The sequence below is a fragment of the Haliotis cracherodii genome, unplaced genomic scaffold (genome assembly GCF_022045235.1).
Source record: "Haliotis cracherodii isolate W230 unplaced genomic scaffold, xgHalCrac1.p SCAF_4, whole genome shotgun sequence".
Taxonomy (NCBI): domain Eukaryota; kingdom Metazoa; phylum Mollusca; class Gastropoda; order Lepetellida; family Haliotidae; genus Haliotis; species Haliotis cracherodii.
Window position 1 is genome coordinate 21,712,215 of NW_027266297.1, and position 144,179 is coordinate 21,856,393.

At 39.6% G+C, this 144,179-nt stretch overlaps 6 protein-coding genes and 1 pseudogene across 10 annotated transcripts in view; all 7 read left to right on the forward strand.

Annotated features, from left to right (window-relative positions):
- Positions 1-3,917, forward strand: part of LOC139479318 (receptor-type tyrosine-protein phosphatase T-like) — a 23,668-nt gene extending 19,751 nt beyond the window's left edge. Inside the window, exons 18-20 of the mRNA XM_071262179.1 lie at positions 757-905; positions 1,415-1,553; positions 1,886-3,917. Coding sequence (XP_071118280.1) covers positions 757-905; positions 1,415-1,553; positions 1,886-2,077 — 480 coding nt within the window. The 3' untranslated portion in view covers positions 2,078-3,917. The remainder of the gene's footprint in view (positions 1-756; positions 906-1,414; positions 1,554-1,885) is intronic.
- Positions 3,918-8,424: 4,507 nt separating this feature from the next.
- LOC139479319 (receptor-type tyrosine-protein phosphatase T-like) lies at positions 8,425-22,778 on the forward strand. The gene is made up of 19 exons (XM_071262180.1): positions 8,425-8,503; positions 9,482-9,575; positions 10,465-10,526; positions 11,492-11,634; positions 11,889-11,976; positions 12,328-12,404; positions 13,185-13,221; positions 14,123-14,220; positions 14,849-14,974; positions 16,209-16,354; positions 16,889-17,024; positions 17,336-17,479; positions 18,716-18,752; positions 18,873-18,934; positions 19,165-19,290; positions 20,155-20,283; positions 20,986-21,128; positions 21,826-21,964; positions 22,305-22,778. The coding sequence occupies exons 1-19, from the start codon at positions 8,425-8,427 to the stop codon at positions 22,383-22,385; spliced, it is 1,947 nt and encodes a 648-aa protein (XP_071118281.1). The 3' UTR covers positions 22,386-22,778.
- A 12,311-nt stretch (positions 22,779-35,089) lies between these two features.
- On the forward strand, positions 35,090-59,248 carry LOC139480294 (Y+L amino acid transporter 2-like). Its single transcript, XM_071263346.1, has 13 exons — positions 35,090-35,111; positions 42,439-42,555; positions 43,126-43,254; positions 44,209-44,433; positions 45,253-45,378; positions 46,081-46,180; positions 47,600-47,644; positions 52,610-52,733; positions 53,324-53,427; positions 54,678-54,774; positions 55,045-55,194; positions 56,890-57,067; positions 59,174-59,248. The coding sequence occupies exons 2-13, from the start codon at positions 42,462-42,464 to the stop codon at positions 59,236-59,238; spliced, it is 1,437 nt and encodes a 478-aa protein (XP_071119447.1). The 5' UTR covers positions 35,090-35,111; positions 42,439-42,461; the 3' UTR covers positions 59,239-59,248.
- Positions 59,249-95,505: 36,257 nt separating this feature from the next.
- Positions 95,506-114,369, forward strand: LOC139478388 (scavenger receptor class F member 1-like). Of its 5 annotated transcripts, none has more exons than XR_011654305.1 (6): positions 95,506-95,564; positions 100,631-100,743; positions 104,473-105,366; positions 106,962-107,055; positions 109,541-109,607; positions 111,027-111,039. XR_011654305.1 is itself a non-coding variant. In XM_071260826.1 (6 exons), exons 2-6 carry the CDS (start codon positions 100,656-100,658, stop codon positions 111,045-111,047), a joined length of 1,155 nt encoding a protein of 384 aa, XP_071116927.1. In that variant the 5' UTR covers positions 95,506-95,564; positions 100,631-100,655; the 3' UTR covers positions 111,048-114,369. The 5 variants fall into 5 exon arrangements, 4 of the variants coding, with proteins under 4 accessions (XP_071116927.1, XP_071116929.1, XP_071116926.1 ...); XM_071260826.1 differs by having other exon boundaries at positions 106,962-107,046; positions 111,027-114,369; XM_071260827.1 differs by lacking the exon at positions 100,631-100,743 and adding an exon at positions 98,572-98,598 and having other exon boundaries at positions 95,519-95,564; positions 106,962-107,046; positions 111,027-114,369.
- A 6,414-nt stretch (positions 114,370-120,783) lies between these two features.
- Positions 120,784-124,543, forward strand: LOC139478390 (uncharacterized). Its single transcript, XM_071260831.1, has 5 exons — positions 120,784-120,860; positions 122,797-122,946; positions 123,080-123,181; positions 123,733-123,928; positions 124,400-124,543. The coding sequence occupies exons 1-5, from the start codon at positions 120,801-120,803 to the stop codon at positions 124,492-124,494; spliced, it is 603 nt and encodes a 200-aa protein (XP_071116932.1). The 5' UTR covers positions 120,784-120,800; the 3' UTR covers positions 124,495-124,543.
- A 2,681-nt stretch (positions 124,544-127,224) lies between these two features.
- Positions 127,225-128,646, forward strand: LOC139479320 (putative nuclease HARBI1; annotated as a pseudogene).
- Positions 128,647-132,939: 4,293 nt separating this feature from the next.
- On the forward strand, positions 132,940-143,514 carry LOC139478389 (scavenger receptor class F member 1-like). Its single transcript, XM_071260830.1, has 6 exons — positions 132,940-133,040; positions 137,486-137,543; positions 138,914-139,819; positions 140,094-140,202; positions 140,506-140,584; positions 141,918-143,514. The coding sequence occupies exons 2-6, from the start codon at positions 137,501-137,503 to the stop codon at positions 141,951-141,953; spliced, it is 1,173 nt and encodes a 390-aa protein (XP_071116931.1). The 5' UTR covers positions 132,940-133,040; positions 137,486-137,500; the 3' UTR covers positions 141,954-143,514.
- Positions 143,515-144,179: the final 665 nt, after the last annotated feature.

The window sequence follows — 144,179 nt, forward strand, 5'->3', positions numbered from 1 at the left end:
AACGCTCGACCGCATATTGCGCGTGTTTGTCAGGACATCTTACAGCACAACAACTCCCAGACATTATCTTGGCCAGCCCGGTCACCAGATTTGTCCCCGATTGAGCATCTGTGGGACGTGTTGGATCGACGCGTTCGCAGAAGGAATCCACCGCCCCAAACACTTCAGGCGCTTCTTGATGCACTACAGCATGACTGGCAGCACATCCAACAGCGTGTTATTGACAACTTGATTGCATCTATGGGTCGTCGGTGTCAAGCGGTGATTAATGCACGTGGTGGCCACAACCGATGCTGACATTTTCTGTACCCCTGTGACATTAACTGTATCGTGTACGTGTGTCTGTCTAGGTGACACGATTAATGTTTTGAACATTGTGTACATTGATCTTCAAACAGTGTTTCAATTATGGTTTCTGTGTCCTATTTTGAAACAATCGCATTATATTACATTTTGAAAGTCAGTGTCAAGTTTCTTTTTTTGAAGAGTATATATCATACATGTAATGTGTCACATGAGAGAATTGAGTATTACTATTATCGTGTTTTTTTTTTATCAAATCTATCGTATCACCAATAAGACTTTTTGTGGTCATGCTACATTTCCAGGTATTCCAAGTGGAAATACACTGCAGCTATCTACCTTTGCAGGAGTTAATAATCCATGTGAATCCCAAATAGACAAGCCAATGGACAGAATTATTTACAATTTCCCACAACCTTATGGGGCATGTTTTTGTCATTGTATCTTACACAGGAACAGGTGACCTCTCAAGCTAAAGACATACATGTGGTATGCGTGTCCAAGAGTGAAAGCCTCTCTCTGACGTCATTGCCAGATCTGGTGGACGTGGTTGACTCTGCACAAGAGGGAAGTACCGAAAAGCTTGTGACTGTTGTGTTCGGGTACATACATTTCAATTCAGCACGAATCTCACGTTTACTGCCAATATTGACTGCTGTTATTGTAAAGTAATCCATTCTTTAAAATAATAACAAATAAAAACATCATAATATGTATAAATATTTAACTTTATTCGTTTAAGAATCTACCCCTATATCATTAGTCACAATTGCCTGGTTTACACTGAACGTTCGATGGTGGTCACATGATAGATCTTACCTAATATGTCTGTCTCGTGATATACAAGCCATTTCAGTCATAACATTCTGCACATCTCTTTGTTTACAGACGTAACTCATAATTATGCAGGCATGTCAAAGTAAACACATACGAACTGATCGACTTTGGGAGACACTTTGGGAACGACAACATGGTTTGAAGGAGGGGTGAACAAATATATTTGTTTCAGAATAAAACGAAAAATATTATTTGTCCCCAGATTTAACCTATAACAAATTATTTGCTGCGTTGTCTCCTCTATGGGATTGCAGATCATTCGATTTATTTTCAGTGAAGGGGACAGGAAGTTTGCAGCAATGCTGTGTGTTATCAGGAACATCTTTCAAGGAATGATTCACGACAATGAAGTGGATATCTTCAACAACATCAACCGTGTGACCCACATATTGCACGATGAAGACCTAACAGAGGTAAGATGGTATATACATTATGAATAGTTACAGCTGTAATTTGAGTGAACGAGTGAGTGAGTGATGACTTTGTTATTCAATGATAATAGATATTTAAGACACAACAACCAGTTTCTACAATATGAGCAACGATCCGCGCCATCGGGACATGGGGTCACAGATCCCAGCCACTGAAACAAATTTGTTGCCTTTACGGAAAGTAAAATAATGCGATTTGTAACAATAGAAGTGATGCAAACATGCAATTCAATATTCCTTTATTGTTAAATATCGGGACTTGTATATTAAAAGACATGGTATCAGAGACAGATATATATTGCCTTTCTGCCTAGGTTGACGTGGCATCCCTGTACGACATCGTCGATATGAAGCTAGCATCTCCAGACACCTACGTGAACGTCAGCAACACAGCCAACATCACAGCCAGCAACACAGCCAGCATCACAGCCTGCAACACAGCCAGCAACACAGCCAGCAACACAGCCAGCAACAAAGAAGAAGGAGACGTTTATGTAAACCTTTGAGGACATTTATACTTATTTTCCGTGATCTTCATTGATTCAGATTGTTTTTGTGTATTATTTTGCTTGAAAATATGACATTTCACTGGCATGCCAATACGATTGCTTGTTGACTGGAAAAAATATGTTGTTTTCGTGTGATCTATCTAATTATCCTCAATGAATCATAATGGATTTCGTATTTCATAATATCGATTTATCTTTATATAAAACTTTGTTTTATACGATTCTTGCAAATATACACAGTTATAATGTCTATAAAACTGTCATTACCGTATCTATGACAATATAGACAGTATCTCATAATTATCCATTCAGAAACCCCCATTTTTCCTGTCATTTACATTCCCATTCACATATGCAGCATTAACTAATTTTGATTTGCTGAATGTAATGAATCAGTCCCATGTTAACAGGAATGCTTCAGGGCCTTGTCAGACATTGACCGCTCCGCCGACACACTTTAAATTTGTAATCCACATTGGATGTCTCAGGGATGTCACATCAGCTACATCCCCTTAACAGTGTGATCAGTTATGTCGATGCTCGGGGTCGTCCTAATGGTCATAGTCTGAAGGAGAGGTCGTCTAAATTATTACTAAAAATATACTGCGGGAAAATGAAAATTGATAAACGTTAAATTGGGGTGGGGTCGTAATTGGGAAATGTTATCTGTGGCCTACCTATCTGTCAAGGTTACAGTAAAGTTCTTTCGTAAATTATGTTTGCCAGTTTAGCATCTCCTGCGTTTTGTATGTATGTGGCTATATTGTAGTGACATACTTGTGTATGGCAATCTTATCATATCATTGCTAGGTCATAGGTACCTTCAATCATGTCGCTCTAATTAGAAGCATATGCTATATTTTCTTTGTTGCATTCAATACAACCAAGGATTGTTATATTTTGTTTATATGATGGATAGCCCTTGAGGTAGTTGCATTTGTTTATATTTTCAATGTCATATAGGATAAAACGCATTATGTTCATGATGTAGTAGGATACAATTTGGTACTTATCTTCTTTAGCATTGAATAATGGTCGTTTTAATTAAATAGAGCAACTCCTTTGCGCACTGAACTAATTGGAAACACCCGTATTTACATGACATGATTTTAGCAATTGAAGGTCATAAAAATGGACGTTCACACAGCTTTGTTAATAAAGACAAAGTAGCAAGGTGGCACAGGAGTATCTGTTTCAAAGTTCTATGGCATTTGGCCATGATGAGGCGAAGTCCTTTGATCTGGTCTGAGGTTGTGTATCGAAGTATGTAATCGAAGGTATTGGCTATCACTCTGGAGTGAGTGAGTGCGTTGGGTTTAACGCCACTTTTAACAGTATTCTAGTTATATCACGGCGTGTCAGCTTAATATGGGAGGAAAGCCCAGGAAAGGACGTTTACCACTTCGGTGAAACCCACGAGCATGGGTATGGTGCTGACAAACCCAGGAGCATAATCGGGGCGAACCGGGATTCGAACCCACAATCATAGGTTTTTGGTGTGCCTAAGGGACGCAACTCTGCACAGCGAAACGCGGCGCCTTAGACGACTGGGCCACCCATGCCCACGCTATCACTCTGGAAATTTGTGATGGCATGAAATGATTTGATGTACCTTCTATATTATGTAGAAATAGCAGTGAAGAGACTGCCTTTTTGTGCAGGTACACGCTAATACATCTCTAGTTAGTAATAGGAAACGTAGTATATTCATGTGATTATAATTATTAACAGACACAGCAGTATGAGTAGGGGAATGCATATGTTTCCCTGATCCAGATATTGCACCACCGAAACATGTTTTATTATGTACATGTATTATCCCGCTACTTATGTGCTGTAAAAGGTTTGTTTCTTTTTATGTAGAAAATGTATTATATTTAAGTTTCGAAAGGTAACGTTATCAACACTAAAATACTGTTTTTTGTCAAATGACATAAAGACTTTTGAATGCCATTTACTTGTATTATTTTGTGATTAAACAAACAGACTGAAACTACATTCAATTTGTTATAGCTTACAATAAAAAAATACTTACCTGTTTATCATGTGTTCTACTTAACACTGGTGAAACGGTTCATCGTACATGTATATATGATGGGTGACAATGGAGACATTCACTGTTTGGCACTGTTAAGCGTCCATATACATGTAGCTGAAGTGTTGATTTGCACAGAGAGACACACACACACACACACACGCGCGCGCGCACACACACACACACACACACACACACATTTCAACAAAGCATTGATTACTCTGCATCATTATAAATTAAAGTAGTTATCCTCCATAAAATATCTTGCCTTTACTGATAGATTAGTTCATTTCATAAGTATATTTCAATCTGTTCTTCAAAGGAAGTTCCACCACAGAACACTTTCGCCTTCAGTCGAGAAAGGGAGAATATAGTTAACAATTTCTTTGCATATTTAACATTTTGTTTGTCGTTTAACGCCACACTCAGCAATATTCCAGCTATGTGACGGCGGTCTGTAAATAATCGAGTCTGGACCAGACAATTCAGTGACTGACACCATGAGCATCGATCCACGTAATTGGGATACGATGAAATGCATCAATCAAGTCGGCTAGCCTAACCACCTGATCCCGTTAATCGCCTCTTGCGACAAGCATAGTCGCTTTGTATGGCAAGCATGGATTGCTGATGACCTATTCTACCCCGGATCTTCACGGGTCGCATATATAACAACCAACAAGGAAGCATTTAATGAGACATACATATATAATACCTGATCTATGCTTTAGGCATTGTTTGGGACAGTCAGTCAACAACAAACACAGCAAAGAGAATGTTCCTTCAGCTAGATGTGTACAAACCATTTGTATTGTTATATGGCAGTGTATTTCATTGTTTATCAATTATTGAAACTGTATAACATTGTTTCTGTTGAGATTCGGAAGAAGTTCATTGCATTGTATTTGGATATACATTCGTGTCAGGAATGTAGTACTGTTGAATGTAAGCAGTTTTAAGGATGTTACTATATTTAAATGCTAGTGTGATGTGTAAACTTCGGAGTGTAGAATATTCCGGAAGCGAGACTATAAAAGTGGGATAAGAGCGTGCCTGTCTCATCTCTCACAATTCATTGGAAGATGCATCAAGACCAGCTTTCGTGTGGAGATCACTTATCACCCCGGATTCCCTGCCTATGTCATCTCGGAAGCATGACCACGGTCGCCGCTGGGTGAATATATTATTAGCACTGACTTTTGCTATCACCACTGCATTTGTATTTGATATTGACCATTCCAATCATATTATATATTACCATTGACTATTGTAATTCCTGTGCAGTACTTTGTACGGATTTGTCAACCAAGTTAATTTTGTAATACATTGTTGACTGTATTCCATTTGCTTGTTTGATTTCAGGTTTAACATATTGTTAGGGAATCGACCTACTGTACAGCACGCGGGATCGAGTAGAACTCGTTATTTAAAATACAAAACTCGTGTTTTTTCTTATCAGCTTTGAGAGACGTTCAGCGGGGGGAAAACCTTATCATAATATTTGTTCGGGATTCAGTAAATTGATTGGTCGGTCTGAACAGAAACCATAATGTGCAAACCCAAATTAAGAACAAGACTATACACTTGTCATTGAAAGAAATTAAACGACTCCAGCAACTTTTCCTGATGGGTGGATCTACAAACAGTAAGAGCCCCACAGTATCGACTAGTTCTTGATATCGCTCTGAAACGTTTGGCCAAACCAGAAACAGACTCCACAAAATGAGACAAAGATCGCAATTGATGCCTTACATTTAAGTACCATTCTCAGACAAAGATCAGCGTCCCAGAATGTCCCACAATATTTCAAATTTGAGGAACCCCCAACACCTTCATTTTTCTATACGAACACAATATCACCCAGGTTGTTCAATTACAGCAACGTGATGCAGAACGTGGACTCATCATACTGCTATAAACCTGCAGGTCGTATAATCACAGGTGACTTCTCTATTGTTGATAATAACAACCTTCGTCAGTTATTCAAATATGGACCAAAATACCGTTAGCAACCACCGACCAATTGGGATCACAATTTTAAAATCACTATGAATGCTGTCGAAGAATATGCCAAAAATGTGCCAAAAGAGAAGAGGAACCTGTTGAATGTCTTTCAGAGTGGGTTAAGTCAGTGCGTGATGTTGTCATTGGTAGAATGCACAAACTTAAAAAGAGAAAACGGAATTGGAATAAACCCATTCTGTCCCAACCAGCCGTTATCCAAAGTCTGGCTGACCTACATGGAAAGTTTGTAGTTGTTCCCACTGACAATGCCTCAAATAACATAACCATTATATGTAAACATCACTACATTTATTGTTTGATCAAAGAACTTGGTATAAAGGATATATCAACTAATGCCACATATATCAGGTCAGGATGTTAACTGTGGAAGAAATCTGCCCAAACCATAAATCAGTACTGTAAACTTTTGACTTGACCCTAAAACATGACATGTCCCTTCCTTTGTTGTACTGGGTTCCAATGCACCATAAAAATCCGTACAAAGAGAGATATATTGCTGGGTACCACCACAACCCTGTCTCAAAGACTGACCATAATCCTTACTATAATCAAGGTAGGACTTCTTTATACTCGCAGAAAGTATTTGAGACAAGTGGAATTAATACCATGTGGATTCTCAAATTCTCAAAGGATTTGCTTTACTTTTTGCAATCTCAGAACAGAACCAGGTTCCATTCTGTCAAAACATTTGATTTTTCAACTTTGTAACCACAACCTCACATGACAAACGTAAGGAAAAACTTCATTCCTTGATCCATGGGGCTTTTGTTACAAAACGTGGTGTACACATATACAGTTACGTATCTATATTCAGAGGTTCAGGGCAATTTGTGGAAAATGAAAGCAAATGCCATCTGAAGTTTACTGAGAACACAATATGTGAAATGCTAGACTTCCTCATTGATAACATCTACGTAAAATTTGGGGGTAAAACATTTCGGCAAGAAGTTGGCAACCCATGGGCACCAATTGTGCTCCGCTTCTTGCGGATTTTTTTCATATGAATCGGATTTTGTTCGGATTGGCAAAGTCGAAACAAGGTAATTTTGCCAAAAAGTTTAACTTCAGCTTCAGGTATATCGATGATCTGATATCGTTCAATAACAAGCAAATAACAAGTTCCCTTCCACTGATTTACCCACCTCACCTAGAAACAAAGTAGTCCAGTGAGACCGCCTCATCTGTTTCATATTTGGATCTATGCATAGAGATTCAGAGTGACAAAACAGGACTGTATGACAAGAGGGCTGACTTCAACTTCCCTATAGTCAACTTTCCTTCTTGTCGCGCAATATTCCAGGAGCTCCAGCCTTTGGCGTTCACATTTCGCAATTTTTGAGATACAATCGAGGTTGCTCTTTCTAGCAAGATTTCAAATAGCGGCATGCGACTCTTGCTCAGAAGTTGTTTGATCAAGGTTACAACATTCAAGGCCTCAGCAAAGCTTTCAAAATGTTTTGTGGTAGACATTTCCATATGTGACGCATCAGTGACAAAAATTGTGTCCAATGCAATTCCTTATTTTTACGTGTACCATATATTTTCGGTTGAACAATTGACTTGCCTTTGCATGTGTTTATGACGGGTGCACCTGTGGGACAGGATACGCTCACCTTTTCTCGAACACCTGGTATCATTACTATTTGATAGTGATTCATAAACACATACTCGTGATATAGTCGGAATCGTACAATCGACTCTGCTTTATGCATTGATCTGTCGAGATAGTGAAAAGCATGAATTTTGAGAAGTCAGAAACTTTTACTGAAACATGTTAGGTCCTAGTTTCATTCATTACCTCATTAATAAACCTGAATTATACTGTATTGTTATTAATGACAAGCGACTATCACGTCCTCATAGGGAAATGTCTGACGGAACACTTTCACCTCTGAAATGTTGATGCATAGTGTGTGCCGGATAACTTGCTTACAAGTAATCATGTTACGATTATGTGTAAATTAGCACGACTAGTACTGTTCACAAGACTAAGATTCAAGAGTTAAGGATAGATAAGGCTTCAGGTCCATTGAATTTTAGAAACATTTTCTAGAATTCTATTATGAACGAATGAACATATTTATAAAAGTATTTCCATGTTATATATCAAATCAAATCTACAATTGTATCTGCTTTAAAGACATGATGAACCTGACACTAGATTTTTCACACACGTCCAAATCTGCAAAACTTATTAACATGTCAATGCAACTCAATATAATGTCAGTATATCCTTCAGTCGATAACATATTGTGTCACTTCCTTGTTCCCGATCACAACAAGTATGGCCGTCATACCCAACTGGTTGTTTGGTGTAAGCTCCATACTATTTGTGTCCCTTGGCGAATCCAATGCTTATAATGGTAAGTTTCAGCAACTTACGTAATAAGGCCTTGAACAACTTTTTCAGAAAGAGTGGTTTGACACTATTTTAAGCTTCATGTATATTGATGATCTGATATCGTTCGATACTGGTTTGATAGGCAAACCCTTCAACCGATTTATCCACACAACTATAAATAAAAGAGATTGATGAAACCGCCTCATTTGTTTCATATTTAGATCTGTCCATAAAGATTCAGAGTGAAAAAAAAACTCTTATCAAGACTCCAATAGTCAACTTTCCATGTACATGTGTAGGTCGATCAATGTCCCATTTGCTCATTTTGTGTGTCTACATTTCACGAATTTTGAGGTCTAATCTAGCATGCTCACGCTACTAAGATTTCAAACAGACTCTTCTTTTAATGGAGATTTCTGATGATTGTGTAAATGGTTTTGTCGCTTTTATTGACCGTATAATGTTGTGGAGATTACGATAATCCTGCTCTGGCGATGGATTTACCTTCAATCACACAGTCTCTGAAAAACAATTCATATTTATAATATAGTCGGAATCGTGCAGTGGACTCTGCTTTATGGTAAGATTCTGAAACGTTTTTCTTAATTATCAGTAGAATGTTTGCAATTGTACACAGCAGAAGTAATTCAAAATTAACGTCGTGTTTGGTTTTAACAATATCAATAAATGCATTATCGTGTCAATGGATTTTCTTGTCCATCACTTGAATTTCTTGTTTGTTTACAGGCTGACATCATATGGCAGGATAACTAACACTTAATTGTTTTATGCAAATAGTGAGAGCGGCTGGTGCCACTGGTGGGGTAGGAAATGCTTGCCCATTTGCAAGCACAACTGATTTTCAGTGATCCATTTATATCGTCTTCACCGCGGTGTGCCTTTCGGTCCTGTTTAGGCAGATAGTCGAGACTGTTTGTTCACCGACGTTGACGTTCTGTATTTATGATTATGAAAATGGCTTTTGTCTCTCTTTTTCCAGGTGATAATGCTGCAGGGATGAAGTTTGGGATTGGGATCTTGGTGCTGGTTCTGAGTGTTGGTGTCATCGCAGTATGTGCTACTTTCGTGACAAGGTACGTCAACTATTACTGATAAAATAACAGATGAACTTCAGAACTGGCTACATGTGATTTATGTCTGAACAGGAAAATATCACTGTGAATGTATGTGTTTAAGTCAAGTTATGTCGACGTAGTAAACATAGTGTCCTCTGAAACATCTGGTTCCATCAGGCCGAACGATGTCTCCTTCGTTTGTTTCATATTTGAACAGGTATTAGACACATATAAGGCTGATCTCTTGTCATGGTCAATATTGATACTGGGGGTGTTGTGACGAGATACACAATTAGTTAATAATAAGACACAAAAGTACGCATTTCTTTTGCAATCATGTTATAAATTGGAAACCTTAAATTTAATTGGGATCAAATACTCCCTGTCAATTCCTCTCATGTGCAAGCATTTGCAATGTGTCTTTTGAATAATTAATTATTGGATCACTGTTGCTCGGTGGCTTCATGTATTGTTGTTTTTGAAGAATATTTATATGTTTTAGCTATCGTATAAAAAGTGGATGTTTAGTGAAGAGAAAAACGTAACATATGGGGAAAATATATCACATTATAACAGTTACTTTCATATATTCTTTAAGACTACGTTGTATCGGTGAAACTTGCTAGAAGAACCGTTTCGAACACCTAAGATTTGGCTCTTTGAATATTCATAAAAGTCACAATCTTCGTTTGTAGATTATCAACATTGATGTATCTCATAAAAGATACATACAGAACGGATATCCATTACCGTTCCGCTATCTTTCTTGAATTCTGGAAATACATCAACTGATATTAAGATGGTGGTATGTTGGAGTAATATGACTTTAATCATTATTTTACATTGTGAACTGTATATTACTATGTATATGAAAAAGAAAGTTATTTGTATGACACTTTTTACTTAGAGACACCATTGCCTGGGTTCGCATGAAGCTCATATCCCTGAAGGATGCCATCATTAGAACAGGTAGTGTCGTTTCATTTACGCTGTATTTAAGTAAAAACTTACTAAAGTGTATTACACTAAGTGTCTAAATGCCAGGATACTATTTGACATTTGATCAGCATCCTTCGAATTTTCTTCTCCCTTTGCAATAATATCCTTGCATGTAAATCGTACAAATAAACACATTTTTAAATTTATTCCTGGGATACACTAAATTTTTTTGTAACACATTATTCAAATCAACGTCAGTAACGCCATTTTACCATCTTTTATCGTTCAACACGATAAAAGTTGTTTTATTAGTGCACCCGAACACCTCCAATGTTTGTAACGCACATCCACATGTATGCAGTCTTCGGGCACATCATTCAAATCATTAACCAAAGCCATAATCTTGAACTTGTTTCTATTTATGTATGTTTTTGCCTCAGAGAAATACAATTTTCAAACGGCATGTTTTCGAAACATACCACTCAGTTGAACTTCAAGTCGATGATATTTAATCCATATTGTCAACTTTAAGGTCAATTTAAAACACGATCCCATATTATATCTATATCTAAACCTACGTTAATTTTGGAATTATAATAATAAAACTTTGAACGGTAAATGAGGCTGACCTTGGGTGGTCATTATAGTTACTCGTTTGAAAACGAATCGTAATAAATATTTTAGACATATGTCTGCAGTTGAAATTGTTGAAAGTTTTAATGTACTGTAACACATATTAAAGCAGAAATACAATGTCAATGTCGTTGATTTCAGAAGCAAAAACAAAAGGTAAATTAGTCGATTTCAGTGGCCCAGGAAGGTTTATGCACATTTTGCTTCCGATATAATGGTCCATTTCGTTATTTTCAAACCATACTTTTTGTTATTGTTCTGACATGTCCTGTCTTCAGTTGATTCAGTTACAAATGATGTGCCACTTTATGGCGAGAGTGCAAGGGTAAATGTCATCGGATATGTTATTAATGGGAATACAGTTGTTGATGCAGAAAATGGTGAACCTCGAAACGAGCCCGCCCTGCCTGAACCCATCATTTGTACTTCTGTAACAACAGCTGCATTAGCGGAACATGTAGCACAAGTAACACAGACAGAGACACGATTTAAAAGTGAATTTGAGGTAAAGTACATCATCGAATGACGTTAAAGTTGTATATTCCAATATATTCAGTTTCATAATGAGAACAACAGACCCATATCAGCTTTATATCATAAAGGTAGTATATCTGATTTAGACTATGTTCTCTCATTGCAAAAAGTGTATGGACAAGTGTTGATGTACACAATTAATGTTAAAAAAAATCAAACCTACGGGTATAAATGTTATTGAATTTGACTAAACCTTAAAACTGATGATAAACTTTATATTTTCAGCGTTTACCTGTCGGATTTACAGAGACGTTTGAGGAATCAATGCATTTCTTGAACAAAGGGAAAAACAGATACACGTCATTCTACCCATGTATGTTTCCTGATATTTATCACTCAAAGATCGGAGGTCAAGGGTCGCCTAAACCGCCGCAATTCGCTGCGCTGAATTTCAACCTTTAGGCATGCCATAAACGCATGATCGTTGATGCGAATCCCAGATCCGCCCTGAATATGCTTCTATTTGTGCTCTTAAGTAAATTGGTAAACGTCTAAGACCTACATCACTTCGGGCTTTCCGCAAACCGACATGATGTGATAAAGCTGAAGTTTTGTTCTAAGGGCGATTCCCCATACTCACTCTCTCACAAAAGAGCACTTGAAAATAATGAACGAAACCTGTCATGTTTCCGTGAGTCTAATGAGTCTTTATTCAACCAATCAGATGACAAAAACCGAGTTGATCTCAGTATCCTGCCTGGAGACCCGTCCTCCACCTACATCAACGCCAGCTACATCAACGTAAGTACGATCAGGAATGTGTCTTCATCTTGACTCTCGACGCCATTTGGCTGATACTATGCCAATCCGACTTTAAATTTACCTCATTCTGTTCTTGGAGTGTCCGTAACTATATAACAAAATCAGTTTGAGCTGCCTTAAACAGGGCCGTCGTATCACATGTTTTCACTTATAGAAAATATCTTACATAACGGTGTTTTGATCCCCGGCAGGCGTCAGTATATACTGTGTCTTAACGGGGTATCCATTTAAACTGCAGCACGGTATCGTAGTGAGCTAGCAATATAAAACCGGCATTAGTATACACACGAAAACACCTGGCGTCATTGCTTATTTTGACCCCTGAAGATCCGGGTAGAAAATAGGTCTTCAGCAACCCATGCTTGCCATAAAAGGCGACTGACTTGTCGTAAAAAGGCGACTAAGGGGATCGGGTGGTCAGGCCCGCTGACGTGGTTGATGCATGTCATCGGCCCCAATTGCATGGATGCTCATGATATCAATCACTGAATTGTCTGGTCCTGACTCGAATATTTACAGACCGCCGTCATATAGCTGGAGTGCGGCGTTAAACAACAAACAAACAAACAAATCATTACTTATTTTTAGTTATCCATTTATATAATTATCACCGCTGTTTTACGCCCACTGGAATCTGTTTCGGTGGGTAGTCGAGACTGGTTATTCTCCGGCAATGACGATTAATATGTAAAAAACGTTGCAGGTCTGAAATGTTTGTGAAACGTTGCAATGCAAACAAGTACTTATTTCTTCCCACAGGGATTTAAAACGGACATGGCATACATAGCAGCACAAGGTAGTAAAATCTTTTCAGTAGTTGATTGTTTATTGAAGAAATTAAAGATATTTAACAATTAATGAAAATGTTACCACATCCTCATCTGAAGAACACTTTATTAATTGAAGTCGCCCCTAAAGTGGTCTGTTCTAAATTAAAACCTAAGCCGCAAAACTTATAATAATATAGATCTACTTCAGTTTGAAAGACTGAGCTTTCTGAAGTTGAGAAAAGCGACATTTTCATTGCAGCGAACATAACACATGATTTTTCACTGCAGTGAACATAACAATTGATTTATCACTGCAGTCAACATAACACTTTGACGGAACTATTGTCATACAAGAGTTACCTCTCCGCAAATTGTCTCCCTTTATCGTAAGTGTCTAGCCCGTACACAAACTGTTGACGTCCTTTATACGTTAGTTCCACATTGACAAGGCAAAATAATTATGGATGGTCATTTATGGATTTAATATCGGTACTTACCGTTTGGTAAATGTTTCGTTATAAACTGTAAATTTCTCATTTAACTCGTCGAACGAGAATGTTCGTTTCGCATACCGCCATTTTATTTACTTGACAAGCGTGTATTCTTTCGCGATCCCGTAGATAGTATTTGGTGAAGTTGATTTTGTATATAATCAATCTAAATGTATGATAAAGAGTTTCCGTGCTCCAAAATATTTTTAAGTCGCAAATACAAGGGGTGGCGAAACGTCCCTGTATATTTGGTGGGGAGAATTTACGTTTCAAAGTTTTACATTTGAAATGGAATAATTTAATTTTCCTGTAGACAACTACACAAAAAAGTATATCATAAATAGGATATTTCATCTGTCGAGTGACACATGAAGTGTCCTCTATATATCCAGTTTAGAATCAGGGTGTAAATACCTTTTGATTTTTACTAATATAGCCCCAACTGAAAGTACAATGAAAGACTTCTGGAGGATGATTTGGGAGAAGAAATGTGGCAAGATCGTCATGATTACACGCCTTGTTGAAAAGGGGAAGGTATTGTAAACCAAGACTGTATGACAAGAGGGATCAACTTTCCAATAGCCAGTTTTCCTTAATGTTGAACAGTATTTCAGCAGCTCCAGCATTTGGTGTCTATATTTTACAACGTTGAGGTATAATCGATCATGCTCTTATAACGAAGAGTACCTAATGACTCTTGCTCAAAAGTTGTTGGATTTGGGTTACACGTGACAAAGGGTGTAGGTCAGACATCAGTTTGTATGTCCTTTGGTTACCTTTACGGGGCCACTGACGCCACAAGGTCACTGATATTTGATTATCAATAATCAGGTCATTTCAGCCATACAGGCAAATAACTCGTTTGTGCCTTATGTATGTAATGTCATTTGAGGAGGTGTAAATCATGTGGTCCGTTGTATGCATTTGCAGATTGTTGCTCTGCTCACGTGATCTAACTCTTATCCCTATGACCCCTATGCAGCGCGTATTCTGTACGTATCACAGACTATTAGAAAGAAGATTCAGAAAAAGTAATTATATCCTGACTGTAAGATTATTTACGAGAATAACTAGTGTGAGTATGCAACTAAATGTCTAGTGTTACTGAAAATATAAACAGCAAAGCATAAACATTGTTTAAAGTTATATTTGTTTAATCCAGGACAAGTGTGAACAGTATTGGCGTGTGAAACGTCCTTTCGTCATCGGAGACCTTACCATCACTTTTGCGAGAAGGGAAACACGTTCGCATTACATCATCAGGGAATTCTCTGTCAAAGAACGACAGGTAAGCTTACACACCTAGCAAAAGTTCTATTTTCAACCCTTTCTTATAATGCAAGTCAAAGAAGCGATTCAAAGTATCCATTATGAACTACCTTTACGCCTAACAACATTTTATCGTTCCCATCCCTTCTTTATTTTCATATATCGCGACCTTTCATTATCTTGTGTAAATATCTACATTATGTATTTTGATAAATGTTTTGGATCTTTTCCAGCTGAAAGGTTAGTACAAAAACACTGTATGTTTCACAAAAGTAATGCATAATATCACGTAAAAACTCAAAGAAGAAGATGATACGGTTGAAAGTTATAGTCCATTATTAACTGCCGGGCAAAGGATACACAAATTCACACAGCTCTTTACTGTTATTACTGTAATTGTCTGCCCTATGTACCTTTATACGCCATGCACAAGTCACCTGGCGTGATATAATCATTGATATAATGCATGTAATATCGCTCATAATACTCGTGTCAAATACATCACCGTCCAATAACTATTTCGTGTTTGTTTCATTTTAATCACCATCAAGCATGGGTGTATACATTCCTTTGCCTGGCAGTTTATATCGCCATGTTATATTTACAAAATATGTCACAAGGCAACAAATAAGATTTAACATCGCTATTTGAAATGACAAACTACGATTTGCAGTACCTTGACAATTTTCCAAGTGTATATTACTAAACTTGAATTATAGACATTCAACATGGCTTATAATCCTGTAGTGTTATGCATAAGAAATGAATTATGTTGAAGATATTTGTTGACAAAGATCTTCTTATAAACTTAACTATCCATACCAAGTGAGTATGGTTTAACCCGCTTTTAGCAATATTCCAGCAACATCACGGCGGGGGACACTAGAAATGGGTTTTACACAATGTACCCATGTGTGGAATGAAACCCGGGTCATCTGCATGACTTTGCTAGTGTGTTGGTTTTAAATGCAACCTTGAAAAGTGGTTCAATAATATCGACTGATGTTGGAGGAACACAATCACGGTGCAGGTCGTAGACAGTTACCACCTGCCTGAAACCAACTGGCACGGATATGTTGCTGACATTCCAAGGTTCATTATCAGGGCATACGGGATCGGGACCCAGCGAATCGTTGCAGGACTAAAGATGCAAATCTGCACAGGAAGTCCCGGTAACGTAACCACTGTGTCACTTGTTCGCATGCATTTTTAGTTTTGTCTACGTATTTATCTTATCTTGTTTGTTCAAACAGACAGAAGAAAGTCGGATCATCACCCAGTTTCATTTCGTGGCATGGCCCGACCACTCAGTTCCGGATGTAACATCATTGTTGGAATTTATTTGGCATGTACGGAAGGCCCCCACTTGTCAAGATGGACCTCTTCTTGTGCACTGCAGGTATACAATTGTTCTGTTAATAGGGTGTATAACTTTGTGTCGGGTTTACAAATGAATTCTTTCTTAAGGTTAATTGCAACGTACGGACGACAAACACACAGTGTAATAATACATTCGTTTCTTTGATGAAACGATCGATGCGTGTGAAATGTGAAATGTCACATGTGACTATGAGAATGTTCAATCTGACTATGAGAATTCAGGTCCTTAGTTCTTGTCTCTTAAGATTACCAATAGCCAGGCATTGCTAACAAATAAAGAATGCGGTCGAATATGACCCTTGGATGTAACTGTTGACGACTAACAAAATAAGCATACCTTGTCTTTTAGTGACAATTCGAAGTTGTCAGTGAAGACCTCACAGTAACTGACAAATGGATTTTAACTGTATCAGAGCGGGGATCATACCTTTCTATTATTCCACAGATTTCATTACATGATTTACCTCATTATGACGTCGTGTACATGTACATATTACCATAAAACTATGACACACAATTGTAAGACCTACTCATATAACACATTTGGCCTTAGTGCTGGTATTGGCCGAAGTGGAACGTACATTGCCCTGGACTATCATCTGGACAAAATTCAGACTGATGATGAAGTGGACATCTTTGACTTTGTGTGTAAACTGAGAGATCAAAGGAAAGGCATGATACAAACAAAGGTAAATATGTTCATAAATGGTGTTTGATTTTTTGTTTATTGATTTCTCAACATTCATGAATATTCCCGCGACATAACTTGGGTTTCTATATTATCGTGTCTGGGTGGGATAAACCAACGATTGATGTAATGAGCAATGTCACACGCCGTCTATGTACAATGGTACAAAATCATGTCACCGAACCATGTCATTTAGGAACTTCGTACCACAAGCAAATGCTGCGGACCTACTCTAACCTGGAAATCTTAAAGCAGTCATACACGTTACAAAGTCTTCGTAACAAAGGATTTACTGAAATATTTATTTTGCAGAAGCAGTATGAATGTGTTTATTCTTCTCTCGTGGAGGCAATTGCTATGGGAGACCAAAGTCTGCCTTGCCAACAGTTTCTAGAAAGACGACAGGCAGCAAAAACATTCAATCTTGGTACCTGTTCGATTGTAGAGCTGCTGCGGGTAATTGAAATTAACATTTAGCTGTACATTTCACCTGATATTGACAGATATTGGTTATTTTCTGATATTTGAATGGTTTACGTTTGTACCCTGTTTTGTAGTAACACATGTGGGCTATTACAGAATCAGTACATCCTTTTATAGTGACAGAAATGTGAAAATTGTATTTGTCAAGTAGACAGACATTGCTGTTTAACAATTGCGTTGTTGGTTGTCTTTTATTATTCAGTGTTTAATCTCTATATGTAAGATGAAACATAACTAACTGCTACTACATGCTGTTAGGTGTCGATTCCCAAATTGAAACAATGTGTTAACCAAGAAATCTGTACGTAAAAGAACTTAGTATGAAACCAAGAAATAACCAACAAGTGGTATACAATCCACAAATGTATTAGAATATTAACTAGGTTTGCAAATCAATATACTTTCAGTAATTTGGTGTACAGCAATTACAATGGCGGTACCCAAAAGGGTGGTAGTACAATATTCAATGGTAATTATGACAGTGGTCGGGATCGAATACAAAATATACAGTGTTGATAGGAAATATCAGTGATAATTATATATATTCATCCAGCGGTGACAGTGGTCAAGCTTCCGAGATGGGGTAGGCAGGGAATAAGGGGATGATGAGCGATCCTCGCATGAAAGCTGGTTCCGAAGCGATGAAATGCGTGAGAGAGACGTAAACACGCTATTGTACCCTGATGTACAACCTACAAAGCCATTGGGAAATTCCACACAGTGCCCTCACCAGTCCACCGGCACTAGAACATTAAGGAAGTTTCCATAACATACTATCAGAGTCGCGGTATACCGGAAGTTTACAGACCACACTAGCATCTAAATATAGTCACTTCCTGACGAATGATCACAGCTGCAATCACTGTTAAACAATAAAATTAATACATTGTCATATAACAATGTCGACATGTATATACGTGGTGGGAAATGCTATACGTTGCAAACCGATCTCGGTTGACGACGCAAACGAACGGATTTACTTCATTTTACCCTAAGATATGTTCCGATTGATTTGTCAGCAGGTAACTTTGAAAATAATTGCCCGCTCCTTAACCAATCCAAAGCTAGTATTGTACTACGGGGTGAGGAAAGGTATGTTTTACACACTTGCATATACCGTAAACGGAAGCAAAATGAACAGTCATATACCTGAACAATATAGGGAGATAATCATTCTGAATCTCTAAATCGTTACTTTACTTAATGCAGATAATGAAGTCAAAGAGAGACAGACAAGATCCAAATGGTATGTACACTTGTAACAGCAGGTAATTTTGTTAATACACGTGCTTGTATCACATGATAGAAATTACAGAAATATCGTGTTAAGCATACATGTACAGTAACAATAAATGTTTCGTTGCAGCTGAGTTACCGGGAAGATTGATGATAAGCGGAGAGTTGGACCATCTTGCTTTTATTTTGCAAGTGAGTAATGGTTTAGATGGCATGTTTTGTTATCAATGTAATTTGGGTTAAAACCTTTGAAAATCCTTTGTAAAATGTTCCTTTATATCCCGACACCTGTGTATAAAATGCATGCACCATAATAATTTATGTTTCATGTACAATGATTCATTTTCCCGGCTGAAAAATGCTATCAGGGTGACTTCAATGATACATTGTATGTGTATGTTTTACTATTTCCCTACAAATAGTCCCACATGGCGCAGTATGGCTACGTGGTGAGTGAGACACCTTCCAGTAGGAACATAGAAGGATTCTGGAGCATGATCAGGGACAGTAATTGCAGTGTCGCTGTTCTCTTGCCAGGAGCTACAAAGGTAAAACTGTCAGATCACCATACATATCAGTCAATGAGGTTGTACTGTATTTACCGTCGCTTATAACAATCCATGATGTTTTTCATGTATCAGATTAATGATGACGATTATCATTTGTGGGGAAAAGAACACAATTGAAGATAGAGACTATACATATCATGAAGAATAAATTAGGATTAAAATTCACAACCAACTGAGCTATGGTGGACGACGCGATGTAAAGATAAAACATTATGATATTCATTCATTTGCGAGATAAACATGAATTCGCTTCGTCACACGTTTGGTCTTTGTGTGACATTTAGAGTGAGTGAGTGAGTGAATGTGGTTTTACGCCGCTTTTAGCAATATTCCAGAAATATCACGGCGGGGTACACCAGAAAAGGGCTTTACACACTGTACTCATGTCGGGAATCGAACCCGGGTCTTCGGCGTGACGTGCGAACGCTTTAACCACTAGGCTACCCGACCGCCCGTGACATTTAGAGCCTAACCGCCGAGTTATCTGCCCGAATGTAAAACAAAATAAACAGGACGAATTAGGATAAGGGCTCAGTTTTGCCGACCGGATTTGCATAATTTAAGAGGGTAGCAAAGAAAGAGTTACAAAGAAAAGGGTATTTGTTGAATAGTTATCATCATTTCCATACCGATATGGCAAAATGTTGACCTTTTCATTGGGCCAAAAAGGGCCCTTATCATATTTCCTCCTTTAAGATGATAGAAAATAGAAGCTTTTACATTTGTTTATCTTATTATTAAAGATTAACTGCACATAATTTCCATGAATACACTATCTCGTGTGACGTGTATGAGTTATATGTAACAATTATGTGTGATTATTATGCATCCTGTTTCACATAGGACATAGAACGCATGTGCCCTTCTTCAAACAACCAGTGTCTGGAATGCGGCTCTCTATGTCTCACTTACACTGGGGAAAGAAATCTAACTAAAACAACAAACATGCTGAACATTGCAGTGAACATTCGGGTAAAGTGTTACATTTACATATGAACAATGTATATGTTTCATCATACATGTAATGTCACACATGAGTGAATTAAATGTTACGATTCTCGTAGTTTTTGTATATCTAATCTATCGTGTCACCACACGTGTCGTACGTAAGATTTATGCTACATTCCCAGGTATTCCAAGTGCAAATACGCTGCAGCTATCTAACTTTGGGTAAAGTGTTACATTTACATATGAACAATGTATATGTTTCATCATACATGTAATGTCACACATGAGTGAATTAAATGTTACGATTCTCGTAGTTTTTGTATATCTAATCTATCGTGTCACCACACGTGTCGTACGTAAGATTTATGTTACATTCCCAGGTATTCCAAGTGCAAATACACTGCAGCTATCTAACTTTGGGTAAAGTGTTACATTTACATATGAACAATGTATATGTTTCATCATACATGTAATGTCACACATGAGTGAATTAAATGTTACGATTCTCGTAGTTTTTGTATATCTAATCTATCGTGTCACCACACGTGTCGTACGTAAGATTTATGCTACATTCCCAGGTATTCCAAGTGCAAATACACTGCAGCTATCTAACTTTGCAGGAGTTAATAATCCATGTGAATCCCAAATAGACAAGCCAATAGACAGAATTATTACAATTTCCCACAACTTTATGGGGCGTGTTTTTAATGATTGTATCTTACACAGGAACAGGAACAAGCTGAAGACATAGGTGTGGTATGCGTGTCCAAGAGTGAAAGCCTCTCTCTGACATCATTGCCAGATCTGGTGGACGTGGTTGACTCTGCACAAGAGGGAAGTACCAAAAAGCTTGTGACTGTTGTGTTCGGGTACATGAATTTCAATTCAGCACGAATCTCACATTTACTGCCAATATTGACTGCTGTTATTGTAACGCAATCTATTCTTACAAATTAATAACGTGTTATGTATACATATTTATCTTTCCTCGTTAAAGAATCTAGTCGTCATGTAAATAGCATTAGTCATTGAAACGGTTTTAGCTATGTATTCACAATTGCCTTGTTCGCACTTGGAGTAACCACACTCATAGCGGTCACACACACACACACACACACACACACACACACACACACACACACACACACACACACACACACACACACACACACACACACACACACACACACACACACGTTAAGGGGACCTTCAATCTCGTAAAGATGGATTACTGCCGAGACAGATTGCATTGGGTGTATAATACGAATGGATCAGAGAAAATTCAGCGATGACACAAGATGGCCGTGAAGAGCTCTAAACATCACGAGCACCCTCTGCTATTCACACAAGTAACTCATCATTATGCAGACAAATGGACGTAAACACCAGCGAGTTGATCGACTTGGAAAACGACCACTTGGTTTAAGGGGGAGTGGGTGAAGCTTATATTTGTTCCACCATTAAACTAGAAAAGTATATAATTATTTGTTCTCAGCTTTTACCCCAAACATATGTCTCAGTGTGTATTCTCCTCTCAAATATTGCAGACCATTTAATTTTTTTCAGCGAAGGAGACAGAAAGTATGCAGCAATGATGTGTGTCATCAGAAACATCTTTCAGGGAATGATTCACGACAATGAAGTGAATATTTTCAACAACATCAACCGTGTGGCCCATATATTGCATGATGAAGACCTAACAGAGGTAAGGCAGCATATTCCTTGCGAATTGTTGAAGCTGTGAATTTTACTGAACAAATGAGGAAATGATCTTCAAGATATTTGTCATTCAAAGATGATAGTAAGTCAAAGGAGTGACTAAACTATGAGCAGCGCTCCAGGCCATCGGAACACGGCGTCCCGCAACCATCTGAGACACAGAGCCTGGGCATTGTAGTCAACTAAAGGAGAAGCAGTAGAATGTGCTTCTAACATAGTCAAATGATACAAACAAGCGATTCAATATTCATACATCGTTAAATATCGGGACTTGTATAGTCAATAACATGGTATCAGAGACAGATATGTATTGCCTTTCTGCCTAGGTTGAGGTGGCATCCCTGTACGACATCGTCGATATGAAGCTATCATCTCCAGAAACATACGTGAACGTCGGCAACAAGTAGGCAACACAGTCGGCATGACAGTCAGCAACACAGCCACCACCACAGCCAGCACCACAGTCAGCACCACAGTAAGCACCACAGTCTGCAACATAGAAGAAGGAGACGTTTGTGTAAACAACAGAGGACATTTATGCATATTTTTCAGTCATCTTTATTGTTTGAGATTGCTTTGTACAATATTGTGTTTGAAAAGGTCGCTTTTTAGTATTGTTTATATGATTGCTTGTTGACTGGAAAATAATTATTGTATTGGCGTGCTATAATATAACCCAGTTAACCCAGTATTGGTGGACTTCATTTAATCTCATGTTGAATTTTCTTCATGTCCGTTTCAATCGTTTAAGTGTAGTAATATTAAGGGGGTCGTGAAACAAATAACGCTGCGAAAGAGGAAGGTCGGCAAACGTTATCACATGTAAACGGGGGAGGGCACAGAAATAAGTGAAACAGTCCTAAAGAAATGTGGACATTTTGGCAGGGGGGGGGGGGGGGGGGGGGGGGGGGGGGCTGTAATGTAAAAACGTCACCAGCCCCACTCCTATTATGTACGAGTCCCTAGTCATTTACTGTAAAAGATGTCTGTTATTTACATTCCCATAAGTAGTGGGCAAACTCCTCTTCATGAAGCACCCTCCCACACGTTAAGTCTATTGGGAAAATGTTCTCTCATTACGCCAGTGAGAGAACAACTGACGTCATAGGTGGACGCCCTTGAAGGACGTTTCATACACTATCCTTGGATAGGGAAATACCTGCATATCTATATCTATTTTACAGCACATACACGGCGCTTATTGACATGTTCTATCGCACATCTGTCTTCAACTGAATTTAACAAATAGAACAAACAACGAGAATTGCTGAAACAACGAGATTAGCTGTACAATTATATATACAATTTAATATTCCCGTACATAAAGGTTGACATTGATCGGGAATCTATCCCATGTCCACCCGTACAACACATATATAATTACAATGGATGTACATCGAAAGCTTTTATAATAAAAATAAATCTTTTGGCTTTTGTTCGTCTTCGAGATTGGCTCCTCTATCCACTTATCATCTTCTCTCGCATCTATTTTTTTTAAATTCTGATCGGTAATAAGTCTTTTGGATGTCATCGCCATCGTAGTTTTGATTCTGTAGAGGGGTAGACCCCCTCGTAGTATTTTCCCAGATATGGTAAAGGTCTCCCCTGTCCATTTTCCTTTCATTACTGGTGAAAACTTTTTCTAATATGAATGAAGCTGACTCGATCTGTACTCCAACTTTATAACGGTATGATGTTTTCAATATTTTATTACTCTTCCGTCGGTTTTGAATTTGGCCAATACATTTTCCTGATACCTGGCCATACATACATGCCCTGTAACACACACCCCCCCCCCCCCCCCCCCCCCGCCCCCAATTTAACAACAGACAAGGCCGAGATCAAAACACTAGTTAATAACAGTATCAAATTACAAATTTCCAAAATCGTAATCAAAGTTTTTAATCCACATTGATCAAGTCACTTTATACAAAACCTATCACTAAGTGACACAATTTTCCACTTCGGTCCACATGGACAAAAAAATCGCAAGGATATATAGTGGCATAACTATTAGTAACCTAAATACTATTTTATTAAAAAAAAACTACCCACTTGCAACACCCCCTTGGACCTTGACCTTATTTGTAACCACTGCCCTTTTTATAACACTCATCAAACCTCACTCTATCAACCTGTACATTCTCACTTTAAGCATAATCTATCCCTCATTTTCAGCTCTTTTAACCCTCCAGAGGTCTTCCCGACCATAACAACTTTCATTAAAAGCAGTAATCTGCTGAATAGATTTTAGAACCATCCCCAAAACAACACAATCTTCCAAAACAACCTACGCTGAACACAGATTTCCTCAATTTGGATCGTGATTGAAAATCTGAGGGAGACTTGTCTTCAACGACGTCCTTGCGTTAAATTACAGCTTAAACAGACACATTAAAGGTATAAAACACCTTTATCCAGCTCCACCGCCAAGGTAATTCACCCACACGCGCCTTACCCCTCGCGCCTAGCCAAAGGTTTTTGTTGTTGTTTTTTTAAATTCAAGACCTTAGTAAAGCTTGCAAGCGGAGACAAGATTATCTCCCTATACCCAAACATGATCGTTGCTCAGAAATGTTCAAATCTATCTTCAGTAAATCATGAAATTACTGCCAGCATGACATTTATGCAAAGAATGCGATCGTCAGTCCCTCTGATTTATTTTAATATGTTTCATTTCATCATGATAAAAAAGTTAGTCACTTATAAGGTTACCACGTTGAAAATGGAAACGATCGTTAACAAAAACATTTTTTTCCCCTTTTCGAAAACACATTAAATGGCCTGGCCGGGCCCGTGTGCGAAATACGCTGCAGTCGGAAAGCGCACGTAGAATCTCCAAAATAAGTAAGTAAGTAAGTACCTGGAGCCTCAGACAGCGCCGACTTCCTGTGTACATGTGTACATGTACGTTCATGGCAGTAAATGGTTTGAGAGTTGTTAAATATGCACACAATAGAAAGGCAATTACAATTATGTCTCAATAAAATTCACAATTGGTGTCTACAGAACGGGTTTAAATTTTCCATATCAAAAACTAACCGCATCCATTTTTGCAGGAAATATAAACCGCATAAAGACCCTGAACTATTTCTAAATGGCACACCTATCAAAGTGGTGAAGGGGGCAAAGTTCTTGGGACTTATTTTTGATAACCATTTAACTTTCCTCCCACATATTAAATACCTAAAAGCTAAATGTCTGAAGGCACTCGACTTATTGAAAGTAGTTTCTAATTCAAAGTGGCGAGGGGATCAAACAACTCTCTTACACTTATACAGGTCACTAATCCGTTCAAAACTTGATTATGGCTCCATCGTCTATGGTGGAGCCTGCAAAAGTAATTTACAAAAACTCGATACCATCCATCATCAAGGCCTGAGGCTTTGCCTTGGAGCCTTTAGAACGTCTCCCATTCACAGTCTCTATATTGAAACAGATGAGCCTTCTCTTAAACAACGCCGTTTAAAATTATCTTTACAATACATCACTAAATTATATTCTAATCAGTCCAATCCAGCTTTTGAATGCATCTTCAATCCTCTCTACGAAGATCTTTACAATAAGAAATCAACTCTCACTCCACCACTCGGAATCAGAATAGAATCTGCAATATCAGCTTCTGATATTAATCTCCAAGATATAGCTCCTACTAAACTTTTCTCATCTCCTCCTTGGCAGATGGTAAAGCCAGAAGTAGACCTGATATTAACAAAACTAAAGAAATCAGATACTAACCAATTAATTTACCAAAAAGAATACCTTCAACTAAGAAACACTTACGACACTTTTAAATCTATATTTACAGATGGATCCAAGGATGGTGGCGCAGTTGCTAGTGCCACTGTCATTGGATCCAGAACAATATTTTCATGATTACCTGATAACAGTTCCATATTTACAGCAGAAGCACATGCCATTTTCACAGCACTAAAATATATCAGTCATCAATCTAAACATAAACAATTTATTATTTTTTCTGATTCACTTTCATGCCTTCAGGCGATTAAAAATATGTCACCCAAACATCCACTTTTAATCCAGATTCTCGAATTAATAAATGATCTTGCTACTGGCAAATATGACATCGTCTTTTATTGGTTACCAAGCCATGTTGGTATCATTGGTAACACAATGGCTGATGCTGCTGCAAAGGCAGCACTCAACAAATCTGTGACAGCACTTCTGATCCCCTAGATTAATTTTAAACCTGTCATTAGATCTTACATCCGTGATCTGATGCAAAAGAAGTGGGACACCCAAGTAGGTATTAATAAATTACATCAAATTAAACCACAAATAGGTTACCCCTACTTGGGCTGTCAGTCCAGATTTGAAGAGGTCATTATGCGACGATGCCGTATTGGCCATTCAAGATATACGCATGAATATTTGTTAAAAGGTGAGGATCCTCCGTTTTGTATCCCTTGTGATGAAAGAATCACAGTCAAGCATGTCCTGCTTGACTGTGTTGATTTTTCCATCACAAGGGATAAATATTTCAATGTAAAAACAATTAAGGACCTTTTTAATGATGTTAATTCTCATTTAATATTATGTTTTTTAAAGGAAATTGAACTTGTTCTTAAATTTTGAAGTCCTAATTGTATTGTTTTAAAAATTGGTAGTGCGAAATTCATAACTTAGATTGTTAGTGGCTGTACCCTTGAGGGGGGTTGAAGTAGCGTAAAATTATTGTCCCCCTAAGAGGGTATGTAAGTCCCATATCATTCGAAGTATTTTTCTGCACACTAGGCTTTTAAACGTAGTATCTTCGTTATTTTAATCTAAGGCTTAACTGGTACACTGTCGCCAGTGACTGAAGGGATGACATAAATCCTGCCGGGGCCCATGTAGGAAGCAAAAGTACTGTAAGTCCCCATGGTCCCCAGTATGGTGATCTCCCTTCAGTTGCTGACGATTTCTAGCCAATTTTAATATTGTTGTGTTCATTAAAGCTTACTGACTTTTACTATTCTCAACTAGTTTTAAATCAAGTCTGTGATATACTAGTTATTCTACTATCCTTCGTTGACAGCTTTTTAATTCAGTCTAAATATATGTATCATAAATGTATCATAAATGTATCATAAATATAACTTCTCGTCACGATATGGCTGAAATATTGCCCATGTGACGTTAAATAATAACTCACTCACTCACTCACTCACTCACTATTTTGATGTTTCTATTGTTCAGCTGTATTTCCGATCAGTTTTATATGTATAAAAAATCTTCTCTAGTATTTATAAACCAAACCTAAAAACATTGTATAAGTACAACTGTGTTCTAAAGACATAAGTTTTCATTGATACAACCATGCAAGTTAGATTTCAGCCGTAATATTACTTTAGTTACTCCACTGATTACACATCTTATATGCTGCAAATGCAGCGAATGTAATGCACCTACGTCACATCTGCCTCGGTAATTAAGGGCTGGAATGTTTATGTGAAGGCAGTTAGAGCAGACGAATTCCCCCCATCGATGTATAATGACAGTCGCTAAACATATATATGTATTTTTCGTGTTTTTGGCTTGATTTAATTGTCCTTTGGTGAAAACAAATGTTAAATTGTGAAAGCAAACCCTTTTCCCCTGAACGTTAATAGACAGGAGACTTTCTTTTTGTCTGAAATATCAACGTTGAAGTCGTTTATATATTTGGAAATCCAAAAATGGTAAATATTTATTAAATGCATGTCCTGTTTTGTATATATGTATATATTATTATGTTAATATGGACAAAGGTAAAATTCAATATCACAGTTTAAGTGCTGTTCACAAATGTATGTAAATCTGCTTCGTGATGAATGAAGCATGGCAATAAATGTATGCATCTGATTCTTCATTTGTTCTGTATTCTTTGATGAGAATGAGTTTCCTTAATGATGATCACTCTCGCAGATTATTTGATAAGAGGATAGAACTTTAACTGGAGAATAGTTATGAATAATGTATATATAAGTATAGGCGGTCTGTGCACATGTGGTGAAACTGATACCTCATTGATTTGATAATCGGGACTTGGAAATCATAGTCTGACATTAAATTGATTTTGAAATATATGGTTTTGACTGTAGTACGTCTTGACATGATAATATTATGTCGTAAACAACTTATCTAATCTTATCTTATGTTAAGTAAAACAATTATTGATAACTTCCTGAATTCCAATTGTTCAAAAAACAGAATTATTCAAAGCTATGGCGTGAGACAACAATAAATAAGATACCAAAGATTGTCCATTTTATGATCTTAGGCACATGTCGGCGCACTTACATGTGAGCCGTCTAGACGACTGTCCGTTTTGTAATTAAATGGCAGCCATCCAGCCGAATACTTAATCTTGAGACCTATTAGTGTCTTGTCGAGTCAAGTGCGGGTCTCCCTCTCACCTTATGGAGAATACGACTGTAAAAGCCCCTCGCCAGACAGACAAGTAGTGAATGTTTGAGATAAGTTTATTAATTATTATATATAGTTTAAACTCAATAAATAATGCATAGTCTTTTGATTGTTCACATTACTAATAAAACATATTTTAACTTGTCCCGTCTAACCATACTTCCAAACAATTACAAACCATTCCAAGCCATTCCCAACTTTTCCTGAGTTGGAAATATGTTTGGAATTGTTGCCAATCCAATTTTGGATTTTCCGTAAAGATCGATCCTTCCATGCTTTGGAAATGGACGCTCCTTGGTCTTGTGCTGGTGAGGAAGTCCATGGTGATACATGCTGTGTGGAACCTGGCGTTGTCCTGTTGAAAAATCTGTCACTGCCGATCGATAACTGGAAGAAGGTGACGTAGGATTTCATCTCTGTAACGAACGGCGACAAAATTCCCTTGCAAGTGCACTAGGTCGGTTCTGCGGTTGTGGAAAGTGGCCGCCCACATCATCACACTTCCCCTTCCGAATCTGTCCACCTCAACAACACAGTTGCGGGCGTGGCGCTCATTTCGACGTCTATAGACTCGGATTCTACCGTCACGACGTTGCAACAGGAAACGTGATTCATCGCTAAACCTAATTCTTTGCCAGTTTTTCAATTCCATCTTTTGACGTTTCTGCACCAACGAACACGTGACAGGCGATGATGACGTTGTAGCACATGTCAAACATACAAGATCTTCTTGAACAGTCCACTCACGTTAGGCGATTTCTGTGCAAACACTCTCCGAAGACCTGGGACATTTCCTGCGCTTTCAGTTCCTGGGACCGACCTGTTGCCAAGATGGAACAGCCGGATGTAACGATCCTGCGCCGCAGTTTTAATCTGTCGCCTGCCAGTTCGAGGACGGTCGCAGGGTGGATCCAAGATTTTAGTAACGCCTCTGAATACGTGGTGAACATTAAATGACGTGCAACAGATGATTGTGATTCTCCTGCCTCTAGACGTCCAATGGCGATATATCTTACCACATCAAATGTCTCGGAAAACACACAAAAAGGTAAATGCTATGTACCCTGGTGTACAACTTTTCACGTGCATCACGCATTGTGATCCTTTTCCACATGAAATGTTCATGCATGTGGGAAAATGACATATTTAGGGTTAATGTTTCATGATTAGTTCCGATTATGAACTTACATTCAGTTGGAAAACAATTATTTCATCGTTTCAATTTACATGAACTAAATTCAACATTTATAATTCACCTGTGCGTTTCTTTTTGGGGAGAGTATATATCACATTCGAGAAATCTTCTCACGACCCGAGGTGGCAGTTTTTTATGTGATGTGGGTATCATGTCTACAATCGCCAAGATATAAAGGCAGAATAGGTCTATTGTATTGGAGAATCGTTACACAAAAAGTAGCAAACCAGCAATGCGAGCTCACAAGATTTTTAGCAAAGATATGTGAAAACTGTATATTCAAACATGTGCATAACTATATAAGAAATAGGAATGTGCTTACCTGGAATCTGGATCATTGCAAAAGCTTCAACTGAAGGTAAGTAAGTTAGAGCTGTATTTTGTGATATGAGCTGAGTTTTTAATAAGGTTTAACAAATCGGAATAATACATGAACTACAACATTATTGTATCTGTGGAAATTTATTAAGATGGTTTGATAGATACTTACAAAAAGAAAATCAAAAGGTATGAATCAGATCTAAAAGCAGTCTTGGCAGGTATACCGCAGGGTTCGGTCTTGGATCATTATTGTTTCATATGTTATTCAATGATTTTTTTGAAGGAATAAATTGCACCAATACTTTGTTACGGCTCAGAAATATGGGGAATCTCCTATTGCAAAATAATTGAGACTATTCAAAATTGAAACAATGTTATTTAATGCTAACAGCCTTAGATTATGTTGGAAGTATATATTTGGGAATCATCCATTAGAAATATTTTGTTTCAATATGAATTCGGGGTTGTATGGTTGGGTCAGGATATTGATGATGTAAAAATGTTTATCTGCCTATTTAAGCAGAGATTATATTACTGTCTGTACCAATATTAGCTTCATGCTATTGAAGTATCTCCTAATGTAAGTTATATGGACAATTCAAATCAATGCTAAATGTTGAAATGTACCCTTCTTATGACATTCCAATCTGTCTCTCTCTCTCTCTCTCTCTCTCTCTCTCTCTCTCTCTCTCTCTCTCTCTCTATATATATATATATATATATATATATATATATATATAACGCAGGTGATTTTAGATGTCTATTTTATATTAATAATCAACAGGCAGTAAAGTCTTCAAAATCGGCACATGGCATTGCCATTGACCCAGGTGCCATATGGCACACATGGAACACTAGATTTTTAAGATGAAGGTCGTCTGTTCTCAATATCTTGTATAGCCACCATTAGTGTCAAAAACTGACTGTCAGCAATCAGATCCCGCGTTGTGGCCTGGAGAATAGTCACCCACTCTGCCTGCAGTGCTTGTGCCAACTGTAGGAGCTTCTGTGGTTGTTACTGACGTTCCCGCAGTCGTTGATCCAGTGCATTCCATAAATGTTCGATTGGCTTTAAATCGAGGGCCGAAGCAGGATCCCTGAAAAAGAGGTTGTTGTCAGTCTTGCGGAGTAAGTCCGGCGTTGTCTTGTTGGAAAATGACGTTCGCTGGTTGATTAATGGGAAGGACTAAAATTTCATCCACGTGACGTAGAAGTCTAGTCTACCAGTGTATAAGGTGGCTGACCACATCATGACACTAACTGATATCCAAGCAATCCGGGTATTGTCATAGTTATAGAGGTGGCCGTAGTGGTTCTTTCACGTAAGTGAGGTAGTCGTATGAATGTCCTGTGCTCTGGTTGTGATACGTGGTCGACCGGATCTGGGAAGGTCCCGTTTTGTCCCGCGTGTCAGATAACGGTTACACAGTCTTGTAATGGTGCTTGGTGCTATGTGGAAAAACCCGGCTACAGCTGCAGATGATTCTCCTGTTTGCAGTCGGCCGATGACGTTGTTGCGTTGGGCTTCCGTCAGTCGTGGCAATTTTCGCTGCCCACTTGTGATGGCATGCAAATGAAACCACAACATTTGTATGGCCCAACAAGCGCATGTCATGTTGGTTTCGTTTATGCGATTTTTCCATCGTTTCACGAAATGTCTGCAGTACCTTATTCTTTGCACACAAATCAATCCCAATCCATGAAGAAATGACCAATACATTTTTATATTAATTTTGTATGAATGTCGGCAACACTCTGTCAGATGAGCATATTTCTACTACTTTTGCGTTTTCTGTTGTTGTTGTTGCAAAGTATATGTTATATGTTGGTTCAGAAGCAAAAACTTAAGATTGGCTGTGGAAATAGGAGAACTCCTTTAGTTGAATGGCTATGCGTGTCATGTCATTTTTTATATCGTCCTGTGTTGAGAGGAGGTGTTCCATGTTATAATCCTCTGTCAATCTCATAAATCTTTACGACACGAATGATTTCCAACCGTTCTCCAGAGGCTTTTATTAGCTTAATGGCTTGCGAAAACACAGATATGTTACAGTGCCTTGTGCAACTCTTGCCCTGGAATGCAAAATAAAAACACCTTTGAAATGTATTACGGGCCTGTGGCCTTACATTACTGAAATAGATTATTATGTCTCTTTATTTCAATCAATGATATTTGTGAAGCAATAAATAGTAATACGTGTATAAGACGTTTTGCTGATGACGTATCTTTATGTGTGATTATGGAAGATCCACATAAAGTTACTAGTAATCAACATAATGATAGAATTTCAGAATGGGGCTCCAGATGGCAAGTTAATTCATTGGAAAAAAACAACTTGGATGCTTTTAGAACCATATGTGGCGCTGCCGGGGTAAGATGCATCAGAAAATTTACAATGAAAGAAATTGTAATTAATTAAATTACAGAATATACAATTCACAATTGGTAACGTTTTACAAAATGAATAATCATCTCTCACCCGAATATCTTTGTATGCTACTTATTTCTAATATAGTTTCGGAAAACACAATATTCATTTATACCAGCCAGAACTAATATGCCACCAGAAAACTAAACAGGGGCACACACACACACACACACACACACACACACACACACACACACACAAAGAATTTGCTACATGGAAGGGGAGATAATGGGATACACAGGTATGTATATCAGAGGGGGCATAAAGTACGCGTTCTAGACAACCAGTTTTCGGACCTTCATTTTTGAGGAAGCCTCGATGGCTGAGTGGGTTAGATCGCTGACGTTGTGTGCTGGCGATTAGGTGCCTCACCCTGGCAGTAACGTTTGGAATCCTGAATGGGACTCCCCAAATAGTACTAGTATATGTACTTTACCAAGAAAGTGTTACTCCAAAAATAACATTTGTTACAACTGACCACTTTCCCGATAGTGTGGGAGCCGTGCCAATTTACCCTTGTCAGATGGGTACACAAAGTACGTGATCAATGCTACCAGTTGTTTGACTTTCATTTTCGTGCAGGTTTTACTTGTGAAAAAACATGGGCCTCTCATTGTTTGGGTCAAGACAAACAGATATTTTATTACAGTCTCACCCTAATTCATTACAACACTGTAACATAATACAATACATGTATGGGCCACTCCGTACAGAATTAAAGTAGACTATTCTAAAGAGTATTCACATATTTAGCATACATAATAAAAACAGAAGACGACTAGCAGGTGTATAAAACACTTTTCCTTGAAATGTCATTGCAGATTTTGGCGGTAAGAGGACACATAATATTATCTGACAAAATATAGGTTATTTTCTGTTGGTTGGTTTGTTGTTTAACGCCGCAGTCATCAATATTCCAGCTACATGACGGCTGTCTGTAAATATTCGAGTCTGGACCGGACAATCCAGTGATTAATATCATGAGCACCGATCCACGCAATTGGGATCGATGACATGCATCAACCAAGTCAGCGGGCCTGGCCACCCGATCCCGTTAGTCGCCTTTTTACGACAAGCATAATCGCCTTTTACGGCAAGCATGGGTTGCTGAAGACCTATTCTACCCCTTATATCACACAGGTTGATAAAATGTACCTCTTGGCACTTATTAAAGAGATTACGCTGCTCAACACTACGCACGGGTCAATTAAAAATGACATCGCATTCATCTTCAGAAACGTGAAGACACTTTCTGTAAATGCATGTTAATATGCCGTCCTTATTCAATTTGGATATGAGCTGTACCACATAAGGAATTAACAAAAGCACTTAAGCGTATTGAATTACACTTAATACAAGTAAGTTCTAGACCACTGATATGCCATTTCTGATACCCTTTTTGACAACAATTAACGTATATCAGGTATGTTGGAAACTGACTATTTTATCTGGATAAAATGTACATTATTTCTAAAAGGACAATACCCATAAATACGTTAATCAGCTAGTGGCCTGCGTAATTAACCCAGAAACTGGATACGAGGCATGCAGCATGATCAATATAAAGGTAATTTGACTCCATGCAAGTATACAATGAATAGTTAGATATACATGTATGTGTGCATGCATGAGCACTCGCTGTATATTCATAGCGCATATGAAGACTAACAAATCGTAAGTTTATAATAAAGGGAAACACTTTTATTTTATTTATATTATTATCATTATTATTATCAGCCCATTTTTGAAAATAGAATAGAAAGAGAAGTTATAAGACAAAACCACACAACTCATTTCAACATCTCGCTATTACCAGTGAATATCTGCGTGAATATATGAAATATCTATTTTTCATAAGCAAACAAATACCCTCTCAATAAGATAGACACAATTTTTATGGATAACAACTTCTTTAATACTGTGAAAAGTGACGTTTCGGTATAGATCCTTATACCGTTGTCAAGCAAGACTGAATGAGGGATATAGTGCAGAATAGTAAACACTATGTACATATTTGACTTTTACACAGTTTAGAAAGACGAATTTTAAATGTGAAATCAGATTTATTTCGTCATACGAAATGACACGCACAGAATATTATCCTCTGAGCACACCAATCGTGCACAGAGTTAGAAAAAAACAGAGACCGTTTCAAAACAAACTAGTCTGTCTGAAAGCGACCTTAACGTCACTAATATTTCACTTCAGTTCTTACGTATGTTCGGAAATCATCTGTTCGCAACTTACATTGACAGCCATGATGCGGGCGCAGATCACCCATATACCTTGCATAAGGTTGGCGATTGACAAATTTGAAACTGTGAAACTCGAATTCAGAATAGTTGTTGAACTCGCCGAAGCAATGTTATGTAAAACGCACTTGTTTTGCATGATTGCATATGTACATATATATATTCACATTAGATTCAGCTTTTTGCTTTTACTAATCCTCGGAATGGAATTGTGGAAGGGAGACACTTCACTAGGGGCATGAACGCTTGGCTAATTAGCGCATTAATTAGCAGACTCTGTACCAGTGGACCAACAGCGCCATCACATTTTATTAGTGCTCGTTTAAGGGGTCATTAGCACCTAATTAACACGAATGCACAAGTAAACAATGTAATGCGCATGCGTGTTACTGACGTCACACCCCTTTTGAGTAAGCCACGCCTGTCATTATCTATCAAACTGAGTAATCATTCGAACGACGAAACGTGATAAAAGGGACTAATTTGACAGGATTACCCTTACTAGATTAAAGGAAACAGTGCAAAAAGGTAAGAAATTATGGCTAACCTTAGCCCTAACAAGGCTAACCCTACGGATCGAAAAGGGGTGTTAGATCGGAAAGGCGTGTCAGATCCCTACGATCGAAAAGGTCGTAAGCTTCGTGAGACGAGAGCGAGTGCATTGGAGCGTGAGCCACGGTAATGACATAACGAGACAGCTGTCAGTAGCGGACGAGGTATCAGTGCACATTACCGGGCGCTGATCCAATTACCAGATCCAGTCAGCGTTGTGGGGGAAAACGGACTAATAGGATGAACCTTATTTGATTGTTGCGCATGTTGCCGGGGAATTGGCTCTTAGGGGTATCAAGAACAAAATCGGCATCACTGTCCCGGAACGTTTAAAGTACAGCATATAATCAATAAACAACAAATAAACCTGTTCTGACAACACAAACACAATGACATAGCTCAAGCATCCACGAGATCCAGCTCGAGGTCGTCCCTACACCAGCACTGGGAATACCAAGCTGTTTGTGTGTGAGTAGTGCACTTTTTCAGATCCAAATAGCGGGGCTCGAACGCGCTTCGCCGGCTGACCGGCGACACTACCACTGGACCACCAGCGCTATCACATGTAATGTCATTTGCACCACATAAACACGTATGCGTGAATGAATTGCTCATGCGTGTGACGTCAGGGTCCGCTTTCCCATCCATCTTTTCTTGAAACCACACCCGTCAACATGACCAGCCAGATTAACCGGATTAACGCTTGAAAAGGTAAGAATTTATGATCAACCCTTGCCCCAAGCAAACTAACCCTAAGGACAGAAAAGGGGTGTTGGATCGTAAAGACGTGTAAGTTTCCCTAAGACCGAAAAGGGGTGTTGGATCGCAAAGTCGTGTAAGTTTCCCCAAAACGAAAAGGGGTGAAAGTCACTGGAACGTGGGCCAAGGTGAGGTGAGGTGAGGTGAGGTGAGGTGAGGTGAGGTGAGGTGAAATAGGGTTTAACGTCGCGTCCAAGATTATTGCACTTATATAGCGACCCAAGGTAACGGTATAGCGAGACAGCGGTCGCCTATAGCGTGGTAATTGACACGGATGGTAGAGCTCTGGCTACGCACGGTAAACTGCATTGATGCCGTTTGGGTTGTTGTTGTTGTTGTTGTTTTGAGTGTTTAAGAGGTCGACTTCTGCCTGAGCAATTTCGGCTGACATGTCCCTTTTTGTGACTCATGTGTGTGAGTTGGGATAACAAATCTTTTGCGAGTTTTAGTATTCACAGAATTTCTGTTTTCGTATTGATATCGTTACTATTTTCGTATATTGATATGATACACGTTTTATCTTTGGCTGCTCTGTTTAAAAACGTTCGAGTAGCTGCCCATCTCTCAGAAATAGAGTTAGTTTGGCCTTCGCTATTGCATCACTTGGCTTTAGGAGACAGATTTCGGATCTAACTTCAATTCTTGTCACGGCTTGGGCATGGTTTTGACATTCCAATAACAGTGAGTGAGTGAGTATGGTTTTACGCCGCTGTTAGCAATATTCCAGCAATATCACGGCGGGAGATACCAGAAATGGGCTACACATATTGTACCCTTGTCTGGAATCTAACCCGGGTCTTCGGTGTGACGAGCGAACGCTTTGACCACTAGGCTTCCCGACCGCGATACTTGACCCACGATACGATATACGATAAACGTGGGCCCATTTATCGATACGCCACGATACGAAACGCAAATCCCAAGTACAGCATTTCCTCGCTATTGTGACTTTCAATAAACCGCTAACTTGGTTATAGCGCGCTCTAACGCATGACTTACATTTTTGATAAGCTCAGGTTTTACACCGACAGATGTTTTTCCCCATCTCATAAAACATTATCAGCTGATCACCGCAAGCACATAACACCGAAAATACCAGTCAGCAAATCCGAACTGAAGTACGCAATTCAATACCATTATTATACTATATTGTTATTAAAACGTGTTCATTATATATCTGGACTTGTGTTTGCAATATATTTTATTAATATTATTCAAAATTTCCTTTAATATTGTTTTCATTAAGTTATGTGAAATCGTGTGTGAAGAGATACAGCAACCACGGTCAGATTACCGCTTTTGACGCATTGAAACGAACTTAAGTTGCTAAAGAATGGATACATATATTAAAAATGCCATACTTTGACTCGTTAAAAGTAATATTTGTGGCAATTTGGCTAACATAACGTCAACATAACGTTTTCGCAATCGAAATACATGTAGCACGGGAAGTCCCTAGGGTGACTGGTCAAATTGTTCCATACGTAAATGTGGGAGTAATATAATTTTCATGTACCCAATCTCCCTGATTTTCTAAGTGCCCCTGATCTAACTGAAGAAAATGAGTATATCCATATGTAAGCCACCAAAGGAATCAGTTTTTCTCTGCAATGTTATTATGTTCAACAATATCATTGGCCCTATTATTTGTCTGTTTATTCATGCAGTCAATTGTTTGGGGTTCGTCTGTAGGAGCCCGAGACATATGAAAAGTAGATTTTTGCTGAAAGCAAATTAATTTGGATGAGATACACTGTAAAATGTGTAACATCAAGAGGTGATGTAATAGGTCAATATCAACACACCATCATCATCATCATCATCATCATCATCATCATCATCATCAACCCGATGTGCATCATTAGTATTACCATCATCACCAGTATGATCTCATTTAGAAGTTTCCTTTTCTGGAATACAATTCTCAGCATAATGTTCATCAATATCATTGGCCAAGCACAGACCCCTGTGGCATGCCAGCCTTCCTGCATCTTGGTCTGGCTATTTTCCCATTCAAAATTACGTGTTGACCACAATTAACAATTAATGTAAATATGCAATAGCCTTGTTATACCACAAGTCCACTGTGTCATAAATGATCAACAGAGATCACAGAGCACAACATAAGAGTCTCTGTGTCACATTTGATGATAAAGTTCGATTAATTGATGAACAGGTGAACAATCAGCTGGAAACCACGACTGACACTTATACAACTTGTTCTCATGAAAGTAATTCTTTAAATGTTTGAACACATCTTTCTCAAACAATTTTCCCGAACAGCTAATGAAATCGGTCTATTACAATATGAAACGATAGTGTGATCGCCTTTCTTAAATAATGGCTTGATGTTTGCTTTTGACACTCTGATGGAAGCACACCCGACTGTAATGACATATTAAATAGTGCACACAATGCTTCCCTGATGAAGTACTAATGAAAAATGCATATCCTATGACAACGGTTATGACAGTGACAATGCTTGTCACGTATCGTTTTGCGTGATATGACTGGAAATTTGAACTCATTGTACCAACCATCGGTAGACACACACATATCGTATTTTCTACAATCAGCAAAGAAGGTAAGCCTATTTCCCTACAGCTTTCATATTTCTTTTTCAGTCTGCGAATGTTATCGTTGTTAAACATTGTCATTAGATTACCTTGCATAGCCAAAATGTGTGACGTCTAAATGTTCAATATAATCTAACAATAATATGTTCCAAAGGAGAAACTGAACGCATTGTGCCTTTGTTTGGACTCGATAACAGGTCATTTAGTTAACAAGTACAGTCCTTTTGACTCCAAAAGATGAAACATCAATACGGTACTTGACCATGAATACCCTGTACCCAACAAAATCTGAATTTTGTTTAATTTAAGACCCATGACGGATGAAGTTCTTTAAGAAACTATCATGTAAGTTTTATAGAAATGTGTACATGACACGTAGGGGGACACACCGAGGAAGGAACAGCGCAAGTACGGTCCCGCACGTGCTACACAGTGACCGTGTTCATTCAATGACAAGATGCGCTACTCAGCAGATGTTTAACAGTTGATGTTGAATGTGTATGATTTCTTTAGAAGTGAAGCAGAAAGAGCAAAGTCTTTTAATGCAATTAATAAATTCTTGAAACGAGCTTCAAAAGCTTTTGGTATGTCTTACGACTGCCACCTTATCACTGCGACCTGAATCCAATCGAGTTGGTATGGGGCATCGTCAAGGATGACGTTGGACGATCGAACACAACGTTCAAATGACGAGACGTTGAACAAGGAATCCCTTGGTCGGGTAACAGTAGAAACATGGAGGCGTTGTGTGGCCACAGTCGTTGACGAGATAGAGCCACGTTATTGGTCACGAGATGGACTACGGCCAGCAACAGTCCAACCTATAATAGTGGCAGTCGGTTCAGGCATCAGCAGTTCCGACGTCGAGATCTATGGCATGAGAGAGTCAGATTGCGACTGAAATTATCATGAGACGGCCCCTCTAACGCTCTGTCATTTCCATTACCACAGAACGTGCAGTGCATGCGTGCTTGCGCTGTGCCTTCCACTGTTTGTGGCCCCTACGTGTCATGTACACATTTCTATACAAAATTACATGATAGTTTCTTAAAGAACTTCATCCGCCATGGGTCTTGAAATAAACAAAATTCAGATTATGTTGGATACAGGGTATTCATGGTCAAGTACCGTATTGATGTTTCATACACTTTTCTGGATTTCGAGTTATTTTGTAATTCATCGTTCTCATTTGGAGTCAAACCGACTGTAGGCTAAAACTGACAAGTTGGACAATGAGTTAATTGCAATCACCGTGATACAATATGGAATTGTCGAAGGGCTACAGTTTTATGAAAATAGGAAATTTATAAAACTGAAAGGTCTGATGACGTCAAAACAATTTCAACTATAAATATAACACTGTGACACCAATATTTTAGTCTATTTTTCAAACAAGTCAAGTTTGGTTTTCAATATTGTTGTACATGTATGGAATCAAGTCACAAAAAAGCAACTGCTGCAGAAAAGCAAGCATTCCATGCAAAAGTTGACTTCTATGCAAGCCCCATGCATTTCACTACCCAAGAATGGGTATGAAAACAGGTGCATTAACGGGATTCCAGATGCATTGTTTAGCATCGTGCTGACAACAACCACTCAGAAAAACAACAAAATTACGCAACATTACGAAATGCCACGCCTGTCCGAAAATAAGCGTCTGCGAGCCATTGGTTTGTTTGAAGCAGGATCGAGTCAACGTGATGTTGCAAGACAATTTAACGTCCTCAAAAAACACCATTTAGTGTTTATGGCAACGTTGGCAGCAGACGAATGCAATCAGTGACCATCCTCGGAGTGGCAGGCCGTGCGTAACCAATAATAGACAAGACAACTGGATTCGAACAACACACCTACGAAATCGATTCCAGCCAGCAACATTTACTGCAAGAACAAGTCTGGTTAATCCGACACTCGTTAATCCGACAATCGGCTTTATCCGACACTAATGATGGGAACCGATTAAATCAGTGCTATTAAGACCCGTTAATCCGACAGTCTCGCATTAATCAGTCCCGTTAATCCGACATAATCATATGCAACCAACAATGTCGGATTAACGGGACTTGACTGTATATACTCCGCATAAACAGAAACGCAAAAGTGATTTCAGATGTATATTTTATATATGATATAAATTATCAACAGATGGTATGTTCAAAATTGGCACACATCATTGTCATTGAACCATGTTTCAAATGGCATACATTGAACAGTAGATTTTCAAGTTTAAGGTCGTCTATAATCAATATCTTGTCTGGCCACCAGACTGACTGGTATCGTCGTCCCATGGAAGCAATCAGATCCCGAATTGTGGCCTGGGAAATGGTCACCCACTCTGCCTAAAGTGCTTGTGCCAACTGTAGGAGCTTCTGTGGTTGCTGCTGACGGGCTTGCAGTCGTTGATCCAGTGCATCTCATTAATGTTCGATTGGGTTTAAAATCTGGAGACCTGGGAGGGCCATGGCAGGACCTGGATGTTGTGATTCCTGAAAAAGGTTGTTGTCAGTCTTGCCGAGTTAGGTCGGGCGTTGTCTTGTTGGAAAATGACGTTCGCTTGTTGAATAATGGGAAGGACTAGAATTTCATCCGTGTGACGTAGAAGTCTGTTCTACCAGTGTAGGAGATGGCTGCCCACATCACCACACGATAACAACCAGCTCTGTCCACTTCCTGTTTCGAGCATAACGATCCCCGCGACGCCTGTAAACACGACGTCTATCTTGAACACGACGAAGAATACATCTTGACTCGTCACTAAACCAAACCTGTCCACATCGCAGTTGTGGCTGTACTCTGTGACCTTGACACTATTGACGTCGCAGCCGACGATACAGGTCCCTCAAAATGACACCTCGAACTGGTCGTCTAGCGCGAATACCTTCAGCTGTAAACGGTTTCTCACTGTCTGGGTGGATATCCTTGCAATCCTGGTATTGACGTAGTTATAGAGTGGCCGTTGGTGGTTCTTTCACGTAAGTGAGGTAGCCGCATGAATCTGCCCTCTGCTCCCGTTTTGTCCCGTGTGTCTGATAACGATTCCACAGTCTTGTAATGGTGTTTGGTGCTACATGGAAAAATCTGGCTTCAGGTGAAGGGGATTCTCCTGTTTGCAGTCGGCCGATGACGTTGTTGCGTTGGGCTTCCGTCAGTCGTGGGATGTTTTCGTTGTTCATATGCTGTAAGATTGTGATGACATGCAAACGTAAACCCAACGTTCTGATAGCCCAACAAGTGATGTTGCACGCGCATGTCATGTTGGTGTGTTTCGGCGCCAAGGACACACGGGGTTGTGTATTTGCGATTTTCCCACCCTTTCTCCAAATTTCTGCTGTACCACATTCTTTCCACAAATATCAACCCCAATGTATGCAGAAATGACCAATTCAGTTTTGGTATAGATTTTGTATGGATGTCGGCAACACTCTGCCAGGTATTTACGATTTCTTCTTTTTCAGGGCATTTAAAATGAAATGGACCGAAGAAATTCACTTGCTTACATAACGTAATGATAAATGATACATATACACATATTCATTGTACATAATGAGACCCGTGAAGATTCCGGAGTTGAATACGTCTTCAGCAACCCATGCTTGTCGTAAAAGGCGACTAACAGGATCGGGTGGTCCGACTTGCTGACTTGGTTGATGCATGTCATCGATCCCAATTGCGTGGATCGATGCTCATGATATTAATCACTGGGTTATCTGGTCCAGACGCGATTATTTACAGACCGCCGTCATATAGGTAGAATATTGCTGAGTGCGGCGTTAAACAACAAACCAACCAACCAACTTTAACAATAAAACTATCACAGTTCATTGTCAACACAGAGACTACTTACCTGTTCTTAAAGCACTATGGTCAACTGCAAGAATCATGACGCAGTGTAAATTGATTCGGATCCTTTAATTGAATAAAATGTTCAATGTTTTCCAAATGTAACATAATCAACGGCATATTTCCAGGAAGTGAAGAGGAGCCAGGAAGGATGACAGACACACCAACCCCCAAGGTAGCTACTACATTGAAGAAACAGTTCGGATTGGTCAGTGCAACGAGCTATATCACGGGCTCTATCATTGGTGAGTCAAAGTGCCAGGCCAAGCCACTGACAAAATCAGTGGTGAGTCACAATGCCAGCCTACACCACAGATACTATCATTTGTGGTGAGTCAGTGTGTTAAGTTACATGGCAGGCAATATCAATAGTGAGTCAGTGTGTCAAGCCACATAACTGTCATTTGTGAATCAGTGAGTCAATTGCGTTACAGGAGGGGCAGTATTTCTGATGAGATAGTTTGTCTGGTTATGTCACAAGCACTATCAATGGGTAGTCACTGTGGGGTCACAGGTTTAATACAGTTTTTGTGACATTCTCGAGCATTGGTATAATACTGACGGATCGTGTGTCATGATCAAGGTAAAACAACGACCAGCAGAGGATATGTCAGATTATATATACATATGTAATATATTTTAAAAAGCTATTTTTACTTTTGATATATGTCATTCATCATTCTTCCCATTATCTTTCCTCGCACATGTAGCTGACACGACGTGATATACTTGGAATATTTTCATAGCGGCATAAAACCCGACTCACTCACTAACTCACTCTTCCGGTTATAAATAATTCTTTATATTCCTATCAGGAACTGGTATTTTTATCAGCCCGACAGTCATACTGGAAGGGATGGGTTCTTCTGTTGGCCTCTCTCTCCTCGTGTGGATGCTGAGTGCAGCTGTCTCATTCTGTGGTGCCATGTGTTATGCCGAGTATGGTGCGTCTTCTGTTAACACACGTATATGCAATATTACACCCATTTTATATATCATGAAGGTCGTGTACTTATAACCCATAAATATTACAGGGTCTGAACGTTCGTATACTATAATTTAGGGTCTAAAATGGTACTTGCTCAAATAGGAACAAATGAGGTTCTTCACAAATTAAGTAACTTGAAGCAAAGCTAAATCTAACAGCTGCCTTTCAATGATGCTTTCATCATGTTTTGCCTTTTGCGCTCAATTGAGTTAGTTTCGGTGGATAATCGAGACTGGTTATCTTGACTGGTTTATCTTATGTGTTGTTGGCATTAACACGTATTTGATTAGTGATCAAAATAGTGTCATACGACTAATATAACTACACACTTCGGTATTTTGCCCTGCCATCAGCTCAATAAGTTATATCATCACTTCAAAGTACGCTATTTGCTTCGTAAGATAATACATTCTAACAAATGCATTGTGAAAACTAAAATCATTTAACAGTTTATTTTCCGGGTAATACGAGTATCAAGCTTTGTGTGTATCTGTGGAAATAGTATGCTGGACTTGCCATACCAATTCAATAGGTCACGTTTTGGTAACAATGAAGACAATTATTTGGAAAGGATGAAGAAATTAACAGCATTGGACATTTAGGGATGGGAACGTCGTGATAAAGTAATCTGGCGGGCAAAAGATAGTATACACCCATGTTTGATGGTCACTTATTTGGTAAGGGTATCGTAGTTGTGTTTTGGACGTTAAGTCTGCTGTGTTTCCACGACTATTTACTGCCAAGTAACATTTTGATAACCTTTGAAACTGTTTGGTCAAATCCAATTTTCAGGTATATACTTTCTTATATTTCACCCATTTCACTATTGAACCAATGCCTGTTCTTAAATAACATACATGCACTTAACGATAAACGATAACGATTTAGTAACTATTGTGTTACATTTCAGGAACGCGAGTTAAGAAATCGGGAGGCACGTATACCTATATCCGAGAAGGGTTCGGAGATCTGGCCGGGTTTATATACCTGTGGACTAACTTAGTACTACTCCGTCCTTTGTCCGTGGCCCTGTCGGTCTTGGCGTGTGCAGAGTACGTCATGAGGCCTGTCTTCCTGACATGCCCTGATCTGGCGCCCACAACAACTAAAGTCATGCTGGGATTTCTCGTAGCTGGTAATATACACTTGTGTAATAATGTGTCAGTCATCTTTATTTGTCATCATTGTAGATCACCTGCTTTAATGTTCATGAGTGTATCACGAGTTGGTGGGTCGGCAGCAATCTGATTCCACGAAACATTCTGTTTAATTGAATTTGGAGCCAGGCAATAGTTTTGGCTAATCACTGCAAAAGAATACTTGATCATATCCCAAATTTGGAAACATCGGCTTGTGTACATTTGAAAAGAGAGTGCAACGTGAAATTACCACTAAACTATGTGTAGTTTCTGCTTATGTACTTTTGAAAAGAGAGCGCAACGTAAAATTACCACTTAACTATATGTAGTTTCATTACTGACTTGCATCATGTGCAGGCCTTCGACTAATCAATAACATCCAAACATTTTCTTAAATGTACTGCCCATATTAAGCTGAAACGCCGTGCTATAACTGGAATACTGTTAAAAGCGGCGTTAAACCCAACTCACTCTCTCACTCTCTTAAACGTACTTCAATGCAAAATATGTGCATCCCAGTTCGAGGGGATGTGTTAGCATGTTAAACATGCATATGTTAAAAGCAGCTTTATTTGTTTGGGACTATACGAGGAACCATGTATTTCATTTTAGCAATTGGCTGATAAAAACACGGATAAGATGTTTTCTCTGTACCTAATAATATATACTTCCATATCAACTGTAAAAGTGGAAACACACGCGTAGAGATCAAATATTCATATTTGGTTACTAGGACATAGGTCCAGATGAACTAAACTACAGTATATACTAAACTACTGTATATGTATAAAGAGCGTTGTATATAACTATTTCAGGCTTGTTCGTCGTGGGCAATTTGTACAGTGTACGCCTTGCAGCCAACACACAGACTATAGTGACTGTGTGTAAAGTCACCGCCCTGTCCGTCGTTATCGTGACTGGGATCATTCACTTAGTGCAAGGTAAGTTACAGGCAGAGAGTGAGTGAGTGAGTTGGGTTTAACGCCGCTTTGAACAGTATTCCAGGAATGTCAAGGCGTGTTAGCTTAATGTGGGAGGAAATCCCGAAGTGAAGCAGGTCTCAGACGTTTAATATTTTTATGAAACTGACGAACACGGATATCCAGTAGTGCTGACAAACCTAGACACATAACCGGGGCGAACCGCGATTCGAACCCACAATCATAGATGTCTGGCGTGCCCAAGGAACGCAATTGCGTGCCCATCGAATTGCGGCGCTTTCGACGACTGTGACATCCTTGCCCCCATTGGCAGAGCAAAACATGAACTTTATCTATCTTATCTATCTTGCATCTTGCAAAATGCATCTTCATTGCATACACATACAATCCTTTTATTCAGTAGCATGTACACAGTTTTAGCGATGACATTTGTTGTTGTATTTTGTTGCCGATTGTCTTTCTTTGTCTACTTGTCTAAGTCAGAGCCTTTAAGTTCAGTATATGGCCCAAGAATTAGATAAGCCGGTGTTATCAAAGAACATGAAATATGTTCCATATACATGAGACACAAAATATTATTTGAACGACATATATGTAATGTAATGCAAAATTATACAAATTAACGCAATAATATGCAATACATGTACAATGCAATGCAATTTATATGCAGTTTAGTGCGATGTAATATATGGCATACTTCAGGTAACACAGAAAATTTCAATGGAGCGTTCAAAACCATCAACTTTAAGCCCGGTGGCGTGGTACTGGCGTTCTATGCTGGGTTGTTTGGATACACTGGATGGTAAGCTACAGCAGCGAATCGACATAGCAAAGTACCCAATAGGTACTATCTACAGAATAATACATTCATATCACACAATATATGTTGCGTTTGGAATTTGAGCTAAGTCCAATACAGGCGGTATTTTTCATATATATTTGAAACTGGAATAACAAACGTTAACTGGAGTGTTGCAATGCTGAAGTAACAATATTCTTTTTTCGAAGAAATCTGTTCAAAACATAAATATAGCTGGAACCAGAAATATAGTTCCCTAAAAATACATTGAAATTCAATGAAATATTCATAACTTTATCATACTTGGTGAAAGGTTTCGCTCGTTTTGCCGAAGGCACGGTTTCGATTCTTCATATTGGTGCAGCCTGGTGTCCCCCGACGTAATATTGCTCGGATGTTACGAACAGCGGCGTAAACATACTCATAACCTTATTCAGTTGCTAAAGGTGATGTATGCACTGTCAAAGTAAAGGAGCCCAGGCCCTTTATAATTGCCAGTGAAACAGGTTCTCAGTGATCAAAGGGGGTTAAGCTACCATCTGGCATGGACAAATGCTTCAATGGTGGATAAAGAGTCAACCAAATGTAAAGCGTGATATATCCAATAAATTTCAAGAGAGATACGATGTATGGGCGCGTGGAAGATTTCACTTTGCCGGGTTTGGAAGAGCCTAACAAGGCTTTAACATATGAGTGAGTGTGTGAGTTTGGTTTTACGCCGCTTTTAGCAATATTCCATCAATACCACGTCGGGGGATACCAGAAATGGGCTTCACACATTGTACCCATGTCGGGAATCGAACCCGGGTCTTCGGCGTGACGAGCGGCCGCGTCATACCAAAAGACGTTAAAAGATGGTACTTGTTGTTACCCTGTCTGGCGCTCGACATTAAGGGGCTAAAACAAGGACTGGTCGGCTCGGAGTCAGTATACTGTGTCTGAGTGGGGTATTCATGTTACACTGCGGCATGTTATATCAGTGTGCTGTCACTATAAATCGGCATCAGTCCGGACTCGTGCAAGGAGCCACACACACACACACACCAATCACGTCGCTATATAAGTGCAATAATCTTGGACGCGACGTTAAACCCAATTTCACCTCACCTAATCAATGAAGGGCAATATATAAATTGTCAATGTAAGAGAATAACCAGTCTTTCTTGTCAGATTAAATTTGGCGCAAAGTTCATGGCTGTCAAGGTTCTTACGTTCTCATTATCCGCATTGGGGCTCCTGGTATTTGGTGTAACAGAATCGCAGTGGTCTACAAACACACAGAACATGTGGACATAATTTGATTATTGATTATAGGGGTTTGAGTGTAACAAAATAGGAGGAATGATATTAATCTTGACAATTACAACTGTGGCTCGGCGCCCTAATAACTGTAGTAACCAGATGGTATAATATGTGTTACAGGGATGCAACCAACGCAGCGGTAGAGGAGGTCATCAAGCCTTATAGGTAATACAGTCGCCCTGTGTGCAATGTGATTGGAATGATTGAACGTTGTTCAGCGCCGTCGCCGTTAGTAATACACTTTGGCCTCTTGTAAACAAAGACCGCCTCCGTGGCCTAGTGGTAGAGCGTCCGTCCGGAGAGCGGAAGGTCCAGGGTTTGATCCCCGACCGCGTCATACCAAAAGACGTTAAAAGATGGTACTTGTTGTGACCCTGTCTGGCGCTCGGCATTAAGGGGCTAAAACAGGGACTGGTCGGCTCGGAGTCAGTATACTGTGTCTGAGTGGGGTATTCATGTGAAACTGAGGCATGGTATCTCAGTGGGCTAGCACTATAAATCAGCATCAGTCCGGACTAGTACAAGCAGCCACACACACACACACACACACACACACACACACGTTGTGCAATAACCTTTGACGCGACGTTAAACCGGATTTCACCTCACCTCACCTCTTGTAAACAAAAGCGACAAAATTACCATATTCATAAAACGTATCGGCCAAATGACTCGATTGTACGATTCTGACTCTATCGCAAGCACGAACCTCAAAAGTTGTTTAATGTAGACACCAAGGGCGGGAGCTGCCAGAACATTGTGCGACATAAAGGGACAGATGTCTTTTGGAAAATTTAAGTCATACCTCTGGTCATACAGTTTTGTAGAGAGTGTTTTGTCACCCTAAATCTTTATGCATGGCTCTAAGTATGAAACAGATGAAGCGGTCTCATTGGTCTACTTTATTTCTAGTACTGGGACCCGTTCCTCAAAACGATCTTAGTGCAACGACTGTCGTAAGTCAGTGTTAAAGAATGGGAGTTACGACCGACTTAGCGCTAAGATGGCTTTGTTGAACGGGGCCCTGGTGGGTAAATCAGTGGAAGGGACTTTGCTATTTGATGGTTATTTAACGATATTAGGTAATCGATATACATGAGCTTAAGTTAAACATCCAGGCCAAATTACTTTGTTTTGACTTTGCCCATCCGAACAGAAAGTCCAATTTATGTGCATAAAGAAACAGATCAGCAAGAAGGGGAGCGCATTGGTGCCAATGGGGATGCCTACCTCTTGCCTAAATGTCGTACTTCCAAATTTAACATAGATGTTATCAACGAGGAAGCATTTCACATGTTGTTTTAGTTTCCGAGTAAACTTCAAATGGCAGGGGCTTTACCGTTTGACAAATTGACCTTAACCACTGAAGATTGATACGTGACTATGTGTCTATGGTCACCACGTTTAGTAACAAATGCCCTTGGATCAAGGTAAGATATCCATTTAATTACAAGACGGCTGGTATATTGTTCAGTCATGCAAATAAACAAAGTTATGAATGACATGATTACGTTTTCATATTACTTGTCTCTTTTAGTTATAACACAATTCATTTTGCAATTTTGAATATAAATAGAGCTGGGTGATAATTTTCCTATAAAAATTCAAAAATCATTTTTTGCATGTCGGAATGTGAAACATAACGATGTAGTGAACAACAAAAGTTCCTGTGACATTCAATAAGATTTAATGCAAAGTTATGTTTTTTACCAAATCTGAAGCAATTTCGGTTTGCAACAGATAAAAGACCCCAGCAAGTGTTCAAATGGTTTAATTTGCCAAGCTGACTTCAGAAAATGCATGATATCATAAAAAAAACCATGAACATGCCAAAATGTCAATTTACAAATCAATAGCTTGTGTGTCCACCTCTAGTTGCAATGAAAGCAACACATCTTCGTCTCATGGAATGGACTAGGCGTCGCACAAAGTTCTGTGGGATATATCTGTCCATATCTGCTGGAGCATATTTCGAAGTTCCTGGAGTATCTGTGGAACATGTGGTTGACGTCGAAAGCACCGATCCATCTCATTCCACATGTGCTCGATTGGTGAGAGATCAGGGGAGCGGGCCGGCCAGGGAATGACATTCACGTTGTTTTGTTGAAGAGAATCCTGAACAAACCGAGCAATAAGAGGCCGGGCGTTGTCATGTTGAAAGGTAATGCCTGGGCCATGACGACGCAAAAACGATAGAACAACAAACGGGTCCTCTGTCGTGCTGTCATCTCACCCCATACCATAACGTTGCCGGCACCGAACTGATCTTCATCCATGACACAATGGCAACAACCCCTGCACATCTGAGGCGACGACATACGGTTTGTGAAGATATTCGTCGAAGGCCAGGGATGCTTCTTGCAGTCACTGTTGTGCTGGCTGGAATCGATTTCGTTGACGTGTTGTTCAAATCCAGTTGTCTTGTCGATTATTGGTTACGCGTGGCCTGCCACTCCGAGGTCTCTGACTGTATTCGTCTGTTGCCAACGTAGCCATAAACACTAAATGGTGTTTTTTGTGGACGTTAAATTGTCTTGCAACATCACGTTGACTCGATCCTGCTTTAAGCATACCAATGGCTCACAGACGCTCATTTTCGGACAGGCGTGGCATTTCGTAATGTTGAATAATTGAGTAATTTTTTAATTTTTTTTAGTGGTTGTTGTCAGCACGATGCTAAACAATGCATATGGAATCCCGTTAACGCACATGTTTTCATACCCATTCTTGGGTAGTGAAATGCATGGGGCTTGCATAAAAGTCAACTTTTGCATGGAATGCATGCTTTTCAGTAGCAGTTGCGATTTTGTGACTTGATTCCATACATGTACTACAATATTGAAAACCAAACTTGACTTGTTTGAAAAATACACTAAAATATTGGCGTCACAGGAACTTTTGTTGTTGAGTATATAAAAGATCATACATACTAATCTTGATTTCGGTACCATTTTGTATTATGGATCTCAACATGTATTATGAATCTGAATACGCATAAACCACATAATACATACTTCCAACGTTGGCACCATGTGTCTGATAAACAAAAAACCCATCTAAAGTACTGTCGGAAATGCTTGAAAACTGCTTTTCTGGCTTCATGTAAAAAATAGGACTATAGTCATAGGACTCTAAAAAGAGCATATATCAAGATAATGCGAATTGACCTATTCTAGCCTGTCCCAACTGACATTGTGATGTCCCTTAAAATGTACTTTTACAGGTAAAATGATGATAAAACTTATATTCGTGTGTTGTCATGCATGTATGAAATGGCCTGCAACCTAACACCTGTCCCGAGGTGATGACCTCACACCGTCCCGTGCATTCTCCCAGGTGCAAATGTCACCGGGTTGGGGGTGGTCTCAAAATAGTGTACTTGTTTGACATGCGTTGATGGGGTAGCAATTTAGGATATGTACTGTATTATAATTGCTTGGAAACATGATTGAATAGTTAAGAGCTATGAAACGGGATGAGTATTGGAAGGTTGCGGTTTTGGAATCCAGAAGTATTTGTTGTTCTACAGATGGTTTCGTGAGGTAACATTTACCTCCGCTGATGACGTATATGAATCTGTACTTTTGAATGTTGTGTTATGTCTTGCTACGAACCCGTTACACTGAGCCAAGATGGGCACAACAGGGTTGGGCTCACAATGTCTGACTGGGGTAAGTAAGACAACATAACAGTGTTGTGCCGCCAGCACATATGTCTTGTACTTTGCTGGTTTCTGATTCAGCCGAATTTTCTCCATGAGTTTATTTTTCGTTTCATATGGTCTGAAGTCGAAAATGTCATATATTCCTCTATGGTCGCTTTCAGACTACGCATGGTTTGGGCGACAGTATCTGATCCCCGGACGTGATATTAACTGGCGTTATCCATGACAATGATAGTGGCGTTGCTTAAAATGGGCAATAGCTGAAGTTCTAACCAGTCTATGAACACATCACCTCCTATAATTTTCTTATGAAAATCACCAGTTTTCTTTTTCGCCTCGACAACTAGCACACATCCATCAATAACCTATAGCATGGGTTGCAGCGTGCAAAACAATGACGCGATTACCTTTACCTGATGGTACCATGGGTGCTTTTTGTCCATCTGCCGATAGCCACGTGTTGTCAGTGGAATGATTCATCAAGGTAAATTATATGGACGCCCTGACTGTGATAGTTATTAATGTTTCGGAGATAATGTGACCTCATAGACAGGATGCAATATTTTCCTGAAAAGTGCTCGGTCATCGCCACGCGCAGTGTATCGAAATCCCATCTCTTGGAGAGCAATAGTTAGTGCAGTCCGGGAAACATTAATTGTATCTTTAATTCCTCCCAAATTCTACTGCAAGACAGGGTTACCTTCTGCTCATAAAGCTTGTACACTAAACGTCTAATCACCCTATATCAAAGCTGTCCAGTATACTTTTACTTCCCAGTTTTGTTTTTGAGACCATAACTATACCTGTTTTGTTTTCTTGACTTGATGGGATGAATTGAAAACCCCATAGCATGGGCAGTTTGGTAATTCACCCTATCTAAGTTAATAAATGGTTTCCCTCTATCTCTCTAAACTTGTATAAATTTTCCAGTACAGACTCCATACCGTGTACCATGGTTATGGCCATGCAAGTGTAATGTAAATTGCATCATTTTCTCAAAAAAAGATTTTTGTGTGTGGATTAGATGTTTTATGAAGACTACATTATTATCATTATAACGGGGTCACGTTGCCATATTTCTATAGTCCGTTTCAGACTGTCATCATTGGAATAAATGTGAACTTCCTGTTTCGTTCGAATTTGTCTCCTGTAAACTAGTCGATAGGACTCCTTGTGACTGACATACTTCAAACCACAGGTAGGGCGATCAGTAGTTATTCGATATTTTAATAACAACAGTCTGTGAAAAAATATCTTTGTGACAGGCAAAAAGCAGTTTTCTAGCATTTTCGACAGTACTTTAGTTTTATTTTCAAAAACAACTTATTCCCAGTTTCTAAAATGGCATCAGTTTGATGATGTCTTTCGTGATACTCATTCATCCGAGCATTTTCAGTCCACTACGCATTTACCATTTCATGATTGCTTTGATTTTCGATCTTTACAAACCATTTTTTCTCTTCTAGAAACATCCCCATTGCGGTTTTCGTAGGACTCGCAATTCCAACACTGATTTATGTCTTGGCAAATGTTGCCTACCACGCTGTCCTTACAAATGATGAAATTCTGTCCGGCATTGCAGTAGCCTATGTGAGTTTCTATTTCAAACACACATCAATGATTATATAATAAATGATGTGGGAAAAGGATGAAGTGCGAAGGCTGAGTCAGGCTCGCAATCATGCATGAAACAACTCATCCAAGAGGGACTGGGTTTTAAAAAGGCCTGGTTTCCCTGGTCTGTATAGGATAAACTAGTTATATACGCTTTTCGATACGTTCCTCCAGAGTGGAACCATCGACCTTTTTCTATCATCTTATAAACATTTACAGTGATGCATATTCGCGCACGTAATAATACTTAAAAAATAAAGCGCTTCTGTGGTCATGTTCTTGTTTAACATGTATTTCTTTTAAAAATGCAGCTCACTCTTATTCTTGAAACATTTTTAGAAAACTGTTGATTAATTGGACCGAAAGGTTTTTCAAAGAGTATTTATGAAAATTCAAAGACAATCGAAATTTTAAATTCAAATTTTTCCCCAGCAATTCTGGTGTTCTGTTTATACATTATTGTGAAATGTTTGATTATATTCATCGCCCATTTTAGTTTGAAAAGGAAAAAAATGAGATGTGATCCTCATTGAAAGTGACACGGGTGTTTCATCTTCATCCTCAAGGTGTTTGGAGAGAGGACACTAGGAGTCTTCAAGTGGGTTATCCTGGCGTGTGTTGCAATGTCCGCAGGAGGGAACGCTAACAGTAACATCTTTATCTTTAGCAGGTGATACTTTCATCCTGTGCGTGTACATTTCCCAATGTTAAACAAACATCTTAAGCGTTTTTCGCCTCTAAATATAAGGCTTTGTAACAGACTGTTACTTCAAATGTTTGTGAAAACAGGAACGGCAATATCTCTATATTTACCACGTGTTTGTGCGGTCAGCAACACCAATGTCCCCTAGTTATAGTCACCGCGAATGTGCATACAGGAAACACCAATGTCCCAGACCGACAATCACAACGTGTTCGTGTAGACAGAAACACCAATGTCCCAGAAGGAACAATCACAACGAGTTCGTGTAGAGATAAACACCAATGTCCAAGAGCGACAATCACAACGGGTGGGAGCAGACAGACACAACAATGTCCCAGAGCGACAATCACAACGAGTTCGTGTAGACAGAAACACCAATGCCCCAGAAGGAACAATCACAACGAGTTCGTGTAGACAGAAACACCAATGCCCCTTAGTTACAATCACAACGAATTTGATTCACAGAAACAACAGTGTCCCAGAACTAAAGCAACCTCGAGTTTGATAGACAGAACCCGCGAGTTCGTGTAAGTTTGTACCGACAGAAACGACAATGTCCCTGAGCTACTATGACAACGCATTTGATGCACAGAAACGACAGTATCCCAGAACTATATCTGTCTCGAGTTTGATTGACAGAAACACCAATGTCCCTGGGTTACAATCACAACGAGTTCGTGTAGACAGAAACACCAATGTCCCTGGGTTACAATCACAACGAGTTCGTGTAGACAGAAACACCAATGTCCCTGGGTTACAATCACAACGAGTTCGTGTAGACAGAAACACCAATGTCCCTGAGTTACAATCACAACGCATTTGATACACAGAAACACCAACGTTCCAGAACTACAGTATATGGACAGAAACACCACTTCAAGGCTAAGTTCATTATACGTCTCGAAATTGCTTCTGGGCCTGCACACACTGCTTGCATGTACAGGCACAAACACCAATGTCTGCGGAACTGCAACCATTACGAGACGGACAAAAACACGTTGCATCCCGTTGTAGCCATTAAGTTTGTTTTCACCAAATTCACATGGTTGGTATTTGTCTATGACGGATTATCAATTGATGTAAACACGCGTGCGAGATGAGCTTTTAACAAACTACATAATTATATGACCATCAGTTTGACGGAATATGCAAGAACACATGTGATGCACATCGATATTGTGTTTTATTTTGAACTTATTTTGCTCTGAACACATTAGAATCAACTTTGTGGGAGGCCGCGATGGACTGTTTCCACGGTTCCTGAGCATGATCAATGTACGGAGAAGAACTCCACAACCTTCCATCATAGCACTGGTAGGATGTTTCTACACAGTGAGGGCCATGGTGACGGTGGAATAACAAAGCTTGTTCTGACATATAGGGTATCTCATTAAAAGTACCAACTTACAAATATACCCAAAACATGTTGATTAACGTAACTATTTTATACGTTCATTATATATTCTGTACGTGAATTCTGTGGCCAAATTGATTTCTTTTTATATGATTTTCCCAACAGTGTTTAACAAAAACAATTATCGATCTCGGTTCCATTTTGGTCAAACATATACTGTTTTCCTTCAGTTTATACTGACGACTGTCTTCATGTGTCTCGGCGATGTCAAGTCTGTCCTCGGAGCCTATGTTTTCTTCAGGGTAGGAGGGGAATGTCTGGCTGTCTCGGGATTTTTCTTCATACGACGGAAACATGCAGCTGCCGACACTACCTACAAGGTAGCATTACAGTGAATCATGTTTTGCAATGTTCACGTGCACCTTGAGACTGCGACACACTCATCAAATGTTGGTCATTGACGAATTATTTATAATATGTCGAACGAAATACGGGGTGTGATAAGGAACCGGTTTGACCTGCTGGGAATATAAGCTTCTGATACTTATTGTAATGAAATGAATTGACACGTTCATATGACTTACAACTAGCCCTTTTTTCTTTTTCTTATTCTTAGACTTGAAAGCTTTAGACTTGTGGCGTGATAACGTTAACGAGTATGGCTTACATGTAAAACGGGAAAATGAAATAAGCAAATAAATTATGATATAAAAAAAGGCGCCAAATCCATTTCCGTAATCGTAAGATTTATCTGCCAAAAAACAGTGTACGATTACAAACACATACAACCTGAACAAAACACGGGAACATATGGTACAAGTCAAACTAGGGAACTGCATCGGACACTGCATTGGTCACTGGTGCGTCAAATGTAGAAATATCCTTCACATCTGTACCATTGTATATGCTTTTCTATGTCTTTGAATGCTGTATCACAATAATCCTGAATGCTCTAGTTGAAGGATTCTATTTACAGAAAGTATTTGAGACAAGTGGAATTGATACCATGTAGATTCTCAACTTAATCTCAAGGACTCGCTCGACCTTTTGCGATATCAGAAAAGAACCAAGATAAATTTTGTCAAAAAATTCGATCCCTTTTAACTTTGTACACCACTATGCATTCCCATGCAGTCACATATCTATCTTCAGAGGTTCAGGTCAATTTGTCAAAATGGAAGGAAATGCCATCTGAAGTTAACTGAGAAAAAAATATGTGGAATGCTGGACTTCCTCATTGATAACACTTGTGTGGGGTTTGTGGGTGGAAGTAGGCATCCCCGTGGGCAAAGCTTATCCCCACCGTTCTGCTGGTCTGTTTCTTTATGCATATGAATAGGAATTTCTGCTCGGATTGGCAAAGTCCAAAACAAGGTAAACCAGAAGTTTAACTATTCTTCAGCTAGGTGTATCGATGATCTGATATCTTTCAATAACCATTAACTAGCAAATCCCTTTCCATTGTTTTACCAGCTTGAACTAGAAATATAGACACCGGTAGGACCGCCTCGTCTGTATCATATTTAGATCTTTGCATAAGGATTCGGAGTGGCAACAATCTTTCCACAAGAGCGTATGGTAGTAGAGATTCGGCTTACCAATGGTCCCTTTGGGTTGAGCAATGTTCCATCAGCTCCGGCCTTCGCTATCTGCATGTCACAATCTTTGAGGTTCAATCGAACATGCTCTTTTGCGACGATTTCAAAGAGCATCATACTACATGTACTCTGCTCAAAGATGGTTTGATTAAGGTTTCAACATTTCAAAAAATTTCAGAAATTTCGAAATTTGACGCAACAGTTTCGAAAATGACGTCCGATGCGATTCCCTTTGTTGACGTGTGCCACCCTTGTGTCTTTTCGGGCTATTGATTTACCTTTGAGTGTGATTGTGGCGGATGCCCCAATAGGGCAGTACGAGCTCACCCTTCGCAAACACCTGGTGTCATCGCTACTTATTTCGTAAACAGCGCTCATGACATTGTCGGACTCTTGCCCGCCTTTTGTCATTATTCCCCTAGATGTTTCAATGGAGCTATTAATTTTGGAATTGAAATCTTCCCTTTCCTCACTTAGACTCACTGGGTGTTCCCTGGAATCTACGTTGTATCCATCGTAATGCTGTCCGTCACGGCCGTCGTCGATGACCCTGGCAAGTTTCTTCCCCCCTTCGTCATCATCTTGATGAGTGTCCCACTCTACTACATGTCCAGGAGTCGCTGGTGGAAGCGGTTACACCTCACCACTGTCAACAGTAAGTAAACCTACATCCGTCCCACTGGGTGCGGGATATCTCGACACAGTCAATAGTAAGTAATCCTACTCTCTCATGCCGGACATCTCACCACGGTCGACAGTAAGTAACCATACCTCCCTTACTCTTCCTGCCGGACATCTGACCACAGTCGACAGTAAGTAACCATACCTCCCTTACTCTTCCTGCCGGACATCACACCACAGTCGACAGAAAGTAACCATACCTCCCCTACTCTTCCTGCCGGACATCTCACCACAGTCGACAGTAAGTAACCATACCTCCCTTACTCTTCCTGCCGGACATCTGACCACAGTCGACAGTAAGTAACCATACCTCCCCTACTCTTCCTGCCGGACATCACACCACAGTCGACAGTAAGTAACCATACCTCCCCTACTCTTCATTTCGGACATCACACCACAGTCGACAGTAAGTAACCATACCTCCCCTACTCTTCATGTCGGACATCACACCACAGTCGACAGTAAGTAACCATACCTCCCTGACTCTTCCTGCCGGACATCACACCACAGTCGACAGTAAGTAACCATACCTCCCTGACTCTTACTGTCGGACATCACACCACAGTCGACAGTAAGTAACCATACCTCCCTTACTCTTCCTGCCGGACATCTCACCACAGTCGAAAGTAAGTATCCATACCTGCCTTACTCTTCCTTCCGGACATCAACACCACAGTCGACAGTAAGTAACCATTTCTCCCTTACTCTTCCTTCTGGACATCACACCACAGTCGACAGTAAGTAATCATACCTCCCTTACTCTTCCTGCCGGACATCCCACCACAGTCGATAGTAAGTAACCATACCCCCCTTATTCTTCCTGCCGGACATCACACCACAGTCGACAGTAAGTAACCATACCTCCCTGACTCTTCCTGCCGGACATCACACCACAGTCGACAGTAAGTAACCATACCTCCCTTACTCTTCCTGCCGGACATCACACCACAGTCGACAGTAAGTAACCATATCTCCCTTACTCTTCCTGTCGGACATCACACCACAGTCGACAGTAAGTAACCATACCTCCCTGACTCTTCCTGTCGGACATCACACCACAGTCGACAGTAAGTAACCATACCTCCCCTACTCTTCCTGCCGGACATCACACCACATGTCGACAGTAAGTAACCATATCTCCCTTACTCTTCCTTCCGGACATCACACCACAGTCGACAATAAGTAACCATACCTTCCTTACTCTTCCTGCCGGACATCCCACCACAGTCGACAGTAAGTAACCATACCTCCCTGACTCTTCCTGTCGGACATCACACCATAGTCGACAGTAAGTAACCATACCTCCCTTACTCTTCCTTCCGGACATCACACCACAGTCGACAGTAAGTAACCATACCTCCCTGACTCTTCCTGTCGGACATCACACAACAGTCGACAGTAAGTAACCATACCTCCCTTACTCTTCCTGCCGGACATCTCACCACAGTCGACAGCACGGCTGGCCCAGTCGTCTAAGGCGCCGCGATTCGCTGTGCAAAATTGCGTCCCCTGGACGCGCCAGAAACCTATGATTGTGGGTTCGAAACCCGTTCACCCCGATTATGTTTCTATGTTTGTTTGCACCATACCCGTGCACGTGGGTTTCACCGAAGTGGTAAACTTCTGAGACCTGCATCACCGAAGTGGTAAACTTCTGAGACCTGCATCACTTCGGGCTTTCCTCCCACATTAAGCTGACACGCCGTAACATAACTGGAATAATGTTAAAAGCGGCGTTAAACCCAACACACTCACTAACTCTAAAAATGGACTGTTGCTCGTCAACGTACTTTCAGACTTTGTTCCTTCCACATGTAATACAGTTTCATCCACGGCAATAAAACCTATTGACTTCCGGTAAAGTTTACAACAACGCGTACATAATTCCCTATTCATGGATCCAAATGACTTATGACGAAACCTTCTTTATGCTACGAAGCTCCATCAGCATTGCACAAAGCTGTTACCGGGTAGGATGATCACTTTTACCTCGTTTCCGTATGCTAGTTTCCCTTACGATAAACCTGGTGGCGTGAGCATTGGACATACTGATTAATCCTGGTGGAATTGTGTGTTTCAGAGCGGATCACTTTGATCTGTCATCGCCTCCTGCTGTGTGAACACGCAAGTCAACGTATTGAATGAGAAAGAGATGCTCATATATATGTAGTTTCATAAATATGTAACTCAAGCTTAGCTAACATCATTCTCAATGATATGTTATCACTATCTTTCTTTTATCGTCGTAACTAAAATCACATAAAAATGTATAGCGGTTCTCTCTTTGGTATATCTCATTCAAACTTCCGACCCGTGAAGATCTGGGGTAGAATAGGTCTTCAGCAATCCATGCTTGCAGTAAAAGGAGACTATGCTTGTCGTAAGAGGCGACTAGCGGGTTCGGGTGGTCAGGCTCGCTGACTTGGTTGATGCATGTCATCGATCGCAATTGCGTGGATTGATGCTCATGATGTCAATCACTGGATTGTCTGGTTCAGACTCGATTATTTACAGACCGCCGTCACATAGCTGGAATAGTGCGGCGTTAAACAACAAACAACATACAAACTTCCTTGACCACAAGGAATATACTCATCCTTACATCTTTGTGAAACAAACACTTGTATATTCAAAATATTGTTTGATTTCAAGATAAACAAACAGTACTCTTATGCTGTTATTCTATATCATATTATACTTTTCATGTGAAACGAGCTGTTTGTTTTAAATATGCAAATGTGTTGTATTTAATGAGTACAGCAATTGCCCCACATTAAACAGGAACTGAAACATATGGTCGTCATATACAGTAAATGAAAGGTTAAAGATTTGGCTCAGAATACAAAGTAGTGTACTGCAAGTACAATCGATGAATTGTATGAAGCAGTCGTATATTATTTCTTGTGTTATTACAATATTGTTTACGGGGCGATCTCTGGGCTACCGCAAGACAGATACAATGTATGTTAGTGCGGTGTCTCGCCTTGGTATGTTAGAAGGGGAGTAGGGTTTTGCGACCTTTTAAGCACTATTCAAGCAATCTCACGACGCAATACCCCATAAATGGGCTTCACTCATTTTACCCAAGCGGAGCATCGAACCCGAACTGGACGGCGTGACGAACGAAACGCTTTAACTCGGTTACCCCATCGTCCCTCTTGCCTCCAACTTGAACACGGATTTCAATTCTTTTGTCATCAGTACTGTACCTTTATCACATGCTCCAGTGAATTTAAATGTATTCAGCACCTTACAATTTACATATAAATAAATTAAGATTTCATAGAGTATATATTTGTGTTTGTTACAGACCCACTTCTAAATTACATGCACATGTTATACAAAGCATCACTGTATGGCAGCTGCATGCAGTCATCCTTGTAACCCCTCACCCAGCCGTGTGTACACTTCCGGGCAAAAGAAAGTACACCCATGTCTGATGTTGGCTGAAAATATAACAAACTAGACATTATTCGATGGTGTATATTTGATACGGGTATCATAGCTGTGTGTTGCACCTCATGTTTGCCTTATTTCGACGAGGGGCACGGGTTGCCCAGTCGTCTAAGGCACCGCGATCCGCTGTGCAGAGTTGCGTTCCTTGGGCACGCCAGAAACCTATTTTTGTGGGTTCGAATCCCGGTGCTCCCCTATTATGTTTCTAGGAGAGTCAGCAACATAACCGTTCTCGTGGGTTTCACCGAAGTGGTAAACGTCTGAGACCTGCATCACTTCGGGCTTTCCTCCCACATTAAGCTGACACGCCGTGATATAACTGGAAGATTGTTAAAAGCGGCGTTAAACCCAACTCACTCACTCACTTATTTCGACGACAGTTTTCAGCCAAGAAGCGTTTTGATCACGTTTGTAATAGTTTGGTTCAATCTAAAGTGTATACTTAATTTAGCCCAGCAGTTAAGTTCGTGCTACAGTTCAATATTTACATCAGGATTAAGGTGTATGATGTCTTCAGTCATAGTCGTGTGAGTAAATAGTTTAAATACGAATAACTGTTGGATAGGCTGTCGCTTTTTGACTCACTTGATTAACATGTAGATTTCAATGTAATACATGTGGGGTTATGTATCGGTATAAATAAAGCAAATGTGGTATATACACCCCGTCATGGTTTCATCGAGTTGACTCTCAGTGACAATAATAAAGAAACATTGACCGATATGCAACTGAAACAGGGAAGAGCAAACTGGACTTTTCCTTATGAGAAAGTTCAACAAAAGATCAGTAACTGGACTGGTGGCTATTTCCTTATCAGGAAGTTGACTTTAGTCATCTCCACTTGAAATAAAATCACGAAATATTTCGATGATTAATTAACGAGTGAGTGAGTTGGGTTTAACGGCACTTTTAACAGTATTCCAGTTATATCACGACGTTTACCACTACGGTGAAACCCACGAGCACGGGTATGGTGCTGACAAACCTAGAAACATAATCGGGGCAAACCGGGATTCGAACCCACAATCTTAGGTTTCTGGCGAGCCCAAGGGACGCAGCTCTGCACAGCGGATTAATTAACGAAGACAGCTACATTTGTGATGATACTTATAAAGTGAAAACAAGCCATTCCACCGATATGGAAATTTACCAACAGTAATGACAAAAATTGCAAAGTGCGCTTTTCACGAAATATCCATTTTACTAGCGATAAACAACATAAGTGAGTTTTGATCATGTGGTTATAATCCGGGTAAGAATCGGCAGCGAGTGGTGAACTTTGTCAATAGCGCTTTAAGTACTACATCTGTGTTTTCCTTCAGTTGGTGCATGTAATGTGCGTCCACTGTACACGCTGCTAAATATAGTCACCTGACTGCCGAAGATGACCCGGAAAGTAAGTATTATCACACAAGCAGCTATCTGCGTTAAATAAGTATCGCAATATTTCGTTATGTGTGTGGGGGTGGGGTGGGGGGTGTTGTGGGGGTGGGGGTGTGGAGGGGGGGGGGGAAGAGGTTCTTAAAGAGAAAGCGATTCTATAAGAGATTCTAGGAGAGAGATTCTAAAAGAGAGAGGGATTCTAAGAGAGAGAGAGAGAGAGAGAGAGAGAGAGAGAGAGAGAGAGAGAGAGAGAGAGAGCCTTAATACATTTTTACGGTTGTTTTACTGAAACGAATTACTCGCCTTACTCGGTCCCATTTATCTTTCTCATCCAACATGCTGGTTTCAGTTGATTTATAGCGTTGTTGTTATATGTATTACGTATTTGCAGCCGATGTATGACTACCAAAAATCCCAGGAAATACCAAACACAAAACAGAGAAAACGAACAACATGCCTTCAAGTATGAACAATTCTTTACACGAATTTTTTAGCAGTACAGTCCTCCCTGGCTATAATGCCATGTTTTTTTCAGAACGGATTTCCGCAGTGCAAAATTCCCTAGTTAGTACGACTTATTTTTAAAACGAGTTTAAATGTTTATTGCGCCAAATCCCGTGGTCGAAATTGGATAACATGAACTAATAAAGTACAGTTGCACATCTGATATATATCTCACGCACAAAATTGTTGAGTTTCATACAATCATATCGTTTATCTGAAGCTTGCGTTGGCAACAATTGTCTCTTGTGATCTCACGGGGGGCACGGGTGGGCCAGTCGTCTAAAGCGCCGCGATTCGCTGTGCAGAGTTGCGTCCCTTGGACACGCCAGAAACCTATGATTGTGGGTTCGAATCCCGGTTCACCCCGATTATGTTTCTAGGTTTGTCAGCACCATACCCGTGCTCGTGGGTTTCACCGAAGTGGTAAACGTCTGAGACCTGTGTCACTTCGGGCTTTCCTCCCACATTAAGCTGACACGTCGTGATATAACTGTAATATTGTTAAAAGCGGCGTTAAACCCAACTCACTCACTCTTGTGATCCCACAGCTGTTGCGGACATGAAACGTACACAACTCGTCCCGGACAGACTACAACACGTGTAGAAACTGAAACAATGGCCAGTGATGTGTCGACACATAACTCCCGATAATCTCCACCATACAGCCAGTCGATACCGATACCTTTACACAGATGAAACCTTCCTTGTTTATCACGTACATATCAAATAAAACTATCATATTTTCTTTTAAATAAAGATGCCCGAGCCTCTTATCTACCCATGACAAACATATCAGTTACACCATGTAAGTGTGCAATCATTTATTTACCATTGATCTATTAATCCCACCATAAGACGTAAATACGCTAAGTGTTTCACGCAGCTTCGAATGTATGTCTACGAGTATTAAGGTTTGAATTATTACTGCTTTTAATCAAAATAATTAAATGTTACGAGATGTTAAGAAATTACTTGTATATATATTTTAGTTGCCTTAGATGTTGTATTTGTAGATGTGGTTCTGACACATAGAAAACACCGATATCACATCGTTTAGCGTTTCGTTTAAGAATATAGTGCTTATATACATGTAGTGTGTGTGTGTGTGCGTGGCCCTTTGTACCAGTCCGGCTTCGTAGTGCCAGTCCACTGAAATACCATGCCCCAGTTTAATATGAATATCCCACTCAGACACATTATACTGACTCCGAGCCGACGTACAGTCATTGTTTTATCCCCTTAATGCAGGAGGCAGGGTAAGAACAAGTACCATATTTTAAACGTTACGTATCTATAACCTTTGGTATAACGCGACCATGAGATCTCCAGGCAGACGCTCTTTTTATTTCCCTGAGGTCATTATCAGTTCACAATATATATTTAGTTTTGTTACAGGGTTTTCTTTTCTCCGATCAGTTGTTTGTGTGGTTTGTTTATAGACCGCCGTCGCAACAAGCGAGTGAGTGAGTGAGTATGGGTTCTTGCCGCTTTGAGCAATATTCCAGCAATATCACGGCCAGGGACACCAGAAATGGGCTTCACATATTGTACCCATGTCGGGAATCGAACCCGGGTCTTCGGCGTGACGAGCGAACGCTTTAACCATTAGGCAACCCGACCGCCCTCGCAACAAGCGGCGTCAGGTAACACATTCTTTCTGTGCAATTTTTTTGAGTGGCGGGTGCTAGATTCCATTGGACTTAAAAAGCAGAAATTGCATGAATTGAGCCAAGATCTCCAGTGATGACACCAGGTGTTCGCAAAAACAGGGTAAGCATTTCCTGCTCTTTCGGTAGCACTCGCCACTCACAAAATGTGTATAAATACGTGACGTTCCTTAGCCGACACTGAACTGAGAATGTACATTGAATGCGTTGTGGTGTAGCAGTGTGATCACATACGACCCGTGAAGATCCAGGGTAGAATAGGTCTTCAGCAACCCTGCTTGCCGTAAAAGGCGACTATGCTTGTCGTAAGAGACGACTAACGGTGTCAGGTGGTCAGGCTCGCTGACTTGGTTGATACATGTCATCCTATCTCAATTGCGTGGATCGATGCTCATAATGTCAATCACTGGATTGTCTGGTCCAGACTCGATTATTTACAGACCACCATCACATAGCTGGGATATTGCTGAGTGCGGCGTTAAACAACAAACAAAAAACATTTTCCAACAGCCCGCGTGGCTCAGCAGCGTGAGGTGCTGCAAAATTCAATTCGGGGCCCTGAGCATGCCAGAATCCTATTCTCGTGGGTTAGAATCCCAGATTCGCCCTGTTTGCCAGCACCATGCCTGTGCTCGTGGGATTCATCCGAGTGGTAAACTCCTACAACCTGCATCAACTCCGGTATCCCCCCACATAACGCTGACACACAGTGGCATTAATGAAAGCCCACTCAAAAGAGGCATTTTAAAAACCCTCCACGCACTGAGGTTTTGTACAACAGTGGAAATCAAAAGACACGGCCTTGGTGTTGATGAATTAGTCTACACAGTGAACGATCGTTTGTATGCCTAAATGGCCTTACTCGTTGTAATTATTCAGATGGAAGTACTACAGCGCCATCACCGCTCATATCACTCACCACATGGGCAACAACTGGAGCTAGCGCTGGTGCAGGTTTCTTGATCCTGACCATCATAGTTATCTGTGTGTAAGTCAGTCTATCCAATATTTTCTGGTAGTTTTCGTCAACTGTGTTACTCTTCCATGTCACTATGTAAAATCACTCTGGTAGACAAGTGACTTTCAGGTCGCTGTGAACAGTATTGCAGTTACGTCACGACTTTGAATGTTGGAGGCAGAGTGGCGGCCGTATGATGGAAGGCCAAATATAATATTCGTGCCACATCTGGGATTCATGTCTTGGGGAGGCAACTGTGTAAAGCAAGCCGCGACGCCTCGGGTAATTGCGCTGTCAATATAAGGCGATAATAATGCGATACTCATTCTTATTAAAAAATAAAACACGCGCACGCCCGCGCACACGCACACGCACACACACGAGCACGCGCACGCACACGCACACGCACACGCACACGCACACGCACACACACACACACACGCACACGCACACGCACACGCACACGCACACACACACTGAATTGTCTGGTCCGGCCTCGATTATTTACAGACCGCCGTCATATAGCTGGAATATTGTTGAGTTCGGCGTTAAACAACAAAACAAACAACCAACTACTACTACTACTACTACTACTACTACTGGAATGTGCAACCTTTCCAAAACAGAAAATGTGTACCTCTTTCTGTGTCTAGTCTTTAAAGTCAACAGAGAAAAACTAATCCCTAAATATTGATCATGTTGAACCAACCTTCCATAAATTTATATATCTTCTATCAACCACAACTGAAACATATCTTTGAAATTTATACATCTGTATATAATGAGCAATTTACCTATGTAATTAGAAATGTAATTACATGGCGTGTATCTAGTTGCATGTGCACACCATACTCCATGTATATGTGCAATGGACAAGGTGCCTAGCTATATGCAAGAATAAACGTCTAATATTATACTCTCGGCATTATTTTTCAGATTATGCAAGTCATCAATAGTATCGGTATCTTGCGGACGTCAGTATACACGATCTCTCCAAGCTGTTCAAGTCGAACGCATGGAAAATGAACAAACTCGTATGTAGATACCAGGGTATACCGGATAACAGGGGCACATCATCAACCACGTCTTAGCCGTGGAAATCACTATAATTGTCCTTGCTGATTAAGGTGACGGAGTGCATACTTACAACGGATTGTTTAAAACCGTTCGCAGAAATGTAGTGTCAATAAACCTAGCCTGAATTGTAATACGTTTATAATATATGTCTAGTTTTGTCAGTACCATACCAATGCTCTTGGGTTTGGATATATACTTCTTAAAATTAAGGAGTCCTCAGAAGATGACACAAACAGCTGTGATCCTTCAAGCTCGTTAACATCTACAGTCATACTTCACTACCGGTTGTCGTGTTCCCAATTCGTTCATTCGTGTCATACAACTATAGTTATAATCTAATATCTCTTAGTTATTTCTGAGTATCCTCTGCTATTGTAAGAGTAAATATGCTCATGGAAACGAACAATGAAAAATATAGGGAAACTTACTGTTAGTACATATAAAATAGCGCGCATACAAATTAAACACGTCAGAATCAAATGGTGAGATGTGTTTTTGTGAAATGTTTCCAACGTGTATTTGGTAGACAAGGCTGGGAACCAATGATAGCATATAATTTTATTGTGTCGAAAACTAAGTGATCCCTTATTCATTTCCATCAGAAACCACCTCCGTGGTCTAGTGGTAGAGCGTCCGCCCGGAGAGCAGAAGGTTCTCGGTTCGATGCCCGGGCTCGTCATACGAAAAGACGATAAAATATGGTACTTGTTGTTACCTTAACTGGCGCTTGGATTTATAGTGCTACCCCACTGAGATACCATGCCGCAGTTTAACATGAATACCCCACTCAGACACAGTATACTCACTCCGGGTCGTCCAGTCCTTGTTTAAGCCAGACAGGGTAACAACGAGTACTTTTAACGTCTTTTGGGGTGCGCGGCCAGGGATAGAACCTCGGACCTTCCGCTCTCAGGACGGACGCTCTCCCATTGTCCAGTCTAGTTAATGATGCTTCACATACATGGCACGTTCGTTACGTTTTGCCATGTTTCTTACTATAAATAGTATAGTTGACAGTTGATGTGGCGTTTGTTTCTATCAACTTCAGGACAATGTCGTTATGCTACGTTGGCTATTTGCCCCCTCTGTTTTCATGAGGGTTTGCATGTAGCGTGTGCCTACATGAATCAGTTGAATATAACGATAGCCCAAGCATATTATTCTCATGTAAACTGACTCATATAACAAGAAGTATATTGATTTATCCTTATTTCAATACTTTACAAAGATGTTTCAGAACAGGGAAGGAAAGTCACATACAAACGTTTTACCCACAAAATCATTCAAAAGGACAGCGTGCGTTTTTTTGCATAAAAAAACATTTTCGACAGTGTGTAGCTTCATAAACCATAAATGAAAAACATGTCAAAAAGTGTGACTACCATACATATGAGATGTGTGAACACTGCGTAAAATGAGCCCCAGTAAATACAGTTGTTAACAATGTTGATCCCAATAGTCGATTAATGGCTTGTGATTAAGGAGAGGGAGTGGGCAAGAGACGGCAAGAATAAAAGTCGTAACGAAACCTGCCTGCCTAAAAAGTACTAGTTCGTTAATAGGCCCGACAACTGCATTATACAAACACAGATAAGAAAGTCACCAGCTGTGATCGATGAAGGAAAAACAATGTCTGCACAGATCTCTTTGTTTACTGTTTATTGACCAATGTTCAGTTATATAACTGAGATATTGAAGGTATAAGGTAGCCCATTGCTACCGGGTGTTTTCTTTGTATTCACCAAATACACATGAATATATATGCTGCCTTACCTTGATATAGCTTTAACAATGCGCTTCGACACACTAGACGTATAACGCGCGATACATGACAAGACAGATGTGTTTGGACCTGATTCTCACTTGCTGATTGGATACAAATGAACCCCGTTTATAATTAATTTGTGTGTTCTCAATTGGTATCCATGTCACACACACTAAGAACAAATATACGTACTTGAATGTTAACCATAGTACATGTATGTGATTGATCACTTAGTGAGAGTTAATAAGTTTACAATATTGAAGCTATTCACGGATGTTACAAAGGGTTTTGTCGCTTTTATTATTCAACAAAGCTATACATAGCATAAAGGATAGACTTTGCTCGTTAGATTATTGTTACTACAACTTTAAATACACAACGGGTTACAGAAATGAATAGTCTGAGATTTTTATTCAGTGATCTAAGATGAGAGCAAAATTTGTAATATCAATGGTTGTTTCAAAACACTTCATTGTAAAAGCAGATACCCAATCACACTTTTCTATGTCACAATGACCTCCGGGTCCTTTTAAAATAAAATCTTATTTAGTATTGAAATTTGCTGCAGCTATTTCTGTAGTCTAGTTGCTACAACATCATGGCGTGGTAAGTCTTGTAACCTTTCTCTAGATCGTGTTATTGTTATACGCATATAAAGTCATTATTAATCCCCTAACAACTAGTATATATTTGTAGAAAGTACATTGCTACCGTTTTTTATTTAGAATTATTCCGCCCACGTCTTTTTGCCTTGGTGGACATTGATGAACCTGTTTTAAAACCATGAACCATGTCATGAACCTTTTACACTCATATCACGATGTACCGAATATCAGGTCGTTTATGTAACTGCATTGATATGGCAATCGATCAAAATCGATATTTGTCGACATGCACGTGTCAAATGATATAGTTTTAATCAATTGATTAAAATCTCATCTATTCTTATGCTGTCTGCGTGTGTGAATGTACCCACTTTCCTTTCTAGTCAATGTTAAATATATTTTATTTTACAACTGATCACATAATGATAGTTTCACACCTATATAAACCAAAACTCAACTGAATTCATAAATCACCTTTTCGAGGGAGGTTTCAGTGATTATCGTTTGCTATATGTAAATGTATATATATGTACATGTATATATGTCATAGTTGTTTCTTACGTGTATGGTGTGATCTATGTTGCAATGTGTGCATTCTAAACTGTGTCTCATGAATCCTGGAACGATTAGTATACACACTTCATATTTCACATTCCTCTCGTCAGTGTTACATTACCGCCATAACAACTACTTCGTGACCAAAGCAGGGATGTTACTGAAAGGGGAACTATTTCCGAGATATTTCTAAAAGTAAAACCATCGCATAGAAATTGTTTTGAATAATTATATCCTTATAAGTGTATGCAGGGGTGGATGAAACGTTTTATAGACTGTGTTGCTATTGTTTTTATTAACATTAACATCCCTGCACACACTTCCGGGTGGAGTACCTACTGTATTGGCAGTTCGACATATGGTGAATCCTCGAAAATTCATTTAATAATTGATTATTTTATCACCATTTTCCTTAGTTGAGCAGTTGGAGGTCTTCCTGATCTTGGACGATCTTTGAGGCTCCTTCTTTTTCCCAATGCCCACCTCTTAACAGTGGCAAACGTTATATACCAGGAGTTCGGCGTTAAACAACACAAAGACACACAAACACACATAACGACAAGATATAAACCTCATATTTTACAACAATTATTCAGATGCTATTGAGGCATGATGTATCATTATGTTCATAAGCTATGTAGTCTATAACGATAACATAACTTTTACATTACTTTTAAGGTGGCCTTCACATCATTTTCCTCGGTACTGCCAAAATAAATCTGTTATATCATAATAAGTACATTGCGGTATGATTATTTCATTTGTGTACATTTAAACATATTGAATTGAAGATGCATTGGGTTGACTCAAATTTGCTATTATGAATGGCAGAGACGTCTCATTGGATCATCTCTATAGTTAACGTTTCATTCCCAAACTGTCGTCTCACAAGCCGCGGAACATTACTTCCAAACAGGAATGTATGAGTAAATACTAGAATGCAGATCCACACATCAAGATCTGGTTTTGGAGAAAGAATGTGAGTGAGTGAGTATGGTTTTACGCCGCTTTTAGCAATATTCCAGCCATATTACGGCGGGGGACACCAGAAATGGGCTTCACACACTGTACCAATGTCGGGAATCGAACCCGGGTCTTCGGCGTGACGAGCGAACGCTTTAACCACTAGGCTAACCGACCGCCCCTGGAGAAAGAGACATACTATTACTAACACTGAATTATTCATCGTTAGAATATACCCGAATCATGAAAAGAGAAAGAGTAGAAAACATTTAACAGCAATAGATGATGCTGAAGAGCAAATAATTCTTCATTTCCTTTTCTTAAAAAGCTTCATGAGAATATACACCAGTGATTCATTGTCACATTACAGAATTAAAACAAATCTAACGATTGTAGACCTGTTATCAAGCTGGGTTAAAAAGCGTAGTACTCTAATACACCACCTATATACCTTTGACATATTAAACTTGAACAGCGGTGTGTTATCGCAATATGTATATCACACTTTGCGGTAACATACATACTCACATGTATAAATGTCCATATTTGTAAACATCTTAATATTCATGAGTATCATCAATAGCAATGTTCCATGCCGAATGTTTATTTTTTTACAGGTGTTGCATAATTGTTGATGTGTATCAATGTCATCAATCAATCAAAATATAGGCTCGTTTTGAAAAGAATATTTGTATAATGTTCTTCTAATTTCTCACATACAAATAAGAACAAAAGATCATTTTTTCTTCCGTATCACATTAGTGGTGATCCCACTATTTCAACGTAGAAATGTTTAAGTTTCCTTGTAGGTGTATTGTTAAGTGCCACATTGCTACATAATGACACGATATGAACCAACACAACAATGACCTTTCACTATTTGTTCCGTGTCTCGTGAATATTTTGTAAATTTGAAGAAGAATTTAATTGTTTGCGACAACACCATGGATTGGTATGTCTCATTACTTTATTCTAGAGCTTGTTATCATCATAAGACTGTCATAGTCATTGTTTGGGAGGTATAAATAATATATGTGTACATGTACAAACATACAAATAGGGATTCATTATTGGCTAGGGTAACATTGATGTGAAAATGCTCCTCAATGCTGACGTGTTTCAACTATAAATAATAAGATTTACGAGGTGTCAACGTTGCAGCTTTACATGGTTCAAATATGAAATCAATATGTTTATTATTTTGTCATGACCAAAGAATGGGTATCCGGGTTTAAGACAATGCCTGAATACGTAGAAAAAAACATATCATTACCGACAAACAATAAAGACTTACTGCACTAGCCTTTTTCCCAATATGTTCAGTTTAGTTTAGAAACCACCTACCTGCCTTACATGAAGTTGTTGGATGTGTAGTAATGTGCACTTATATGCTAACTTCAAATAAACAAAAGCGACAAAGCCCTTTCCATAACCTGCTAAAAACAGAGTCCGAATATATCCTGCTATACAATTCCTACTATAAAAAATGTGTGAAGCCCATTTTTGGTGTCCCCCGCCATGATATTCCTGGAATATTGCTAAAAGCGGCGTAAAACCATACTCACTCAATCACTCACTATAAAAATACGACCCCTGTAGGTTTGGCCCCCAAAATGTGACACATAGCTATAGGCTACGGAAGGAATTGCGAAAAGGGTTTATGGTGGTATGTAGGGGAGCCTTACGCGTTTGATCTCAAATGGAAGTAAGCATTATGTATTGTCAGTTGTGTGGGTGTTCATCTTCGCTTTATGTTTTTCCCCCTTCATTTTGATCACCAAAGTGCCTGTTAATGACAGCCGTAAACATTACGTTTGATGAGCGTATGAATATATCCTTTAACTTATCCTTCTTCTTATCCGATAGTCTCCATCATCTACCACGACATTTTACGTCTATCAAGTTTTCTAGCATTTTCAAATCAACAGTTTTCCTTTGCAATTTCCTTAACCCTGAACTCGTACTAATTATTTACTACAATCTATGTTGGTCAAATGTGGAATAAAGGACACGAATTTGTCAAGAGCATATTACTATATCTCAAAACTTGTGTTCACTTCGCCCGTCACGATATGGCTGAAATATTGCCGATGTGGCGTAAAGCATTAACCCACTCACTGTGTTCACTTCATCGGTTTGCCAAAGACAATTCCAAAGCCTTGAACTCACATTAGTCATTGGCAATATTGTCGGGGTGTGTTCCATTTTACACTTCTGTTGCATATTATCTCACCAGGATGACTATTGTTACGTATACTTAGCAATAATGTCCCTAAAATGCTTGAGTAATTCATGGTATCACGCTTTCTGCATGGAGAGTTCGCTCATACGGTGCTGTTGGGTACATTTAACCGGGAATGAGTCCGATAACCACTGAATGTGACCACTATATGAACATTTACTGTTTGCATGAAACTCATTACACTGAATTAATGTGTCATCATCTTTGGGAACTTTCGCTCCAATGATAAGAAATAAGAGGATAATGATAACGAACGATAACGATAACGGCCAGCTGATAAACACAACAAATGATGAAATGATGAAATATTATTGAAATCAATGTTTTATTTCAGGTACAGTTTGTGGAGATATCTTATGATTCTTTTCGCAGCCTACCACGGTATGTTCTCGCATACAGTTTTCACAATTAGAGACAAGTATTCACGAAATGTCCTTAAAATCATAGAGAAGTTATTATCCATTAAATTTTTCATGTCTTCCTGTACTGTCAGGACAAAGTGGAGATGATTATGGATAACAACTTCTTTATTTACTGTAAAGGCGACGTTCCGGTAAAGATCCTTATACCGTTGTCCAGACCCTTGCTTGATAACGGTATGAAGATCTAGACCGAAACGTCTCCTTTATTCCGTCATCCTCAACTTTGTCATCCGTCAACTTCTAAGTAATGCCTATCAAACAATGCATTCACACTCAAGGAATCCTTAAAATATGGAGCATTTATAAAAATCAATATATTTATTCTTACCTCATGAAAAAATGTAACAATCGAAATCACTTACTTCATATACATAAAGTTCGTTTCGATTGATATAACACTGATGTAATTATAAAAGTGCATATGTCGTTTTGAAACAGGGGAGGATTCCAAAGGAATATATATCACTCACAAAATACTATTACTGTTATCTGATAGTCACATCAAAGCACATAACACTCTTTCATTGTTATTTAACCAAAGACATTGTCTGACAATATATTTCTTGCATTCTGTTCTGTCAGATTTGTTGGGAAACTGCACAGCAACAAACGTCACAACAACGGAGGCAGTTTCAGCGATTTCTAACCTGCCAGGTTACCTAGGGAAAAGCTGTCCCGTGAGATGTTTGGAAGGAAAGTGCACATTTCTTGACGATGAAGGCATTGACTGCACCTATGGATGTAACGATGGCTACATGGGGAAAATGTGCAACTTCCAATGTATGCAGAAATGCTCAAAATGTGAGCGAGAGAATGCAGATGACTGTATCAAATGTGATCAGGGTTACTTTGGTGAACTATGTGACAGATGTCCAAATGCATGTGGCGAACAAGGATGCTATAGTAACGGTGTCTGCAAGAAGGACTGTTCAGCAATTAATATCTGTGGGGATAAATGTTTACCAGGATGTAAGATATGTAACGACACATTAGGTAAATGTCAGAAGTGTGCCAGCAACTTCATGGGAGAGAACTGTGAGACCTCCTGTTCAGACAATTGTCGCTCTATCTGCTCAACACAGAACTGTCCGTCCCAATGTGATAGAGACACGGGTAGATGTTTACATGGATGTGGGCCTGGTTCCTGGGGAGAGCGATGTGCAGATCTGTGTAGTCCGAGATGTCTTGACTGTAATCAAACATCAGGACAATGTGTTCAATGCATCAGAGGCTACTATGGCTCTAAATGTCATTTGCCATGTGTAAACTGCAAGGACAGCGGTTGCCTTAAAACGACAGGCACGTGCAAGAAATGTGATGCTGGGTACTATGGACACACCTGTACTCAAACCTGTCTCAACTGCTCCTCTGACGTCTGTGATCGGATCAGTGGACTTTGTAGTAATGTATCCATGACCAACATAATAGGTAAGAATATTAAACTCCATTTGTTGAAATTAATCTTCCAGACTGAGTCTCAACTGTTCATCTGACGTCTGTGACCGAGTCAGTGGACTGTGTATGAACATGTCCAACATGAATATTACTGTGGCGACCACAGTTGATGGTATGTATAGTAGCGACAGCTATATCACGACGGTCTGCGTCAAAAACTACTTTATAAGTGGTTCAATAGCTTGAAAATGTATCTACGCCTTTGGGTCGTTACGTCAGATCAGACATTGTACGCTCCCGATCAGTGCAGGTTGCTCTTGCAACAAGAATGATATGCCATATAGAGATGCCAAAACATGAAAGCAAACCTGGAAACATAATCGGGGCGAACCGGAATTCGAGCCACACTCATAGGTTTCTGGCGTGCCCAAAGGACGCAACTTTGCACAACGAATAGCGTCGCCTTTGACTACTTAGCCATCCCTTTCTCCTTCGACTCTAGTACTCATATCTACGTCTGTACATGCACGAGCGAAATATCCTATAAGCAAAAGACACAGTTACATCGCCATCATTTCAATGCTACTGCATGTGCAATTAGTTCAAACTAAAAGTAATTACATGTTTCAAAGGGAAGATATATCAGAAATACCTTGAAATATACGACAGTTGACCTTTCTTCATGCTACTAAACATACACTCATGTTGCAGATGACAGCAGCAGCAGCAGACAGTCTTCGGAAGACGCATCTTTGATCATTCCATACTGGTTTGGTTTTCATGGCGATGATAAATCATTGACACCACCATATGGAACACGAGAGAATTACGAATATATCTGTGCTATAAATGACACCTGACCGAAATTTCGGCTCATAGCATAAAAGGATATAAACCACTGAGTACAGTACGGTACAATTCGAAGAACGCTCCACAAATGTGTGTGTGTTTGTTTGTTGTTTAACGCCGCACTCAGCAATAGTCCCGCTATATGACGGCGGTTTGTAAATAATCGAGTCTGGACCAGACAATCCAGTGATTGATATCATGAGCATCGATCCACGCAATTTGGATACAATGACATGCATTAACCAAGTCGATCAGCGAGCCTGACCACCCGACCCCGTTAGTCGCCTCTTACGACAAGCATAGTCACCTTTTACGGCAAGCATGGGTTGGAGAAGACCTATTCTACCCCGGATCTTCACGGGTCTTCCACAAATTAATGGTACTGATCCAATGATCAACTAGTAGCAGGAAAAGAGTCATTCCTTATTATGTCATATTTTACAATAATTATTCATAATGATGTTATTGAGACATGACGTATGTTTATCAGTTACATGCTATACTACTATTTATATTGTAGTATTTGTGTATAAATTTTGAATGAAATTACGAGTGTATCACGAGATATTTCGAGTGTACACAAGTGATTTCATTCAACAACGTGCTTGCAGCATGGTCTAACAATTAATCACCTTCGCAGAAGATGACTCCAGTGTTTCTTGTGTTGCACGTGCTAGATGGACCGTTAGACACTTATTAGACACTTGCTGATAAAGCATGTCAGTTTGTTGAGGGGTGATAGGATGACGGTTGTTGTTGGCAAAGATGCTGTAAGACACTTGCCGATACAGCATGTCATTTTGTTGAGGAATGATAGGATGACGGTTGTTGTTGGCAAAGATGCTGTAAGTCTCCATCCTCCACGTTTTATGTCGGGACGAGCTTTTCCGTATGTCATCATTTGGTGTCTGCATTATCTTCTGGACTATTAATCTGAAACTTTCACCACCCTTCCTACAAATAAGGATATCGAAATTTGTTCACGGGGTTCGAATCTGATTTTAAGTATGGTCACCTTGTCAGCCACATGGAGACACTTATATGCAGCTTTAATGGTACATGGCCATCATAGGTTGCCTGCATTGGGCCTTAAACGCACATCATATGTCCTTGATTTGACTTTTGACGCATTCAGACACAAATATATCACTGTATTGTCGGTAAACATTTCCGAAACCACTTCACAATGAATCTGAAACTGGAATATCTTCCGCTTAAGAGACAAGGACATTTTAATCTGATTCAATTCCGATTTCAATAGTCAGGAATTTTGACGGTTTTTTATCAGAAATTTGTTAATCTGCAGTGAGCCTAAAAGATTATGCAGTATTTTCATGTACATATATTATGGCTTGCTTTGATCTTGTGGAAACTGGACTTGTTTTTATAGAGCCATTTTACACCTTTGCAGCGAGCAGATGTTTTTAAGCTTGAACAAGCCCATGTTGTTTTCTGTATCATAATAGGAACTGTAGCAGGATATATACATCGGTTTTAGTGCAAATAGAATATAGTAAGATGAGTAGTTAAATGGAATTTCGGCGTACAGTGTATAGCGAGGTCTTTCGAGGGGCGTTGACGAGCGTGTTCAGTGGGAACCAATTTAACAACGAATTTAGATAATGATCTTCTGAATCAAAGACGCTCGCTGAAGAGCGAAAATTATTATGTTTGTATATTGTGCAAACGCATATCAAGATATAAGTATTCAATTTCTTTATGATTATTTATCCAAATATGGTTGATAAATGCCACTGTTCGCAAATATTTTTAATTATTTCATTTTGTCTCTACTCTGACATCGACTGATTAAACACCTTTGACATTATTGAGGCAAAGCAATATGAACTTCAGCTTTACTTTAAGTTTTAGATTGTTGAGGATTGACATTTCATGAAGTTCATGTTTTGCAATGACAAACCGTACTGTTTATTTTGCAAAATTTATTAATAATATTTGTGGAGCCAAACAAACAGAGATTTAAGCTTTAATTTTTATATGAAATATTTTATGTTGATATTTAATGCATTTACAGGTATTACAATGTAAACTAGATGACCAGTTTTCTATGTAGTCTTGAAGCAAAATCGTGAGTTTTAAATAAATTCTATGCCATCTTCATAGGTCAGTTATTTTCTCCTTGGAGGCACATCTGACGTTTCGAGTGCAGACCACCACGTCCCTCCGTTTAATATGTTCCCATAGATATTCAAAACCTGAACACAAAAAAATGTTTAACTTTTGAGTTTGTTTTATCATCTTGCGCAGCATTAAGTAAAATAATTTAGGATTTGATATAGATTTTGTAAACGTTAATCCTAAGTATTTATATGAAGATACAGAAACAAGCGGTTGTCCATCATACAAATTAAAGTTTCTACTTCAATTGCTATTTTTAAATATAAAAACGTTAACAATAGGGGACATTAAACACAGCCTTGTTTTAGTCCCAAAAGACGCTCAAAAGCATGGGAAGTAGTATCATTAGCCCTGACACAGGTTTCATCACATTTGTAAATAATAATCTTAAAAGGTATTCCAGAATTTTTGTAGAACATTCCATAATTTAGGTCAACAATAATTACATTATTTGCATCTGTTTTTAGACGAGTAACGTTAGACGATTGCTTGTAAAATAAAAATGTTGTGAATAGTGCTACAGTCTTTGCGGAAACCTGCTTATGATTCCACAATATTATCACATGTGTTGAACCAGTAAGTTAACCTATTGTTTAGAACTGCTGTATATACTATACAAAAAGCACCTAGGTCATCCTCCTGTAATTGTTCGGGGAGTGAGTGTCATATTTTTTTTAATATGCCAGTACCCCATGAAGCTGGAGTATATATAAATATACAGTATATGAAATACAAATTGATTATACGGTACAAAAATGTCTTGTGCAGCTGTAAAAAATCTGGGATAATATAATCAATGCCCGAGGATTTATTACATTCCATTTCCCCAGAGGGCTTTTCCTCTTTAGTAATTGTAGAGTCTCATATATCTATAGTTATGTTGGCCATGGAATTAGGACTTAACGCATCAGTTCCGTTGGCAAAGACACAATCGCCGTCATTCTCATTCAAATCATGTTCAGAAGTGTAAAAAAAAATTCTTAAATGTTCAAACAATTTGTCAGTCGTTATTGGCGAATTATGTGAATCTGAAACATTGAGGATTTTTAGGGACCCAAAAACCTTTTGGCATCATGCATGCTAGATAATAATGTTTCTTTCATACTATTAGAGTATGGACGTTTCTTGCCAAGTAAACTAGTGATATATATATTCCGAGATTTGATTACAATTGTAATGAATCATTCTCCTTGCATTACCCTAACACATTTAAGTAGCCTGTATCTTTCCATCCTATAACATGATTATTCTAAATCATACCAAGGTTGTTGATTTGTATCACTTTCTACATGGAGCATTGTTGTGTTGGATGATGCATGTTGCATTAATTTAGTTTCAACTTGTGTTTTGCACTTTCATTTTTAGAGAGGTCAAGTTTACTTTGGCATCAGTTTATTTGATGACGTTCAGAAATCCACCATGTCTGTTATTTTACCTTCATAATGCCGAAAACGATATTTGTCTACCTGCATGTGTCAATTATGTTTCAGGAATTGATTAAAACCTCTTTTATTCTTATGGTTGTTTCTGCATTTAAACGTCCACACTTTCCTTTCTAAGTGACCGTTTTCGTGGTCTAGTGATGGAGCGTCCACCCGGAGAGCGTAAGGTCCGTGGTTCGATCACCGACTGTGCTATACCAAAAGACGCTAAAAGATGGTACTTGTTGTTACCCTGTCTGGCGCTCGGTATTAAGGAGCTAAAACAGGGACTGGTCAGCTCGGAGTCAGTACGCTGTGTCTGAGTGGGGTAACTGCGACATGGTATCTCAGTGGGCCTGCACTATAAATCGGCATCAGTCCGGACCAGTACAAGCAGCCACACAAACACACACACGTGCATGCACGTCTCTATATAAGTGCATTAATCTTGGAAGCGACGTTAAACCCCATTTCACCTCACCTCACCTCCTTTCTTAGTTAAGTTTACATTCCATCATGGTTAGAGGCGAGACCAAAGGCGCAGCCCTGGATTATTTATTAGATATAGACTGATAGTGCCGAATGTTGTGCTGCAAAACAACCTTCGATATGAGCGCATCAACAGTGGTCGTCTATCAACTGGCCAAGCTCCAGTGTGTGTACCAATTAAATAATACCTCAATGCTTCTGACAATTTGAAAAGGTGTATCTAGGGGATGCATGTCGGACGTTGTGCCATGCTTCTATTTCGGGAAGTCAAACTGACTTTCGCTATTATCTCAATAACAGTGAGAGACAGAAACTCTCGCAGTGACTTCGACCATGCTTCTGAATTCAAATTTAAGGACAATTAAGAATCGAATTGTTGAAAAGTTAGATAGACATATTTTAAAATCTTAAATCTTAAATATACATATTATACATGTACGTGTATCAAGTTTCATTGTATTTCTAACACATGTGCCTAAATATCGTAAGATCTGATGCGCATCATATATCTGCTGTATTCCCCATCAATTACCTTTTCGAGGAAGTGTATTGTGATTATCTCTTTCTGCATGTATGTACATGTCATGTATATGTGATAGTTGTCTCGTATGTGTTTGGCGTATTTTAGCTATATTTAACATTTGACATTATTTTATTAGTAATTGTACATGTTTGCTTTCTAAAGCCTCTCTCATAAATCCCTGGTCGATAAGTTGTATACACAATTCTTATTTCACGTTCCCCTCAACAGTAAGACATAACAACTAATGCGGGATGTTACTGAAACGGGCATTTTTCTGAGGAATTTCTAAAAATAAATCCATTGCATAGAAATTGTTATGGTATAATTAAATCGTTATATCATGCGAGGGTTGGCCGAAACATATGATGGACGGTGTTGCTATTTAGTTTTAAGCACAATCCCCTCTGAGATCCACATACTTCAGACTGAAGTGCGTGAATCCCATGGATGAAGTAAAAAATCTTCTACAGCAGAACTAATGGCACAAGCATTTGCATCATGTTTGCCAGACAGTAAGATGTTCTCTAACTTTGGTAAGGTGTGAAAATATGTCTGTGCCCAAGTGGTTGTTAAATACGGAGGCCGCGAACCCAATGTGCTGAAACCTTTGTCATGCCCAAAGGCTATTTGACGTGAGATGAGTCGTCGATTATCCATAATTATTTATCACCATTTTGTGTCAGCTGAAGGTTTGTCTGATCTTGGACCATCTTCGAGGCTCTCTCTTTCCCCCTTGAATTCCTGTGCCCATCTCTAGACAAAGGCAAAGGCGAGGGCATAACCCCATTGATTGTTGGACTTTGCCCTTTCGGTTTGAGATAATTGTTGACAATTTGGTCCATTTTAATCTACAGAGAATACATGGTCATTTTGATGCCTGGAGAAATATGCTGCGTGGTTGTGCATTTGGTATGAAGGTGAGATTAACCCAGATGATATGTCTTGGTTTGTCAGCACAATGCCAAAGTGGGAAATGTCTACGACCTGCACCCGATTCACTTCAGACTTTCCCACAACAAGAAGCTAACAGGCAGCAGAATAACTGAAATAATGTTCAAAAGGGTTGAAAAAGACCTCACTCACTCGATCATAGGTTCGAATTCCCATGGCAAATATCTACCACCATTGTCACGTATACAAGTAGGCTTCATTAATAGCTTGGATTGGAATTCAGACAAATATGATATTTTAGTGGCGTCAGTATTTCATTTAAATCAGCTACAATTTGTTGAGAGATTTTGTATCCCTTTTTTGTTTTCACACAGTTGTTACAATCTATTCTATAACCGGATACACATTGAAGTTCGGGAATGATAAAACCGACATCCCGATCCCCGACATCAAGTATTTAAGCATCAACGCTATCTTAAGGAACTGTTTGAGAAAGTATCGGGGTAAAATCAACCAGCTATCACCACTTAGACACAAGTAATATTTCCGTGTTCGTGATGGACACAATGCAAGACGTCAAGTCAGAGAGAACGAATCACCCGACAGGAAACAACACATGACAGATTTTAACTATATCAGTGTAACACGTGATTAATTTGTGGAAGTGGACTGGGCTACAACACCATGGCTTGGTAAGTCTCTAGAAATCTCTAGACCTTGCTATCATCGTTCGACTGCATGCGCTGTGTAAAGTCTTTGGTAGGGCTGTATGAATAAAATATGTGTACATGTATAAACGCCTATTCAGGGATTCATTACTCAATGTTCCTCAATGCTCAAGTGTTTAACTGTATAGACTGAACACCAAAGGTAACGCGAAAACGTCAGAAAATGTTTTCTTCCTGTGCAAATAGAACCGCGCTGGATGTTTAAGATCAAATAGTTGTTCTTTGTCCAAGCTGTCGAAATTCGAGTGGGTTTCGGCTCAAGTTGCCGTTGGGCACGAATGTTCCATGGCATATATGTGCGCATGATGCACGTGCTTCACATGACGCAGTATAGTCTCAAGGTGTTACTGTCGTTATGAGGCGACGTCGTTTATCATTTATTCACTCTGCAAAGATCATGCCCCGTGGAGGCGAGTTCTTTTCTCTGACAGCTTTGTATTTATACAAGATTCGCGTTTCTTTTGGTGATCAGTTAATAATAAGAGTTACCAGGTGCTACAATTGTAGTATTACGTTCAAACGAGCTATCGCTTTCTTAATAATTGTAATGTCATGACTTCAAACGAGGTGTCCCGACTTTAATTCATTTCCTCAATATGTCCATTATATTATTCCGACTATATCCGATTATACGATTCTGACTATACATAAATGGTCGCTTGGAGCCTGGTAAATACATTTTGCAAATAAAGTTTATGACGGTGTATATATGGGCAATGTATTTTATTTTGAACATAAAATTGTTAAGTGCTGACGCGTTTGGTTTAGTTTTCACATGTTTCGTAAGGTGAAGTCTCGTTCAAGATTATTGCACTTACATAGTGACGTGCATGCACATACGCTCGAGCGCGCGCGTGTATGTGTGTGTTTGTGTGTGTGTGCTTGTACTGGTCCGACCAGTGCTCCGTTTATCCCCTTAATGCTGAGAGCCAGGCAGGGTAACAACAAGTATCACCTTATAACATATTTTGGTATGAAGCGGCCGGGGATCGAACCACTAACCTTCCACTCTCCATGTAGACGCTCTACCCACTACACCACGGAGGCAGCCATTTAGAGAAAAGTTCGTGATGTAAAGTCTACAAGATGTTGATGCATCAAATCTCATCAAACAATGTGTGTTTACCAATCACACGTTGCAACAAGAACTTTTATCACTCAGGAAGAGGATTTACAAACATCATATCACGTTACAACATGAACGTGTACACGATAAGATTAAAATTACCATTGTGTATGCCTACATGCATTTGGACACTTTGTATCAAAAAATTGTCACCCGCTGTGTATTATCTTAGACTGCTATTCACGAGAAATGGAAACAAATCCAGCTTACAAATAAAACTAAAAAACTTTTGGGAAAATTGATGGTTGTATGAATTGAAATTGATTTTTAATGACCCGGATTTTTACACTCAGTAAAATATTCATTGATACACAAGTTGAATGATGGTTGGTTGGAATTCAAACTGACATCCGATCCTACGCTAAAAGGGTACCTCGACTGGCCTCAAAACTTCATCATAGAAAATCCTGCAAGTCAATAATCAAGACTGACGAGGTCTGTCCTATGTCGTTGATGTCTGCCCACGTCTTCAATCAGCAACCACCGAACTGCCTGATCGTGATGCTGTGATGCCGATTTTGCACAGTTTTGACATTAAATCTACTGTTTATGATGGACTTAAACTTTACGCATAATGAGTATATATAAAAGGACAAGAGACACGATATAGCCCAGAATTATGTAGAAAGTCTGTCACCTGATTTCATGACGTGGATACATTTTTCATTTGGATAGTCTGTGTAATATGGGTGTATATATTGCTTTCGTAAACTGTTTACATGAGAGTAGAGATCCAATATCATCATCACAGTCATGGTATTGATTGTGGACAACCACTATTATCATTAGGCAAATCTACAGCAAATATATTTTGCGGACTAGTGAAATAGACTATTGTCGGTCCTTTAATATGTTGAGATATTTTTGTTGTTCAACATAGAGCCGTGATTTACATTGTTGTTAGTAGTTACATTTTGATGAACTTTCCAAGGATGAATGCCAATCTAATATATATTGGCTCAGAGCCTTCGCGGAGATTCACAGACAAACGTTCAGCATTTCCCACACTCTCCAAGAACCATGCTAGAAGGGGTATTCTTATGAATGCAGATTTCGCTAATATGTTAATATTTGGTACATTTAATTAAGAAATAAACAACGAGTGGGGGTTGTTTATCGTACAATAAACCACTTCAGGCAGCATTAACTGTGAGTCGCGCAGCAGTGTTTAATTGTACGATAACCAACGACCACCAGTCATTAATTTTGTTATGTGAGATATCAACAGTATGTACAGCCTCTTAAAGGATTTTAATAATATGTAAATGCTTCAAAATATTTATCCTTATCTAATATAAATAAAGATAACTCCCTGAATCCAATTCTACCTATGAACAGGGGGTTGAATTTCACAATTTTCACATAGATTATCTGTACCTTTTCTGCCAATACCTTTCTCCCACTTTCGGGTGCGATGGTTCGGCCATTGCTACGTATTTATCTAGGCTGCCAAGCTACATCTATGGGGAACAACTCATGAGACACACCCTCGTCCAATTTACGATGTGATCAAGTTGGGAGCGCATGTTCGAATCTCCAGAAATGACGTCATAATAGAACAATGTGTTTTCGTGAAATAAGCCACGCTTCGTTCTTCATTGTTCTTTGCGATGTTTGCGTACCTATCTTATATTCAAACATATTTCTACGAGTAACAGAATGTAATCACTACACAGTAGTAATCATTTACTGTTTGCATGAAATAAGTATTTAGAAAGAAGAGGATAATGAATGAGGATAACTTACGATAACGATCAGCCGATGAAATCATTATGATATTTAAGAACCAAAAACTAGACGGTACTGAGGGGAAATGATTAAATGTTTTTATTTTTATTTCAGGTACAGGTTTTGGGGATATTGTATGGTTCTTTTCGGTCCCTTCCATGGTATGTTCTCGCATACAGTTTTCACAATTAAAAACGTACTCCCGAAACGTCGTTATATCATACTGAAGTTTTTACCTATTAAAAGCTGTTTTGCCTTTATGTTCTTCCAACATCTAAATGCCTATTGAAGCCGTAATACACAACATTAATGATATAGTAGAACAGAAGATATGAAGCACTTAACAATCAAAATATTCATTCCCTGGTTACTCTGTAACAACCGAAATGACTTTCGTAATTTACATTGATGTAACACTAATGTAATACCCCACGTGCAATTCTTTTATTCCAAATATTCTCGCATCAATATAAGTAACATTGTTTTGAGAAAGTAAAGGGTTAAAATGAATATTGTAATCGGCTAGTCAATGCAAAAGGTAACCTTCATTCTGTCAATGTCACTTGACCGCAATGTCTGTTGATATATTTGTTTGCATTCCGTTCTGTCAGATTTGTTGGGAAACTGCACAGCAATAAACATCACAACAACGGAGGCAGTTCGAGCGATTACTAACCTGCCAGGTTACCTAGGGAAAAGCTGTCCCGTGAGATGTTTGGAAGGAAAGTGTACATGTCTTGACGATGGAAGCATTGACTGCACCTATGGATGTAACGATGGCTACATGGGGAAAATGTGCAACTTCCCATGTATGCAGAAATGCTCGAAATGTGAGCGAGAGAATGCAGATGACTGTATCAAATGTGATCAGGGTTACTTTGGTGAACTATGTGACAAATGTCCAAATGCATGTGGCGAACAAGGATGCTATGGTAACGGTGTCTGCAAGAAGGACTGTTCAGCAATTAATATCTGTGGGGATAAATGTTTACCAGGATGTAAGATATGTAACGACGCATCAGGTAAATGTCAGAAGTGTGCCAGCAACTTCATGGGAGAGAACTGTGAGACCTCCTGTTCACACAAGTGTCGCTCTATCTGCTCAACACAGAACTGTTCATCCCAATGTGATAGAGACACGGGTAGATGTTTGCATGGATGTGAACCTGGTTCCTGGGGAGAGCGATGTGCAGATCTGTGTAGTCCGAGATGTCTTGACCAAAACTGTAATGAAACATCAGGACAATGTGTTCAATGCATCAGAGGCTATCATGGCTCTAAATGTCATTTGCCATGTGTAAACTGCAAGGACAGCGGTTGCCTTAAAACGACAGGCACGTGCAAGAACTGTGATGCTGGGTACTATGGACACACCTGTACTCAAACCTGCCTCAACTGCTCCTCTGACGTATGTGATCGGATCAGTGGACTTTGTAGTAATGTATCCATGACCAACATAATAGGTAAGAATATTAAACTCCATTTGTTGAAATTAATCTTCCAGACTGAGTCTCAACTGTTCATCTGACGTCTGTGACCGAGTCAGTGGACTTTGTATGAACATGTCCAACATGAATATTTCTGTGGCGACCACAGTTGATGGTATGTATAGTAGCGACAGCTATATCACGACGGTCTGCGTCAAAAACTACTATATAAGTGGTTCAATAGCTTGATAATTTATCTACACCATCGGGTCATTACGTCAGATCAGACATTGTACGCTCCTAATCTGAGTACTTTTCTCTTGCAACAAGCATGATATGCTGGCTACCTATTCTGCATCGACAGGGGTGTATACGAATAATTATTTATTTCTTTTGAACTAATGTGATGGTCATTTGAAGTTCTCCAAAGGTACAATGTAAGCCCCTAATGTGAATACTCCCTTCTCGGCCAATTCAAGTTAATTCAAGTTAATTCAAGGTTGGTTTGTTTGATCGCCAGTTGAACACAGCCTCACCTTAAGATTCTTGTCTCGCTGATCTCTGAATTGACATCTACATTTCGTGTGCTATGTTAATAGTTTTAAGTATTTCATGTGAATGTAACAAGGTGGTCACAGAATCCTTGTACGAATCCTTATTGGTTCCATGTCATTGAAGTGATTGATCTGGTCAAAGATTCGATTAAAGGTCAATGTGTCGAGAACGTATCGCTACATCGCAAATCTCGGCCAGAAGCATATTTTGGAGTAATTGATTGGCAAATATTATATTCCTATTGTCATCCTAATGTTTGGTCACAACAAACGCGCATGATAACAAACGTCAATCTATGACAGCTGGTTTACATAACTTCATGTGTGTAGAAGGCATATATTGAGTGGGTGACATGAAAACAGAACTTAATTGTAGTTCAGTTTGAATATATGTTCAACAATATTGTAGTGCAAACTAATCGGTTTGTAATATACGTCTCACGAAATGTTAAGGGGATATATTTAACAAACAAGTATATTTTATCGGGAACACATTTCAGGTAATAACAGCTCACTGAAGTGGAACGTTCCTTCATCTGTGTTACCGCTGCACCTCCTTGTCACAAGTCTTGTCATGGTACTGATCCTGGGCATTGCGATACTTTCATACAGGTAGAGTACCATTATAAAGTAAAGAGAATTACGCTTGATACACATTGTCAATATTTTAGGTGATAATATGAAGAAAAATATAACAAACTCATATACCGGATAAGCAGGATTACATGTCCATCGAACCAGTGAAGATCCGGGGTAGAATAGGTCTTCAGCAACCCATGCTTGCCGTAAAAGGCGACGATGCTTGTGGTAAGAGGCGACTAACGGGATCGGGTGGTCAGCCTCGCTGACTAGGTGGATGCTTGTCATCGTATCCCAATAGCTTGTATGAATGCTCATGATATCAATCACTGGATTGTCTGGGCCAGACTCTATTATTTACAGACTGCTGTCATATAATTGGAATATTGCTGAGTGCTGCGTTAAACAACAAACAAACAACATGTCCGTCGTATTAATAGGTACAACGCGCGACGAATTGCTATGCATACTTGTATTTCTCAGTTTCGCCAGAATCCGCTGATCGAGGGTTCGAATTTCCGATTCGCCCTGATATTATGATACTTACGTTTCTAGATGTAAAAATATAAACGATGTGACTCGTTTTATAATTACTTTCCTCTCACATAAAAAGCTTAATAACATTGGTTTCAGAATGTGCAAAAACTCAGGGAAAACATTCCCACAGCCTATCCATACCCTAAAGAATTCCTCATCTGGATTAACACGACCACCAAGTGAACACCATTACGATGAGATCAACGAAACGTATATGGATTTAAATGAACTGTATTCACAGCGTGCGCCAGTGGTTGTTGTGACACTCCCAGAACTTGCTCCAACGGACAACACATTGCACGAGTGTTTATTACCATCGTAAAATACATTTGACAAAACACCATCTAATTGTCCAAAGGTTCATTATGATCACACTGTTATTTGTTCCAAGACTTCGTAATGTAAGGCTGATTTCTGTTAGATACAATGAAAAAGCTCATTCAAAACGAAGAACACAAGCCTAACACAAGTCTCCTGAGTCTTCAGCAACCCATGCTTGCCGTAAAAGGCGACTATGCTTGTCGTAAAAGGCGACTAACGGGATCGGGTGGTCAGGCTCGCTGACTTGGTTGATGCATGTCATCGATCCAGATTGCGTGGATCGATGCTCGTGATATTAATCACTGGATTGTCTGGTCCAGACTCGCTAATTTACAGACCGCCGTCATATAGCTGGAATATTGCTGAGTGTGGCGTTAAACAACCAACCAACCAACCAACCAACTTCCATCAAAACCTGTAACTCAACTAGGTACTCCTGTCAAATACTTCTGATCCGGCACATGGACATGACTATATCAGTGAAGGTAGTTTATGTCACAGCAGGCAATATTCCATCTATATCCCCTCGTCCTCTGGGATAGGCAAAGTAGTGGTTAGTAGCATGAACCTGGGGTACAATGATTCCGGCTAATTTATTTTCATATTGTTTAGATTTCACACAAGGTCATGTATATATTTGTACGTTTGAGTTCGACTGTATGAATTTGTATATATAAACGTCTCATGTTTTGTTTGATCGCTTTTATTATATACTTCAATGTGAAAGACTGAGTTTTCCGAAGTTGAGAAAAGTGATATTTCCATTGCAGTGACCGTAACACTTGATATTTTACTGCAGCGAACATAACATTTTGACGGACCTATTGTCATACAAGAGTTACCTCCCATTGTCTCTCTTTGTCGTTAGAGACCAGCCCGTACACAAACCGTTGACGTTCTTTTTACGTTTGGTCCATATTGACAAGGCAAAATAATGACAGGCGGTCGTTTATGGAGTTATAAAGTTGTTTTGTATATTATCATATCTAAATGTATGACAAAGAATTTTGGTGACCCTGGTGAAATATTTTTTGATACTTTTGTTTATATTTTTTAAGATTTTCCAAAGACGAAATTACTAAGTCGCAAATACAAGGGGTAGTGAACCGTCCCTCTTTGTTAGGTAGGGATAATTTATTTCAAGGTTTTACATTTGTAATCAAATAATTAAATATTAGACAACTACACAAAAAGTACATAATATACAGGATATTCCATGTGTCGAGTGAAATATCATCTCGTGACGGGGGAAAAGGAGATATCCTGAAATATCCCCTATTTATCGACTGACCATGAGCACCAAACTATTTGTTATTCGTTTACAATATCAATGCATTTTTCTCATTTCAATTACACGAGGTCCTGCGCACTGGTGAAAGCATAAATTTATCAGAAAAATATAATCACTAGAAATGCACCATGAACATGGCATTGTGTTATGGCATTGTGTTATGAATGGGAAAGACAAAAGCTGAATGGTGTGCCAAAGAGGCACGTTCTGCGAGTTCTTACTGACAAGTGGACATGTTAACACAAGTGCGATCTGTTCTTGGGTATTGGACAAGTGTTCATACATGTTAACACAAGTGCGATCTGTTCATAACGTATGTGGGTATTGGACAAGTGTTCATACATGTTAACACAAGTGCGATCTGTTCTTGGGTATTGGACAAGTGTTCATACTTGTTAACACAAGTGCGATCTGTTCATAACGTATGCGAGTATTGGACACGTGTTCATACATGTTAACACAAGTGCGATCTTTTCATAACGTATGTGGGTATAATACAAGTGTTCATACATTTTAACACAAGTGCGATCTGTTCATAACGTATGTGGGTATTGGACAAGTGTTCATACATGTTAACACAAGTGTGATCTGTTCATAACGTATGTGGGTATTGGACAAGTGTTCATACATGTTAACACAAGTGCGATCTGTTCTTGGGTATTGGACAAGTGTTCATACATGTTAACACAAGTGCGATCTGTTCATAACGTATGTGGGTATTGGACAAGTGTTCATACTTGTTAACACAAGTGCGATCTGTTCATAACGTATGCGAGTATTGGACAAGTGTCCATACATGTTAACACAAGTGCGATCTGTTCTTGGGTATTGGACAAGTGTTCATACATGTTAACACAAGTGCGATCGGTTCATAACGTATGTGGGTATTGGGCAAGTGTTCATACATGTTAACACAAGTGCGATCTGTTCATAACGTATGTGGGTATTGGACAAGTGTTCAAACATATTCACTTCCTTGGTTAAACCAGGCAGATTCCTTAGCGAAACGATTAGTTGGTAACGAAGCATATATCGTCTTAGCCTTTAACCTTGATGTCTGTAGACTCTAGGTGAATCAACTCAACACTGATTCATAAAGAGACTTGTAGAGGAGCATTCACAAAACCATTAAATGCTCCCACACACAAATATGAAAGCGAAATGCATTATCAAAGGAAAGCTTGTTGTTTCGCACCTGTCCAGCTATCTATGTTTGTCTTCAATGCAGAAACAGTACATTGGTCAGTCAACAGTTTTCTGATACCTATTTGATGTCACAATTGTTTTATTATCACTCGCCACGAAGTGAGAGGCGGATACAGGGATGGAGAGTGTCCGTGTGCCTTGCCGTCCGTCACGTTTCGTTTCCGGAACATACCACAAAGGTTGTTCAAATTATGTTTTAATCAAACTATGCTTAGATAAATAAGTCTACCCACGAACTATTTAGGATGCTTTCCCGGTTTCCATGACAACACGTTCGACTTAAGTTGGAATGATGGTGGGCTGTTTCCAGAGCACAACTCCAAGACCGATCAATATTTCTTGATCACATTTTGCACAGATATCAATTCAGCCACGAACTAGTGTCTTTTCTATTGATGATTTTATGAATTTATATTTCCCGGTTTTCATGTCAACTCATTATAATAAATGAACCCATAACGAACCATTTGTATTTCCACACTGAATAATCTTGTAGTCAATTGCTTACTTTTGTGTTTTCTATGATGTTTTACCTTTAACATGTTTTTTTCTAATTCCATCGACAAAATTCAAAAACCCCATTATATCCAATGACAACCACTGATATATAGTAAATAAAGGGACTATAAAGCAAAGTATTGTTTTGTCATGTTCATTAAATTGCACTCTAAAACATGTATGTCTTATATTCGACTGGGCTAGCGTTCATCTCTACCCACATTAAGAAAACACGTGGATGGCTAATTTCGCGAGACTGCCTATGTGGTCGAGTGGACAGAGCGTTTGCCCTTGGAAAGGGAAGTCGGTGGTTAGATCCATGGCCATGTCACACCAAAAGACGTTAAAGGATGGTGTTTGTCGGCGCGGATACAGATTAACACCTGATATCATCACTATTTGTAGTGATTCATAAACAAATGCTCAGAAAATAGTCGGAATCGTACAATCGACTCTGCATTGGGCAGAGAAATCTTGTAAATATTGTAAGGATTTTGTTGCTTTCATTGAGTTGAGTATTCCTGTTAAATTTCGTTCGTTCATCAAAGCGGCGTTAAACCAATACACTCACGTACTCTAAGCCGGAAAGAAAACAGTCCTTGTGAACTGACATGTGCCAAATAGCAACTTCATTTAAGAGTCATTATACGCCTGATCATCGTTCTCTACAGTCGTTATGCATGGCTCAACGTCTAATTTTATGAACATGATGTAAGGATGTCTGTTGTGTAGAAACGTATGTTTTGTTTGCTTATTCTGGACTATTTGTTCTCTTAGACACCTTACGTGTCAAGTTTTAGTTCACACAAGTGTAGAGTTTGATGTGAAATTAGAAGCAGGAAAGGTTACTCCTTCATCACGATTTCCGTGTTTGGGACGGGTGGGGTATTTATATATACATGTATGTATTCAGGTGTGATAGGGAAGCTTTTGTTTATGGTAATTTCATTTTAATCATGTTAAGTATATCCGGAGAAATAAAAACTGTTTGACTTCAACATCCTGATGTAAAATTCATTTCAAAGCTATCAGCCAGTGTTGCTAAATGTCACAGAGAGAAGAGTGGCACACATTTAGCATGCCAAATACCATGCAGGAATGACATGACTTTTAAGTGTATGATCTGCGTGTGCATTATTAATTAAATATTTATTATCAAATAAAAAACTTACTCTTCCGAAACTGCGGTGGCGCATAAGAGTTTCGAGTATCACACGTATTGTCACCTGACTACTGACAAAAGTATAATTGTGATGCATCGAAGGTTGTGCGGTCATGCTGCATGGAGATTTATGTGTAATCATGCTCCATGGAGATCTATGAATGTGTCATCATGCTGCATGGAGATCTATGTATGTGTAATCATGCTGCATGGAGATTAATGTATAATCATGCTGCATGGAGATTAATGTGTAATCATACTGCATGGAGATCTATGTGTAATGATGCTGCATGGAGATTAATGTGTAATCATGCTCCATGGAGATTTATGAATGTGTCATCATACTGCATGGAGATCTATGTGTAATGATGCTGCATGGAGATTAATGTGTAATCATGCTCCATGGAGATTTATGAATGTCTCATCATACTGCATGGAGATCTATGTGTAATGATGCTGCATGGAGATAAATGTCTAATCATGCTGCATGGAGATCTATGAATGTGTCATCATGCTGCAAGGAGATTTATGTGTACTCATGCTGCATGGAGATTAATGTGTAATCATGCTGGATGGAGATTAATGTGTAATCATGCTGCATGGAGATTAATGTCTGATCATGCTGCATGGAGATCTATGAATGTGTCATCATACTGCATGGAGATTAATGTGTAATCATGCTGCATGGAGGTTAATGTGTAATCATGCTGCATGGAGAGCTATGAATGTGTCATCATACTGCATGGAGATTAATATGTAGTCATGCTGCATGGAGATCTATGTGTAATCATACTGCGTGGAGATCTATGTGTAATCATGCTGCATGGAGATTAATGTGTAATCATGCAGCATGGAGATCTATGAATGTGTCATCATACTGCATGGAGATCTATGTGTAATCATGCTGCATGGAGATCTATGAATGTGTCATCATACTGCATGGAGATCTATGTGTAATCATGCAGCATGGAGATCTATGAATGTGTCATCATACTGCATGGAGATTAATGTGTAATCATGCAGCATGGAGATCTATGAATATGTCATCATACTGCATGGAGATCTGTGTGTCATCATACTGCATGGAGATCTATGTGTCATCATACTGCGTGGAGATCTATGTGTAATCATGCTGCATGGAGATTAATGTGTAATGATGCTGCATGGAGATCTATGAATGTGTCATCATACTGCATGGAGATCTATGTGTAATCATGCTGCATGGAGATCTATGTGTAATCATGCTGCATGGAAATCTATGTGTATTCAAGCTGCATGAAGATCTATGTGTAATCATGCTGCGTGGAGATCTATGTGTAATCATGCTGCATGGAAATCTATGTGTAATCATGCTGCATGGAGATCTATGTGTAATCATGCTGTCCCTGAAAATCGCACTTCGCATTATTTTCATTACTGTAAGTATTATTGCTTATCGGCGGAATGGCTTGTTGTCACTTCATAATTATTAGAACACACGCAGCTATCTTCGTTAATTAATCATCGCGATATTTCGTGATTCTACCGTAAGAGGTCATATAACAACACAAAAGGATCCAGAGAGTGGATCCCCTACCAGCACCGAGTAAAATGCTGATGTGCTTTGGCCCTAGCCCCTACCGCCCTCCTCGAATGTTTTGTTGGTTTGTATGCCGTTTAACGCCACACTCAGCAACACTGCAGCGATATGACGGCGATCGGTAAATTGACATCATGAGCATAGATCTACGCACCTTGTCACCCGATCCTGTTATCGCCTCTTAGAACAAACATAGGTTGCAGGTGACCAGCGCTCCCCGAGTTCATATCAATGAGTCTCTACAATAGTTAGGGGGCACAGGCTCTTGTGTTAGAGGGTGGAACAGCCCAGTGTTTGAAGCGTTTACTCGTCAGGCCGAAGTCCCGGTTCGATTCCCCACGTGCATACAATCAATTAGTCCATCACTGATTTCTCGTAGGCCGTTTCCGTGGTCAAGTCGATAGAGGGTGATCTCCCATTTGTCAGAAACCCCATTTGTCAGACAGCTTAAAACAACAACTTTTATGGTTGAGTGCACACCGGGTGTGTCATATATTCCCTTAAATCCGAATAGACTAGACCTGTCGTCAACAACTTTCTGACAACTGGTTAAAAAGAAAACAAAATTCATACAAACCAGTGGAATATATTGCTCAGTTAAAGGAGTTTTACAGTATATACTTGAAGTATAATACATAAAATACTAGTATACATACTATTTATAAACCTATTCATTGGGATCGCTATTAAGTAAGAGACTTCTTTCTATATGCATTAAGACCTATTGTGAGGTTTTACTTTCCAGTAGGGTTAAATTTCATAAACAGGAACGTAGTAATATCCCTGGGATTTTATATAATATTCCAGGGATTTTATATAATGCCCTGGGTATTTTATTAACATAACTTCCGGTCAGATTGTAACATGTGATGAAACGTAAAATCAAATGACAAATGTTTTCTTCAATTCCGGAGGATCGAACTCGCAACCTTCATTTCTGTAGCCCAGTGAGTGTACCACGAAGCTACAGAGATGTTGTAAAGCCTCACTGGAATTTAGAATGTCCTTTTCAAAATCCGTACGCCAGCAACAGTTATTTTACGCGCGTTTCCTAAGGTTCATGGAAAGTATGTTCGAAACATAAAAATGTTGATAAATGTTGTTTTAAGTTTCTTTTTTCGGTTTATAAGCATGGAAAAACACTTTCCCTCGGTTTTGGTAGACAGAGCATGCCCTGGGGAGAGGGAAAAACCAAGGGGGCGAACGTTCAAAGATTTACGTGTTGTTACCCTGCCTATCGCGCGGCGTTAAGGGGATACAAACAAGGACTGGTCGGCCAGAACCTTGAACGCGACGTTATAATCCATTTCACCCTACTTAATAGGTTGCGATTGGAGAACAACGAACATTCATTATTCCCTGGAGTCGAATGATAACACTTAAATAACCATTTTAACGATTAAAAAAGTTGTCCGCGTGCTGTTACCTATACTTAGAAGATAAGATAAGATAAGATAAGATAATATTTTATTTGCGTGTCACGCAGTATAAAAAACATACATTCAAAGTACATGACAAAATATATAATATACCACCCGGCAAGTTGGCCTATGAGACATGAGAGATCAAAAATAACTCAGTTTTATGTAAAGAGATTGTACTAGTATCGTTTAGTGAGATACAAATGCAAAATATATACGAACGTGTGGTAACAGAACTATTTTATATATCCCATTGTTAATATCTTTGTAATCTTAGAACCTAAAACATATCCGATTAATTATTTAAGTCCTTCTTGGTTACAACTAATCGATTTATGAATAAGATATTCACGAATAAATTCTTTATACGACCCAGGATGCCGTTGTACAAAACAACCTTAGCACTACGACTGTCAACCGTAGTAAGTCTATGTTAAAGTATGGCAGTAACGACCACCTTAGCCCTTAGATCGCTTTGTACAACGCCACCACCTCCGTGGTCTTGTGGTAGAGCGTCCGACCGGAGAGCGGAAGGTCCGGGGTTCGAACCCCGGCCGCGTCATACAAAAAGACGTTAAAAGATGGTAATTGTTGTTGCCCTGGCGCTCGGCATTAAGGGACTAAAACAAGGACTGGTCGGCTCGGAGTCAGTATACTGTGTCTGAGTGGGGTATTCATGTTAAACTGCGGCATGGTATCTCAGTGAGCTAGCACTATAAATCGGCATCAGTCCGGACTAGTACAAGCAGCCGCATGCACGTCGCTATAAAAGTGCAATAATCTTGGACGCGACATTAAACCCAATTTCACCTCACCTCACCTCACCTCACCTCACCTCACCTCGTGCAACGAGACCGAGGTCAACGCAATGCAGCTGACGCCTGTTGATGCACGTGGCACTAAGGTTTCGTGCACGCGACAGCCTGACTCATTCGACATTTGATGAGCTCCGGTTGTTACAGGTATGTCTCACAAACGGAGCCTGGGAGAAACCGAACCTACCACATCAGGTGAGTTGTTTTATATAATGTGACTCAACACTGAATACAGTAGTACACATGACGTGTGAGATTCCAAAATATATTGAGTGTTGATAGATCAAGGGCACTGACGATTTAATATTTTACTAGTAAATTGGGATTCCTTCAATCAGGACGATGTGGTCGGACAGTGACAGCTGTGCAACTGATGCAATCACATGGTAAAGTGTCAATTATAGTTACACAAAGGGATGTGCGTATGTGACGTTACAATTCATTCAGGATTGCTATTAATACATGTGGTCGGTAGTTTGCTAAAACACATTTCAGTTTCGATCACGGCCTTGTTAGGTAGGACGAGAATCTGGCAGACGAAGCACATCGGTTTTGATAACAAAAAGGAATCAATAAAACCTGCTCGTATCGAAATGAGAGAAAAAAAAGGTATTTTCCATTAAAAATATTAATTCTCCCCGAGAATCGACAAATGTGACGTAAAATACAAAGTGGCCTCTGAATTTCCACAATTTTATATTAGCTGGCATTTGCGTTTTGGATTCAAAAAAGCAACCCATGCTTGCCGTAAAAGGCGACTAAGCTTATCGTATGTTTTGTCTCAAACAAACGTCGAACCCGTGGAGATCCGGGTAGAGAACTCATGCTTGCCACAAGAGGCGACTATGCTTGTCAAAACAGGCGACTAACGGGATCGGGTGGTCAGGCTCGCTGACTTGGTTGATGCATGTCGTCGATCCGAATGGCGTGAATCCATGCTCATAATGTCAATCACTGGATTGTCTGGTCGAGACTCGATTATTTACAGGCCGCCGTCATATAGCTGGAATATTGCTGAGTGCGGTGTTAAACAACAAACAAACAAACACATTTGTAATTAATCGAGTCTGGACCAGACAATCCAGTGATTGACATCATGCGCATCGATCCACGCAATTGGGATACGATGACAAGCATCAACCAAGTCAGCGAGCCTGTCCATCCGATCCCGTTAGTCGCCTCTTATGACAAGCATACTCGCCTTTTACGGCAAGCATGGGTAGCTGAAGACCTGTTCTACCCCGGATCTTCACGGGTATCCTTGTTAACTGATTTAGCTAATTTTAAATAAGTTGCCTCCTCCCAGATCGAGGAAAACACATGTTCCTCCTAATCGATATATGACTCAAGCATTTTCTCGATTTTTACTTTCACTTAACGTCATCACTGGGAATTACAGAATTTCCTATAGGTCTAGTTTTGGAATAATCGGTCTCCGTATTATTTATTCTCACTTCCTTTGCCGAATCGTATCTTTTTGGAAGCCATTTTAGCTTGAAACAATATCTTTTTATCGTGAATTCAAGTAGCCTTTTCAACGTAGAGAACATACTCCTTAAATTTCCAGTTTCCAACTCCAGTTTCCTCCGATTGCAGCGTGTTGTCATTGCTTAATTTCTCTATATTTTTTAGGTGACCAATACAAATTGATGTATTTTATATTCGGCATTATGTATTGACTAATTAAAGTGTTGAGTTAAAGAGTTGTCGGTCTGTACCGAGAGTTTACAAAAAGCGTCAACCATAACAAATGCGTCAACCCCTTAAGGTACACTTACTTTTCATCGGATTTTGCCAAACTTGTGGCATACACACGTAATTGTACTGTTCTGTGAACAAAAACATTCAATTAAATTATAATGTATAACTATATCGGTATACTGCTTTTGCAGAAAACAGACTGTTTACGATTTTTTCGAGTCATTTTCACGCGATCCGATGGTTGACTTTTGATCCCGCGATTACAATAAAATACAGTGATGTCATGATAGGTTTATGTTATCAGTGCATTATAGAAAACCTATCTGTGACAATCTTCATTCATTATCATGTTGGTAAATCCTAAGTTAGTATTTTAACTATATCTGGCGATGCATTAATCACCGCATTGTCTAGTCCAGACTCGATTTTTTACAGACCGCCGTCATATAGCTGGAATATTGCTGAGTGCGGTGTTAAACGACAAACCAACCAACCAACATCTGGCGATACAGGCGTTGTGACAAAAACTATATTTGGATGGAAAAGGTGTTGAAGCGGCAACTTCCGGTTTGTTGTGTACACGGGCGGCCCACGGTGACGAATAGAAACTGTCATAAATTCAGCACCATCTCAATCGTGTTAATTCGCGCTGGGACGAACGGCAGCCAGTCTATCCTTGTTCGCCCATACTGGACTACTACATTTAATGCAGACTGTTAGTGAGTTGTCTGATGTGCCACAATACTGTCGTTACCGTTCATAATGCAAGGTGACATATTCCCACTAGGTACCGTGCACTTTAACATATGTACTGACCAGCAGGTGTCATGGCATTCCATAAGATCGTTGCATCGAATCGGAGCGTTGTGTGAATAAGATCAGTTGTGAAGTACACATTATCATGTCTAGCTCACAAGTCGATCTCAGCAACGTCAGGACGGCGGAAACCTCACCGCTTCCTACCAGAAAGCAGTACACGCATGCGCACAACATATACTTAAAATAGAAGTAGGGAAAACCCCCAAAGTTCAAAATCGAATGAATTGTTGCAGTTTCAAGATACAGAGAAAATAAAATTTGCATTAATTACTAATTAAGCTAATCATCGTTTGAACAACTGGGTCCTGAAGATTCTTATACAGTTCAAATGATTACAAAATCAAGAAATGTTTTTGATACGGATACTGTTAATGGAAAATTGCAAAATCTGTAACGGATTTCTAGCTGCCTTTATATCATCTAATTGAAGTGAAAACTCGACCGAATAGTATTCAATTATAGGTTTTGTTATTAGAAGATATGGAAACCATATCAGTACGCTATGGAAGAACAATTATAATTCATGGTAAAACTTAATATGTTATATATATCTATATCAACACACCTTCAATTTCTTGAAATTACTTCGCCTCTATATCACCATATTGGGAAAGTAACATCCCTATGTGCACATAAACTAACAAAATACATGTTCTGCATCTTTATTTACCCTTATCCACAGCTTATCGGGATCCCCAACTTATCAACAGTGAGTAACGAACAGATGGAATTTAAATAACAATTAAATAACAACGATTGTACCCCGTGAATATACAGAAAACAAAATCGAAACATTTTACATTAATTAAATCTCTACATAACACACTTCGCATGGTGGTTTACTCCTACACTATTTTTAGAATACATGTATGGTGTTATTTTTAGCATAGTTATTTGGCGCATGCGTGCACGGCTTTCTGGTAGGAAGCGGCGAGGTTTGCTGTCTCCATCTGGGAGGGGATAGACATTTGCAGAACGCGAAGGTAGGACATATAACAGATAAAACATTTTGTCAGTCTGGTATAGCTCAGTCATTGTTCGAGATATTTTTTGAGTCATTGAGTATTTACCCACATGTAATTATTCACATTGGGTATTTTTACTATTGCACGCCCGTGGGTCCCGTCTGTTGGGTATGTTAAAACCACAGGAACTCGATGAAAGCGTGTATAGCATAAAATATTTGTATAGAAAAAAAATCACACCCCTCTATACACATATAGACAAGACGTGACACCCGCCATCTTGGTTCTTATTCAAGATTTCGCACTCGGTTCGAATCACAGCTCGATATCGCATGAAATATGAATGTCACTTATTTCAACCTATTGGAACTTGCTAAAGAAACCATAGGCTACACAATCGTGTTCATCTGTGGTCACCTTACCTCGTATTTATTTTAAAACAACCATCAAATCTCAACCCTAAGCTTCGCCGCCGAGGTAAACAAGAAAAAGGTGGCCGGAAATTACGGCGCTTCTGATTGGCTAAAATATATAATAGTGGATCTAAATATTAGCACAAAGTGAAGGGAGGGAAATTCAAAACCGTCAAAGGTAAGCCTGCTTGCAAAATGTCGGGGTTGACAAGGAAATCTACAGCATAATTAATCATTTTGAAGCAGATTATCATTGACGGTTTTGAATTTCCCTCCCCTCACTGTGCTGATATTATGATACACATTTTAACCAATCAGAAACGTTTGCCAACCCCAACATTTTGCAAGCAGGTTTACCTTTGACGGTTTTGAATTTCCCTCCCTTCGGGTGTCACGTCTTGTCTATATGTGTATAGAGGGGTGTGAATTTTTTTCTATACGAATATATTATGCTATACACGCTATCATCGAGTGCCTGTGGTTAAAACAAATGAGTAGATAAACCTATTTATTCCTCAAAATATTCACCAAAGATTCACCAAAAACAGGTGGTGTAGCCCTAATGCTAAAGCGTTGGATGGTCACGCTAAAGGTCAGGGTTCGATTTTACACATGGGTAATGGGGGAATATGTATAATACCTGGAAATTGTAGAAATTATGTATATTCCCTGCGTGAATCAGACATTGCATGTATTCCCTAAAAATTACATATCAGTTATTCAATGATAACATGCGTGACAGTGCAGCTGCTTCTAGAGGTAGACAAAATCAATATTGCTGTACAGATACCGGCCTAGTGGTATTGCTTGCTATGCGGTCGAATGTGGCAGTTATACCGCGCGAGAGGGTAGTGTGGTAGCTTTAGCTCGTCACCTTGATATTGCTGGAGTAGTGTTAAAAGCTACGGAAAACCCACTCTCAATAATAAGCGAGACGGTGCGGCTTCCTCTTGCATTCTGCGTTTACCTTTCTGAAATCTAACCACGACAAACCGCCTCCGTGGTCTACTGGAAAGAACGTCTGCCCGGAGAGTCGAAGGTTGGGGGTTCGATCCCCAGCCGAGTTATACAAAAACCCGTTAAAAGATGGTACTTGTTGTTACCCTGTCTGGCGGTCGGCATTAAGAGGCTAAAACAAGGATTGATCGGCTCGGGGTCATATACTGTGTCTGAGTGGGGTATTCATGTTAAACTGCGGCATGGTATCTCAGTGGGAAGCACGACATGAGCCTGGACTACAGAAACACATACACGCACGCACGCACGCATGCATGCAAGTCGCTTTATAAGTGCTTTATAATTTCTGTCGCGACGTTAAACCCAATTGAACCATATCTCCTAATACCGACGTATTTTGTTTCAGATGTCCAGTGCTCTTGTCAGGGAAGATGGATAAGGATGTGCAGCTTGCGGGCGAAAAATTATTTACAATGAGCGTCTGTGCTTTCACAGGTGTAATTATATTATCAACCATATGTAAGTGAAACTGGAGATGTTAGAACTGCTAAGCTTAAGTACGCTTTAATATTTCATTTATTCTTTAATTTCCCGGGTTAGTCTTGGTCTTCAGCAATCCATGCTTGCCATAAAAGGCGACTATGCTTGTGAGAGGCGAGGCTTGCTGACTTGGTTGATGCATGTCAACGTAGCCCAATTGTGTAGGTTGATGCTCATGCCTTCAATCACTGGACTGTCTGGCCCAGACAGGCCGCCGACATACATCTGGAATATTGCTGAGTGTGGCGTTAAACAACAAACAAACAAACTTTGATATCTTTGGCTCAGTTGGAGTCAGGCTCTCAAAGCCAATGTTAGTTGCAACACACCTTACAGGACCGCCTCCATCGTCTTAGGCGCCGTGATTCGCTGTGCAGAGTTGCGTCCCTTGGGCACGCCAGAAACATATGATTGTTGGCTCGAATCCCAGTTCGCCTCGATTATGTTTCTTGGTTTGTCAGCACCATACCAGTGCTCGTGGGTTTCACCGAAGTGGTAAACGTCTGAGATCTGCATCACTTCGGACTTTCCTCCCACATTAAGCTGACACGCCGTGATATAACTGGAATACTGTTAAACCCAACTCACTCACTCACCAGAGGTCAGATGAGCGTACATTTTTATCGCGGACTGCTTATCCGGCGGCTGACGACAAAAGTGTTTGTCAATACATTTTTACAGTATGTTCCTACAATGTTCAGTATGTACTTTGGTGCACATAGTTGAATTTTATGTCAAGCTTCTTTCCTGGTAGCGGAGACATCCCTGTGTTTATATCTTTTCCACTAAAAGGCCCCTTTGTGGAGGCGAACGTGGGCCATGGGCATGAACAGCAGACATTTTACTAATATATGGGTCGTGAGCTGTTCTGGAATACAAACTGGATTGTGTAGTCTATTCGAAATGATTTATCGATTTGGAAACCACCATCAGCAGTTGGAACCTGTGTCATTTGTAATTATATAATAATTATGATATATATCCAGACGCATATTACAACCAAGGGATCTTGATTATGAAATTTAACAAAACTACATAACGCGTAGTTGATATTGATCCGCTTTAAAAAAGATGGTACCACATAAACGATATTTGAAGTATGAATAATTTATCATTTTGTACCAAAGATATAATTATTTTGACATTGTTTGGATCATATACACCAGCTTAAAATTAATGCTCAACCCAAAGATAACGATACTCATGGTAAAATAAATTTGGATGAAAGCTTAGAATGGTGTTCACAAGCCGCTATTGTTACAAAAGATAGTACAAGGACTGGTCAAAAAGTTCAAAGCCTGACTAATTTTCAACTATGGGTCATAATAAAGAGAACTGGTCAATGTACATTGTAGTACTATTTTATTGCAAGTGTATTTCGTCTGTTGAGGCCGTTTGTATATTAGTGACATCCAGTTGAACGTGATAGAGGTTCAAATTGACACAGAAATGGAAAAAAACGAGTGCCTAGAAGTCATTACAATAAAGTACGGTTATAACGAACTCAGAGGGACTAATAATTTTAGTTCGTTTTAACCGTAGTTCGTTATAAGCATATATACAGCATAACTACAGCAAATAGTCGGGACCAAAAAAGTAGTTCGTTATATCCGTCAGTTCGTTATAAGCGTGTTCGTTATAACCGTAGTTTACTGTATTTTTTTTACTTCTGGGAAATCTAAATGCCAAACGTTTGGCATCTATGTTTAAGGCAAGGAGAACAAGCCTTGATCAATGAAGATGCAATCAAGTAGAAAGAAACACCTTTACTGTTTGATAGACGTATTTCCATTGCTGAACTTGAAACTATCATTCATGAAAATTTAAAGATGAATAAGATATCTGCTCTTTGGGTGCCAAACCTTCTAAATCCTGATCTTAAGGCAAAAAGAACTGACAGTGGCAGAGAAAATTTAGAGTTTATTGAGGGAGGAGGATTTCGTCAAATTCAAAAAGATATTAGCAACGGGTGATGAAACATGGGTCTACCACTATGATCCCGTGACACCACTTCTCCGCCACCAAAGATATTAAAATCTTCAAGATCAGTGAAGAAAGTTATGGCCACTGTATTCTGTAATGCAAAGGATGTGATCCTGGTCTATCACTTAGAAAATCGAAAGACGACTTCCGGTGTCTATGCTGATTTTCCTCAACGACTGAGAGTTTCTATCAAAGAAAAGCGGCGAGGAATGCTGACTGCTGGAGTTCTACTACTTCATGACAATGTCTCTTCTCGCACCTCTCGGCATGCAAAGGCTGCTGTGCGACAATGTGGGTTCGAAGAGCTCCCTCACCCTCCCCACGCGCCAGAGCTAGCACCAAGTGATTTCCACCTGTTTCCTGAACTACAAGACGACCTCCTATGACGACAAAGCTGTCGTGAATGGGATTTTTAGGGTGGCTTCAGAAAACTTCTTCCTGGGTGGAATTTAAAAGCTTCACTATCGATATCAGAAGTGTATGAAAAGCAGGAGATTATGTTGAAAAATAAAGTTAAAAACTCTTCCACGTTGTTGGTTTTGTTTGTTATATATTTTATTATCTGCTGCAAATATATAATTAAATGTGTGGTGGTAGATGTCTGTTTTACACGAAGAAAAGGTTAGCTGGTGTTGTACTAACGACCACTGGCATGGTGCACATATGTCAAGGTTCATAATCTTGTGGGGTAGCCTAGTGGTTAAAGCGTTTTCTCGTTGCGCCAAAGACCCGGGATCTATTCCCCCATGGATACAATGTGCGAAACCCATTTTCCGGTGTCCCCCGCCCGCGATATTGCTCGAATATTGCTAAAAAAACAAAACATACTCACTCATTCACGCATTCTTAATCTGGTCGAAACCGTGATCACGAATCGTTGAACCTTGGTAAGCATTCCATCACAGCAAATGATGACATCTTGTATGTGTCCCCATAACTGGTGTTGTGTAACGCTTGCCATCTTGTTCATACCCCCTTAACAAGTATGGTGTAACGTTTGGCATCTTATATACGCGCCGCGGCCATAACAATTGGACTGGCTTCCCGGTCTAGTGGATAGAGCGTCTGCCCGCAGAACGTAAGGTCGGGGGTACTGTCCCCGACCCCGTGACACCAAAAGACGTTAAAAGATGGTACTTGTTGTTACCCTGCCTGGCGCTCTGCATTAAATGGCTAAAACAAGGACTGGTCGGCTCGGAGTTATGTATCACAGTGGGTTAGCACTATAAAATCGGTATTAGTTCGGACTCGTACAAGCAGCCATACACATGCACACGCGCGCGAGTGCCTTAAACAGGTGCATCCACGTCGCTATATAAGTGCAAAAATCTTGAAGTGCAATAATCTTCACCTCACCCATAACAATTGTGGTATGAAGCGTGACACCTTGTATGCGCCCAATAACAAATGTGGTGTAACGCTTGGCATCTTTTTAATGTTCTATTTTTTATGAGCTGAACGTATCTGCGCATCAAACTACCGGAATAAATTCTTTCCTTTGGAGAAATAACGATTTACTCTTCCATCCTGAAAACGTAATGATGTTCCTTGGTGATGTTAATTGTAAAAGAGTAAAAGTACATCCCTAGAAAACAACTATCATACATTATTTACATTCAGACCAAAGAATATTCTTGGATGTATGTGTCCTCTGAAATATTTGGACTATTTCCAGACATGAACACATATATTATAACGATAACTGATTTCTTTTCTTTCTGATAGGTGGTCCTCTGAAGGCGGATACCATGGAACATTGTGTTGAGCCATCTGAATCAGGTTCTTGTCGGTATTGTGAGAGAGGCTGGTTTGGCAACGACTGCAATGACCAATGTCAAAACTGTAACATTGGAGGATGTAACCAAACAACTGGTATTTGTCAACAGTGTAGCCCTGGATACCATTCCATAAACTGTTCAATTGCATGTCCACTTCAGTGCAGAGAGAGCTATGGCAATACTCTTTGTGACCGTGAGCGCGGAAGATGCTCCGACGGTTGTAAACCAACATGGTGGGGAAGTAGGTGTGAAAACAATTGCAGTAATCGTTGCAGAAACTCCATCTGTTTGTACAGTGACGGTTCGTGTCATTTGGGATGCGAGGATGGACTATATGGAAATTATTGTAACAAGCCTTGTTCTGCTGGATGCGGAAATAATACGTGTTATTCAAATGGGACATGTCTTAACCATTGTAACGTTGGTTATTATGGTCCTTCGTGTGATGGCAACTGCACTGATCATTGCATTGACAGAGAATGTGTCCTGGGGAGTGGCTCTGACCTTCCTCTTTGTACAAAAGGCTGTATCAGAGGCTGGCAGCCTCCCTACTGTAAAGTCTCCTGTAAGACGAAGTGTACAACGTGTAATGATAGTGGTGAATGTTTGTCATGCGAGGGAGGATTTTGGGGAGCCTTTTGTCAGTATCAGTGTAGCAGAAACTGTGTGAACAACTCGTGTAACAGTGATGGAAGTTGTGCTGGATGTCGCGATGGATGGTATGGGACACACTGTGACACACCCTGTCCTGTCCGTCAGTGTAGGAGCTGCTTTCAGAACAAGGGAACATGCGGACGATGCCGTGCAGGCGACTTGGATGATGCAGGACAGTGCGTGTCAGGTAATGAATCTCTGGTAATGCTTATATAGAACACACCCATCGGATTTTGCTACGGATCAGGATACCATTCATAATGTAAATAAGACATATTTCAGAAGCGGCGATGGTTCTGCGTTTGACGTTGCTGTACGTTCACATTGGCAATTTTTTATCTCAAACTGAAAGACAATGAAATACTGAATTATATGTTATATAACAGGGTTTAGGGTTTGTAAAGTATTTGTGAACTTTTGATGTGATTTTACAACCGCCGTGGCCTAGTGGTAAAGCGTCCGCCCGGAGAGCGCAAGGGGTTCGATCCCCGGCCGCGTTATACCGAAAGACGTTAAAAGATGGTACTTGTTGTTACCATGTCTGGCGCTCGGCATTAAGGAGCTAAAACTGGTCGACACGTGGTCGATATACTGTGTCTGAGTTGGGTATTCATGTTAAAATGCGGTATGGTATCTCAGGGCCAACACTATATATATATCGGCATCAGTCCGGACTAGTACAAGCAGTCACACACACATACAAACGCGTGGATGCACGTCGCTATATAAGCCAATAATCTTGAACGCGAAGTTAAACCCCATTTCACCTCACCTTTCATGTGATTTGGTATGATAGCAAGACTTTTAATAATGGATCATCTTGGGATTAGTTCAAACTAATGATTAATGACAAGGTAACAGGAAACTACAGTGAAATGTTGGACCAGGCTGAACCTTACATGGGCATTGCATTATAAACATGTTTAAAACAGCTTGCCTAAAATACATTTTAAAGGTGTTTCACTACGTTTTTTGTTGGTTGCCTTGTTGTTTAAAGCCACACTCAGCAATATTCCAGCCATATGACGGCGGTCTGTAAATAATCGAGTCTGGACCAGACAATTCAGTGATTGATATCATGAGCATCGATCCACGCAAATGGGATCGATGACATGCATCAACCAAGTCAGCGAGCCTGACCACCCGATCCCGTTAGTCGGCTTTTACGACAAGCAGAGTCACCTTTTACGGCAAGCATGGGTCTTCGAATTTAGAACAGGGCCAGAGAGCTAAGACGTTATTGTTATTTCTAAAGTGGAGTTTTTCATAACGAAATCATAGCTTTTCGTATTCTAATATGCAATACACGGTCTGTACCTTGTGAGCAGCATTACCTCAGCACTATTCATATATCCTCTGAAACCACGGTGGATTCGGTGCTGAACCTTTGTACATGTATTTGGAGTTTTTGCGATGGTAACTCGAATAGATGCTAACAAAAACCCTGTCTACTTTTAATGCTTACCACGAGACCAACAGAGTTGTTTCCCTTTGGCGTCTCATCGTTAACCAGTTGTCGAGGGCTCCAGTCCTGGCATGATGATGTTTCTAGTTTTGTCAGCACCATACCCGTGCTCATGGGCTTCATCACTTAAAGAGATCGGATGCATGGCCAGGTTCATTGACGTTTCCGATTGTATGTCGCCACGTTCCGCTGGCGTAGGGCGTTGCTTTACAGGTCGCTTGGATATCGGTGTCTTAATGTGTAAAACAACATTGACACAAAGATTTACAGGTGCACTTCACAGGTACACATGTATGTTGTTTTATACTTTCATGCAGCGAAGAGTTCCAGGATTACTGTAATATGTGCTACAGCAGTACCTATCCTGGTACTTGTAGCTATGTCTGCCATTATTCTTTTTTGGTAAGTATGGTAAGTATTCTCAATGTTTACTTTTGTTTATGTTATGCCAATTGGTCTATCCATTTGTGAAACTGTGTTAAGTGTGTGTCTACTTCATATAAATTACTCTCTAAATATTGGTCAAGCGACTTGGATCTATAGCTTCCTTCATTCACTCTTCAAAAAAAGAAATGCACAGGTAGTATGTAGTTAATTGAACCTGACTACACAAAGATATCCGGTATATAAATATGTAAATATGTTATTGAAAAATGTTGGTGGCCTGATATTAGACAAACGGTTCGTCAGAACGCAATATTTGTCGATTTGCAATGTCTTAAACGGCATTGTTTTCACACTTGTTCAAAAATGTCATGGAGGAAAACAGTAAAGCAAAATGCACGTGTAAGTTATGCCATTTGTAACTCGTGGTAGTGACTATAAAAAAAGCAAGCATAATATAAGCAAATAATTTGTCAATTCAATTGTCCCAATTTTTAAGTTCGGAAATGCCGAGACCCAGCGCTGCCGGTCGGAACATCGCCATAGGACGTATCCAAAGAGGGAGAAACTGGAGACGAGTGTGCTTTATTTAGCAGTGAATCACGATTTCTTCTTCACCGGCGAGATGGAAGATAACGTGTCTATATATCGTCGTCGAAATAAGCGTTTTGCCCCATATTGTGTACGTGAATTCGACAAATTCGGTGGCGGTAGTGTCATGGTGTGGGGGCCATATCCTACACCAAGAGATCTGACTTGGTTGTGGTTCAGGGAAATTTGACAGCAAATCGCTGCGTGAATCAAATTCTTCAACCTCACCTTAAAAATCTTCAACCTACTAAACATCTACCTGTGCGTTTCTTTTTTTGAAGAGTATACATAGGGTGTTCACCAAATCCTGTGTCTGTACATACCGGACAGATCCGTGAAGATCCGGGGTAGAATAGGTCTTCAGCAACCCATGCTCGCCGTAAAAGGCGACTATGCTTGTCGTAAAAGGCGACTAACGGGATCGGGTGGTCAGGCTCGCTGACTTGATTGATGCATGTCATCGATCCCAATGGCTTGGATCGATGCGCATGATGTCAATCACTGGATTGTCTGGTCCAGACCCGATTATGTACAGACCGCCGTCATATAGCTGGAATATTGCTGAGTGCGGCGTAAAACAACCAACCAACCAACCAACATACCGGACATGAAATAATGTGGCATTCAAAATAAGGGTTAATAAAAATACGCGATTCCCCAAGGGGTGTTCCAAGAAAATAATTCTGATCCCGAGCCTGAAGATTTTAGAATTTGTGTATTTTATTTAGTAATTAGCTTGTGTGTTTCTAATCTCGCACAGGTCCTACGTTTCCGTCCCACTCAAATAAAAATAAATAAAAATGAAGTCTTCAAATAATGCGCACATGCGTTTTGGGAAAAAGAAACTGTCTACGATTTATGTTCGTTCGTTCGTCCGTTCGTTCGGTTGTTGTTTAACGCCGTACTCAGCAATATTCCAGCTGTATGACTCCGGTCTGTAAATAATCGAGTATGGGTCAGACAATCCAGTGATGGACATCATGAACATCGATTCACGCAATTGGGATACGATGACATGCATCAACCACCCGATCCCGTTAGTCGCCTCTTACGACAAGCATAGTTTTACGGCAAACATATGTTGCTGATGACCTATTTTACCCCGGATCTTCACGGGTTTTACGGTTGATGACCAGTTTTGAACTGTGAAGTCAAGTGGTCCGACTGTGAGCCATGTTGGACGTATCGTATCACTGAAGTTGCTATTTGTATTCTCAACCAAAGGCTTTTTTGTTCTTTTTCAAATTTTACTCCATCCGCGCGTTTGACAAAAAAAGAGGATAGATTATTTCACTATTTATTTTGAGGGATAAATGGGAAAGCAAATATTTTCTCCTGGTCTGGGAAGTTAAACAAACAAACGTAGTCCGGTAATAGTTGGCGCAAAGGAGTAACATATAAATAAAGGCGTGACGTATGATTTAATTCATTTCCGACTCGTAAAATGAACTCCGGGCTCGTAAAAATAACTGACTATTATAACTTCATTTTCAGCTGTGATTCACTCGGGTTTTATTCTTTCAAGCATGTGTTATTAATGTATGGTTTCTGTGCACTGCATCCCACTGTTCTTCAGTTTTGTAGTTCTCTGTGTTTTGTTGTATGGTGGGGAAATAAACAATAGTTTACGAGAGACGAGGAATGACGTATCCTCTGTCCCGAGTGTATCTGGTGTTGTAAGTCTCCGGTAGCAAAATGTAATTCTCTTGAGCAAATTCAACGTGACATTTGTCGAGTCTTTCTGTATGGGTGAACAATTTTGAATTTTGTATCTAGAACATGAAATTCAAAGGCAAGCTGAAAACTGTTCTGTCTTTTCAGTGTGATTATTTACAAGTACAGCACAATGAAAAATGAATTGTAAGACACGAAGATTATTATGACTAACTATTGCATCACTGTTACCGTTGTGTGTTTGGAGGTACAGACGTAGGACGAGAATTGGACAGCTTGGAACTAAAGACAGAAATGCTCCCTTAGAGCAAGAGGTAGGTTCATTTTTTCTCGTCATCTTGGTTTTCAATTAATGTTATGTTAGTGGATTCGTCCAGGATATTTAATATCAGTAAAATGGAGATATAATAATCAAGGGTAATCCAGAATGTTTGTCACTTAAAATGTTTTACGCCTTGCCAAGCGGTAAATCATCGACTTTAGGTGCACGGGTGCCCAGTCGTCTGAGGCGCTCTCGCACAACCACTGACATTTATCGATCATCACTATCTCAACAGCTGGCCCGAGCGAGCTTGAGTGATTTTACCGCCGCTCTGAACAGTAATTTAGTTTTTATCATGAAGTGTCAGATTTATGCGTAAGGAAAGCACGTTGAAACCCTGGAGCATGGGTTCAGTAATGGCGTTAAAAAAAACAAAGATAATAAAAAAAATTCAACCAGCGGTGAGCCCATTCTGGCACCGCTTATTGGCGCAACTTGAGAAAAAAATTAGCAAGCAGCAAAACATCTTTTAAATAATATGGAACCTTTGGAATTCCTTCACTACTGTGTTTAAAATTACTAATTTGTAAGACACTGCCAAATCGCTATTAACTGCTCATTGTTACAAATAAAAGTTGTTTATGTGATATGTTTTGTTCAGTTACCATATTTTAATGTGTCTCATGAGATCAAGCGATGGGTCTTCAGCATGGTATGCAACTGATTATCGTCTATGCAACTCATATCAAATGTAACGGATGGCGGGAGCACGGGTGGCTCAGTCGTCTGAGTCGTTGCGTCCTTTGAGCATACCAGAAAACTATTATCATTGGTTCGAATCCCGGTTCACCCTGATTATGTTTTTAGGTTTGTCCGCACCATACCCATGCTCGCTGCTTTCACCAAAGTGGTAAACGTTTCGGACCTGCATCACTTCGGTTTTTCCTTCCACAGTAAGCTGACACGCCATGACATACATGTAACTGAAATACTGTTCAAAACGACGTTAAACCTAACTCACTCATTGTAATGGATAACAATAAAAAGTATTGATAGGTTTTTTAATTGTCAAGAATACATCTGTATTATTTTAACCTAACGATAAAGCTGCTAAAGTAAGCAATTTTAAAATGGTTGTCATCCTCTTGAGTGAGAACTACTTTTTAAGACGGCATATTGAGAGGATAGGGCATCTTCATACGTTTTCAGACACACGGAGTCTTTGAAGGTCTTTGTGAAATTGTTGCTTCACATTTCGTTTATATTATAAGTCTTATTTTAATGAGGATGACCAGGATCGACGTTGTGATTGGCTGACAGTATAGGCCACAGTAGTACCCTGGTGTGCATCTATGTTGTATGTTCAGATGATGCCTCGGTTCGTATTGCTACGGAGTATTAACAGAAGCTGTTGACTGAGAATATTTATCGTATTTCAGTTATATATCAGCATAACCATTGTCTCTTTCAGCAACTACAGACAGAGATGTAGGAGGAAAACACCCAATGATCCGCCAAACATTCAGAAGAAATGTAAACCTCGGCAATGTTGATCTTCCAAGGGGAATTCCTTCGATGAGATGTCCAGTCACAGGAGTTACTTGTTCCATACTTCAAATCCTTTGGAAAAGATAAAGTCTTGTGGTTGCAGTTGCACTCACTACAGTAGCAACATTGCAGGCAAAACACTACCTCCAATAATGCAAGAACGCTTACATTCCCATAACTGGCTCCACGGGTCGTTTGCAAAGAAGTGGCTTAGAATTAGATTCAATATAGATATAGATCCGTCCTTTTCCAATCGTCCGATGGATGGGTAAGCGAAGATTTGTAGGAGCGTGAAATCTCAACCTTGAATGACATGGTCTCAGTGATCCGACTTTGAATATGACTGCCACGTCAAACTGAAAGCTTAGGACAAAACGGGGTCATACACTACCGATTGAAATAATGGGACAACTAGACTAACAGGAGGCTAATCAATCCTTTGAATTCTTGAAATTTTTTGAAACAATTAGATTGTCAACTGAATTGTAATGTCAACAAATCGTCAAAGGAGAACTCCATGGTTTATGAAAGCATGTACACTATTTTCATTGTGCCTGAAATCATACTTACAGTGTAGACTGTAGATACATCCAAGTTAATTAACCTGTGGTTAATCACAACTAGGAACGCTCGATTTGCGAAATATTGATAGGGCTGAACGCATACGTAGGATGTAGGTATGCTATACTACCCTTAGAGGTAAACTGTTAATGAAGGGATCAAATTATGTATTACAGTATTGTACACTAAAAGTTCAAGTGATAGATATCTGTGGCAACCTAATGTGACGGATAGGATTCCTTGTGTTCATCTTATTTTGACTTTGAATAATTTCATGTTGCATAAAATAGACTATGCATGACTGATGATCATGGTATTCATTGGAAATTCAGAAGGGAAAGTAAACTGACCCAAAACACTGACATTATTGTTAAATTAATCAGAAGGATTAAATAAGATTTTCCTTGGTTTGTTCGATATGGAGTCAATACAAAACAAGGTTTCGTTAGATTCAGAGTACTGAGAGGGTGTAATTAGTTAAATGACTCTCATGATATGTGTATTTTGGAAAATATTTTGAATTTTGTTGTGCCGACTACATGTAGATGAGTAAATCAGTGTAACATATTCAAGGTTCAAAATTTTAGAGTTTACATTTTTAAACATTGCAGTTATACAGTTTTACTTGTATGTGGACTAATCTTGTGTCTTTTTCATTTATTCAAAGAATTTACCTTTGAAATGTATAATATGAATACTAGCACGACAAAAATAATGGCAGTGTACGTAAAAGTATTCGGTAAGTTATTTTGACACAGATTTCTTCACGATACACGTATCGTTTCAAATAGAAATGATCGTTCTTCTTACGTTTATCTCAGCTCCAGATACAAAATCAAAACGTATCTTTTATAAAATAGACCTTGTGGGTGTGGAGTGGCTGGGGGAGTGTGGGGAGAGGTAAAGGTAGGTAGGTGGTGTGATTGTGTGCTAGCCAACAGAGATCAGTCTGAGATTTAACATGGATGCACATTATACTTAGCCGAGCTGTCCTTGTTATATCCACTTGACGCCGAAGGCTAGACAGGCAAGCACATACCACAGCAACATGCACCATTAGCAGATACTCGTAGTTCAAGACCTCCCATATCACGGTAGTACGTCCTGCCTGTTGCTCTGATCTTCCCACGCCGTATACTGTACGTGAACTCCGGTATCAAAGCCAGAATCTCTCGACAGTCACTCTCTACAAACCCATGTCTCATCGAAACAGACCTCCTACTGTTCATGGGAACTCTCTACACCCTGACATCAAATCATCAAATCAGGCATCAGTCTTATCACTTTTCGATCGAGACTGAAATCTTTGAAATCTTTGAATTCTTTGAGATCACATCTTTGCGATGCTGAAATTCAGTTTCTGTTTTTCATAATTTCATAATTGTAGCGCTTGTACCAGTACCATGGCGCAGTAGAAATGTGCATTTATTATGTATAATGGAAATTTGGGACGCTCTTTCTATACGTACATGTATGTGTATACCCCCACACCCCAGCACAATCTTGTTAAAGTAGTGTAAAATTCTAAAGAATAGTCAAATGTATTATTTCATCTCATCACATCTGCCATTGTTTTGTGGGTGCGCCATATCATATCCATGGGTGCTAAAATATAAATATATATGGGTGCTCCAAATCAACTACATATTTTTTATTATTCAATATCGTACCGTGAATCGTAACTGTAATGTGAATCTGCATATATATCAATATTGCATTGTTAAATTTTCATTTGTTCTTTTTAACGTTAGTGGAAACCTGTATGATCTGGGGTTTTTTTTATGATAGCATTAACCCCCGTTTTAGACCACACCTAAACACACATGCCCCATACAAAGTTCCCCAGCTGGGAAGCAAAATATATAATCGGTAGTTTAAGACTTTTAAATTAAAGTTTTCATCAATGCTCCTAACCAATCCACCGCCAAAATCTAGGACATTGTATTATACAGAGATTGGGCTGCCATGATCAGAAATACAGTGTTAAAGAATGTTACTACCCCAGTTCATCCACATTTGTGTCGATTGAAAATTTGTCATGTATCACATACATCTATGATATGCGTTTAACAGAACTATCAGACTAAAGTATCTCTCTACACGTGACGGCAATGGAATTTATACCTTATATATTTTCCCGCTACATGCACACTTACCTAACAAACCACTGCACCTTAAATCTCCTTTAATCAATGAAAGTAACTGAAGTTACACTTATGTATCACATGTTTGGGTCCTACTTATATTGATTGTTTGTAACTATATTCATTTATATGTTAAAGTGATGCGTAATTATTCTGAACATCAGTCTTCGACCCGTGAAGATCCGGTTCAGAATAGGTCTTCAGCAACCCATGCTTGCCGTAAGGACACTAACGGGATGGGGTGGTCAGTTTCGCTGACTTGGTTGATGCATGTCATCGTATCTTAATCTCGATGCTCATGATGTCAATCGCTGGATTGTCTGGTCCAGACTCGATTCTTTACAAACCGCCGTCATATAGATGAAATATTGCTGAGTGCGGCGTTAAACAACAAACAAACAAACAAACTAATAATGTTTCGTCTAATTTGATTATAGATTTGAGTTAACAGACGCCCTGAGGAATTTCTTCCACGACCGGCACAAACTTGCAAGGGCTGCAATTTTGCGATGTATACGATATTATTATAGAGGAACCTTATTTTTATTAACTGTTTTCACAAACACTTTATTCATTTGTATTGTTGACCACAAATAAAGAGATTTCGTTCAAATGCTTTTGAAAATCTTTGATGTCTGGGGCAATGCCTGTCGATCTGGGGTAGAAAAAGTCTTCAAAAACCCATGTTTGCCGTAAAAGGCAACTGTGCTTGTCGTAGGATGCGATTAACGGGATCAGATGGTCAGGCTCGCTGACTTGGTTGATGCATGTCATCGTATCCCAATTGCGTTGATCGATGCTCATGATGTCAATAACTGGATTATTTGGTCCAGTCAAACAAACACAATGCGTGTCCGAAGCCGTTTCATTTTATGTTTTACCAAAGGAAGTAATCTACCAACGGAACTGAAATTTTGCATGCATTACGGTGATTACTCTTCTCTTCAAAACCGAACTGTCAACCATTAAACTGCTATTAATGAATATATCCTTATACAGTTGGCATGCAGTGACGCCAATATTCAATGTCGTATTATGACTTGACATCCTGACCTTTGAAGTTCTCCGTACAGTGAGTGAGTGAGTTGGCTGTGTTTAACGCAAATGAGAACGGTTTTACAGGGTTTTTTCCTCCGTGTGCCAGCTTAATTTTCCAGGAAAGTCTAGAAGTGGTCGAAGTGATGCGGCTTTGACACATTCACTGTGCTGAAACCACGATTCTGTGCTTGATATTTAACCAAAATCATTTTGGTTTTCGATGAAACGATCTTAGGATTCTGGCACGCCCAAGGGACGCAACCCGTCCAACTGTAGATCCATTGCTACTGCGTCATCACATCCACGAAGCCACCAAAGGTATGACTCAAGTTCACTTTCTCCATGTTGAAAAGAAACGTGTAATTGGTAGACCAGGGGTAGAATAGGTCTTCAGCAACCCATGCTTGCCGTAAAAGACGACTATGCTTGTCGTAAGAGGCGACTAACGGGATCGGGTGGTCAGGCTCGCTGATTTGGTTGATGCAGGTCATCGTATTCCAATGGTGTGAATCGATGCTCATGATGTCAATCACTGGATTGTCTGGTCAAGACTCGTTTATTTACAGACCTCGTCTATACTTATATAGCTGTAATATTCCTGGGTGCTGCGTTAAACAAGCAAGCAAACACTACTGATGGACACACGCGTAACGTGCATTTTTCTGAATTCAGCCATGGTGACTTCATTGGTTGTTGTAGCGCATGGGACATGAAGTGGCTATCATGATGTCAAATCCATAATTGGTATCACCCACACATTACCAGCATCAGACACATCTGCATGTGTGTGTGTGTGTGTGTGTGTGTGTGTAACCAATCATGCATACGTACATAACCCCCAGATGTGTGAGTGTAAGTTACTAGGATTAACTAACAGCGCATCAGTGTGCTAGTCTTATCTAAACGTGGCGGTTTAATGAGGTAGGAAATCGCAAAATGGCCCATTAGCTCCAGACGTTTCATACGTTCGTGAAACAAACATGGGCCTTATACTTACAAACCAAGATTACCATCACGGCGTATGAACATATGAACTGGCATATGAACATATAATCCCCAATCGTGTAACTACTGAGGACCAATAGGCGAATACCGCCTCCGTCATCTATTCACGATTTTGAGATATTTTGCAATTCATTGTTCTTATCTGGAGCCGAACTTCTGCAGAGTCCGTGATTTTCACCCTCGTTCTACTGGACACGCCACCTTCTGGTCTGAAGTCTTGTGCAACCCCGAATGTGCTACTTTTTTCGGCTTTAACGAAGAACCGAGTCTCGAACTGCTTTAGATTTAGAGAATTGCTGCCAGTATTATCTACTTGACATGTACACGGCAACACGTACATCAGGGATCACCCAAGTTCTCAAAACTTACATTGCCTACCGGCAAAAGCCAGAGCATGGCCAAAAACACGTGATAAAATACATTCGATATTATGTGACTTGCGATAATATGCTGATACTTATCAAGTTAAGTCAAGTATCAAAAAGACAAATTAATTTCAAATATAATCCGTTTTACTCTCTTCCGAATTTGCCCTACCTGCGTGTTCAACATACTCTACGTGGTCCATACATCAAAAGAAATATTGATGTGTCACCTTCAGATCACATTGCACTTTCTGTAATAGCATAACGTCAAAACTGGAGACGGAAGCATATAGCGATGAAGAAATAATAAAACCGAAAAACACAACTTGACCATATTGACATGGTACATGTGTAAGATGTGTTTGTTTGTTGTTTAACGCAGCACTAAGCAATAGTCAGCTACTAGTATATGACGGTGGTCTGTAAATAATCGAGTCTGGACCAGACCATTTAAGTGAATGATATCTTGAGCATCGATCTATGCAATTGGGATAAGATGACATGCAGCAACCAAGTCAGCTATCCAGACCACCCCATCCCGTTAGTCGCCTCTTACGGCAAGCATAGTCGCCTTTTTACGGCAAGCATGGGTTGCTGGAGACCTATTCTACCCCGGATTATCACGGGACTTGTGTGTAATTAAGAAGCTGAAAATTGGATGATTTCAACAAGTTTTCAGCACAATAACGGTACTATTGTTATGATGGTATAAATGTACATGTACAGAAAAAAATGAATGTCATCGTATTATAGAAGGCAGTTCCCTGGTTAAACACACGCTTACTCGCTGTGTTCTCATGATGGAGATAGGTACAGTGAAACAGACTAGGGTGAGTGAGTGAGTTGGGTTTAACGCGGCCCCCAGCTGACATCGTGGTATGATTGATATTGCCCAGCATGCACACATTACTGTCAAGACCCTGCCAGTACGTTGTCTGTTAGCATGAAATATCCCAAACTGACTGTCTTCACTCTTGTTGATAACATGCTCATAAGAAGTCCTAAGAGGGTTGTTTACAAACAAACACTAACTTGACTAGAGGGTCCTACCGGTTAGAACATTACACGTTTACAAGTTTTGCGAACACCTGGTGTCATCACTGATTTTCAGTGATCCATTTCTATAATGTTTACCACTATTTTGCCTTTTACGCCAAATGGAACCTGTATCGGCAGGTTATTCATATGTTTATTATGCCAGTAAAAAAGCGCATTAAAAGTAAGTTATAGGAATGATATATTCTATCAAGAACCTACATAAAACAAAATTATCTGAAACAAATTGAAAACATTTTGTATGACATCAAGGGTTTACTGGAGTGATATTGAACTAGTTGCCCTTGGCTTATTAACAATGCAGAACGCAGCTAATGGCCTTTACTACCCAAGCATGAAGTTAAAGACTGTACGCTTAACTTGTGCCTCGAGGAGAAGGTCCGGAAGTCACAGTACATGTATAGACCTACTTCCGTGTTTACGTCCATCCATTGGTTGTCACAGTTGACCTGTTTTCCGATTGGTCGCTTGCTTTGACGTCTTAGTAGACCTGTCTCCGCGTCCTGGTCAGATGGCAAGATATGCTGATGGTAACGGAGAATTAATAGTCCGATTCGAACATTATCTCGTTCGTAGTTGCGTTCTGATAAATATTGGGCTTTTAAACAATTGTTGTTTGACAAGGTTGTTAAATATGTTCTCCTTCAATGTACCTAAATGGCATGTACATGTATGTGTGAATTACATTCTTGCGATGTCTTTCCAATTCATAAAGCATGACGAAGTTTCATAGATACAGCTGCCAGTTGTCAATAGGTGTTGGTACATCGACAAAAACAATATTTGATGTCAACTGAACAGTTCAACAAGTCCTGCTACCGATTACCATTCGTTTAGTGCGCTTTTAAATACAAGCGACATTGCCCATTCATAAGAAAAGCAGAGTCGATTGTACGAAACCGACTATATCATGAGTATGTATTTATGAATCACTGTAGGATTATACCAGCTGTTCGCGAAAAGGTTTCATCGTCACACAATCATGAAATAAAATGATACTTTGTAAAGTGACCTGATCGATAGGGTATACTTGATGTATGTGTCCTCTTCAATCAGAATCTTCAGTGATATGTGTAGAATAAAGACATTGTTAAAATGCATTTACAATCTCAATTCACATTAGGACATTTTACAGCTGAATTAGTTCGTCAATCAAGTATCTATGGTTGGGATTTGTTTAAATAAGGGGATGTGAAATTGGTTTGTCATAAAGATTAACATGTTTTGTATAAAAGCACAGACGCTATTTCAGCGTTAGTCAAAGAATAAATAATCGAATAATCAATTTCAAACCATATATTAAGACAATCCACTCATAACATAAGTTAATCCAAAGTGATATTACCTGATATTACGATCGTAAATTGTACATTATCCATCCTGTTCCAAGGACAAGGAGGACTTAAGAAGATCTCATTGTCAAATGGATCTAAATACACAACGTATAAGTAGGGTGCTAAATATTATTCTATAGGACGTCACAATAATAAAAATAATAATAATGATGAAAACGACATGCACAGAAACATGATACAAATGAAATAAAGAATTGCATCGACAATCACTGCAGTCATTCGTGCGTCACATCTGGAAATGGCCTTCACATTTTAAAAAGTTTTACTAAAGCCTTGAATGTTGAAATCTGAAAAGCAGATTCCATTGTATGCATATGTCTAATAGTCACATCTGCATGCAAAACGGTTAGTTACAGGGATCACCTCCATGGAACCTCTTTATAAAGCTGTATGTCAAAGAGGGGTGATTTCGATTTTCCCATTTTGAATTTTCCCTTTACTATCGATCAATATAGCATCAGCTCCGGCTTGCAGTGCCTGCATGTCTCAGGTGTTTCTGTACTTAATGGCATGCAAGTTATATTCAAATTTCATGAAAACACACTGTTTAAGCTAAGCCTTGTAACCAAGGCTTTACCAACAAAGACCAGATGAAGACATTCCTGAAATTGTATAGTAAACATTCACCTGATTGTACTAAATATGACACGTTACTAGTCAACATGCGCGATGTTATCCCATAGATAATCCTGACTGATTATTGGCTGGCGATGACATTTTGAATTTAGATAGTATCATGTGAGTGGTAATTCTCAAGACATACACATCCAACAAATCAGCGCTGATGTGATTATTGTTGATATATAATCAGTTGTGTTCAGCAGGGAAAGAGGCATGTTGGGATCCCAGGGCAGAATTTTTCCCATTTCCCAATGGTAGTCTGAAATCAGGATTACAGGTTACACACAACCAAATGTTTTCCCACAGACTTCTATAGTAACGTGATATTTTTTTTTTAAAAATAACTAAGCTTTCAACAGCTATTACCTGTACGTGTGTGCACAGTTTGGTCTTAGAGCAGCAATAAAAAACAAAAAAATGACTAGCTTAGCCAGCTCCTTTACCGAGTACAGGAAGCTAAACACACCACCCCCAGTTTCGCACCAAATGTCACCTACTTGAAAATAGCTGTGGTCACATTCAACATAAGTCATCATGTTGAAAAAGAAATTACTAAATAAAGAAAAACATGGTCAGTTTAAATAACTGGATGGATGTACATTTGAAAGACATAAAAATCTTACAGAATATCCTCCAATCACAGCCTGCAGATATCTCTCGATCTGCACTGAAGGCCCTACGAAAACCGCACTGTCCCAACTGGTTCTGATTTGGTGTAGTAGAACCTTAAATGAGTGTCCTTGTTCATTTTTCACCTCTATTTTGCCTTTTAAGCCCAACGAAATCTGTTTCGACGGATAATCAAAACTAGGTATTATCTGGCGTTGACGTGTTGGATTTATTTTGTGTCATCGTACACAGCGATGTTGTCCATACCATCGCCAACTGATTTGCAGCGCCCAGATTAAACTGTGAGCAAGCCGCCAATAATTGAAAATAATGTAATTATTGAACATAGTTTTCATCCACTCTGGAAGGGATCAAATATGCAATATATTTCTAATTTTAAGAAAATCGAATATTATGTTTGTTCAAGAATCAAATTTACATGAGCCATCACAATAATAAAAGCGAAACAGGAACACACATTTTAAGATACACCTGATAACAATCGGAAGGACGTATCTCCAGCACTCCCGGGATGAATATAAGATGGCCTCAAGGCATATATACAAAGTCACCGGTGCGTGTGGGTGAATACTGCGCAGTACTACATGTTTGTAAATAATGGGGAAATCAACATTTTATCTTATTGGAGGGGTTTGGCATCCAATGAAAATCACTATGAAACAGGATATTATTCTGTATAAATACCTGAAACTAAATTGGATTCAATATTCCTCTCTGTCAGCTGGTTGTGAAGTGAAGTCTTCAGTACAGGTATGTCTTAAGGTTATGTTGTTTTAAAGTATATTTATTTGATTAATTATGAGATTCTACTGTCAAATAAATTAAAGCATTACTTGCTTGCTTTTCGGTCGTTTCTTCATTTTTCCTGGGACTTTTTTGTATAGTTGTAATACGTTTTTATTACAATTTCAGGAAATTCAAGATGGAATTTGCATCACTATATGCTGTTGTTCTCCTTCTGGCCGTGTGTTCTGCAGTACAGGTATTTGGGCATGGGTTATTATTATTATTATCATGATTATGATTATTATTATTGTTGTTGTAGAATTAGTAGTAGTGGTGGTAGTAGTAGTATAGTATTATCATGCAAGCATGCAATACGTCTATCAGCGCCATGCTATTTTCCTTTTAGAAGTAAGCAGATTGTTCTTCATGACCGAATGTATTCACCGTGAAATGTGAAAAAAATCATTTTTAAATGAAGTTAATAATGCTCAACAGTCAACAATATCCAAGTTACATTACCACAGTCTGCCATGACAAACCAGTGGTTGGTATGAAGAACAATGTCACGCGTAGTCGGGGTACGATGACACACAATCAACCAAGTCACCGAGCCTGTCAGGATCACATCTACTGAAGCTATGACAAGTAAATGGGGGCCATTTCTATCCCGGAAGGGGGCACAGGTGACCCAGTCGTCTAAGGCGCCGCGATTCGCTGTGCAGAGTTCGTCACTTGGGCACGCCAGAAACCTTGATTGCGGGTTCGAATCCCGGTTCGCCCCAATTATGTTTCTAGGTTTGTCAGCACCATACCCGTGCTCGTGGGTTTCACCGAAGTGGCAAACGTCTGAGACCTGCATCACTTCGGGCTTTCATCCCACATTAAGCTGATACGCCACGATATAACTGGAATACTGTTAAAAGCTGCGTTAAACCCATCTCACTCACTCACTCACACAAGCAAGTATGTGATCATATATCGTCTTCATATGCTTCATCAAATACATCTAAGCATACGGATCTTAATGGCCATTTTGAAACACATATTCACATATTACTCATTATACTGTAGCTTTAGATTAGTTTTACCCGTGTTATCAAACAACAAAGGATGCAGTGGGGTAGCCTGGTGGTTATTGAAACCCGGATTCGATTTCCCACATGCGTATAATGTGTGAACCCTCACCGTGTCGGAATATTGCTAAAAAGGGGCGTAAAACCAACTAACTCACTCAATCAAACAATAATACCTGCTTTTACAGTCCTACCTTTCTATATATTGCGCCTGTTGGCCTGTTCATATTACTAAAATAACCCCATTTCTGGTGTTCCCCGCCATGATATTGCTGGTATATTGGTAAAAGCGGCTTAAACCCAACCCACTGACTCTCATTAAACACCCCCTTGGGTTTGAGCGTGGTGATACATTTAGGTCATGAAGGGCAATAAAATCCTGTTTTCGCTTCAGTAACAGGCGGAGTAGACTTCATGCATTGTTGGACATTGACAATATTTGACTGTTTTAATTCTGTTTTTAGGGAAGTTACCGTTCTATATTATATCAATACATTTAGTTGAATGACATGTACACGTATATGAAATCAGGCCCTTCCTGTATTATATGAATATCATGAAGGACATTCATTTGAAGGGCGGTCGGGTAGCCTAGTGGTTAAAGCGTTCGCTCGTCACGCCGAAGACCCGGGTTCGATTCCCAACATGGGTACAATGTGTGAAGCCCATTTCTGGTGTCCCCCGCCGTGATATTGCTGGAATATTGCTGAAAGCGGCGTAAAATCAAACTCACTCACTCACATTCATGTGCTTTCAGCTAAATGCATCCTGTTTTTATTGTTATGTGAAATACACGGCGAACACAAAAACAAGTATATTCATTGATACATATTTGCCAGATCAACGGATAAGCGGGCGTGAAATCAGGCGTACATTTTACGACTATGTTGGATCAGTACCCCAGGCCGAATGTTTCATTGTCAGAACGAAATCATACTTCTGTAGCCCGATCTCCAGATAATGTTTTTCAGAAAAGCTATGGATACATTCTTATTTACGCATGACAACGTGAATGCAAATTGATTCCATTAACACTAAACACTTCCTCCGAAATGTTGTTTTATGTGAATTTCATTTGATAGGTGACTGTGTTTTTGATTCACGTGAATTTACTTTCAGTGGAAACATAAGACAGGGCGTGTTCCAAATGGGGATAAGGTTCCATTTGACATCGCCATGGATGGGAAGACAATGATTACAGTTTCCCACAAGCCAGAGGGTTCTGCAGAAAACTTCAGAGAGACAACTAACTTGTTTGTCTTTAACAGGGTGTGTATAATATTTATACAGATAATATCGAGACTTGATTGATATATGAAAAATATAATCGGGTATATTATTCCACGAATAATATGTTTATAATGAGTTTGTCTGAATGTTATTTCTTGTAACTTTCTTTCAGAATCTGGTGGCAATTCGCGACAGTGTGGACAAAAAGTGTTACATCCAACACACAGACCTCACATATGCAGCAATGCATGCAGTGGTGAACGGCGACGGACAGGTACATTTGGTCATTAAATACACACATCTACTCTCTCATGAAAGAATGTTTCGTTTTCAAATGTGTTTTCGAACCAGAATTTCTATATATCGTCATGTTATTTGAAATGGCGATGATGTTTACTGTTACTTTCGAATGTTAGATTATTTTGTTCAGTGATACATCTGCGAGTAATGAACTGATCTTGTCTGTACAGTTATTTATAAGCATTAATTTGTTGCGTTAGAACAGAGCACTGGTTGCCCAGTTGTCTTGTTCTCCACATGTTGTGCAGAGTTGCGTGGCTAAGGAGTGCACGGGGTCTAATAATGGGTTCGAATCCCAGTTTCACCCATATTATTGTTGTTTTGTTAACACTGTGCGTGTGCTTGTGGGTGGTAAACGTCTGATACTATAATGGCTTTCTTTGCCTATTAAGCTGGTGTGCCTTGGTATAAATGAAATATTTCCCACAGCGCCATTAAACACAATCAGTCACTCACATGTGTTTATACTGGGACACATCCTACCTCAGTTGGGTGTCAGTACATTGACACGGCTACTGCTTACAGGACACCACCGGGGATGAAACAGAAGGCCAGGAGGAGAGGATAGATGTCTCCAGTCTCACTTGCAAGCCCTTCACACCATTTGCAGTCAAACTCCTCTTCGGTGATGAAATTGAGTCGTTCTGTCGCTTTCACGACGTGTACTTCCTTGATGACTCCAATGTCGAAGTGGTTGGAAAGGAAGTTGAACCAATGAGAGGTAGGGTGAATTTAGTTAATATATTTAGTGAACAATAAGGCAAAATCATTATTAGTTTTGACAAATACTTACATCAGTCAACTAATGCATGTCGTTCACTGTCAGATGATGATCAAATGATAGTATTTATATGATGCCAGTTTATCATTTTAATTGAAACAACAGTCCATCCCCATGATATATCTTTATCGCGCACGCACGCACACACACGCACATACACACACACGCGCGCGCGCGCGCGTACATACACATATATACAATGTTTACCTAAATTTCTTTCAGAAATTATACTTATGCTTTTTTTTCATTTTTCACTTTTAACTTTTAAAATCACGCACGCAAGCAAGCACGCACGCACGCACACACACGCACGTATATACACATTAACAATGTTTACCTGAAATTTCTTTCATAAATTATACTTGTACTAAATTATTTATTTTTCACATGAAACTTTTATAATCATTTCAGATGTCCCTGCCAACTTACGGCTGAGGAGAGACGTCGAGATTTCGATTACAGTATCTATTGGACCTTTTAGGGTTAAAGTGACTGTCAAATTTTAGTGATGAGTCACCTCATATTTTTACCTGAGTTTGACGATGTATTTTGACACTGAATAATTCATTTGTATTTTGTTGGCGATTTGTTGGTCAATATTATGTTGTTCAACATTTATTTACTATGTATGTGCAATGCACGCTCCGTGCAAATGTGTTAAAATGCAAATGTGACCAGGATTATGTGTGCTTATATAAAACAATTAGTGATAAGTATAAAGGAAACTTATCGATAATCGCAAAAGTTCATGTATCATCAATACAGTTTCTGTATGTTTTCTGTGATCTGGCGGACTCATAACAGAGGAATACACGACAATAGTTGAAGACAAATGTCTTAGTAGTGCAGTATATATTCCACGAGACTGGATGGGAGTGTTTTGAGTTTTGAGTTTACGGAATTAAAACGGGTATTATAATTTATTTGTTGTGATGATGTGAAACAAAAGTTCACATCGTGCGTTATCATGGTTAATGAATATTGTGTGTTTTCCGTAGCCGATGATACACATATTTTGATGTTCATATGCCATCAGTAACTATTCACAGGAATGGAAATGATCTACTGTGACAAAACTATCAGAAATTTGAAAAATGATATATTTAATGACTCGTCTCTTTGGTTAATTGGTGGTCCGTCGACAGGTGAGGTGAGGTGAGGTGAAATGGGGTTTAACGTCGCGTCCAAGATTATTGCACTTATATAGCGACGTGCATGCACGTGTATATATGTGTGTGTGTGGGCGCTTGTACTAGTCCGGACTGATGCCGATTTATAGTGCTAGCACACTGAGATACCATGCCGCAGTTTAACATGAATACCCCACTCAGACACAGTATACTGACTCCGAGCCTTGTTTTAGCCCCTTAATGCCGAGCGCCAGACAGGGTAACAACAAGTACCATCTTTTAACGTCTTTTGGTATGACGCGGCCGGGGATCGAACCCCGGACCTTCCGCTCTCCGGGCGGACGCTCTACCATTAGACCACGGAGGGGGCCGGTCCGTCGACAGCCACGGCTAACCCATTTCTTCCTGAATTATTAGAAGGGTCATTTCTTAGCTCTCACTTAGCACATAACTATATATAATTACATGTCATCACAACATACTGTCATATCTCTTTGAATATGTATGCAAATAATGTTTCAATGTCCTGTGAACGTCTCCATTTGTGACTTCATGGAACGTATTTTATGTCCGATTGTCCCATATTTTTTATGAATATAAATTAAATAAAGCTCGTGATCTACAACGGTTTGTTGGTTTAATTTGTGTTCTTCAGGTGAACAATTGACTTGCCTTTGCATGTGTTTGTGACTGGTGCCACCTGCTTGGCAGGATAATCTTTTCGCGAGAACCTGGCATTGTCGCAGTTTGTTTGGGATTCATAAACACATGCTTGTGACATACAATGTGATCGGACCTTACAATGAATCGAATCTTAAGACGTATTTTTATGATTATGGAAAGCGTTGTTTTACTTATATGTACTATTTATCTTATGTATACAACTTTGATTCACTCATGTAGAAAGAGCTGCCAGTGTCCTTTTCATCATCAGGTTCTGACGAAAGGTTAACCACAGTATGTGAGTTTGATTGTTAGCATGTTTGTTTGTGTGTGTTTGTGTGTGTTTGTGTGTGTGTGTGTGTGTGTGTGTGTGTGTGTGTGTGTGTGTGTGTGTGTTTGTGTGTGTGTGTGTGTGTGTGTGTGTGTGTGTGTGTGTGTGTGTGTGTGTGTGTGTGTGTGAACAACGACATCTGGGTACGATGTACGACACCAAACAAGATCACAAATTGCAACCTGGCCGATCGATTAACATCAGTCAGCTCTTACGACAAGAATGGTTGCAAGAAACCTTTTCTACCCAGTCTTCGTAGGGAAATTGATTATGGAAATGAAATTGTCTAAAGTCTGTGGTGCTTAATACGCACCTGTATCTACGATTCTATTTTCGAACCGTTACCAATCATTTAACGACTACATGATTGTTGACTGTTGTTTAACGCCGCACTCAGCAATAGTCCAGCTATATGACGGCGGTCAGTAAATAATCGAGTTCAGTGACTGATATCATGAGCATCGATCTACGCAGTTGAGATACGATGACATACATCAACCAGGTAAGCGAGCCTGACAACCCGATCCAGTTAATCGCCTATTACGACAAGTATGGTCGTCTATCACGACAAGTAGAGTCGCCTATTACGACAAGCGTAGTACATGTAGCCTCTTACGGCAATCATTGATTGTTAAGGACCTATTCTCTACTCGGATCTCCACGGGTCTCGACTACATGTGGATAGATGACGATAGTGAGTTTTACCCAAGTCATACCAGTTTGCATGAACGAATGAAGGCTTCACACATAAAGGACCACAAGGACTAGTAAGGAGACGAAATCTTCTGAAATGGAAACTAGAAACGATGACTAAAGGGGCCATTACACCAAACGGCGATCGCTCTGCGCTCCTTCTGCGTCCTAAAATTTGACTAGAGCGCAGTGGGGTCGCCAGAAAACTCTCTTTTGGTGTAATCGCTCCTACGACCGTTCTGCCTTCCTTCTGCGACTAAATATGTTGCATTCACTGTGCGATATCTCTGCGCTCCCTCTGCGTCTCCTCTGCGTTAACTCTGCGTTCCCTCTGCCTCCCCTCTGCCTCCTTATTGCAACTAACTACCGCGCTGCCACCCCTCTACGACCAATGGCGATCGCTCAACGACCTTTCAGCGATGCCTCTGCCTCCTAGGCGATCGCCGAACGACCATTCAGCGATGCTTCTGCCTTCCTTGCGACAGCTGAACATCCTGACTAAAAAAGGCTCATCTGCAGACGATTTTTTATCAGGTTATGTCAGCTCCAGGAAATGCAACTAGTGATGGACAACCAGCGCTTGAAAATTGCTATCATACAAGGTCATCAAGCACTGTTGTTACACCAAATGAGTAGTGGTATAATGGAACGCAAACTGAACAGACGAAGAAGGAAAATGAGAACCTGGTGGGTTCGCCCATGGTTGACGCATCAAAGAAGGTTCCAATTCGGACATTATAGCCAATTGTTGCACGAGCTACGTTTGGAGGACGAAGGTTCATTTTTCAATTACCTTAGAATGGAACAAAGAATGTTTGATGAAATATTTTAAGCCCAAGAATATTAAGACAAAATACTAATTACAGAGAAAGTTTGGACCCTGGTCTTAAACTTGCTGTGACTCTCCGATACCTTGCTACAGGAGACAAGTATCCTTCGCTACAATACCAGTATCGTGTATCACGTAGCACTATCTCTGTGTTTGTACCCGAGATTTGTAGAGCAATCCGAGAAGAGTACAAGAACGAAGTTGTCCAATGTCCAAGAAACCCCAATGAGTGGAAGACAGTTGCAGATGACTTTAAGAACCGATGGAATGTACCTCATGCATGTGGTGCTATTGATGGAAAACATGTGACCTTGCGATGTCCCCCAAACACAGGAAGCTTGTATTACAATTACAAAGGATTCTTTTCTATTGTGCTCCTTGCGTTGGTGGATGCTAACTACAAATTTCTATGGTGTGATGTTGGCGGGTTTGGTTCGATGTCAGATTTCAAGATATTTAATGAATCTGAATTGAAGGAATTTCTTGAAGACGATATAATCAATTTTCCAGTTTCGGTGCCTCTGCCACATGATCACATGAACACTCCATTCTTCATTCTAAGTGATGACGCATTTGCTCTTAGGACATACATGATAAAACCTTACTCTACAAGAGGACTGACTAAAGAAACTAAATCTTCAATTACCGTATTTCTCGTGGTAGACGCGTGGTAGAGAATGCTTTCGGCATTTTAGCTCAGCGTTTTCAAGTATTCCTCACAACAATGCAGCTGTTACCAAAATTTATACAGGATGTTGTAGAAGCATGCATCTGTCTGCACAATTTAATGCGCACGAGATATCCAGCTCTACAAAATGCAGCACTTGATACAGAGGATGAGAATGATAACCTTATTCCTGGAAACTGGCGACAGCTAGTAAACATGTGTGATGTCGATCAAGTAGTCGGACCAAACTGTGCAACACGAGCAGGAAAACAACAACGAGAGTATCTCAAGTTGTATTTTAACAGTGCAGCTGGATCTGTACCTTGGCAGGAACGCATGATTTGAACATTTATGTGACACTTGGTATGGAGTTAATCATACTTAACTGATACATTTTAAATTGGTAGCATGTTGTACATTTGGAAACGGTTGTTATTGTCTTTATTTATTATTTATTTTCTCTGAGTTACCAACATATTAATTCATTTGTTGTTTTTAATGTTATGAAACAAATTATTAAAACAAATGTGTTGAGAAATTAATACTCTTAGAATAAGTGAAGTGAAACATGCGTTAATAAACTTTATTTAATCAGAAAAAGCATAGCAAGCATTGCTATGAACACTCTAATGAAAGTGTACAATAAATTGAACACTGAAATGAAAAAAAGAGAAAATACAGACATTTGAACTTCAAATATAACGCTAATTAAATGTAAAACAACACCAATTATTGAAGCATTAATACACATCTGAAGGAACAGTCAACACCATATGTTTCCAGAATGTATATATAATAACATCAGTCGTTAAGCTTTTTTAAAGCAGGCAATATAAATATATTACCTACTGTAAAACACGTGGCTTTATGAAGGCAGAGGAGACGCAGAAAGGAGGCACAGGGATAGCCGAGGACGTACAAGAGTCGTTATGGTCGGCGAATAAAGGCAGAGAGGTCGCAGAAAGGACGCAGAGAGAAGGCACAAGGTAAACAGGATTACATCACAGATTCATATGAAGACCATTCAGCGACCTCTGTGCGTTCTCTCTGCGACCATGGCGATGCCTCTGCCTCCTTTCCGCGTTCCCTCTGCCTCCGTTCTGCCTCCCTTGAGCGACTTACATCGACGGCGATCTCACTGCGACTGTTTTAAGCAGGTTCAAAACTTTTCAGCGACAGTGGCGCTCTTGGAGATGACTGAGGGTTCCCTCTGCCTCCCTTGTGCGCTCTACGCGACCGTTCTGCGACCCCTCTGCCTTCAACGCCGACCTGACAAAACTTAAGAACGCAGAACGGTCGCAGAAAGGTCGCCGTCCGGTGTAATGGGGGTATAACCTTCGAACTTGAGTCGGCGTCAAGCAATGAGGACAAGATATATTATTGGACGACATTATGGAGCGACATAACGAATCGGGTGTAACAAATGTTATGTTTGAGATGACACTTTCTTATTAAAGGGGAACACGCTGTAACAAAACACACCGCGCTATAATACATCTAATTTACATTAATTCAGCAACAACTGTTTCCATTTATTGTGTGAAGAATATATAGAATCTATAACTGTCGCCTTTAAAATGTGCTCTTACAGGTAGGTGATCATGAGTGACAATCAACGCTGTTGTATGATGGATGTACCTTAATATCAAATCAATAGTTCCCTATCCCGCATAATAGGTGGCAGTTCATGATACAATGTATACTGAGAGGCAATGAAAACGCAATCCAATTTTCAAACGTGAATTTTATAAGCATAAGAAAAGTTAAAAGCTTTTATTAAGTATATTAGCAAAGACTGATCACGATAGAGAAATTCTGCATAAAGCAGTGTCAAATATCATCAGTTCCCACCCCATTTACAGGAGAGAGATTGAACAGACCCTCAGTATCTGGTGTGTCCACCTTGAGCACGAACACAAGCTTGCAAACGCCTTGGCATGGAATCACATAAACGGCGGATGAAATGAGCCGGGATTGCGTTCCAGTGATACTGCAATGCCTGAGTGAGCTCAGCAACATTGCGGGGCGGAATCTGCTGTCGTCTCACACGCCTACCAAGTTCGTCACACAGGTGCTCAATTGGGTTCCTGTCTGGTGACCTTGAGGGCCACTGCATGACCTCCACGTTGTTTCTCTAAAGATAATTCCGTGTCAGGATGGCAGTATGGGGCCTAGCATTGTCATGCTGAAACACTAGCCGGTTATCACCATGCTGTCTTAAGAGAGGAAGAAGAACTGGCTGTAGAACAGTATCCACGTAACGTCGTGCCGTCAAGTTACCTTGCACAATAACAAGCTGTTATTTAAACACAGCATTTATGACTCCCCAAACCATTACTCCTCCACCACCAAAGCGATCTCGTTCAATAACACAAGGTCGCAGATAACGTTAACCTTGACGTCGGTACACACGGAGCCGTCCATCTGGGAAAGAGACGTTAAAGCGAGACTCATCAGAGAAAACAACATTCCTCCAACCGACGTTGCCTAGAAAACCACCTGCTGCAGCCCATCGCTGTCGTTGAAGTCTGTGATTATGCGTTAAGATCTGACCTTGGTACGGTCGACGTGACCGTATCCCTGCTGGAGCAAGACGTCGACGCACAGTTCGACTGCTGATGGATCTTCCTCTGCTTCCGATAGTGTTGTTAGCAGTCTGTACAGCTGTCTGAAATCGACGTCGGAGGTGTTGCATGACAATATAGCGATCCTGACGTCCTGTTGTCACCCGTTGAACGCCTGGGCGTGGCCGATCCTCCACCCTGCCTGTGACTTGGTAGCGCCTTCTGAGACGACTGATGGACAGTTGATGGGTTGATGGATGGACATTAAAGTGTTGTGTAACGTCAGTCTGTGGAGTGCCAGCTCGCAGCATTCCAATGGCCTGGTGTCGCTGATCTTGGGTTAACCGTGGCATGGTGCATATGGACACCAGTTTCAAATCATGATGTGATTTTATAGGGGAGCAATTTGTACTGTTTGCATGCAATTCAAAATTCATGTCTTGACTTTTCTAAAGTTGAGAAAAAATATATTTTCATTGCAATGAACGTAAAACATGAGATTTCACTGCAGTGAACTTAACACGTTGACAGGAATATTTTCTTACAAGAGTCACCTCCCCGCACCTCACATATGTTTTGTTATTTTTGTTTACATTTTTTTAAGATTTCGAAACACAAGACTGCATTTGAAGTCGATATTACATGATGGTGAAACGTCCCTGCTTGTAAGGTAGGGATAATTTACGTTTCAAGGGTGCACATTTGTAATTAAATAGTTTAATTTTCCGGGAGACGACACAAAACGAATTACTTTTTAAAAATAAACCGACGGAACCGTGAATATATCTCCCTGTCCCCGTCACTTGATGAGAGAAACATGATATTTCTGTCAACACCACATTAACCTATTTGCATATCTTCGTTTTAATCAAATAGTTTAACTCTTGTGTACGCGTACAGCTTGGTGACGTTCAAGAGTATTTATTCTTTCTTGAATTCGTATGTTTTATCATGTTTCACTGATAAACACACATAGCTTGATATGTTCGCTTTGGCATGGTATTTGGTGTTTAACATCATGGTGCACAGTTGGTGAACCCCATCTTTGTTTCAGCTGTAATATATGTGCCGTTCCCTCATCAAGTCAGTGTTGGACAGATGCCTCTGTTCTGCCACCTGCGGATGAGCACCGAGTATATATACTAGTATACGTATTACCCTTTTTAAAATATTATTTGGTGTCGATGTCGTCACCCTAAAACTTCAACGTCAGAGAATAACCAGTCTCGATTATCGGACAATTCCTTTTCCATTGGGAGTACAAGGCAAAATTGCGTTTCAAATTATATAAATGGTTCACAAAACCAGGTTTTGATGCAAGGTGTTCGCAAAAAGGGTAAGCATATCCTGCCGTACATTTAGCACCCGCAACCCGCTAAGTACTCATAAGCACACATACATATGCAAGTACGATTAATAAGTACGCCACAGATACACCAATGTCTTATAGACGTATTTGAGTGTGACATTAGTCTGACATTAAAGTGAGTCAATTACGTCGACTGATATCCTGGTCTCCCCGTGGCAATTCCGTCCTCAGCAACCTATTCTATACTAATGTTCTTAACAACATATGTTTGTTTGTTTGTTTTTATGTTTAACGACGCACTCAGCAATATTCCAGCTGTATGACGACGGTCTGTAAATAATCGAGTCTGGACAGACGATCCAGTGATGGACATCATGAGCAACGATCCACGCAATTGGGATACGATGACATGCATCAACCAAGTCAGCGAGCCTGACCACCCGATCCCATTAGTCGCCTCATAAAGACAACATATGTACAGCTAGGTAGACTCTATATGGCACCACTGCTTCGGCTATATATTTGATATGTGGCTCGACTACAATAAGATTCAAGTGTTCACAAAATAGTATTGTTATTTTCTGTAGGAGCCGAACATAAATACGAACAATGTCATCCACTGACTCTACAAATAATCTTTGTAGCTATCCAGGACGTTGTTGCATGTTTGAATAGCCTTTATATGCTATGTTTGTAACTGTTTATATCCCCTCGGCTTACTGGTTGTGCGGGTCTGTTTGTGTTTTGTGTGTTGAGTAACTGATTTGTTTACAGTTGGGTTTCTAACGGCGTTGACGTTCATTTCGAAGGGTTGACATATATTCGGTGAATGGATTGTACAATCGTGAAACCCTGTAGATACCTGGGTAAGTTGGATTATTTATACACATATAGTTTGAGCAAAGTAATGTCATCGTTCCATGTAATAATATTTCTAACAATCAGTTGTACTCGACTTATGATCAGGTTTACAAGGAGACTACAACGTTAACACAGCCACCTTTAGATAAGATTACAGTGGTATGTGGTAATTGGATATGTACCAGACGACAAGGTAGTATGGAAGGTCAACTTCATTTAGACAATTATGATGTTTCGGTGTTGATTCTTACGTCAGTACTAAGCACGTGATATAAACAAGTGAGTAAGTGAGCACAGATACAACCTGCGTTGCCAATGCACCTACTGTAAACAACATCATAAACAAGTGACAGCTTTTTAAACTTTTTATACCGACAGGTGAAGGTGAAGTATTTGCATTGTGTAGTACCGTACAGTTGTGTTGAGTGTTGCTATTGTACAGGGCGCACGGGTGACCCAGTCGTCAAAACAAAAGCGGCAAAATCCTTTTCACATTCATGAGAAATCTCTGCCAAAGGCGGTGCAATTCGCTGTGCAGACTTGTGTCCCTTATGACCGTGGGTTGGAATCCCTGTTTAACCCGATTATCATAGGTTTGTCAGCACCGCATCCGTGGTCGTGGGTTTCACCAAAGTGGTAAACGTGGGTCTCTAGTCACGTGGTGGCTGGATTGTTACGGCGGTAAACAACTCACTTCCTCGCTCGCTCGCTCGCTCGCCCGCACCCGCCCTCGCTCACACGTGTTCGTATTGTAGATATATTTTCATCTCGTAATAACTTCTTGTGACTCGACATGCTGACAGCTTCATTCATGGAATTGATAACAAAACATCGACATTATAATTTCAACACTCGACACTGACACTAATTCATGACTCTGTTGATCGAAAGAAAAACACATTTTATGAATGCTGCAAAAACAACCTCCGGACTGAGTGAATGAGTTTGGTTTTACGCCGCTTTTAGCAATATTTCAGCAATATCACGGCGGGGGACACCAGAAATAGGCTTCACACATAGTACCCATGGTGGGATTCGAACCCGGATCTTCGGCGTGACGAGCGAACGCTTTAACCACTAGGCTGCCCGACCGCCATTCTGGACTTATCGAACTAACGGTCATAGCGACTGCATCGACGAAAGTGGAAGATATGTAGATCCAAATTTCACCAGGCAAAGACTAATTTTCACGGGCATAAAAGTATTGGCAATAAACAAAGTTTTTTCAGTTCTAGGAAATCTTACAAGAAAACCTCAATCGAATATTATAATCTACATACTAAAATCCTCCAAATGAATTATCCTCGTTGAGAATTCATGATTCCAAACATGCAGAGAAAGCTATTCCGGTATGCTATGTTTAGAAAAGGGGTAAATAAACCAGACAATCCAGGGATTGACATCCTGAGCATCGATCCACGCAATTGGGATACGATGACATACATCAACCGAGTCGGCGAGTCTGACCACCCGATCCCGTTAGTTGCTGAAGACCTATTCTAACCTGAATCTTCACCTAAAAAGGAGTTGAACCGGACATCAGTTTGGTCACTGATTCATAAGAGCTCGGGTATGTCACACTCTCGGGCATTGTGTACCGCTGATAACAAAACCAACATATGGTGACTTAAAAAGATAAGTTTCAGCAGGGTACATGTACGTGTTTGAATTAGTCTAATCTAACTTAAGGTTTCTAACACCCTTCTGGGTTTCTGGGAAGAATTCATATAATTAAAGCGCAAAACCCTTCCATATCCAATAGAAATCTCTGCATAAAGCAGAGTGAGTCGATTGTACGATTTCGACTATATCATGAGCGTGTGTTTATGAATCACTATCAAATAATAATGACACCAGGTGTTCCGTTTCTGTCAAGAACGTTCCTTACATATGTATCATTGAGTTAATGATACATTGAATTATATTTAATAGTAGTTATTGCAATGTAGCTGAAAATATATCTTTTTTTATTAATTTAATTGGGAATGTACAGTAACACTCGTGCAACTACAAATGTATATCCTACATTCTGTTCTTGAAGGTTTATACTTGGTTTCTAAAATATTGATAATAAATTTGTTCTGTTTTGTTTATTTGTTGTTTAACGCCTCACTCAACAATAATCCAGTTATATACCAATGGCCTCTAATAAACTGAACCAGGCAAACCAGTGATTGATATTACGAATAACGCCCTAAGCCGTAACCGCGCCTGAACACCATATATATTTGGCAGTCTCCTCCGACCAGATACACGTGAAGATCCGGGGTAGAATAGGTCTTCAGCAACCCATGCTTGCCGTAAAAGGCGACAAACGGGATCGGGTGTTCAGGCACGCTGACTTGGTTGATGCATGTCATCGTATCCCAATTGCGTGGATCGATGTTCATGATGTAAATCACTGGATTGTCTGGCCCAGACTCGATTCTTTACATACCGCCGTTATAAAGCTGGAATATATTGAGCCGTCTCCTCCGACAAGGAGGTAGCTTGAGAACAATTCTTATTCGGAATCCCGGAAAGATCCTGGAAGATTACTGAACAATTAGGAAGACCTTTATGTGACACTACGAGGAAAAATGTTGACAAAACACATGATCGACAAATCACCTTACGTCACATAGTCAAAACAGTGGGAATCTCTCAAAAAGGAGTTGACAACTTTCTGGGGCATGGACTGGGCATGACTAAAGTTTGAGCACCCTGAATTCCAAGGCGTCTGAAATCCGATCAGAAACGCTCTATCATCCCTCGCGAGAAGCGTGTCGTTTTGAAGATAAATTCGTTGGGCAATTTGTAAGCAAAGACTATTCCATCAGCTGGCAAAGGGATGGCTTCGAAATCCTACTTGTGGACTTACTACTTCATGGCCAATATGGTAATCTGCTTAGGCGCCTGCGTAAGAATTTGAAGGCCACACTTCATGGAAAATTCGCTGTGACGAGTCGGTTGTCGCTATGGCTGCAAATGCATGGCTGTGGCTTTCGACTCTTTGAACGTCATCAGTATATTTACCAGATTTGGGACCGCCAAATTTCCACCTTTTCCCATACTTGAAAAATAAACTGTCTGGCTAGCATTATGCAAACGCTGATGTCGTTTAACACCACCAGGAGGAAGCCTTCTATAGGTTACACACAACCAAATGTTTTCCCATAGACTTCTATAGTAACGTTATGATTTTTTTTTAAATAACTAAGCATTCAACAGCTATTACCTGTATGTGTGTGTACAGTTTGGCCTTAGGGCAGCAATAAAAAAAAATAAAAATGACTAGCTTAGTCAGCTCCTTTTCCGAGTACCGGAAGCTAAACACACCAAACCCAGTTTCGCACCAAATGTCACCTACTTGAAAATAGCTGTGGTCTCATTTAGCATAAGTCATCATGTTGAAAAAGACAGTACTAAATATAGAAAAACATGGTCAGTTTTAATAACTGGATGGATGTACATTTGAAAGACATAAAAATCTTACAGAATATGCTCCAATCACAGCCTGCAGATATCTCTCGATCTACACTGAAGGCTGAAGGCCCTACGAAAACCGCACTGTCCAAACTGGTTCTGATTTGGTGTAGTAGAACATATACCCCTTGGACAGAACTATGAGGACCTCGATTAATTTGGAAACAAATTAGCAATCAACTCCATCAACGCAGTTCATAAAAAGTACGCTCAGAACTTTTGTAGTTGGGTCGAGCTTATGCCCTTCCTATTGTAACACTACTTACCAATGTTAGTATCTGATATGTCGCCATGTTGGCGCTAAACACTTACACAAAATCACCTCCGTGTTTATCCGCTCCCTTTATTACAATACGTATATGTTCAGTATACACATGATTTAATTTCATTATGAGTGTACAGTCTGTGTTGTTATTAAATAGTTATTTCACATACGTGAGAATTGTAACATTTCAAAAGTGACATTTCCTCGCTCATGAACTTGAACTTAAATAGATTAATTCGACAGAACATCATTTTATAACATTATACTATATATAAAGAGGGTCACTAAACAAGGCTTTATGCACCCGCTTTGGACGAAACAGAAACTGATGTTTTCTATGTTTAACAGGAATACTCATTTAACCCTCAATTTGCTAACATATACAACTGAAGGCGTAGTACACGTTCGCGTATTTGATCGTTGTTTGTTGTTCTCCTTCTTTGAGTGTATACTAGTGTATGTTTGTACGTACAATTCTCTTACAGAAGGCAGCTCAGAACATGTCCCTTAATCTTATAGAATGACAATGTCATTGAATAAACATGTTTTTTTCACTCAGCTACTCGGGTGTATTCAAAGGTATTACCTTGGCATTTGGCGAACTTATGACTAGAGGTATGTCTAAGGAATATAAAGTAGTAATGTACATGACTTATTGTTCTAATTGCCTACATCCTTAGTGTCAATAATATGTTGAATATGTACATGTCTTGCTTACAGCTTTCAACTGTTGACATGGAAACAAATCAACTACTGGCAATACTCCTGTGTTTACAATGTAAGTATGTGTGGACGTATTGCAGCTTTGGAAGAAATATGCTAACACTTTGGCTCACTTGAACGAAGTCAAGTGGTCTTATGGCTTATTGACAGTTACACCCCCACCACACCCCGTAAAAGATGTTATTCTTACCGTATTCGACGTAATAAACGCCCAGGGCGCTTTCAAAACTAGAAATAGGTGGCTCTTATTAGAATACTATTTTGGTGAAAAAACAGAGTTCAATTTCGTGGTTTACGCTGATAGCCTGAAATGTTTATGTACGACAGATATATTTTTGCAGAATTTAATTGCCAATATTAAAGGGTGCATATATCACGCGAGTGCGTATTATATGCTAATAGGGGTCGAAAGGGATGCTAATTGGGATTGTTCACTAGCCAATAGATTAGCAAATCTCGAGGTGGGCGCTTATTAGAGAGGGGCGCTTATTACGTCGAATACGGTAATTCAGAACGACAGTTTGGGGGAAGGTTTCTATGGCATTTTTAAGTTCTTTCAAGCATGTGGGTCAAGAGTATCTATTTTTACAAGTGATTAATATCTACACGTAAGTAATATCTACAAGTAATTATAATTTTTTTTTATTTAATCTTTTAGTCTAAATGAGAAAAGAAGGGCATAAGTGTGAATTTAATTGCGTTGTCTATAACGAACCATTAATATGTTAATGTGCAGTTTATTTCTTAAATTGAAAAAAACGTGCCCATTTATGTATTTCCCACAAAGTAAAAAGGGAACAATTTTTTCTTTTCTTTGACTTGATCTGTAGCGCTGTGTCGAATGACGGTTTGACTTCAAAGTCATTGTTTTATAGAACCGATAAATTGACTTTAAGTTACAATATGTCGTTATTACGATTTATCCTTACATTTATCGTTAGAGTGAGTGAGTGAGTGGGTTTAATGCCGTTTTAACAGTATTCCAGTTATATCGCGGCGTGTCAGCTTAATGCGGAAGGAAAGTGATGCAGGTCTCAGACGTTTACCACTTCGGTGAAACCAACGAGCACGGGCATGGTGCTGACAAATCTAGAAACATAATTGGGGCGAATCGGGATTTGAACCCAAAATCTTAGATTTCTGGCGCAACTCTGCACAGCGAATTGTCGTTAGAACACTCCCATATAAGACAGTTCGAGTTCGATTACACAACAACACCAGACATCCATCAGAACTAAGTACGTCATAACAGGTACCAGGAATGAAGTGATGTTCCGGGATTTGCAGACCTGTTCACAAAGGGATTCATGACGTTGTGTGTCAAATGTAGTACATGGGCATACTTGACAAAATATCACTTCATAGTAAAACAAAATTGGTGTATTCATGCTATATCTAATATGAAATTCATATTACATCTTTAAGGTATCTACAATGTTGATAGTACGGACAATCATTGCCTGGTGTCATCGCAGTCCGGGGCTTGTGAGGAATGTTATAGTGGATGGTATGGAGCTTACTGTGACAAGATGTGTCAACACTGTGACACGGGTGGATGTCACAAAACAACAGGAGTTTGTCTTCAGTGTCAAGCTGGATATTACTCTACAAACTGCTCACTGACATGTCCACCTCAGTGTAGGGAGAGTTATGACGACCGTGTCTTCTGTAACCGCACAACAGGGAATTGTCTGGAGGGCTGTAAACCCACATGGTGGGGGGACAAATGTGAACACAAGTGTGGAACACAGTGCACTGGTTCAGAGTGTTTCTCTTACGATGGTTCATGTGCATCTGGTTGCAAGGATGGGCTTTCCGGGTCTCATTGTAACAAAACCTGTTCAGTGGGATGTTCCAACGGCAACTGCAGTCAGCTGATGGCTGTGTGCCTTCATGGATGTAAAACTGGCTTCTATGGGCGCTCCTGTGATAGAAACTGTACTGATAAATGCCCCGATAGAGATTGCAGTACAGGGATTAACGGAGATACTCCTAACTGTACCCACAGCTGTGTACCTGGCTGGAAGCCTCCTCTCTGCGATAACCCTTGCCCTCCCAACTGTTTATCCTGCACTGAAGCTGGGGTGTGTACATCGTGCAAGGCAGGGTTCACAGGAACAAGCTGTGAGAAGAAGAAATGCAACTGTCTTGGTTCCGGTTGTAACGATGACAAAACTTGTAATGGATGTCTTGATGGGTGGAAGGGACAGACATGTGAGTTGCCCTGCTCTCATAACTGTCTCAAATGTCAACAGAAGAGTGGGAACTGCACAACATGTCGCCAAGGTTTCACATATGATGGAATAAGTCAATGTACCCCCGTGACCGAAGGTAAATAAACCTATCTATGTATCAAATATGTTAGTATCGGTAACTCAGTTGATGAACGCTTGGAAGATTAAGTTATCTTCATATTCTAGCATGAAACTATGAATGTCTATAATAAGTGTGATTTCTGCAACATAGATTCATTTTTACTTTCTCAAACTACGTCATGAATACATATGTGAATGAAACCTTTAAATGTAGTAACTGTTGTAGAAGACATTTCTTGGTACAAACAATTGAGATCTGTTTCTTTTGTATGTTGCTCTTATTCTTACAGCCACAACCACCAAAGCCACAACTGAAGAGCAAGAATCAGATGTTCTCATTGTGATTATAGCCATCATAGTTCCTCTCCTTGTAATTGTTGCAACTGTTTTTTTTGTCTGGTAAGTTGATTGTTATTTCCTATAATTGACTAAACATATCCCCCTATTCTTTTAAGGCATAACGATTAAGTGTTTATAAATGAGTGAACATGAGATACCTGGAAATTGTATTTTAAGCCGATGGGTTCGACAAGAAATTAATAATTTCCGGGCTTTAAGCCAGTCAGATTACAGCACAAGCTTACATATATTTCCGTATCAATCTGCAGTGTATCAAGGGTACTCATACATACTCTTAATTAATTATCTCAACAGTTAACACGACGTACAACGTATTGACAAATGTTGGTTGCTGTGTCACAGTAGGTGCTGCAGATTCCGAAGATGTATCCCGCCATTATCCGAGGAACACGTTCACGATGAAAATGCACCTCATGAAATGGTAATGTTAACCCATCTCATTAACATTTCGTTCTTACTTGTTGGCTGGTTTGTTGTTTAACGCTGCACACAGCAATATTCCAGTTATATGACGGCGTTCTTACGTGTAATGAGTACATATATGTACTGTCTATAATTAAAATAAACATCAATTTTGATATTCGTTACCGTGGTTCAATGGGCTCCAAACAGTGTCGTCGCTTTGAGGCTAAAACAATGCCTCTACGAACACACTCACTCCTAACAATGTAAACACAAACGCACAGATTGTCGAAGCAGGAACTTTGAATTTAAGATCAATTTTACTTCTAGCGATGTCAACAGCAAAATCTAAATGCTAAATATATTCACCATTGAAGAATATATATTAGTTCCATATTTTGTAGACGCCGAATTCGCCACTATCTGGGTGATCGAAGAAGGCGATAGCAACGTATAGTTTGCTAATGTATATGTTGATTATTTTCAACATACTCAATAAAAGGTCTTTATCTTGAGATAATCATGAAAGGTATCACTAGGCTTCCTTTTCTCTTGAATCACGATCACCAGGCCAGTTAAAGGGATAGATAAAGTTGTATACATTTAGAGAATATGTCATGTGTAATACTCACCTGTAAAGAGATCATCCGTTTTATACAATACGACGCGTGAAGATCCGGGTCAGAATAGGTCTTCAGCAACCAATGATTGCCGTAAAAGGCGACTATGCTTGTCGTAAGAGGCGACTAACGGGATCGGGTGGTCAGGCTCGCTGACTTGGTTGATGAATGTCATCGTATCCCAATGGCGTGGATCGATGCTCATGATGTCAATCACTGGATTGTCTAGTCCTGACTCGATTATTTACAGACCGCTGTCATATAGCTGGAATATTGCTGAGTGCGGCGTAAAACAACAAACAAACTAACAGTAACAATACACATTTATTACACATTGTGTAATGTGAAAGAATTATTTTGGGAATCAGCTCGTCAATCGAATGAAGCCGTATTTGCGGACAAATAATTCATTTATCAGAAATATGTAGTTTATGAGGTTGTTGAGGAGGGTATAATTCGTTAACGTTGACAACTAGAACGATACAGTATTAATGAAAGCAAATATGTGCATAAACGTTACTGATTTGTTGAATTGTCAATGGCGAATTGCATAATGTACGTGCTGTGCGTGTACTATTTATTATGCTAAAAGATTACAATTGGTATTCAAGTGATGTCAAAAATATATATTATTACATTCTTTGTAGATTGTCAACTGATATCTTGATAGGCAATGATGTTACGCTGGCAATACCTTGCATGCTATTATTAAGTATCATGTTATTGCTTCAGGTTAACTTAAGGCATGGATCATGTGAAGAGTGTTAGATTACCGTAACAAACAACATGCCAATGGATCTGCGATCAAGTATGACTTGGAGAAGAAGACTATTGTTGAAATAGGAAAGCGAGAACTGCAGGTTGAAATGAGAAAGCGAGATCTGTGCAAGTTGAAATGGGAAAGCGAGGACTGCAGTTTGAAATGGGAAAGCGAGGACTGTGCAGGTTGAAATGGAAAAGCGAGATCTGTGCAGGTTAAAATGGGAAAGCGAGGACTGCAGGTTTAAATGGGATAGCGAGGACTGCAGGTAGAAATGGAAAAACGAGATATGTGCAGGTTGAAATGGGGAAGCAAGGACTGCAGGTTGAAATGGGAAAGCGAGGACTGTGCAGGTTGAAATGGGGAAGCGCGAAATGTGCAGATCGCGGGACTATCACCCCACACCACATCAGACGACCGAAGGAGTCCATCCTGGCCCGCAGCCCCGACGAGACAGCCAACAGACGTAAAGATAGATCGGATAGTGGTCATTCCAAAGTTATGTGTTATAGTGATACTCAAACTGACGACCAAAATGACGAAAGATTACCTAAACCATCATTTCCTGAAAGTTGCAGTCACATAATATATTGTCCCTGGGAATTTCATTTTCATCTTGAAACATATTTAAAACAGCATGTGATGTATTATGTTAATAAGCCGAGATATCTATATTTATCATATAATGGGTAGGTTTTCTCGGCAGGATAAAGCCAACGGATAAAAACGATATCCGTTGGGGTCATATGCGGATAGAGATGCAAATATCAAAGGTCAAGTAGGGACTACTTTCACTGTTTATAAACAAACATGGCGTCGCCCTCGTCATTCGGCGATGGAGTCAGAATTAACCATCGGGAATCTGGATAAACTAAAGGGATAATTGCTATCATCATCAAAAGAACAGTCTAATATACTGAAAATCATAGTCTAAATGTGACGTAGCTAAGGCATTTTATACGTTTTGGCAACTTTGGCGATATAAATTTCGAAACAATTTTACGAGGGCACGAGGCCTAGCCAAGCGGGATCAGTAGCCATATCTGTGCTTGTAGACCTCTGCGGCTTGAAACCTTCTCCACAAATTAAAATAGTTGGATTTGGCCGAAATATGTTTGAATTGTTACCTTGTTTCGTTTAGTCGCTGTGTGTACATATGACTACACATCTCAACATTATGACAGGACAGACCGACTGTCAACAACGTCTGACCGTGGTCGTGACGTCTCATAGACTAGGGTTAGAGTAGCTTCCCTTTGACAAAGGGCAGTTACTCTAGCGGACAGACCGATGGATTGCCGCGAAAGGCAATTAAAACCAATTCTTGTTTTGCGTATATGTTTCTTCGACACTGTATAAGAAACAGATTTCAGTTGGAACTATATTGGCTACTGTCACTGTCCGACTGACACATCACTTACCCTCTGACGTAATAAATATTAATGCGCGCATTCCAGGAACACTCGCAATGTTTCGGTAATGTTCGTGAGAGAGTGAAAGCGATTTTGAAGCACAGAATTAAAGAATGACATTATATGATAAAGAGGTCATCACGCTTGTGTGTTTGGGGATGGTAAATATCCTGTATTAGGAATAAACACTATGTATTAAGCTCGCCAAGGCTCGCTAAATACAATGTTTATTCCTTATGCAGGATATATACCATCCCCAAACACACTCGCGTGATAACCTCTATATTCCATCAGAAAATGTATTTGAGGCTATTAAAATATATATACCTGTTCATGATTCATAATATACATATTAGTATATAAGGGAAATACCACATGGCCGGACATGATAACAGGGGTTGGAATTTCACATAGCCTCTTCTTCAGAAATATGCACTGGTAACTGATCTTGTGTGTGTCATCGCACTCCGACGACGTGGGTCGATGCCCACAATATAAATCACTGGACTCTTTGCCCCAGACTTGATTATGTACAGGCCATCATATAGCTGAATGCTGCGTTTAACAACAAAGGTAAAAATCGTTTAAGGCTGTGGGCACAAATGGTGATTTTTCTTGCCGCACGGTCTACTATGAGGAACACGAACATTACTGTCAACACTACTACACTACTTTATATTACTACGGTTACACTACCAACAAGACCGCCTCCGTGGTCTAGTGGTAGAGCGTCCGCCCGGAGAGCGGAAGGTCCGGGGTTCGATCCCCGACCGCGTCATACCAAAAGAAGTTAAAAGATGGTACTTGTTGTTACCCTGTCTG

What these genes read in the sequence shown, in the direction of transcription:
- LOC139478390 (XM_071260831.1), top strand. Translation starts at nt 120,801, where the DNA reads ATGGAATTTGCATCACTATATGCTGTTGTTCTCCTTCTGGCCGTGTGT. An exon ending in CCGTGTGTTCTGCAGTACAG is followed by an intron (nt 120,861 to 122,796) that starts GTATTTGGGCAT and finishes ATTTACTTTCAG; the next exon opens with TGGAAACATAAGACAGGGCG. An exon ending in ACTTGTTTGTCTTTAACAGG is followed by an intron (nt 122,947 to 123,079) that starts GTGTGTATAATA and finishes ACTTTCTTTCAG; the next exon opens with AATCTGGTGGCAATTCGCGA.
- LOC139478389 (XM_071260830.1), top strand. Translation starts at nt 137,501, where the DNA reads ATGGAAACAAATCAACTACTGGCAATACTCCTGTGTTTACAAT. An exon ending in AATACTCCTGTGTTTACAAT is followed by an intron (nt 137,544 to 138,913) that starts GTAAGTATGTGT and finishes TACATCTTTAAG; the next exon opens with GTATCTACAATGTTGATAGT. An exon ending in AAAATGCACCTCATGAAATG is followed by an intron (nt 140,585 to 141,917) that starts GTAATGTTAACC and finishes TTATTGCTTCAG; the next exon opens with GTTAACTTAAGGCATGGATC.
- LOC139478388 (XM_071260825.1), top strand. Translation starts at nt 100,656, where the DNA reads ATGGATAAGGATGTGCAGCTTGCGGGCGAAAAATTATTTACAATGAGC. An exon ending in TGCAGGACAGTGCGTGTCAG is followed by an intron (nt 105,367 to 106,961) that starts GTAATGAATCTC and finishes ACTTTCATGCAG; the next exon opens with CGAAGAGTTCCAGGATTACT. An exon ending in TCTGCCATTATTCTTTTTTG is followed by an intron (nt 107,047 to 109,540) that starts GTAAGTATGGTA and finishes GTGTGTTTGGAG; the next exon opens with GTACAGACGTAGGACGAGAA.
- LOC139479319 (XM_071262180.1), top strand. Translation starts at nt 8,425, where the DNA reads ATGGCCGTCATACCCAACTGGTTGTTTGGTGTAAGCTCCATACTATTT. An exon ending in ATCTTGCTTTTATTTTGCAA is followed by an intron (nt 18,935 to 19,164) that starts GTGAGTAATGGT and finishes CCCTACAAATAG; the next exon opens with TCCCACATGGCGCAGTATGG. An exon ending in ATGATGAAGACCTAACAGAG is followed by an intron (nt 21,965 to 22,304) that starts GTAAGGCAGCAT and finishes CTTTCTGCCTAG; the next exon opens with GTTGAGGTGGCATCCCTGTA.
- LOC139480294 (XM_071263346.1), top strand. Translation starts at nt 42,462, where the DNA reads ATGACAGACACACCAACCCCCAAGGTAGCTACTACATTGAAGAAACAG. An exon ending in GCTGGGATTTCTCGTAGCTG is followed by an intron (nt 44,434 to 45,252) that starts GTAATATACACT and finishes TAACTATTTCAG; the next exon opens with GCTTGTTCGTCGTGGGCAAT. An exon ending in TTGTTTGGATACACTGGATG is followed by an intron (nt 46,181 to 47,599) that starts GTAAGCTACAGC and finishes TATGTGTTACAG; the next exon opens with GGATGCAACCAACGCAGCGG.